The 142,610-nt window shown below is 46.6% G+C and overlaps 7 protein-coding genes, 9 non-coding genes and 2 pseudogenes across 16 annotated transcripts; all 18 read left to right on the forward strand.

Annotated features, from left to right (window-relative positions):
* Nucleotides 1-1,006: 1,006 nt before the first annotated feature.
* On the forward strand, nt 1,007-2,197 carry LOC146179971 (uncharacterized). Its single transcript, XM_084579919.1, has one exon. It carries the CDS (start codon nt 1,007-1,009, stop codon nt 2,195-2,197), a length of 1,191 nt encoding a protein of 396 aa, XP_084436045.1.
* Nucleotides 2,198-6,153: 3,956 nt separating this feature from the next.
* TRNAD-GUC (transfer RNA aspartic acid (anticodon GUC)) lies at nt 6,154-6,225 on the forward strand. The gene has a single exon. It is a non-coding gene; the product is annotated as a tRNA-Asp (tRNA).
* A 67-nt stretch (nt 6,226-6,292) lies between these two features.
* TRNAD-AUC (transfer RNA aspartic acid (anticodon AUC)) lies at nt 6,293-6,364 on the forward strand. The gene has a single exon. It is a non-coding gene; the product is annotated as a tRNA-Asp (tRNA).
* A 123-nt stretch (nt 6,365-6,487) lies between these two features.
* LOC146179974 (uncharacterized) lies at nt 6,488-7,687 on the forward strand. The gene has a single exon (XM_084579920.1). The coding sequence runs from the start codon at nt 6,488-6,490 to the stop codon at nt 7,676-7,678; it is 1,191 nt and encodes a 396-aa protein (XP_084436046.1). The 3' UTR covers nt 7,679-7,687.
* A 9,101-nt stretch (nt 7,688-16,788) lies between these two features.
* On the forward strand, nt 16,789-16,860 carry TRNAD-GUC (transfer RNA aspartic acid (anticodon GUC)). The gene has a single exon. It is a non-coding gene; the product is annotated as a tRNA-Asp (tRNA).
* A 9,961-nt stretch (nt 16,861-26,821) lies between these two features.
* Nucleotides 26,822-27,864, forward strand: LOC146179976 (uncharacterized; annotated as a pseudogene).
* A 240-nt stretch (nt 27,865-28,104) lies between these two features.
* TRNAD-GUC (transfer RNA aspartic acid (anticodon GUC)) lies at nt 28,105-28,176 on the forward strand. The gene has a single exon. It is a non-coding gene; the product is annotated as a tRNA-Asp (tRNA).
* A 258-nt stretch (nt 28,177-28,434) lies between these two features.
* LOC146179978 (uncharacterized) lies at nt 28,435-29,638 on the forward strand (annotated as a pseudogene).
* A 3,778-nt stretch (nt 29,639-33,416) lies between these two features.
* Nucleotides 33,417-33,488, forward strand: TRNAD-GUC (transfer RNA aspartic acid (anticodon GUC)). Its single transcript has one exon. It is a non-coding gene; the product is annotated as a tRNA-Asp (tRNA).
* Nucleotides 33,489-33,556: 68 nt separating this feature from the next.
* On the forward strand, nt 33,557-33,628 carry TRNAD-GUC (transfer RNA aspartic acid (anticodon GUC)). Its single transcript has one exon. It is a non-coding gene; the product is annotated as a tRNA-Asp (tRNA).
* Nucleotides 33,629-35,258: 1,630 nt separating this feature from the next.
* LOC146179981 (uncharacterized) lies at nt 35,259-40,270 on the forward strand. Its single transcript, XM_084580302.1, has 2 exons — nt 35,259-35,280; nt 39,126-40,270. The coding sequence occupies exons 1-2, from the start codon at nt 35,259-35,261 to the stop codon at nt 40,268-40,270; spliced, it is 1,167 nt and encodes a 388-aa protein (XP_084436428.1).
* Nucleotides 40,271-42,220: 1,950 nt separating this feature from the next.
* LOC146179982 (uncharacterized) lies at nt 42,221-45,542 on the forward strand. Its single transcript, XM_084580303.1, has 2 exons — nt 42,221-42,225; nt 44,342-45,542. The coding sequence occupies exons 1-2, from the start codon at nt 42,221-42,223 to the stop codon at nt 45,540-45,542; spliced, it is 1,206 nt and encodes a 401-aa protein (XP_084436429.1).
* A 219-nt stretch (nt 45,543-45,761) lies between these two features.
* LOC146179983 (uncharacterized) lies at nt 45,762-50,814 on the forward strand. The gene is made up of 2 exons (XM_084580304.1): nt 45,762-45,826; nt 49,614-50,814. Exons 1-2 carry the CDS (start codon nt 45,762-45,764, stop codon nt 50,812-50,814), a joined length of 1,266 nt encoding a protein of 421 aa, XP_084436430.1.
* A 219-nt stretch (nt 50,815-51,033) lies between these two features.
* Nucleotides 51,034-56,086, forward strand: LOC146179984 (uncharacterized). The gene is made up of 2 exons (XM_084580305.1): nt 51,034-51,098; nt 54,886-56,086. The coding sequence occupies exons 1-2, from the start codon at nt 51,034-51,036 to the stop codon at nt 56,084-56,086; spliced, it is 1,266 nt and encodes a 421-aa protein (XP_084436431.1).
* Nucleotides 56,087-67,921: 11,835 nt separating this feature from the next.
* Nucleotides 67,922-69,172, forward strand: LOC146179985 (uncharacterized). Its single transcript, XM_084580306.1, has one exon. The coding sequence runs from the start codon at nt 67,922-67,924 to the stop codon at nt 69,170-69,172; it is 1,251 nt and encodes a 416-aa protein (XP_084436432.1).
* Nucleotides 69,173-72,999: 3,827 nt separating this feature from the next.
* TRNAD-GUC (transfer RNA aspartic acid (anticodon GUC)) lies at nt 73,000-73,071 on the forward strand. Its single transcript has one exon. It is a non-coding gene; the product is annotated as a tRNA-Asp (tRNA).
* A 5,188-nt stretch (nt 73,072-78,259) lies between these two features.
* Nucleotides 78,260-78,331, forward strand: TRNAD-GUC (transfer RNA aspartic acid (anticodon GUC)). Its single transcript has one exon. It is a non-coding gene; the product is annotated as a tRNA-Asp (tRNA).
* Nucleotides 78,332-78,811: 480 nt separating this feature from the next.
* TRNAD-GUC (transfer RNA aspartic acid (anticodon GUC)) lies at nt 78,812-78,883 on the forward strand. Its single transcript has one exon. It is a non-coding gene; the product is annotated as a tRNA-Asp (tRNA).
* Nucleotides 78,884-142,610: the final 63,727 nt, after the last annotated feature.

Consider the following 142,610-nt stretch of genomic DNA (forward strand, 5'->3'; position numbering starts at 1 on the left):
CAAGGATGTTTGTGAAGTGGTGTTCCCGGTGCCCTTGTACCGAGCTTTATACTATGGAGGCACAGGAAGTAATGTATTAAAACGCGTAAAGAAAATGCAAGTTGCTACGGGAGCTAAAACTTTTTTCTTTATGCTACACACCGGTAGTTTGAGTGTAAAATCATTTATGGAGGAAAAGGGTATTTTCCTACCGTGGGGGGCCCAATGTCTCATCTGCAAACAGCCAGAGACAATAGATCACGTGTTTTTGCATTGCTGGGAGGGGGTATATTTGTGGGATGTTCTGCAAAGGACAATTAAAAAACAGTTGCCACTTGATTCCCATGGCATTAGGTATTTGCCATTGGATAACCACGATGATATGCCGTTAGACCAGGTTATGTTAATATGCCTCCACAGTATATGGCGCGCACGAATGGCTGGTTATCACTGCGATCCAGATGCACGGCCAGCCCGCATGTATTTCCGTGAAAGTGTGCAGCGATGGCTCGACGTGCTTAAATTGCAACCATGTGCTCCTGAGTGGCTGTCAAAGCTGGAACCTTTGACGGTGCTCGAGGAATTTTAAAATGACAATGCCTGCCCCTCAGTGGGGGATAGGCAACGCGAACTAGCTTTGTGTACATATATTATTCCTTTGTTCCTGTTGTTTTTGTTTTCCAGTGCGTTGTATTTGTGTCAAAGTCAGGCAATAAAGAAAAAAAAAAAAAACGCGGGAGACCGGGGTTCTATTTCTCGACGGGGAGCTTAGTTTTTGTTCTTTCTTTCATTATGCGCCATATCAGAACAGCACTTAGCCCTTCCCTTTGCCTCCTCGTTAGTATAGTGGCCAGTATCCCCGCCTGTCACGCGGGAGACCGGGGTTCTATTCCTCGACGGGGAGCTTAGTTTTTGTTTCTTTCTACCATTATGCGCCATATCAGAACAGCACTTAGCCCTTCCCTTTGCCTCCTCGTTAGTATAGTGATTCTACTTCCGGCCACCGAGCTTGACGGACGTGTTCATCATGGGCTCCCAAGGAGCGGATTCAGCGGCCCAGCTGGGCCGTGGTATCAGGAGTATGGAAAGGCTTGCCAAGGATTATGAACTGGTTCTACCGCATCTGCCTACAGGTTCGAGTGTTTTACATACTGTTTTTTTGCATGGCGACATAAAAGCCAGGCCGTACCGGGTGGAGCACTTTCGAGACTCCCTCGCTCGTCTTTCACTTTTGCCGGAAGTGGTTGCCCTCGGGGCATATCAAATGAATCACGTATGGGCGGTAACGTTTAAAGGTGAAGAGGGCAAAACGAAGATTTTGCAAACCGAAGCTTTCGAAGTGAAGGAGCACCGATGCGTGGTCATTGACCCCTGTAACCAAGGCATCAGGTTAAAACTTTTCTGGCTGCTTCACGGCGTGCACGACGATGACGTGCGAGCGGCGTTGGCGGCTTTTGGAAAAGTTACCGAAATATCAAGAGAAAAGTGGAAAGTGCAAGGATGTGTCGACAAGGCCTCAACGACTCGAACGGTCACGCTGAAGCTAAAAGTGGGCGTAACCATTGAGGACCTGCCGCATCAGCTTCGGGTCGCCGAGGACGTCGCACTCGTCCACGTCCCAGGCAGAGCCCCGCTTTTCCTCCGGTGCCGGGGGAAAGGACATATACGTCGGGATTGTCGTGTGCCGCGCTGCGGGCTGTGTCGTCGCTACGGCTACGACGAGTCGCAGTGTGTGCGCACGTATGCCAACGTTGCAGGCCCCGTGCCGAGTGAAGTGGCAGGCGAGCACTTGATGGACGCAGTGGACGCCGAGGAAGCTAGCAGTGGAACCACTGAGGATGCAGTGCAGAAAGAACAATCCTCTGAGAAGACCCCTGCCCTTAAAGAGCACTGTGAGTCAGATGTGATTGTTCCGTTGCTGAATGTTGCTGGGACCGAGACACCCACGAAAGAAGACGGCAATGCCAGTGCTGCAAGCCCAGCTTCGGCTACGCAACACAGTGAGGTACAGGGGGACACTGAAGCTGAGATGCCAGCTGCTTCTACCTTGCCTGTGAAGCGGGTGCACGAAGACAGTGTCAACGAGGAATCAACCCAAGGAGGAGCGGAAAGCGGACAGCCTCCACTGAAGGCAGCCCCGCTTCGCCGGGCGTCCTTCAAGCCAAGGCCAAACGTGCCCCCAGACCGGAGAACTGTGTCACCTGTGCCTCCGCCATAGCGGGGGTACCCTTTCCGGTCGAGACGTTACAAGCCCGGTCCATGATCGGGAGCAGCGCTTGGAACGACGGACGGACTCGCCAAAAAGGAAGAATGGTCATCCCATGCAACAGATCAACCGCAATGCTGTCTTTCTGCAAAAGCGATGTGAGTGATATATGTTTCGCGATTTATAATTTCTTGAGATGGCGACCAATTTAACCACCAGCTTGCGCGTAGCCACGCTAAATGTGAGGGGGCTGTCAACGCGTCGGAGACAACTGCAGCTGAACCGCATTCTGCTGGAAAATGAAATTGATGTGCTAGCAGTTCAAGAGAGCAAAATGGAAAGCGAACAACAAACAGAGAAAATGGCCGAAATATATCGTTCTAGATATAGTGTTTGCGTTTGTCATGCGGTTGGAAGATCGGGGGGGATGTGTCATCTTCATTCGAAATTGCATAGAGTGTGTGCAGTCTGTGTTCTCGTGTGAGAGTGGTCGGCTTTTGATATGTGATTTCAGTTTTTCTGGATTGGACTGGAGAGTGATTTGCGTTTATGCGCCGACTAGAACGTTTGAGCGGGAAGAGTGTTTTCACTATATGAAATCCTTCCTAATACATGAGAGGCGTGTTCTCCTGCTTGGAGACTTCAACTGTGTCTGTAGACCGGAAGATAGAACAACAGACCGTGTCCTTCGTGACAAGAGTGCAGAGTTACTTATTGACATTGTTATTGAGGCAGAGCTTGAAGATGCTGGCTGTATAATGACGCATGAAGGCCAAGCAAAGTTCACGCACTTTCAAGGTAGCTGTCATGCAAGGTTGGACCGAATATATGTTCCCATTGATTGTGTGCCCTTGTGCTCGGAATATCAAACACTTCCCATGAGCTTTAGTGACCACTCCCTCGTAATGATTACTCTAGGCATGAAAAGTAAGGCAACAACGTTCAATTGGGAGCTATGGAAATTTAATGAAAAACTGCTGCTGGATGAAGAGTTTACCACTAAAGTTAAAGAATATATTAAGCATATGTTACAAAATGACTCTAATTTTATACAAGCATGGGAGCAGTTTAAGTGCGAGATAAAGATAGCTGCTATTGACCGAGCATGCACTCTCCGACGTAAAGAAAGAGAACAAGAAAAAGAACTTCGTAGCACACTTGAATACATGCTTAGCATGGAGAGCGTTAAGCCTGGCTTGTTCGACCAAGATATTAAAAAGATAAAAACCAAACTTGAGGTGATGGACGAAGAGAAGTATCGCAGTGCGGTGATAAGGGCACGCAGCGAAAAATTGTGGCTCCGAGAGACGCCCACGAAAAGGGCACTTAGTGACGAAAAATGGTACGCAGTGTCAAAAGAGATAAAAGAAATCTGCTATCAGAACGTAGTCACCTCGGAAAAAAAAAAAACGATTGAAGGGGCGTTTGTAGAATTTTACAGCGAATTGTTTAGCCTGAAAACACCGGACATTGAACGCTTCAGAAAAGACTTTCTGTCGCTGATGCCAAGAGTAGAAGAAGAAGTGGCGCAGACACTTGAAGCAAGTATTACTTCTGAGGAAATTGACGCCGCTATCGGGGAATTAAATTCCAGTAAGTCACCCGGACCACATGGTCTTGGTGCTGCCATATACAAGGCCTTTCCAACTGAAATGGCTGTTTTACTGGAAAGAGTTATTAGTGAATGCTACGAAAAGAACGTACTTCCTCCGTCTTTTCGAATGTCACACATTGTATTAATCCCGAAAACAGATGACCATGTTAAGCTTCAGTCTGTAGCGTCCTACCGTCCTATAAGTCTAACGAATGTTTATAAAATTTTCATGAAAGTATTAGGGCGACGACTCCAACGTGTAATTACTTCTCTTGTAGGCCCACATCAGACATGCGGTATAAAAGGAAGGACCATTTTTACTAACATACACGCAGCAAGGAGTGTACTCGAATGTTGTGACGCGATGCATGACCACGTAGCCATGATGCAATTAGACCTCCACAAAGCATTTGATAAAGTGGTACATGAAATTTTGTTCTCTGTTTTAGAGTATGTCAATGCTGGTTCCGTGTTTACAAAGGGCGTGAAAATGGTTTACGAGTGCTGTTCAGCGAGACTGGTCGTGAATAAGCAGTTAACTGATCGTATACCTGTTCAGTCGTCAGTAAGGCAGGGCTGTCCTCTGTCCCCCCTTTTGTTTGCGCTTTATCTGGAGCCTTTCTGTCTAAGATTGCTTACAAGGCCAAACATACGCGGTTATAGATTTTTTCAAAGTGAAGTTCGGGTTTTGGCATACGCGGACGATATTGCGGTTTTTTGTACTGACCATGAGAGCGTGCAAGAAGTTGTAAAAGAAGCCACTGCTTTTTGCACTGCAAGTGGAAGTGAAATTAGTTGGGCAAAGTGTTTAGGATTTTGGCACGGAAACTGGCAATACGCGCCTGCATTATTCTCCAGTATGCAATGGACAACAACGCCAGGCAATTACCTTGGTGTGCCACTAAAGCATTACCGTGAAAGCAAGGAATGTTGGGCCGGTGAAGTTGAGCAAGTGAAAACCCAAACAAACAAATGGGGAGGACATAACTTTTCTATGTTCGCAAGAGCTACCGTTTGCAATATGTTCCTAGTTGCAAAAATTTTTTACATGCTGCAAGTGTTATCTATGTCAAGAATCTCTGTTCAAAAACTGCATAGGGTATTTGCCACGTTTGTGTGGGCTTCAACATGGGAGCGTACCAGTCGATGCAATCTTTTTCATACGGTGCATAACGGTGGACTAGGCTTGTCACATTTATACTTAAAGCAGATTGTAACAAGGTTCTTTTTTTTTGCGCGAACAAAGCGATGTTTTTCTTAGAACGGTAATCCAAGTGCGATTGCGGGATTCACTGCCGGAATATGTAGTTTCGACTATGTCTACAGGGACAATGGCTCTAAGTGCTTTTCTTCGCGAAGTTGTCGCGTCCTTCCAAATAGTGAAGGCGAGATTTTCAAATGAGTATATGTGTACTGTTACGCGAAAACGGCTGTACAAAGATTTATTGGTAACCTTTTTACCTGTGCCTCTTTATCGCGCTGTATATGCTTTGGGTCCGGAGCGGGACGTGTTGAAGAGAGTGAAAAGAATGCCCATCAGATCGTCCGCTAAATCTTTCTTTTTTCAATTGCATACCGGCACTCTTCCGGTGAAGCCATGGCTGGAAAGCAAAGGCCTTTTCGTGCCTTGGTCTGCTGACTGTTTAATTTGCAAAAAGCTGGAAACCATAGAGCATATTTTCCTTGATTGTCACGATGCGGTTTTTTTGTGGGACGTGCTACAGCGTACTATTAAAAAGGACTTACCAATAACGCCGTTTGGCATACGCTACCTTCCATGCGCCCAGCCTGGAGAAGTGCCCAGGAATTTATTAATGGTCTTGTGTATGCACAGCATATGGAGAACGCGGATGGATGTTCGCCATGAGCATGTTGTCGTACACCCAGCCCATCAATACTTTGTTGAAAGTGTAATGTACACGCGTGATGTTTTCGGAGGGCAATCTGAACCCCCAGATTGGCTGCCAGTCTTGGACAAGCCCATGTCACCTAATCCATTCTACCACAAGAAACCTGTAAGAAAGTGACTTGTGTTTTTAATTCCATGCGACTTTTCATCGTTCTTTGTAGTTGCCAAGTCGGTAATAAAAAAAAAAAATCCTCTTAGTATAGTGGCCAGTATCCCCGCCTATCACGCGGGAGACCGGGGTTCGATTCCCCGACGGGGAGCTTAGTTTTTGTTTCTTTTTTTGCATTTTGCGCCATTTCAGATCAGCGCTGCCGTTTCCGCTGCGCCTCCTCGTTAGTATAGTGGCCAGTATCCCCGCCTATCACGCGGGAGACCGGGGTTCGATTCCGCGACGGGGAGCTTAGTTTTTGTTTCTTTTTTGCATTATGCGCCATTTCAGATCAGCGCTGCCGTTTTCCCTGCGCCTCCTCGTTAGTATAGTGGCCAGTATCCCTGCCTGTCACGCGGGAGACCGGGGTTCGATTCCCCGACGGGGAGCTTAGTTTTTGTTTCTTTTTTTGCATTCTGCGCCATTTCAGATCAGCGCTGCCGTTTCCCCTGCGCCTCCTTGTTAGTATAGTGGCCAGTATCTCCGCCTATCACGCGGGAGACCGGGGTTCGATTCCCCGACGGGGAGCTTAGTTTTTGTTTCTTCTTTGCATTCTGCGCCATTTCAGATCAGCGCTGCCGTTTTCCCTGGGCCTCCTCGTTAGTATAGGGTTTCCACTTCCGGCCACCGAGCGTGACGGACGTGATTATCATGGGCTCCCAAGGAGCGGATTTAGCGGCCCAGCTTGGCCGTGGTATCAGGAGCACGGAAAGGCCTACCAAGGATTATGAACTGGTTCTACCGCATCTGCCTACAGGTTCGAGTGTTTTACATACTGTTTTTTTGCATGGCGACATAAAAGCCAGGCCGTACCGGGTGGAGCCCTTTCGAGACTCCCTCACTCGTCTTTCACTGCTGCCGGAAGTGGTTGCCCTCGGGGCATACCAAATGAATCACGTGTGGGCGGTAACGTTTAAAGGTGAAGAGGCGAAAGCGAAGATTTTGGAAGCCCAAGCTATTGAAGTGAAGGAACACCGCTGCGTAGTCATTGACCCCTGTAACCAAGGCATCAGGCTGAAGCTTTTCTGGCTGCTTCACGGCGTGCAAGACGATGATGTGCGAGCGGCGTTGGCAGCTTTTGGAAAAGCGACTGAAATTTCAAGAGACAAGTGGAAAGTACAAGGGTGTGTCGACAAGGCTTCAACGACACGAACGGTCACGCTGAAGCTAAAAGTGGGCGTTACCATTGAGGACCTGCCGCATCAGCTTCAGGTCGCCGAGGACGTCGCACTCGTCCACGTCCCAGGCAGAGCCCCGCTTTGCCTCCGGTGCCGCGGGAAAGGTCATTTACGGCGTGAGTGTCGTGTGCCGCGCTGCGGGCTGTGTCGTCGCTACGGCCATGACAAGTTCCAGTGTGTGCGCACGTATGCCAACGTTGCAGGCCCCGTGCCGAGTGAAGTGGCAGGCGAGCACTTGATGGACGCAGTGGACGCCGAGGAAGCGAGCAGTGGAATCGCTGAGGAGGCAGAACAGAACGAACAGTCCTCTGAGAAGACCCCTGCCCCTAAAGAACACTGTGAATCAGAGTTGATAGTTCCGTTTTCGAATGTCGCTGGGACCGAGACCCCCTCGAAAGAAGACGGCAAAGCCAGTGCTGCACGCCCAGCCTCGGCTACGCAACACAGTGAGGAACAGGGGGACACTGAAGCTGAGATGCCAGCTGCTTCTACCTTGCCTGTGAAGCGTGTGCACGAAGACAGTGTCAACGAGGGATCAACCCAAGGAGGAGCGGAAAACGAACAGCCTCCACTGAAGGCGGCCCCCCTTCGCCGGGCGTCCTTCAAGCCAAGGCCAAACGTGCCCCCAGACCGGAGAACTGTGTCACCTGTGCCTCCGCCATAGCGGGGGTGCCCTTTCCGGTCGAGACGTTACAAGCCCGGTCCATGATCGGGAGGAGCGCTTGGAACGACGGACGGACTCGCCAAAAAGGAAGAATGGTCATCCCATGCAACAGATCAACCGCAATGCTGTCTTTCTGCAAAAGCGATGTGAGTGATATATGTTTCGCGATTTATAATTTCTTGAGATGGCGACCAGTTTAACCACTAGCTTGCGCGTAGCCACGCTAAATGTGAGGGGGCTGTCAACGCGTCGGAGACAACTGCAGCTGAACCGCATTCTGCTGGAAAATGAAATTGATGTACTAGCAGTTCAAGAGAGCAAAATGGAAAGCGAACAACAAACAGAGAAAATGGCTGAAATATATCGTTCTAGATATAGTGTTTGCGTTTGTCATGCGGTTGGAAGATCGGGGGGATGTGTCATTTTCATTCGAAATCGCATAGAGTGTGTGCAGTCTGTGTTCTCGTGTGAGAGTGGTCGGCTTTTGATATGTGATTTCAGTTTTTCTGGATTGGACTGGAGAGTGATCTGCGTTTATGCCCCGACTAGAACATTTGAGCGCGAAGAGTTCTTTCACTATATGAAATCTTTCTTAATACATGAGAGGCGTGTTCTCCGGCTTGGAGACTTCAACTGTGTCTGTAGACCGGAAGATAGAACAACAGACCGTGTCCTTCGTGACAAGAGTGCAGAGTTACTTATTGACATTGTTATTAAGGCAGAGCTTGAAGATGCTGGCTGTATAATGACGCATGAAGGCCAAGCAAAGTTCACGCACTTTCAAGGTAGCTGTCATGCAAGGTTGGACCGAATATATGTTCCCATTGATTGTGTGCCCTAGTGCTCGGAATATGAAACACTTCCCATGAGCTTTAGTGACCACTCCGTCGTAATGATTACTCTAGGCATGAAAAGTAAGGCAACAACGTTCAATTGGGAGCTATGGAAATTTAATGAAAAACTGCTGCTGGATGAAGAGTTTACCACTAAAGTTAAAGAATATTGACGCATATAGAAGACGACGCAAAAGATGACTTCTGAGACGACAAGCGCGAGCCTGGAAGTGAAAGAAGCTTGAACGCAAGACTTGTTCTGGTCGACCATTCAAACCATCTATCGCTAGTTTCTCCTTGGTGTTCTACCGAGACGTGACACTGGTGGAGCGCGCTGGGGTATGCATAGGACTCCTTCCGGCAGTCCACAGCGGATCCCAAACGTCGACACGCCTGTCCATCGTGCTAGCCGCCGCCTTCTAGGCCTAGCGCCGGAGTACAGTCACCTACCGAACGACTCCTCAAACGCCCAAGTTCCTCAGACCTCCCAAGCCATGGCACATACCAACCCTACGCCGGTGACTCTACAGAACACCAAGGTGCCAGAGTGCTTTCGCGGGGAAGCGTTTGAAGATGTGGAGGACTGGCTCGACCAGTTTGAGCGAGTGGCCAAGAATGTTTATTTTGCCCTTCAGGATAATACTAGAACGTGGCTTGAAAACCACGAGGCCAGCTTATCCACATGGGATGACTTCCGCTGCCAGCTGGTCGACACTTTCGCGAGAATTGACCGACGGGACAATGCGCTGCGCCTGCTTGAAGTGCGCATCCAGAAGCCAAATGAGAGCGTGGCTATGTTTGCGGAAGACATGGCTCGCCTTTTTCGCCGTGCCGACCCTGATATGAGTGAGCCAAGGAAGCTACGGCATCTCATGCATGGTGTAAAAGAACAGGTGTTTGCCGGCTTGGTACGCAACCCACCTAAAACGGTGAGAGAGTTCGTTAAGGACGCTACTGCTATAGAGCGAGCCCTACAAGACCGGTGCCGCCAGTACAACCGACCCGTTAACTGTGCTTCGACGACTGCGGCGGCGCTGAATGCAACCGATAGGACCGCTCTTCGAGACCTCATTAAAGAAATTGTCCTTGAGGAGCTTCAGCGAATTACGGCTACGAAGGCTCAGTCATCACAGGCCCTTGTGGAAACCGTCAGGAATGAAATTCGGTATGCCTTATCACCGTCTGCACCATGTAACCAGTCTCACCCCGTCGACAACGCGGCAGCTATTTCGGAGCCATACCACGCTCCACAACCAGTCAGCTTCACGGCCGACGTCCCTGCACCTTACCAGGAGCAGCAACATGAGAGCTATGCCGCAGTCCTTCGTCGCCCGCCTCCAGACTACGCCCCACCGAGCTCATCGAGCCGTCAGGAGACGCGACTCTTCCATGGACCTCAGTGGGCGCCTTCCAGGCGCTTTCAACCACGCCGAACTGACAGGTGGCGCAGTTATGATAACCGGCCACTCTGTTTCTACTGCGGACAACCTGGCCACGTGTATCGGTACTGCCGCTACCGCGAAGAGGGGCAAGCCTTTCCGCCTGCTTCTTCTCGCCAACACTTCAATGCCGACACTGCCCAAATCGAGGACGATCCTCCGGTCAGCAGGGAAAACAAGTCCCGGGGCTTCCGCCGCCGCTCCTACCCATCACCACAGCGTTATCCTTCGCCAATGCGCCGTAGCATTGCTGACGTTAGCGGACAGCGGTCCCCGAGCCCTCACCGGGGAAACTAACAGCCGCAACCTCGCGAGGGGAGGTTGCAACCAGTCGAAAAATGCCAAACCCCTCACCACCGCCGCAACCGGCGACAAACTGTGCTTCTGACGCCGCTGTTAACATTAACATTGACATCGCCGCACTACCGCCGAAAATGCCGCCTACATTACCGCCGAAAATGCCGCACCAGATGAGCAGCCCTGACGACGAAGCTGACAGCGCCGACCTTGCTGCACTTCCGCCGCAGATGCCGAAAAAGACGAACAACCTGGATGAAATTGTTAGTGCTGACCTCGCCGTTTCTATTGACGGGCTGGAGGTACATGCTCTAGTGGATACCGGAGCGGATTTTTCAATTATTAGCCAGAAACTGGCTGACACGCTGCGTAAAGTAAGAACCGAATGGACTGGGCCAGTAATTAGAAGTGCTGGGGGTCAGCTACTGGCACCGACAGGGAAGTGCCCGGATAGCAATAGGAAACGCGGTGTTTGTCGGCAGTTTCGTTATTCTCCCTGACTGTTGCAAAGACCTCATCTTGGGCATGGACTTTCTGCGCCTTCATGGGGCTGTAATCAGCATTCGAGATAGCGTCGTTGCCTTCACCAAGAATCATGGAGACCTTGGTTATGCGGAAGTACCACTGATGCCCTTACGCGTCGCCAAGGAGACGGTGACATTACCTCCGCGATCATGCTCTCTTGTTCAAGTGAAGTGCGACGTGGCGCATACCGGCGATGGAATCGCCGAAAGGGCAGTCACCCTGGTACTAAGCCGAGGTGTTTCTATAGCTCGGGGGCTAGTCAACTTGACCGATGGACAGACCGAAGTGCTGCTGACAAACTTCAGCGACGAGCGTCAGCAAATTCCGAAAGGCACAACTGTGGCCTTTTTCGACAGCATCCTAAATGCGCAGCACTGCTTCTCACCGCAACAGGAAGAGCCCATGAGCAAGACGCCCGTAACCATCGTCGATGTGAGTCCAAATTTGTCTTCTTCAGAACGGGACCGCCTTTTGGATCTCATAGATCAATTTCGAGACTGCTTTGCTTCCGAATCACGGGTCGGCCAAACGCCCTTGACAAAACATCGAATCATTACGGATGACTCGATTCGCCCAATTCGACAAAATCCTTACCGTGTGGCTCCGAAAGAACGCGAAGCCATTCAGCGCCAGGTGGCCGAAATGCTTAGAGACGACGTTATCCAGCCGTCACAGAGCCCCTGGGCTTCCCCCGTGGTGCTTGTTAAAAAGAAGGACGGCAGCTTACGATTTTGCATAGACTACCGCAAGCTCAACCAAGTGACTAAAAAAGACGTGTACCCTCTTCCTCGCATCGACGATTCCCTTGATCGCCTACGAAATGCACGTTACTTCTCATCAATGGGCTTGAAAAGTGGATATTGGCAGATAGAAGTAGATGAGAGGGATCGGGAGAAGACAGCATTCGTCACTCCCGACGGATTGTATGAGTTCAAGGTGCTTCCGTTCGGTTTGTGCTCTGCACCAGCAACATTTCAGAGGCTGATGGACACTGTGCTCTCGGGACTTAAGTGGCAAACATGCCTGGTGTATCTTGACGACGTGATTGTGTTTTCGGCCACATTTGAAGAGCATCTACGCCGTTTGCTAGCTGTGTTTCAGGCCATACGATCTGCAGGCCTCACCCTAAAGCCCGAGAAGTGCCACTTCGATTACGAGGAGCTGCAGTTCTTAGGCCACGTCGTTAGCCAAGAAGGTGTGCGGCCTGATCCTGAGAAGCTACCCGCAGTCGCCAAGTTCCCAACACCTACGGACAAAAAGACATTACGGCGCTTCCTGGGTCTTTGCGCCTATTACCGTCGGTTTATTGCTGGCTTCTCACGAATTGCCTGGCCATTAACTTCGTTGACGCGTGACAACGCTGTCTTTAGCTGGGGTGAAGAACAGCAACAAGCTTTTAATGAGCTGCGGAGACGTTTACAGACACCACCTGTTCTGGCACACTTTGATGACGACGCCCCTACACTGCTTCATACGGATGCCAGCAACGAGGGCTTAGGTGCTGTGCTGGTGCAGCGCCAGGATGGTGTGGAAAAAGTAATTGCTTACGCCAGCAGGACCCTATCTAAAGCGGAAGCGAACTACTCGACAACCGAAAAAGAATGCCTTGCAGTGGTATGGGCGGTTATGAAGTCCCGCCCTTATTTGTACGCTCGCCCCTTTGAAGTCGTTAGCGACCATCACTCTCTCTGTTGGCTGACGAACCTAAAGGACCCTTCAGGGAGACTCGCGCGTTGGAGCCTTCGATTAAAAGAATTTGACATGGCCATTATTTACAAATCTGGAAGGAAGCACACGGATGCTGATTGCCTTTCCCGAGCGCCGGTCGAACCTTCCACTATGACCGATGAAGGCACTGCGTTTTTAGGTGTCATAGATGACGCAACGCTTTCCCAACAGCAGCGAGAGGACCAGCAATTGCTCTCTCTTATTGATTTCTTGGAAAAGCGAACTACGGTTGTGCCCAAGGCTTTCGCCCGAGTAATGCCTTCGTTCTTTATTCGCAACAACGTACTTTACAAGAAGAACTTCCGCCCAGGGGGAAACAGTCATTTACTCGTCGTCCCATCAGCTCTCCGCAGTGAAGTTTTGCAAGCGTGTCACGACGAGCCAACCGCCGGTCACAGGCTACACCCGCACTTTGGCTAGAGTGCAGCATGGATACTACTGGCCAAAACTGCCGGCGACAGTGAAACACTATGTACGTACGTGCATAGACTGCCAGCGCCGTAAATCACCTCCTGTAAAACCAGCTGGCCTACTCCACCCTCTTCAAGTGCCAAAGACACCTTTTAAACAAATCGGCATGGACCTCCTGGGACCATTTCCGACGTCCACAGCCGGGAATAAATGGATAATTGTCGCCACAGATTATCTAACCCGCTACGCGGAGACCAAGGCTCTGCCAAGGGGTACCGCCGCTGAAGCAGCTCGGTTCTTCATTGAGAACATTGTCCTGAGGCATGGCGCCCCGGCACTCATTATAACAGACCGAGGAACTGCATTTACGGCCGAACTTTTGGAGACCGTTCTCCGCCTCAGTGGCACCAGTCATCGTAAAACTACAGCCTATCACCCCCAAACCAATGGGTTGACCGAACGTCTCAATAAGACCATCGCAGACATGCTTTGCATGTACGTCGACGTGAACCACAAGAATTGGGACGAAATTCTTCCCTACGTCACGTTCGCCTACAATACGGCACGCCAAGACACCACTCGTATGACACCATTCAGCCTCCTTCACGGGCAACCAGTAACAACTATGCTGGATGCAATGTTGCTCCCAAATGCTGACACCGATGATCTCGATCAGGACGCCGAGGAATTCGCTCAACGTGCAGAGGAAGCTCGACAACTAGCGCGTGTGCGAATCAAAAATCAGCAAGAGCATGATGCACGACGCTACAATCAGAGACACCGACATGTCATGTACGAACCTGGCGACAAAGTGTGGCTCTGGACTCCTATTCGCCGCCGTGGACTCTCCGAAAAATTATTGCGGCGATACTTCGGGCCCTATGTTGTCCAGCGACGTTTAACCGACGTCACTTATGAGGTGGTGCCAGACAAGGTGTCGACATCAAAGCGACGCCAGCAACAAGCAGACGTCGTCCACGTTGTGCGTATGAAGCCGTAAAACTCGGACTGACCTCATCGAGACGATGCTTCCTGAGGAGGGGGGCAAATGACGCATATAGAATACGACGCAAAAGATGACATCTGAGACGACAAGCGCGAGCCTGGAAGTGAAAGAACCTTGAACGCAAGACTTGTTCTGGTCGACCATTCAAACCATCTATCGCTAGGTTCTCCTTGGTGTTCTACCGAGACGTGACAATATATTAAGCATATGTTACAAAATGACTCTAATTTTATACAAGCATGGGAGCAGTTTAAGTGCAAGATAAAGATAGCTGCTATTGACCGAGCATGCACTCTCCGACGTAAAGAAAGAGAACAAGAAAAAGAAATTCGTAGCACACTTTAATACATGCTTAGCATGGAGACCGTTAAGCCTGGCTTGTTCGCCCAAGAGTTTAAAAAGATAAAAACCAAACTTGAGGTGATGGACGAAGAGAAGTATCGCGGTGCGGTGATAAGGGCACGCAGCGAAATATATTGGCCCGGAGAGACGCCCACGAAAAGGGCACTTAGTGACGAAAAAAGGTACGCAGTGTCAAAAGAGATAAAAGAGATCTGCTATCAGAACGTAGTTACCTGGGAAAAAAAAACGATTGAACGGGCGTTTGTAGAATTTTACAGCGAATTGTTTAGCCTGAAAACACCGGACATTGAACGCTTCAGAAAAGACTGTGTCGCTGATGCCAAGAGCAGAAGACGAAGTGGCGCAGAAACTTGAAGCAAGTATTACTTGCGAGGAAATTGAGGCCGCTATCGGGGAATTAAATTCCAATAAGTCACCTGGACCAGATGGTCTTGTTGCTGCCATATACAAGGCCTTTCCAACTGAAATGGCTGTTTTACTGGAAAGAGTTATTAGTGAATGCTACGAAAAGAAGGTACCTCCTCCGTCTTTTCGAATGTGACACATTGTACTAATCCCGAAAACAGATGACCATGTTAAGCTTCAGTCTGTAGCGTCTTACCGTCCTATAAGTCTAACGAATGTTGACTATAAAATTTACATGAAAGTATTAGGGCGACGACTCCAACGTGTAATTACTTCTCTTGTAGGCCCACATCAGACATGCGGTATAAAAGGAAGGACCATTTTTACTAACATACACGCAGCAAGGAGTGTACTCGAATGTTGTGACGCGATGCATGACCACGTAGCCATGACGCAATTAGACCTCCACAAAGCATTTGATAAAGTGGTACATGAAATTTTGTTCTCTGTTTTAGAGTATGTCAATGCTGGTTCCGTGATTACAAAGGGCGTGAAAATGGTTTACGAGTGCTGTTCAGCGAGACTGGTCGTGAATAAGCAGTTAACTGATCGTATACCTGTTCAGTCGTCAGTAAGGCAGGGCTGTCCTCTGTCTCCCCTTTTGTTTGCGCTTTATCTGGAGCCTTTCTGACTAAGATTGCTTACAAGGCCAAACATACGCGGTTATAGATTTTTTCAAAGTGAAGTTCGGGTTTTGGCATACGCGGACGATATTGCGGTTTTTTGTACTGACCATGAGAGCGTGCAAGAAGTTGTAAAAGAAGCCACTGCTTTTTGCACTGCAAGTGGAATTGAAATTAGTTGGGCAAAGTGTTTAGGATTTTGGCACGGAAACTGGCAATACGCGCCTGCATTATTCTCCAGTATGCAATGGACAACAACGCCAGGCAACTACCTTGGTGTGCCACTAAAGCATTACCGTGAAAGCAAGGAATGTTGGGCCGGTGAAGTTGAGCAAGTGAAAACCCTAACAAACAAATGGGAGGACATAACTTTTCTATGTTCGCAAGAGCTACCGTTTGCAATATGTTCCTAGTTGCAAAAATTTTTTACATGCTGCAAGTGTTATCTATGTCAAGAATCTCTGTTCAAAAACTGCATAGAGCATTTGCCACGTTTGTGTGGGCTTCAACATGGGTGCGTACCAGTCGATGCAATCTTTTTCATACGGTGCATAACGGTGGACTAGGCTTGTCACATTTATACTTAAAGCAGATTGTAACAAGGTTCTTTTTTTTGCGCGAACAAAGCGATGTTTTTCTTAGAACGGTAATCCAAGTGCGATTGCGTGATTCACTGCCGGAATATGTAGTTTCGACTATGTCTACAGGGACAATGGCTCTAAGTGCTTTTCTTCGCGAAGTTGTCGCGTCCTTCCAAATAGTGAAGGCGAGATTTTCAAATGAGTATATGTGTACTGTTACGCGAAAACGGCTGTACAAAGATTTCTTGGAAACCTTTTTACCTGTGCCTCTTTATCGCGCTGTATATGCTTTGGGTCCGGAGCGGGACGTGTTGAAGAGATTGAAAAGAATGCCCATCAGATCGTCCGCTAAATCTTTCTTTTTTCAATTGCATACCGGCACCCTTCCGGTGAAGCCATGGCTGGAAAGCAAAGGCCTTTTCGTGCCTTGGTCTGCTGACTGTTTAATTTGCAAAAAGCTGGAAACCATAGAGCATATTTTCCTTGATCGTCACGATGCGGTTTTTTTGTGGGACGTGCTACAGCGTACTATTAAAAAGGACTTACCAATAACGCCGTTTGGCATACGCTACCTTCCATGCGCCCAGCCAGGAGAAGTGCCCAGGGATTTATTAATGGTCTTGTGTATGCACAGCATATGGAGAACGCGCATGGATGTTCGCCATGAGCATGTTGTCGTACACCCAGCCCATCAATACTTTGTTGAAAGTGTAATGTACACGCGTGATGTTTTCGGAGGGCAATCTGAACCCCCAGATTGGCTGCCAGTCTTGGACAAGCTCATGTCACCTAATCCATTCTACCACAAGAAACCTGTAAGAAAGTGACTTGTGTTTTTAATTCCATGCGACATTTCATCGTTCTTTGTAGTTGCCAAGTCGGTAATAAAGAAAAAAAAATCCTCGTTAGTATAGTGGCCAGTATCCCCGCCTGTCACGCGGGAGACCGGGGTTCGATTCCCCGACGGGGAGCTAAGGTTTTGTTTCTTTCTTCCATTATGCGCCATATCAGAACAGCACTTAGCCTCTTCCCTGCACCTCCTCGTTAGTATAGTGGCCAGTATCCCCGCCTGTCACGCGGGAGACCGGGGTTCGATTCCCAGACGGGGAGCTTAGTTTTTGTTTCTTTCTTCCATTATGTGCCATATCAGAACAGCACTTAGCCTCTTGCCTGCGCCTCCTCGTTAGTATAGTGGCGGAACTCAAAACAACAGGAAAAAAGGAATAATATATGTACATAAAGGTAGCTTGCGTTGCCTAACACCCACTGAGGGGCATGTATTGTCATGTTAAAATTCCTTGAGCACCGTCAAAGGTTCCAGCTTTGACAGCCACTCAGGAGCACATGGTTGCAATTTAAGCACGTCGAGCCATCGCTGCACAGTTTCACGGAAATACACGCGGGCTGGCCGTGCATCCGGATCCAGTGCGGTGTATTTGTGTCAAAGCCAGGCAATAAAGAAAAAAAAAGTATAGTGGCCAGTATCCCCGCCTGTCACGCGGGAGACCGGAGTTCGATTCCCCGACGGGGAGCTTAGATTTTGTTTCTTTTTTTCCTTCTGCGCCATTATAGAACAGCGCTTGCAGTCTTCTCTGCGCCTCCTCGTTAGTATAGTGGCGATTCTGCTTCCGGCCACGCCAGTGAACGGACGCAGGATGCAGGGCTCCTCAGGAGCGGCTTCAGCGGCCATGTCAGGCCGCGGTAACAGGACTGCGGAACAGGACAATACTTACCAGGTTGTTTTGCCTGCACTGCCAACAGGTCGGTTTGTTTTGAATACGGTTTTTTTGCACGCCGATATCAGGGCCCGCCCGTACCGGGTGGAAGGTTTCCGCGACGCTTTGGCACAGCATTCGCTGATCCCCGATGTTGTTGCGATGGGGGCGTATCGGATGAGCCACGTCTGGGCTGTCACTCTCAAGGATTCTGAAGCGGTGACCAAGCTTGTTAGTGTAGGCGAGTTGTGTGTGAAAAACGGTCGCCGCTTGGTAATTGACCCGGCGAACCAGGATGTGCGGCTGAAACTTCACTGGCTGCTACACAACGTGCCAGACGAGGATGTTCGTGCTGTCTTTGCGCCGTACGGAAAGGTATCCAAAGTTACACGGGAGCGCTGGCGAGTTAAATGTATGTTAGAAAAGGGCTCAACTACTAGACTCGTCACGCTGAAGCTGAAAGCTGGCATGAAGCTCGACGACCTGCCGCATCAGCTGAATGTTAGCGGTGAGCTGGCGATCGTTATTGTGCCAGGCAGACCCCCGCTGTGCCTACGCTGCCGGAGTACGGGTCACATACGCAAAGAGTGCCGGGTTCCTCGCTGCGGAACCTGTCGACGGTTCGGGCATGAAGACAGCCAGTGTGCTCGTACCTACGCTAGCATTGCCGGACCTGGGACCAGCGAAGACTCGTCGGAGTTGATAATGGACGAGGTGGATGCGGAGGAGGCTGCTGACATTAGAGGTCAGTCAACAAAACAGGATGCGCCTTCCATGACTGTTTTAACAAAGCATAAGGTGACGGTGCCCAGTCAAGAGAGTGAAACTCTGCAAGCCTTGCAAGATCCGTCAAAGGACCATGAAGGCGCGTCAAAGGAAGCATCAGAAGATGTAATCAATTTTTCTGACGCTGAGCAGCATCTCAGCACTGAGCCTTCCTGTACTGATGCCATGGAGGTTGGGCCGGAGACAGCAGCCTTTATTGCCGCGAAACGTCCACACGAAGAAAGCGTCGAGGGGACTCAACTGCCAGGCGGTGTTTGTGGTGAGCCGCCGCCGAAAACTTCGGGCATCCGAAGAGCAACGTTAAGACCGAAGCCGAACTTCTCGGCTGACACGCGGCAGGCGGGGAAACCGCCTCCGTAGGTTTTGTGGTGTCCTGAGCGATTTGTGGGTCGGCTCCCTACCGACCAGCGTCAGGAACATTCTGCAACCAAGCGGGGTGTGTGTGAGCAAAAATGACAGACGGTGCTTGGACTTCGTTTGTATGCAGCCCGACGTTCTGCTGGGAGGACAATACATGCACACATATGCCACTGTTCTTCAGAAGCGGAGGCCACGCAATCATGAAGGTAGGCACCATGCGGGTACGGGCGTCTCTCGCTAATACATGACTCTCAAGCTTAATTCGCCGTTACACGTAGCTACTTTGAATGTCAGAGGGCTGGGAGCGAGAAGGCGACAATGCCAGCTCAGTCGCCTCCTTTTAGATAATGATATAGATGTAGCAGCTGTGCAAGAGTCAAAGATTGAGAGCCAAGAAAGCACTGACCGTATGGTGGCTTCTTTTCAAGCAAACTTTTACGTGTGTGTATGCCATTCTGTTGGTGTATCGGGTGGATGCCTTTTATGTATACGTAACACGCTGGGAGTAAGCGTAGAGTTCGTTTTTGCCTGTCCAAGTGGTCGGCTTTTGGTTACAGATTTTACCTACTGTAATTTATGCTGGCGTGTGTTGTGTTTGTATGTTCCCAATTCAGAACGCGAACGTGAATTGTGTTTTGAGTCTATTGAATCGTGGTTGAAGGTCGACAAAATCTTGCTTGTACTTGGTGACTACAACTGTTTGTGCGCAGCTGTGGACCGAGCGGCTAAGTGTAAACCTCGAAGAGACAGAAGCTCCGAGCAGTTGAATGCACTTGTGCATGAATACGGCCTTGAGGACGTTGGTAGTGTGTTCTCCACTGGAAACCAACCAGAGTTCACGCACTTTCAGCGAGATAGCCATGCTCGATTGGACAGGGTGTATGCCTCGGTAGATCTTGTTTCCCTATGTACTGCATATGAGGTCAAACCTGTGTCTTTCAGCGATCATTGTCTCGTGAGTGCAGTGTTTGGTCGCAAAGGAAAGAAATCTCGCTTTAACTGGTACCTATGGAAACTGAATGCCAAACTTCTCGCCGATGAAGAGTTCCTTACGGAAGTTAAGACCTTGTTTGAAAATAGTCTTGCTATGCGACCAGTAAGTTTTGCAGAGGAATGGGATAGGTTCAAAGAGTGGGTCAAATTGAAATCCATAGAAAAGAGCAGTAAGGTGCGGCATAAAGAGAAAGATAAAGAACTGAATGAACAACTCCAGTTTTTTTTTGAGCATGGAAAGTTCTGTGCCAGGGCATTTCGCCAGTAAAATACGAGAGATAAAAAGTGAGTTGGAAACAATCGACAGCGAAAGATACACAGCGGCTGTCATACGTGCAAGGGCTGAAAAACTTTGGGCAGGAGAAGTGCCGACAAAACGAGCGCTAGCAGACGAGAAAAGATACGCCTGCCAGAAAGAAATAAGGAGTATTAGGTATGCCGGCCATATCACAGAAGATGCTAAACATATTCAGCGTGCGGTAGCAGAGCACTTCGAAGAACTGCTTAGCGCTAAGCCTCAGACTGTAGGCGGCTTTCAAAGAGATTTTCTAAGACGGATGCCTGCACTGGATGACGAAAGTAAAGCGCGCCTAGAAACACCGATAACGTTGCAGGAGATAGTATCTGCAATAGATGACCTGACAACTGGGAAGGCCCCTGGGCCGGATGGTCTAAGCGCTGCCTTCTTTAAAACTTTTCAGCAGTATGCGGCTCAGTTTTTGCTCTGTGTAATCACTGAAGCTTATGAACGTAATACTGTCCCATTGTCTTTCTCTACATCGCACATTGTTCTAATACCTAAGACAGATGATCCGGAGAAACGACTGTTGGTGGGGTCATATCGACCGATTAGCCTCACCAATGTCGACTACAAGGTGTACATGAAGGGTTTAGCAAAACGACTGCAAAGCGTAATAAAGAAATTGGTTGGGTCTCATCAAACGTGCGGCATCAAGGGTCGATCCATTGCCACGAATATACATGTCGCAAGAGCCGTACTAGAATGTGTTGATGCACTCGTTTTCAGATAGCCATGATGCAGTTAGTTTTGGCGAAAGCCTTTGACCGGGTTTCTCACGAAATTCTGTTTTCCGTTTTGGAGCATTCTAACCTTGGTGACGTCATAGTGGAGGGTGTTAAAATGGCGTATGCGAACTGCACGACCCGTATTATAGTGAATGGTGAACTGACTGACAGCATCGCAGTACGTTCATCGGTAAGGCAGGGCTGCCCGCTCTCACCCCTGCTGTTTGCACTGTATTTAGAGCCACTTTGCTTGGCTATCATTGATAGCGATCGCATTTTAGGGTTTAAGCTGCAATCAGCACACGTGAAAATGCTAGCATATGCTGATGACATAGCAGTGTTTTGTGCAACTAGAAAGAGCATCTGTGAAGCCACGGGTGTCGTCCAAACATTTTGTGATCAAACTGGATGTAAGATCAATTGGGAGAAAAGCTCTGGGTTTTGGCACGGTGAATGGGACGTGACACCTGATTCTTCTGTAAGCTGCGATGGTCTGCACTCCCAACACGATATCTAGGAGTGCCTTTAGAAGGTTATCAAGATCCCAACGTGCACTGGGTGGAAGAAACATCCAGAGTGAAAGAAAAAGCGGATGCGTGGCAAGGAAGGCAACTGTCAATGTTTTCGCGCGCTTCTATTTGCAATGTTTTTTTTATTTCGAGGCTGTGGTACCTCATAAATATGTTGTGTATCTCACGAAACTCAATTCAGAAAATGCACCCCGTTTTTGCTGTTTTTATTTGGGCATCCACATGAGAAAAAACCGCCCGGACGAATTTGTTTATTTCTGTTAAAAGGGGCGGGCTTGGCCTTGCACATCTGTTCTTGCGTCAGGTGGTTTCGCGATTTATATTCCTCCGTGATCAAAAAGATACCTTTCTAAGAACTGTGATGCAAGTGCGATTACAGAGGCTGCTCCCTGAATGGATTGTGTCATGTGAAAACATGCCTGGTACTGTGACTGGCTACCTGTGCGAGGTTGTTTTTTCGTGCAGGTTGCTAGAAGTGCGGTTTTCTTTTGATTACCTTTACAATGTTCCTAGAAAAAAACTGTATAAACATCTCATTGACGTGATGCTGCCGGTGCCTTTTTACCGGGCATTACACTGTGGAGGCCCAGGGCAGGACGTTTTGAAAAGAGTCAAGAAGATGCCCGTGAGGCCATCTGCTAAAACGTTCCTTTTCAAAGTTCACTCTAATACGCTCCCTGTTAAAACCTGGCTGAATGAAAAAGGTATCTTCGTCCCATGGACAACAAATTGCCTGTTGTGCAAAAAACCGGAGACAATTGAACACGTCTTCTTACAGTGTTGGGATGCTGTCTTTCTATGGGACGTCCTCCAAAGAACAATTAAAAAGGAACTTCCCCTAACTCCGTACGGTATCAGATTCCTACCAGCTCAGAACGATGATGCACCTTAGATTTAATTATGCTTCTTGGCCTCCATAGTTTGTGGAAAACACGAATGCAGGTGCGTCACGCAGATATAAATACACGATCTGCGCGTGAAAACTTCATTGAAAGTGCGGTGTATATACGCGAAACTTTCAGGATGCAGCAGGATAAAACCACAATGGCAATGTCTATTTGATGAGTTGGTGAACCTGAAAAGATTTTAGCCGCGTACGCGTTAGCTCAAGTGTAGTTGACGTGTTTTATCATGTATATTTTTGTTCTGTGTTTCATATCGCAATAAAGAAAAAAAAAATATAGTGGCCAGTATCCCCGCCTATCACGCGGGAGACCGGGGTGCGATTCCCCGACGGGGAGCTTAGTTTTTGTTTCTTTTTTGCATTCTGCGCCATTTCAGATCAGCGCTGCAGTTTTCCCTGCGCCTCCTCGTTAGTATAGTGGCCTGTATCCCCGCCTGTCACGCGGGAGACCGGATCAGCGCTGCCGTTTTCCCTGCGCCTCCTCGTTAGTATAGTGGCCAGTATCCCCGCCTGTCACGCGGGAGACTGGGGTTCGATTCCCCGACGGGGAGATTAGGTTTTGTTTCTTTTTTGCATTCTGCGCCATTTCAGATCAGCGCTGCCGTTCTCCCTGCGCCTCCTCGTTAGCATAGTGGCCTGTATCCCCGCCTGTCACGCGGGAGACCGGGGTTCGATTCCCCGACGGGGAGCTTAGTTTTTGTTTCTTTCTTTGCATTCTGCGCCATTTCAGATCAGCGCTGCCGTTTCCTCTGCGCCTCCTCGTTAATATAGTGGCCAGTATCCCCGCCTATCACGCGGGAGACCGCGGTTCGATTCCCCGACGGGGAGCTTAGTTTTTGTTTCTTTTTTGCATTCTGCGCCATTTCAGATCAGCGCTGCCGTTTTCCCTGCGCCTCCTCGTTAGTATAGTGGCCAGTATGATTCTACTGGCCACCGAGCGGGACGGTCGCAGAATCATGAGCTCCAGCGGAGGGGCGACAGCGACCCTTGCCGGCCGCGGAAACAGGAATCTTGATACGGATAAGGACTATGAGTTGATTTTGCCGACGCTGCCTACAGGACGTGTTGTTTTAAACACCGTGTTTTTGCACGGCGACGTGCGCAATAGGCCGTACAAAGTGGAAGATTTTCGCGATGCCCTCGCCAACGTTGGTGCGCTCCCCGATGTTGTGGCGTTGGGGGCGTACCAGATTAACCACGTTTGGGCTGTCGCGCTCAGCAGCGCTGAAGCAACGAAGAAGCTGGCTGCGTTGAAACAAGTAGAAGTAAAGGGACGTCGCTGCATCATCATCGACCCAGAGGACCAACAGGTGAAGCTGCGGCTGCACTGGATGTTGCACGGTGTGGCCGACGACGACATCCGGACGGCCTTTGCTGCTTTCGGTAACGTAACCGAGGTGACCCGGGAGCGGTGGCGCGTCCAAGGCGTCAAAGAGAAGGGGTCAACAACAAGAACAGTTCTCCTGAAACTGAAACCCGGTATTAAGACCGATGATCTACCTCACCAGCTGCGAGTCGCCGGTGAGTTGGCCCTCGTTGTGGTGCCTGGGCGGCCTATGCAGTGCCTGCGCTGCCGTGGTAGCGGGCACGTTAGACGTGAATGCAAGGTGCCCCGGTGTTCGAAATGCAGGCGTTACGGCCACGTAGACAGTGAGTGTGTCCGTACATATGCGGTGGCCACGGGGCTCGCATCGAGGGAGGAGATAGCTGAGCACCAGATGGACGTATCAGAGGCGGAGGAAGCGACGAAAGGAGTCGAGGAAGTAGGCAAGCCGGAAGCGGCGACTGTCTCTTCTGGGACTTCTAGCAGAAACACAAACGTGTCAAGTGAGGCAGAGAGGCAATCTGAAGAAAAAGACTCGGCAGCGGACTGGGCTGATACTGGGGAGAAGGAAGATAGCTTTTTGGCAGCTACGGAACCCGTGATGATGACCACGACGAGCAGCGAGGAGCAACAGCAACAGTGCAATGTTCGTGCGGGCAATGTCTCGGCCAAACGGCCTCACGCCCAGACTGGGGGTGGAGAGGACAAAACAACAGCGTCAAGCGTTGAGGAGCAGCCTACGAAAACGGTCCAGTCCCGGCGGTCCTGTCTCAGACCGAAGCCGAACTTTCTGGGGGACAAGCGGGCCAGCGATAAGCCACCGCCACTGCAAGACCATGCAGCCGCACCGGAGGGCTGCGGCGGAACCAAAGGAGTCTAGCCGGGTGCTAGACGCGAAAGGTGAGCGCAAATGCTCTCGGTCTCTTCACTCTATTTTAAAATGGATCCAACCCCTGCTCTGACATTCGGGTCGCTTAATGTTAGAGGGTTAGCAACGAAGAAAAAGCAGAGCCAGGTGTTGCGCCTTATAACGGACAGAGACATCGATGTGCTAGCCGTTCAAGAGACCAAAGTCGATGGAGAGGAAGAGACCGGGAGCATGGTGCAGGGCTTCACGTCGAAGTATTATGCTGTTGTGAGCCATGCAGTCGAAACTTCTGCCGGGTGCGTCCTTCTTGTAAAAAAGTTGCCTGGACTTAACGTGCAGACTTATGCTTCCGGAGAGACAGGGCGATACGTGATTTGTGATTTCGGTTTTGAGAATATAGAATGGCGGGTTATCTGTGTTTATGCACCTAATGAATTAGAGGATAGGTGTTCCTTTTTTGAGAGCCTGAAATATTACTGCACTAGTGAGAAACAGATAGTGCTCATGGGCGATTTCAATTGTGTTCTGGCGGCTCGCGATAAAAGCAGCACCCGAGCCTTCAGGGACAGAAGTACAGACTTATTGTCACGACTGATAGATGAATATGCATTAGATGATGTGGCGGAGTGTTTAGACGGTGAACGTAGTGTGCAATACACCCACTTTCAAGGTATTAGTCATGCTCGCCTCGACAGGATTTACACGTCACTGGACTTAATACCAAAGTGTCAAAAATACCGAGTTTTACCAGTGGCCTTTTCAGATCACTGTGCAGTGATATGCACTCTAGGCAAAAGGAAGCGAGCCAGTGGATTTTCATGGGAGCTGTGGAAATTAAATTGTAAACTGCTAAAAGACCAAATTTTCACTTAGTATGTGACGGAAAAAAATTACCAAAATAGTAAATGAGTGTCAAAATGAAATCGGGCTCTAGTGGGTACTAGCCAAAGAAGAATTTAAGATGAAGGCCATTGAGCGGTCTACTTTGCTAAAGCACCAGGAAAGATTACAGGAAAAACAGCTGAGAGATATACTTGAAAAATTGTTGGCGCAGGAATGTAAAACGCCCGGCATAGATAATGAAGATATTAAGAAAACAAAGCTAAAGCTTGAACTTATCGAGGAAGACCGATATCGAGGGGCAATAGTGAGGGCGAGAGCGGAAGAATTGGTTGCAGGGGAGACGCCCACTAAGCGGGCTTTAGGAATGGAAAAAGCGCACGCTCGACGCAACGAAATTCAGGAGATCGAAGGAGCGGGTGGGGTAGTGACCGATAGCGATCGCATCCATCATGCTTTCTTTGATTACTATCAGGCGTTGTTCGCACAACATGAAGTTGACGTTCACAGATTTAAAGGCGAGTTTCTCGGCGCTATGCCTAGGCTCGATGAATCCCCAAAGGAAAGCTTGGAGAGGCGAATTAGTGAAAAAGAAGTTGAACGAGCAATAGAGAACTTGAACCCGGGAAAGTCTCCTGGTCCAGATGGGTTAAGTGCAGCTTTTTACAAAGCGTTTAAAACGGAATTAACCCCACTTTTGACTTTGCTGTTTAATGATGCCTATGATCGTAAGGAGTTGCCCCCGTCTTACGGTGCGGCCCATACCGTACTCATTCCTAAAACAGATGATTCTATAAAACTCAGACAGGTTACTGCATATAGGCCGATCTCACTAACGAACGTCGATTATAAAATATTCATGAAAGTGTTGGCGGCGAGGCTTCAGAGCGTTATTAAAGAAATTGTTGGCCCTCATCAAACATGTGCATAAATAACAGGTCTATTGCTTACAATATTCATAAAGCAAGGTGTGTGCTGGAGTGTAGCGACGTCACTGGGGTACCTGTGGCAATTCTACAGCTAGATCTTGAAAAAGCGTTTGACTGTGTTGCTCATGAGATTTTGTTTTCTATCTTAGATCATATCAATGTAGGTTCTATTATTACTGAGGGTGTGGCCATGGCGTACCGACACGGCACTACAAAGTTAATTGTTAATAAATCGTTGGGGGCCCCCATTAACGTGGAACGTTCGGTGCGTCAGGGTTGCCCCCTCAGTCCGCTCTTGTTTTGTATGTATGTTGAAACTTTGTGCTTGCACATAATACAGAATAATGCTGTTCATGGTTTTCGGCTGCATGAAGCGGAAGTGAAAGTCCTAGAATATGCAGATGATGTAGCAATTTTCTGTGTCACAAAGGATAGCATTAGCAGTGCGGTAGAAGGTGTTAAAAGATTTGGTTTGGTCACGGGAAGCAAGGTGAACTGGGGAAAGGGCGTGGGGTTCTGGCACGGAGAATGGCCGGATACTCCTCACACTTTCGCTTATGTGACCTGGTGTACAACCCCTGTAACGTACCTTGGAGTCCCGTTGGAATTTTACAGAGATACTGAACAGTATTGGAACAGTATTGGAACAAGAAAAAGCAGAAAAGTGGAAAGGTACTCATTTATCCGTGTTTGCAAGAGCCACTGTGTGTAACCTGTTTTTTATTAGTAAACTGTGGTATGTGATGCAAGTGCTCCACTGCTCGCGAATTAACATACAAAAGGTACATCGAATTTTTGTGGTTTTTGTATGGGCCTCTAGCTGGGAAAGGTGCATGCGGACAAACTTGTTCAGACGGGTCAAAGACGGAGGCCTAGGGCTGGGACACTTATTTGTGAGGCAACTGGTAAACAGATTTTTGTTTTTCCGTGATGTTGAAGATCCTTTCCTGCGCACAGTGTGCCAAGTAAGGCTAGGGCGAGCCTTGCCAGAGTATGTAGTTGCAACAAAATGCATGACAGGAGGCATTTTTGGTTATATCCGAGAGATAGTAACCAGCGTCAGATTCTTAACTACTCGGTTTTCAAAGGAATATTTGAGCAGCGTAACAAGGAAAACGTTGTACAGAGATGTGTGCGATGTTATCTTTCCGGTGCCGTTGTACAGGGCCTTGTACTGTGGAGGCCCCGGCGGTAATGTGTTGTAAAGGGTTAAAAAAATGAATGTATCGCCGGAAGTCAAGAGTTTTTTATTTAAAGTGCACACTGGAACTTTACCTGTCAAATCTTTTTTGGAAGAAAAAGAGATGTTTCTACCGTGGGGACCAAACTGCTTAATCTGCAAGCAACCGGAGACCATAGACCATGTTTTTTTGCACTGTTGGGAAGGGGTTTATTTTTGGGACGTGCTACAGAGGACCATGAAGAAACAGCTCCCGTTGCATTCACACGGAATTAGGTACTTGCCAACAAAAAATGAGGGTGGGATCCCGTTCGATTTAGTCATGCTGGTGGGCCTCCACAGTATATGGCGCTCTCGTATGGCCGGGTACTGCTGTGACCCCGAAGCGCGTCCAGCGCGTATATATTTTCGAGAGAGCATCTGCAAGTTTGTAGAAATACAAAAGATACGGAATCCTGTCCCTGAGTGGCTCTCAAGGCTAGAGCCTTTGACAACACTCAGAGAATTTTAATGTGACAAAGCCTGGTCCTGTCTTGGGGATTTGGCTTCTTGTATAACTGTGTACATATTTTGTTTTTTTTTTGTCTTTGTTTTGTGAAAGCCGAGGACCGGCAATAAAGCAGAAAAAAAAGTATAGTGGCCAGTATCCCCGCCTGTCACACGGGAGACCGGGGTTCGATTCCCCGACGGGGAGCTTAGTTTTTGTTTCTTTTTTGCATTCTGCGCCATTTCAGATCTGCGCTGCCCTTTTACCTGCGCCTCCTCGTTAGTATAGTGGCCAGTATCCCCGCCTGTCACGCGGGAGACCGGGGTTCGATTCCCCGACGGGGAGTGTAGTTTTTGTTTCTTTTTTTCCTTCTGCACCATTTCAGAACAGCACTTGCCGTCTTCCCTGCGCCTCCTAGTTAGTATAGTGGCCAGCATCCCCGCCTGTCACGCGGGAGACCGGGGTTCAATTCCCCGACGGGGAGGTTGGTATTTGTTTCTTTTGCATTCTGCGCAATTTCAGATCAGCGCTGCCGTTTTCCCTGCGCCTCCTCGTTAGTATGGATTCCACTTCCGGCCACCGAGCGTGACGGACGTGATCATCATGGGCTCCCAAGGAGCGGATTCAGCGGCCCAGCTGGGCCGTGATATCAGGAGCACGGAAAGGCCTGCCAAGGAATATGAACTGGTTCTACCGCATCTGCCTACAGGTTCGAGTGTTTTGCATACTGTTTTTTTGCACGGCGATGTAAAAGCCAGGCCGTACCGGGTGGAGCACTTTCGACACTCCCTCGCTCGTCTGTCACTGCTGCCGGAAGTGGTTGCCCTCGGGGCATATCAAATGAATCACGTGTGGGCGGTAACGTTTAAAGGTGAAGAGGCAAAAGCGAAGATGTTGCAAGCTCAAGCTTTTGAAGTTAAGGAACACCGATGCGTGGTCATTGACCCCTGTAACCAAGGGATCAGGTTGAAACTTTTCTGGCTGCTTCACGGCGTGCATTACGATGATGTGCGAGCGGCGTTGGCGGCTTATGGAAAAGTTACGGAAATATCAAGAGACAAGTGGAAAGTGCAAGGGTGGCTCTACAAGGCTTCAACGACTCGAACGGTCACGCTGAAGCTTAAAGTGAGCGTTACCATCGAGGACCTCCCGCATCAGCTTCGGGTTGCCGAGGACGTCGCACTCGTCCACGTCCCAGGCAGAGCCCCGCTTTGCCTCCGGTGCCGCGGGAAAGGACATATACGTCGGGAGTGTCGTGTGCCGCGCTGCGGGCTGTGTCGTCGCTAGGGCCATGACGAGTCCCTGTGTGTGCGCACGTATCCCAACGTTGCAGGCCCCGTGCCGAGTGAAGTGGCAGGCGAGCACTTGATGGACGCAGTGGACGCCGAGGAAACTAGCAGTGGAACCACTGAGGATGCAGAGCTGAAAGAAGAATCCTCTGAGAAGACCCCTGCCCTTAAAGGACACTGTGAGTCAGATGTGATTGTTCAATTGCCGAATGTTGCTGGGACCGAGATACCCACGAAAGAAGACGGCAATGCCAGTGCTGCAAGCCCAGCTTCGGCTACGCAACACAGTAAGGAACAGGGGGACACTGAAGCTGAGATGCCAGCTGCTTCTACCTTGCCTGTGAAGCGGATGCACGAAGACAGTGTTAACGAGGAATCAACCCAAGGAGGAGCGGAAAACGGACAGCCTCCACTGAAGGCGGCCCCCCTTCGCCGGGCGTCCTTCAAGCCAAGGCCAAACGTGCCCCCAGACCGGAGAACTGTGTCACCTGTGCCTCCGCCATAGCGGGGGTACCCTTTCCGGCCGAGACGTTACAAGCCCGGTCCATGATCGGGAGCAGCGCTTGGAACGACGGACGGACTCGCCAAAAAGGAAGAATGGTCATTCCGTGCAACAGATCAACCGCAATGCTGTTTTTCTGCAAAGAGATGTGAGTGATATATGTTTCGCGATTTATAATTTCTTGAGATGGCGACCAATTTATCCACTAACTTGCGCGTAGCCACGCTAAATGTGAGAGGGCTGTCAACGCGTCGGAGGGAACTGCAGCTGAGCCGCCTTCTGCTGGAAAATGAAGTTGATGTGCTAGCAGTTCAAGAGAGCAAAATGGAAAGCGAACAACAAACAGATAAAATGGCTGAAACATATCGTTCTAGATATAGTGTTTGCGTTTGTCATGCGGTTGGAAGATCGGGGGATGTGTCATTTTCATTCGAAATTGCATAGAGTGCGTACCGTCTGTGTTCTCGTGTCAGAGTGGTCGGCTTTTGATATGTGATTTCAGTTTTTCTGGATTTGACTGGAGATTGATCTGCGTTTATGCGCCTACCAGAACGTCTGAGCGCGAAGAGTTTTTTCACTATACGAAATCCTTCCTAATACATGAGAGGCGTGTTCTCCTGCTTGGAGACTTCAACTGTGTCTGTAGACCGGAAGATAGAACAACAGACCGTGTCCTTCGTGACAAGAGTGCAGAGTTACTTATTGACATTGTTATTGAGGCAGAGCTTGAAGATGCTGGCTGTATAATGACGCATGAAGGCCAAGCAAAGTTCACGCACTTTCAAGGTAGCTGTCATGCAAGGTTGGACCGAATATATGTTCCCATTGATTGTGTGCCCTTGTGCTCGGAATATGAAACACTTCCCATGAGCTTTAGTGACCACTCCCTCGTAATGATTACTCTAGGCATGAAATGTAAGGCGACAAAGCTCAATTGGGAGCTATGGAAATTTAATGAAAAGCTGCTGCTGGATGAAGAGTTTACCACTAAAGTTAAAGAATGTATTAAGCATATGTTACAAAATGACTCTAATTTTATACAAGCATGGGAGCAGTTTAAGTGCGATATAAAGATAGCTGCTATTGACCGAGCATGCACTCTTCGACGTAAAGAAAGAGAACAAGAAAAAGAACTTCGAAGCACGCTTGAATACATGCTTAGCATGGAGAGCGTTAAGCCTGGCATGTTCGCCCAAGATATAAAAACGATAAAAACCAAACTTGAGGTGATAGACGAAGAGAAGTATCGCGGTGCCGTGATAAGGGCACGCAGCGAAAAATTGTGGCTCGGAGAGACGCCCACGAAAAGGGCACTTAGTGACGAAAAAAGGTACGCAGTGTCAAAAGAGATAAAAGAGATCTGCTATCAGAACGTAGTTACCTGGGAAAAAAAAACGATTGAACGGGCGTTTGTAGAATTTTACAGCGAATTGTTTAGCCTGAAAACACCGGACATTGAACGCTTCAGAAAAGACTCTGTCGCTGATGCCAAGAGTAGAAGACGAAGTGGCGCAGACACTTGAAGCAAGTATTACTTCCGAGGAAATTGAGGCCGCTAACCAGATGGTCTTGGTGCTGCCATATACAAGGCCTTTCCAACTGAAATGGCTGTTTTACTGGAAAGAGTTATTAGTGAATGTACGAAAAGAACGTACCTCCTCCGTCTTTTCGAATGTCACACATTGTACTAATCCCGAAAGCAAATGACCATGTTAAGCTTCAGTCTGTAGCGTCTTACCGTCCTATAAGTCTAACGAATGTTGACTATAAAATTTACATGAAAGTATTAGGGCGACGACTCCAACGTGTAATTACTTCTCTTGTAGGCCCACATCAGACATGCGGTATAAAAGGAAGGACCATTTTTACTAACATACACGCAGCAAGGAGTGTACTCGAATGTTGTGACGCGATGCATGACCACGTAGCCATGATGCAATTAGACCTCCACAAAGCATTTGTTAAAGTGGTACATGAAATTTTGTCCTCTGTTTTAGAGTATGTCAATGCTGGTTCCGTGATTACAAAGGGCGTGAAAATGGTTTACGAGTGCTGTTCAGCGAGACCGGTCGTGAATAAGCATTTAACTGATCGTATACCTGTTCAGTCGTCAGTAAGGCAGGGCTGTCCTCTGTCTCCCCTTTTGTTTGCGCTTTATCTGGAGCCTTTCTGTCTAAGATTTCTTACAAGGCCAAACATACGCGGTTATAGATTTTTTCAAAGTGAAGTTCGGGTTTTGGCATACGCGGACGATATTGCGGTTTTTTGTTCTGACCATGAGAGCGTGCAAGAAGTTGTAAAAGTAGGCACTGCTTTTTGCACTGCAAGTGGAAGTGAAATTAGTTGGGCAAAGTGTTTAGGATTTTGGCACGGAAACTGGCAATACTCGCCTGAACTGTTCTCCAGTATGCAATGGACAATAACACCAGGCAATTACCTTGGTGTGCCACTAAAGCATTACCGTGAAAGCAAGGAATGTTGGGCCGGTGAAGTTCAGCAAGTGAAAACCCAAACAAACAAATGGGGAGGACATAACTTTTCTATGTTCGCAAGAGCTACCGTTTGCAATATGTTCCTAGTTGCAAAAATTTTTTACATGCTGCAAGTGTTATCTATGTCAAGAATCTCTGTTCAAAAACTGCATAGGGTATTTGCCACGTTTGTGTGGGCTTCAACATGGGAGCGTACCAGTCGATGCAACCTGTTTCATACGGTGCATAACGGTGGACTGGGCTTGTCACATTTATACTTAAAGCAGATTGTAACCAGGTTCTTTTTTTCTTTTGCGCGAACAAAGCGATGTTTTTCTTAGAACGGTAATCCAAGTGCGATTGCGTGATTCACTGCCGGAATATGTAGTTTCGACTATGTCTACTGGGACAATGGCTCTAAGTGCTTTTCTTCGCGAAGTTGTCGCGTCCTTCCAAATAGTGAAGGCGAGATTTTCAAATGAGTATATGTGTACTGTTATGCGAAAACGGCTGTATAAAGATTTATTGGAAACCTTTTTACCTGTGCCTCTTTATCGCGCTGTATATGCTTTGGGTCCGGAGCGGGACGTGTTGAAAAGAGTGAAAAGAATGCCCATCAGATCGTCCGCTAAATCGTTCTTTTTTCAATTGCATACCGGCAATCTTCCGGTGAAGCCATGGCTGGAAAGCAAAGGCCTTTTCGTGCCTTGGTCTGCTGACTGTTTAATTTGCAAAAAGCTGGAAACCATAGAGCATATTTTCCTTGATTGTCACGATGCGGTTTTTTTGTGGGACGTGCTACAGCGCACTATTAAAAAGGACTTACCAATAACGCCGTTTGGCATACGCTACCTTCCATGCGCCCAGCCAGGAGAAGTGCCCAGTGATTTATTGATGGTCTTGTGTATGCACAGCATATGGAGAACGCGGATGGATGTTCGCCATGAGCATGTTGTCGTACACCCAGCCCATCAATACTTTGTTGAAAGTGTAATGTACACGCGTGATGTTTTCGGAGGGCAATCTGAACCCCCGGATTGGCTGCCAGTCTTGGACAAGCTCATGTCACCTAATCCATTTTATCACAAGAAACCTGTAAGAAAGTGACGTGTTCTTAAATCCATGCGACTTTTCATCGTTCTTTGTAGTTGCCGAGTCGGTAATAAAAAAAAAAAATTCATGGCAATAAAGAAAAAAAAAAAGCCAGTATCCCCGCCTGTCACGCGGGAGACCGGGGTTCGATTCCCCGACGGGGAGCTTAGTTTTTGTCTCTTTTTTGCATTCTGCGCCATTTCAGATCAGCGCTGCCGTTTTCCCTGCGCCTCCTCGTTAGTATAGTGGCCAGTATCCCCGCCTGTCACGCGGGAGACCGGGGTTCGATTCCCCGACGGGGAGCTTAGTTTTTGTTTCTTTTTTTTGCATTCTGCGCCATTTCAGATCAGCGCTGCCGTTTTCCCTGCGCCTCCTCGTTAGTATAGTGGCCAGTATCCCCGCCTGTCACGCGGGAGACCGGGGTTCGATTCCCCGACGGGGAGCTTAGTTTTTATTTCTTTTTTGCATTCTGCGCCATTTCAGATCAGCGCTGCCGTTTCCCCTGCGCCTCCTCGTTAGTATAGTGGCCAGTATCCACCGAGCGGGACGGTCGCAGAATCATGAGCTCCAGCGGAGCGGCGACAGCGGCCCTTGCCGGCCGCGGAAACAGGAATCTTGAAACGGATGATAAGGACTATGAGTTGATTTTGCCGACGCTGCCTACAGGACGTGTTGTTTTAAACACCGTGTTTTTGCACGGCGACGTGCGCAATAGGCCGTACGAAGTGGAAGATTTTCGCGATGCCCTCGCCAACGTTGGTGCGCTCCCCGATGTTGTGGCGTTGGGGGCGTACCAGATTAACCACGTTTGGGCTGTCACGCTAAGCAGCGCTGAAGCAACGAGGAAGCTGGTGGCGTTGAAACAAGTAGAAGTAAAGGGACGTCGCTGCATCATCTTCGACCCAGAGGACCAACAGGTGAAGCTGCGGCTGCACTGGATGTTGCACGGTGTGGCCGAAAACGACATCCGGACGGCCTTTGCTGCTTTCGGTAACGTAACCGAGGTGACCCGGGAGCGGTGGCGCGTCCAGGGCGTCAAAGAGAAGGGGTCAACAACGAGAACAGTTCTCCTGAAACTGAAACCCGGTATTAAGACCGATGACCTACCTCACCAGCTGCGAGTCGCCGGTGAGTTGGCCCTCGTTGTGGTGCCTGGGCGGCCTATGCAGTGCCTGCGCTGCCGTGGTAGCGGTCACGTTAGACGTGAATGCAAGGTGTCCCGGTGTTCGAAATGCAGGCGTTACGGCCACGTCGACAGTGAGTGTGTCCGTACATATGCGGTGGCCACGGGGCTCGCATCGAGGGAGGAGATAGCTGAACACCAGATGGACGTATCAGAGGCGGAGGAAGCGGCGAAAGGAGTCGAGGAAGTAGGCAAGCCGGAAGCGGCGACTGTTTCTTCTGGGACTTCTAGCAGAAACACAAACGTGTCAAGTGAGGCAGAGAGGCAACCTGAAGAAAAAGATTCGACAGCGGACTGGGCTGATACTGAGGAGAAGGAAGATAGCTTTTTGGCAGCTACGGAACCCGTGATGATGGCCACGACGAGCAGCGAGGAGCAACAGCAACAGTGCAATGTTCGTGCGGGCAATGTCTCGGCCAAACGGCCTCACGCCCAGACTAGTGATGGAGAGGACAAAACAAAAGCGTCAAGCGTTGAGGAGCTGCCTACGAAAACGGTCCAGTCCCGGCGGTCCTCTCTCAGACCGAAGCCGAACTTTCGGGGGGACAAGCGGGCCAGCGATAAGCCACCGCCGCTGCAAGACCATGCAGCCGCACCGGAGGGCTGCGGCGGAAATAAAGGAGTCTAGCCGGGTGCTAGACGCGAAAGGTGAGCGCAAATGCTCTCGGTCTCTTCACTCTGTTTTAAAATAGATCCAACCCCTGCTCTGACATTCGGGTCGCTTAATGTTAGAGGGTTAGCAACGAAGAAAAAGCAGAGCCAGGTGTTGCGCCTTATAACGGACAGAGACATCGATGTGCTAGCCGTTCAAGAGACCAAAGTCGATGGAGAGGAAGAGACCGGGAGCATGGTGCAGCGCTTCACGTCGAAGTATTATGCTGTTGTGAGCCATGCAGTCGAAACTTCTGCCGGGTGCGTCCTTCTTGTAAAAAAGTTGCCTGGACTTAACGTGCAGACTTATGCTTCCGGAGAGACAGGGCGATACGTGATTTGTGATTTCGGTTTTGAGAATATAGAATGGCGGGTTATCTGTGTTTATGCACCTAATGAATTGGAGGATAGGTGTTCCTTTTTTGAGAGCCTGAAATATTACTGCACTAGTGAGAAACAGATAGTGCTCATGGGCGATTTCAATTGTGTTCTGGCGGCTCGCGATAAAAGCAGCACCCGAGCCTTCAGGGACAGAAGTACAGACTTATTGTCACGACTGATAGATGAATATGCATTAGATGATGTGGCGGAGCGTTTAGACGGTGAACGTAGTGTGCAATACACCCACTTTCAAGGTATTAGTCATGCTCGCCTCGACAGGATTTACATGTCACTGGACTTAATACCAAAGTGTCAAAAATACCGAGTTTTACCAGTGGCCTTTTCAGATCCCTGTGCACTGATATGCACTCTAGGGAAAAGGAAGCGAGCCAGTGGATTTTCATGGGAGCTGTGGAAATTAAATTGTAAACTGCTAAAAGACCAAATTTTCACTGAGTATGTGGCGGAAAAAATTACCAAAATAGTAAATGAGTGTCGAAACGAAATCGGGCTCCAGTGGGTACTATAGCCAAAGAAGAATTTAAGATGAAGGCCATTGAGCGGTCTACTTTGCTAAAGCACCAGGAAAGATTACAGGAAAAACAGCTGAGAGATATACTTGAAAAATTGTTGGCGCAGGAATGTAAAACGCCCGGCATAGGTGAGGAAGATATTAAGAAAACAAAGCAAAAGCTTGAACTTATCGAGGAAGACCGATATCGAGGGGCGATAGTGAGGGCGAGAGCGGAAGAATTGGTTGCAGGGGAGACGCCCACTAAGCGGGCTTTAGGAATGGAAAAAGCGCACGCTCGACGCAACGAAATTCAGGAGATCGAAGGAGCGGGTGGGGTAGTGACCGATAGCGATCGCATCCATCATGCTTTCTTTGATTACTATCAGGCGTTGTTCGCAAAATATGAAGTTGACGTGCACAGATTTAAAGGCGAGTTTCTCGGCGCTATGCCTAGGCTCGATGAATCCCGAAAGGAAAGCTTGGAGAGGCGAATTAGTGAAAAAGAAGTTGAACGAGCAATAAAGAAAATGAACCCGGGAAAGTGTCCTGGCCCAGATGGGTTAAGTGCAGCTTTTTACAAAGCGTTGAAAACGGAATTAACCCCACTTTTGACTTTGCTGTTTAATGATTCCTATGATCGTAAGGAGTTGCCCCCGTCTTACGGGTCGGCCCATACCGTCCTCATCCCTAAAACAGATGATCCTATAAAACTCAGACAGGTTACTGCATATAGGCCGATCTCACTAACGAACGTCGATTATAAAATATTTATGAAAGTGTTGGCGGCGAGGCTTCAGAGCGTTATTAAAGAAATTGTTGGCCCTCATCAAACATGCGGCATAAAGAACAGGTCTATTGCTTACAATATTCATAAGGCAAGGTGTGTGCTGGAGTGTAGCGACGTCACTGGGGTACCTGTGGCAATTCTCCAGCTTGATCTTGAAAAAGCGTTTGACTGTGTTTGCTCATGTGATTTTGTTTTCTATCTTAGATCATATCAATGTAGGTTCTATTATTACTGAGGGTGTGGCCATGGCGTACCGACACGGCACTACAAAGTTAATTGTTAATAAATTGTTGGGGGCCCCCATTAACGTGGAACGTTCGGTGCGTCAGGGTTGCCCCCTCAGTCCACTCTTGTTTTGTATGTATGTTGAAACTTTGTGCTTGCACATAATACAGAATAATGCTGTTCATGGTTTTCGGCTGCATGAAGCGGAAGTGAAAGTCCTAGCATATGCAGATGATGTAGCAATTTTCTGTGTCACAAAGGATAGCATTAGCAGTGCGGTAGAAGGTGTTAAAAGATTTAGTTTGATCACGGGAAGCAAGGTGAACTGGGGAAAGTGCGTGGGGTTCTGGCACGGAGAATGGCCGGATACTCCTCACACTTTCGCTAATGTGACCTGGTGTACGACCCCTGTAAAGTACCTTGGAGTCCCGTTGGAATTTTACAGAGATACTGAACAGTATTGGAAGGGGCAGGCACAAGAGACACAAGAAAAAGCAGAAAAGTGGAAAGGTACTCATTTATCCGTGTTTGCAAGAGCCACTGTGTGTAACCTGTTTTTTATTAGAAAACTGTGGTATGTGATGCAAGTGCTCCACTGCTCGCGAATTAACATACAAAAGGTACATCGAATTTTTGTGGTTTTTGTATGGGCCTCTAGCTGGGAAAGGTGCATGCGGACAAACTTGTTCAGACGGGTCAAAGACGGAGGCCTAGGGCTGGGACACTTATTTGTGAGGCAACTGGTAAACAGATTTTTGTTTTTCCGTGATGTTGAAGATCCTTTCCTGCGCACAGTGTGCCAAGTAAGGCTAGGGCGAGCCTTGCCAGAGTATGTAGTTGCAACAAAATGCATGACAGGAGGCATTTTTGGTTATTTCCGAGAGATAGTAACCAGCGTCAGATTCTTAACTACTCGGTTTTCAAAGGAATATTTGAGCAGCGTAACAAGGAAAACGGTGTACAGAGATGTGTGCGATGTTATCTTTCCGGTGCCGTTGTACAGGGCCTTGTACTGTGGAGGCCCCGGCGGTAATGTGTTGCAAAGGGTTAAAAAAATGAATGTATCGCCGGAAGTCAAGAGTTTTTTTATTTAAAGTGCACACTGGAACTTTACCTGTCAAATCTTTTTTGGAAGAAAAAGAGATTTTTCTACCGTGGGGACCAAACTGCTTAATCTGCAAGCAACCGGAGACCATAGACCATGTTTTTTTGCACTGTTGGGAAGGGGTTTATTTTTGGGACGTGCTACAGAGGACCATGAAGAAACAGCTCCCGTTGCATTTACACGGAATTAGTACTTGCTAACAAAATATGAGGGTGGGATCCCGTTCGATTTAGTCATGCTGGTGGGCCTCCACAGTATATGGCGCTCTCGTATGGCCGGGTGACCCCGTAGCGCGTCCAGCGCGTATATATTTTCGAGAGAGCATCTGCAAGTTTGTAGAAATACAGAAGATACGGAATCCTGTCCCTGAGTGGCTCTCAAGGCTAGAGCCTTTGACAACACTCAGAGAATTTTAATGTGACAAAGCCTGGTCCTCTCTTGGGGATTTCGCTTCTTGTATAACTGTCTACATATTATTGTATTTTTGTCTTTGTTTTGTGAAAGCCGAGGACCGGCAATAAGGAAAAAAAAATAGTGGCCAGTATCCCCGCCTGTCACGCGGGAGACCGGGGTTCGATTCCTCGACGGGGAGCTTAGTTTTTGTTTCTTTCTTCCATTATGCGCCATATCAGAACAGCACTTAGCCCTTCCCTGCGCCTCCTCGTTAGTATAGTGGCCAGTATCCCCGCCTGTCACGCGGGAGACCGGGGTTCTATTCCTCAACGGGGAGCTTAGTTTTTGTTTCTTTTTTTTTGCATTCTGCGCCATTTCAGATCAGCGCTGCCGTTTTCCCTGCGCCTCCTCGTTAGTATAGTGGCCAGTATCCCCGCCTGTCACGCGGGAGACCGGGGTTCGATTCCCCAACGGGGAGCTTAGTTTTTATTTCTTTTTTGCATTCTGCGCCATTTCAGATCAGCGCTGCCGTTTCCCCTGCGCCTCCTCGTTAGTATAGTGGCCAGTATCCACCGAGCGGGACGGTCGCAGAATCATGAGCTCCAGCGGAGCGGCGACAGCGGCCCTTGCCGGCCGCGGAAACAGGAATCTTGAAACGGATGATAAGGACTATGAGTTGATTTTGCCGACGCTGCCTACAGAACGTGTTGTTTTAAACACCGTGTTTTTGCACGGCGACGTGCGCAATAGGCCGTACAAAGTGGAAGATTTTCGCGATGCCCTCGCCAACGTTGGTGCGCTCCCCGATGTTGTGGCGTTGGGGGCGTACCAGATTAACCACGTTTGGGCTGTCACGCTCAGCAGCGCTGAAGCAACGAAGAAGCTGGCGGCGTTGAAACAAGTAGAAGTAAAGGGACGTCGCTGCATCATCATCGACCCAGAGGACCAACAGGTGAAGCTGCGGCTGCACTGGATGTTGCACGGTGTGGCCGAAAACGACATCCGGACGGCCTTTGCTGCTTTCGGTAACGTAACCGAGGTGACCCGGGAGCGGTGGCGCGTCCAGGGCGTCAAAGAGAAGGGGTCAACAACGAGAACAGTTCTCCTGAAACTGAAACCCGGTATTAAGACCGATGACCTACCTCACCAGCTGCGAGTCGCCGGTGAGTTGGCCCTCGTTGTGGTGCCTGGGCGGCCTATGCAGTGCCTGCGCTGCCGTGGTAGCGGTCACGTTAGACGTGAATGCAAGGTGTCCCGGTGTTCGAAATGCAGGCGTTACGGCCACGTCGACAGTGAGTGTGTCCGTACATATGCGGTGGCCACGGGGCTCGCATCGAGGGAGGAGATAGCTGAACACCAGATGGACGTATCAGAGGCGGAGGAAGCGGCGAAAGGAGTCGAGGAAGTAGGCAAGCCGGAAGCGGCGACTGTTTCTTCTGGGACTTCTAGCAGAAACACAAACGTGTCAAGTGAGGCAGAGAGGCAACCTGAAGAAAAACATTCGACAGCGGACTGGGCTGATGCTGAGGAGAAGGAAGATAGCTTTTTGGCAGCTACGGAACCCGTGATGATGGCCACGACGAGCAGCGAGGAGCAACAGCAACAGTGCAATGTTCGTGCGGGCAATGTCTCGGCCAAACGGCCTCACGCCCAGACTAGTGATGGAGAGGACAAAACAAAAGCGTCAAGCGTTGAGGAGCCGCCTACGAAAACGGTCCAGTCCCGGCGGTCCTCTCTCAGACCGAAGCCGAACTTTCTGGGGGACAAGCGGGCCAGCGATAAGCCACCGCCGCTGCAAGACCATGCAGCCGCACCGGAGGGCTGCGGCGGAAATAAAGGAGTCTAGCCGGGTGCTAGACGCGAAAGGTGAGCGCAAATGCTCTCGGTCTCTTCACTCTATTTTAAAATAGATCCAACCCCTGCTCTGACATTCGGGTCGCTTAATGTTAGAGGGTTAGCAACGAAGAAAAAGCAGAGCCAGGTGTTGCGCCTTATAACGGACAGAGACATCGATGTGCTAGCCGTTCAAGAGACCAAAGTCGATGGAGAGGAAGAGACCGGGAGCATGGTGTAGCGCTTCACGTCGAAGTATTATGCTGTTGTGAGCCATGCAGTCGAAACTTCTGCCGGGTGCGTCCTTCTTGTAAAAAAGTTGCCTGGACTTAACGTGCAGACTTATGCTTCCGGAGAGACAGGGCGATTCGTGATTTGTGATTTCGGTTTTGAGAATATAGAATGGCGGGTTATCTGTGTTTATGCACCTAATGAATTGGAGGATAGGTGTTCCTTTTTTGAGAGCCTGAAATATTACTGCACTAGTGAGAAACAGATAGTGCTCATGGGCGATTTCAATTGTGTTCTGGCGGCTCGCGATAAAAGCAGCACCCGAGCCTTCAGGGACAGAAGTACAGACTTATTGTCACGACTGATAGATGAATATGCATTAGATGATGTGGCGGAGCGTTTAGACGGTGAACGTAGTGTGCAATACACCCACTTTCAAGGTATTAGTCATGCTCGCCTCGACAGGATTTACATGTCACTGGACTTAATACCAAAGTGTCAAAAATACCGAGTTTTACCAGTGGCCTTTTCAGATCCCTGTGCAGTGATATGCACTCTAGGGAAAAGGAAGCGAGCCAGTGAATTTTCATGGGAGCTGTGGAAATTAAATTGTAAACTGCTAAAAGACCAAATTTTCACTGAGTATGTGGCGGAAAAAATTACCAAAATAGTAAATGAGTGTCGAAACGAAATCGGGCTCCAGTGGGTACTATAGCCAAAGAAGAATTTAAGATGAAGGCCATTGAGCGGTCTACTTTGCTAAAGCACCAGGAAAGATTACAGGAAAAACAGCTGAGAGATATACTTGAAAAATTGTTGGCGCAGGAATGTAAAACGCCCGGCATAGGTGAGGAAGATATTAAGAAAACAAAGCAAAAGCTTGAACTTATCGAGGAAGACCGATATCGAGGGGCGATAGTGAGGGCGAGAGCGGAAGAATTGGTTGCAGGGGAGACGCCCACTAAGCGGGCTTTAGGAATGGAAAAAGCGCACGCTCGACGCAACGAAATTCAGGAGATCGAAGGAGCGGGTGGGGTAGTGACCGATAGCGATCGCATCCATCATGCTTTCTTTGATTACTATCAGGCGTTGTTCGCACAATATGAAGTTGACGTGCACAGATTTAAAGGCGAGTTTCTCGGCGCTATGCCTAGGCTCGATGAATCCCGAAAGGAAAGCTTGGAGAGGCGAATTAGTGAAAAAGAAGTTGAACGAGCAATAAAGAAAATGAACCCGGGAAAGTGTCCTGGCCCAGATGGGTTAAGTGCAGCTTTTTACAAAGCGTTGAAAACGGAATTAACCCCACTTTTGACTTTGCTGTTTAATGATTCCTATGATCGTAAGGAGTTGCCCCCGTCTTACGGGTCGGCCCATACCGTCCTCATCCCTAAAACAGATGATCCTATAAAACTCAGACAGGTTACTGCATATAGGCCGATCTCACTAACGAACGTCGATTATAAAATATTTATGAAAGTGTTGGCGGCGAGGCTTCAGAGCGTTATTAAAGAAATTGTTGGCCCTCATCAAACATGCGGCATAAAGAACAGGTCTATTGCTTACAATATTCATAAGGCAAGGTGTGTGCTGGAGTGTAGCGACGTCACTGGGGTACCTGTGGCAATTCTCCAGCTTGATCTTGAAAAAGCGTTTGACTGTGTTTGCTCATGTGATTTTGTTTTCTATCTTAGATCATATCAATGTAGGTTCTATTATTACTGAGGGTGTGGCCATGGCGTACCGACACGGCACTACAAAGTTAATTGTTAATAAATTGTTGGGGGCCCCCATTAACGTGGAACGTTCGGTGCGTCAGGGTTGCCCCCTCAGTCCACTCTTGTTTTGTATGTATGTTGAAACTTTGTGCTTGCACATAATACAGAATAATGCTGTTCATGGTTTTCGGCTGCATGAAGCGGAAGTGAAAGTCCTAGCATATGCAGATGATGTAGCAATTTTCTGTGTCACAAAGGATAGCATTAGCAGTGCGGTAGAAGGTGTTAAAAGATTTAGTTTGATCACGGGAAGCAAGGTGAACTGGGGAAAGTGCGTGGGGTTCTGGCACGGAGAATGGCCGGATACTCCTCACACTTTCGCTAATGTGACCTGGTGTACGACCCCTGTAAAGTACCTTGGAGTCCCGTTGGAATTTTACAGAAATACTGAACAGTATTGGAAGGGGCAGGCACAAGAGACACAAGAAAAAGCAGAAAAGTGGAAAGGTACTCATTTATCCGTGTTTGCAAGAGCCACTGTGTGTAACCTGTTTTTTATTAGAAAACTGTGGTATGTGATGCAAGTGCTCCACTGCTCGCGAATTAACATACAAAAGGTACATCGAATTTTTGTGGTTTTTGTATGGGCCTCTAGCTGGGAAAGGTGCATGCGGACAAACTTGTTCAGACGGGTCAAAGACGGAGGCCTAGGGCTGGGACACTTATTTGTGAGGCAACTGGTAAACAGATTTTTGTTTTTCCGTGATGTTGAAGATCCTTTCCTGCGCACAGTGTGCCAAGTAAGGCTAGGGCGAGCCTTGCCAGAGTATGTAGTTGCAACAAAATGCATGACAGGAGGCATTTTTGGTTATTTCCGAGAGATAGTAACCAGCGTCAGATTCTTAACTACTCGGTTTTCAAAGGAATATTTGAGCAGCGTAACAAGGAAAACGGTGTACAGAGATGTGTGCGATGTTATCTTTCCGGTGCCGTTGTACAGGGCCTTGTACTGTGGAGGCCCCGGCGGTAATGTGTTGCAAAGGGTTAAAAAAATGAATGTATCGCCGGAAGTCAAGAGTTTTTTATTTAAAGTGCACACTGGAACTTTACCTGTCAAATCTTTTTTGGAAGAAAAAGAGATGTTTCTACCGTGGGGACCAAACTGCTTAATCTGCAAGCAACCGGAGACCATAGACCATGTTTTTTTGCACTGTTGGGAAGGGGTTTATTTTTGGGACGTGCTACAGAGGACCATGAAGAAACAGCTCCCGTTGCATTTACACGGAATTAGTACTTGCTAACAAAAAATGAGGGTGGGATCCCGTTCGATTTAGTCATGCTGGTGGGCCTCCACAGTATATGGCGCTCTCGTATGGCCGGGTGACCCCGTAGCGCGTCCAGCGCGTATATATTTTCGAGAGAGCATCTGCAAGTTTGTAGAAATACAGAAGATACGGAATCCTGTCCCTGAGTGGCTCTCAAGGCTAGAGCCTTTGACAACACTCAGAGAATTTTAATGTGACAAAGCCTGGTCCTCTCTTGGGGATTTCGCTTCTTGTATAACTGTGTACATATTATTGTATTTTTGTCTTTGTTTTGTGAAAGCCGAGGACCGGCAATAAGGAAAAAAAAATAGTGGCCAGTATCCCCGCCTGTCACGCGGGAGACCGGGGTTCGATTCCTCGACGGGGAGCTTAGTTTTTGTTTCTTTCTTCCATTATGCGCCATATCAGAACAGCACTTAGCCCTTCCCTGCGCCTCCTCGTTAGTATAGTGGCCAGTATCCCCGCCTGTCACGCGGGAGGCCGGGGTTCTATTCCTCAACGGGGAGCTTAGTTTTTGTTTCTTTTTTTTGCATTCTGCGCCATTTCAGATCAGCGCTGCCGTTTTCCCTGCGCCTCCTCGTTAGTATAGTGGCCAGTATCCCCGCCTGTCACGCGGGAGACCGGGGTTCGATTCCCCAACGGGGAGCTTAGTTTTTATTTCTTTTTTGCATTCTGCGCCATTTCAGATCAGCGCTGCCGTTTCCCCTGCGCCTCCTCGTTAGTATAGTGGCCAGTATCCACCGAGCGGGACGGTCGCAGAATCATGAGCTCCAGCGGAGCGGCGACAGCGGCCCTTGCCGGCCGCGGAAACAGGAATCTTGAAACGGATGATAAGGACTATGAGTTGACTTTGCCGACGCTGCCTACAGGACGTGTTGTTTTAAACACCGTGTTTTTGCACGGCGACGTGCGCAATAGGCCGTACAAAGTGGAAGATTTTCGCGATGCCCTCGCCAACGTTGGTGCGCTCCCCGATGTTGTGGCGTTGGGGGCGTACCAGATTAACCACGTTTGGGCTGTCACGCTCAGCAGCGCTGAAGCAACGAAGAAGCTGGCGGCGTTGAAACAAGTAGAAGTAAAGGGACGTCGCTGCATCATCATCGACCCAGAGGACCAACAGGTGAAGCTGCGGCTGCACTGGATGTTGCACGGTGTGGCCGAAAACGACATCCGGACGGCCTTTGCTGCTTTCGGTAACGTAACCGAGGTGACCCGGGAGCGGTGGCGCGTCCAGGGCGTCAAAGAGAAGGGGTCAACAACGAGAACAGTTCTCCTGAAACTGAAACCCGGTATTAAGACCGATGACCTACCTCACCAGCTGCGAGTCGCCGGTGAGTTGGCCCTCGTTGTGGTGCCTGGGCGGCCTATGCAGTGCCTGCGCTGCCGTGGTAGCGGTCACGTTAGACGTGAATGCAAGGTGTCCCGGTGTTCGAAATGCAGGCGTTACGGCCACGTCGACAGTGAGTGTGTCCGTACATATGCGGTGGCCACGGGGCTCGCATCGAGGGAGGAGATAGCTGAACACCAGATGGACGTATCAGAGGCGGAGGAAGCGGCGAAAGGAGTCGAGGAAGTAGGCAAGCCGGAAGCGGCGACTGTTTCTTCTGGGACTTCTAGCAGAAACACAAACGTGTCAAGTGAGGCAGAGAGGCAACCTGAAGAAAAAGATTCGACAGCGGACTGGGCTGATACTGAGGAGAAGGAAGATAGCTTTTTGGCAGCTACGGAACCCGTGATGATGGCCACGACGAGCAGCGAGGAGCAACAGCAACAGTGCAATGTTCGTGCGGGCAATGTCTCGGCCAAACGGCCTCACGCCCAGACTAGTGATGGAGAGGACAAAACAAAAGCGTCAAGCGTTGAGGAGCCGCCTACGAAAACGGTCCAGTCCCGGCGGTCCTCTCTCAGACCGAAGCCGAACTTTCTGGGGGACAAGCGGGCCAGCGATAAGCCACCGCCGCTGCAAGACCATGCAGCCGCACCGGAGGGCTGCGGTGGAAATAAAGGAGTCTAGCCGGGTGCTAGACGCGAAAGGTGAGCGCAAATGCTCTCGGTCTCTTCACTCTATTTTAAAATAGATCCAACCCCTGCTCTGACATTCGGGTCGCTTAATGTTAGAGGGTTAGCAACGAAGAAAAAGCAGAGCCAGGTGTTGCGCCTTATAACGGACAGAGACATCGATGTGCTAGCCGTTCAAGAGACCAAAGTCGATGGAGAGGAAGAGACCGGGAGCATGGTGCAGCGCTTCACGTCGAAGTATTATGCTGTTGTGAGCCATGCAGTCGAAACTTCTGCCGGGTGCGTCCTTCTTGTAAAAAAGTTGCCTGGACTTAACGTGCAGACTTATGCTTCCGGAGAGACAGGGCGATTCGTGATTTGTGATTTCGGTTTTGAGAATATAGAATGGCGGGTTATCTGTGTTTATGCACCTAATGAATTGGAGGATAGGTGTTCCTTTTTTGAGAGCCTGAAATATTACTGCACTAGTGAGAAACAGATAGTGCTCATGGGCGATTTCAATTGTGTTCTGGCGGCTCGCGATAAAAGCAGCACCCGAGCCTTCAGGGACAGAAGTACAGACTTATTGTCACGACTGATAGATGAATATGCATTAGATGATGTGGCGGAGTGTTTAGACGGTGAACGTAGTGTGCAATACACCCACTTTCAAGGTATTAGTCATGCTCGCCTCGACAGGATTTACATGTCACTGGACTTAATACCAAAGTGTCAAAAATACCGAGTTTTACCAGTGGCCTTTTCAGATCCCTGTGCAGTGATATGCACTCTAGGGAAAAGGAAGCGAGCCAGTGGATTTTCATGGGAGCTGTGGAAATTAAATTGTAAACTGCTAAAAGACCAAATTTTCACTGAGTATGTGGCGGAAAAAATTACCAAAATAGTAAATGAGTGTCGAAACGAAATCGGGCTCCAGTGGGTACTATAGCCAAAGAAGAATTTAAGATGAAGGCCATTGAGCGGTCTACTTTGCTAAAGCACCAGGAAAGATTACAGGAAAAACAGCTGAGAGATATACTTGAAAAATTGTTGGCGCAGGAATGTAAAACGCCCGGCATAGGTGAGGAAGATATTAAGAAAACAAAGCAAAAGCTTGAACTTATCGAGGAAGACCGATATCGAGGGGCGATAGTGAGGGCGAGAGCGGAAGAATTGGTTGCAGGGGAGACGCCCACTAAGCGGGCTTTAGAAATGGAAAAAGCGCACGCTCGACGCAACGAAATTCAGGAGATCGAAGGAGCGGGTGGGGTAGTGACCGATAGCGATCGCATCCATCATGCTTTCTTTGATTACTATCAGGCGTTGTTCGCACAATATGAAGTTGACGTGCACAGATTTAAAGGCGAGTTTCTCGGCGCTATGCCTAGGCTCGATGAATCCCGAAAGGAAAGCTTGGAGAGGCGAATTAGTGAAAAAGAAGTTGAACGAGCAATAAAGAAAATGAACCCGGGAAAGTGTCCTGGCCCAGATGGGTTAAGTGCAGCTTTTTACAAAGCGTTGAAAACGGAATTAACCCCACTTTTGACTTTGCTGTTTAATGATTCCTATGATCGTAAGGAGTTGCCCCCGTCTTACGGGTCGGCCCATACCGTCCTCATCCCTAAAACAGATGATCCTATAAAACTCAGACAGGTTACTGCATATAGGCCGATCTCACTAACGAACGTCGATTATAAAATATTTATGAAAGTGTTGGCGGCGAGGCTTCAGAGCGTTATTAAAGAAATTGTTGGCCCTCATCAAACATGCGGCATAAAGAACAGGTCTATTGCTTACAATATTCATAAGGCAAGGTGTGTGCTGGAGTGTAGCGACGTCACTGGGGTACCTGTGGCAATTCTCCAGCTTGATCTTGAAAAAGCGTTTGACTGTGTTTGCTCATGTGATTTTGTTTTCTATCTTAGATCATATCAATGTAGGTTCTATTATTACTGAGGGTGTGGCCATGGCGTACCGACACGGCACTACAAAGTTAATTGTTAATAAATTGTTGGGGGCCCCCATTAACGTGGAACGTTCGGTGCGTCAGGGTTGCCCCCTCAGTCCACTCTTGTTTTGTATGTATGTTGAAACTTTGTGCTTGCACATAATACAGAATAATGCTGTTCATGGTTTTCGGCTGCATGAAGCGGAAGTGAAAGTCCTAGCATATGCAGATGATGTAGCAATTTTCTGTGTCACAAAGGATAGCATTAGCAGTGCGGTAGAAGGTGTTAAAAGATTTAGTTTGATCACGGGAAGCAAGGTGAACTGGGGAAAGTGCGTGGGGTTCTGGCACGGAGAATGGCCGGATACTCCTCACACTTTCGCTAATGTGACCTGGTGTACGACCCCTGTAAAGTACCTTGGAGTCCCGTTGGAATTTTACAGAGATACTGAACAGTATTGGAAGGGGCAGGCACAAGAGACACAAGAAAAAGCAGAAAAGTGGAAAGGTACTCATTTATCCGTGTTTGCAAGAGCCACTGTGTGTAACCTGTTTTTTATTAGAAAACTGTGGTATGTGATGCAAGTGCTCCACTGCTCGCGAATTAACATACAAAAGGTACATCGAATTTTTGCGGTTTTTGTATGGGCCTCTATTTGGGAAAGGTGCATGCGGACAAACTTGTTCAGACGGGTCAAAGACGGAGGCCTAGGGCTGGGACACTTATTTGTGAGGCAACTGGTAAACAGATTTTTGTTTTTCCGTGATGTTGAAGATCCTTTCCTGCGCACAGTGTGCCAAGTAAGGCTAGGGCGAGCCTTGCCAGAGTATGTAGTTGCAACAAAATGCATGACAGGAGGCATTTTTGGTTATTTCCGAGAGATAGTAACCAGCGTCAGATTCTTAACTACTCGGTTTTCAAAGGACTATTTGAGCAGCGTAACAAGGAAAACGGTGTACAGAGATGTGTGCGATGTTATCTTTCCGGTGCCGTTGTACAGGGCCTTGTACTGTGGAGGCCCCGGCGGTAATGTGTTGCAAAGGGTTAAAAAAATGAATGTATCGCCGGAAGTCAAGAGTTTTTTATTTAAAGTGCACACTGGAACTTTACCTGTCAAATCTTTTTTGGAAGAAAAAGAGATGTTTCTACCGTGGGGACCAAACTGCTTAATCTGCAAGCAACCGGAGACCATAGACCATGTTTTTTTGCACTGTTGGGAAGGGGTTTATTTTTGGGACGTGCTACAGAGGACCATGAAGAAACAGCTCCCGTTGCATTTACACGGAATTAGTACTTGCTAACAAAAAATGAGGGTGGGATCCCGTTCGATTTAGTCATGCTGGTGGGCCTCCACAGTATATGGCGCTCTCGTATGGCCGGGTGACCCCGTAGCGCGTCCAGCGCGTATATATTTTCGAGAGAGCATCTGCAAGTTTGTAGAAATACAGAAGATACGGAATCCTGTCCCTGAGTGGCTCTCAAGGCTAGAGCCTTTGACAACACTCAGAGAATTTTAATGTGACAAAGCCTGGTCCTCTCTTGGGGATTTCGCTTCTTGTATAACTGTGTACATATTATTGTATTTTTGTCTTTGTTTTGTGAAAGCCGAGGACCGGCAAGAAGGAAAAAAAAATAGTGGCCAGTATCCCCGCCTGTCACGCGGGAGACCGGGGTTCGATTCCTCGACGGGGAGCTTAGTTTTTGTTTCTTTCTTCCATTATGCGCCATATCAGAACAGCACTTAGCCCTTCCCTGCGCCTCCTCGTTAGTATAGTGGCCAGTATCCCCGCCTGTCACGCGGGAGGCCGGGGTTCTATTCCTCAACGGGGAGCTTAGTTTTTGTTTCTTTTTTTTGCATTCTGCGCCATTTCAGATCAGCGCTGCCGTTTTCCCTGCGCCTCCTCGTTAGTATAGTGGCCAGTATCCCCGCCTGTCACGCGGGAGACCGGGGTTCGATTCCCCAACGGGGAGCTTAGTTTTTATTTCTTTTTTGCATTCTGCGCCATTTCAGATCAGCGCTGCCGTTTCCCCTGCGCCTCCTCGTTAGTATAGTGGCCAGTATCCACCGAGCGGGACGGTCGCAGAATCATGAGCTCCAGCGGAGCGGCGACAGCGGCCCTTGCCGGCCGCGGAAACAGGAATCTTGAAACGGATGATAAGGACTATGAGTTGACTTTGCCGACGCTGCCTACAGGACGTGTTGTTTTAAACACCGTGTTTTTGCACGGCGACGTGCGCAATAGGCCGTACAAAGTGGAAGATTTTCGCGATGCCCTCGCCAACGTTGGTGCGCTCCCCGATGTTGTGGCGTTGGGGGCGTACCAGATTAACCACGTTTGGGCTGTCACGCTCAGCAGCGCTGAAGCAACGAAGAAGCTGGCGGCGTTGAAACAAGTAGAAGTAAAGGGACGTCGCTGCATCATCATCGACCCAGAGGACCAACAGGTGAAGCTGCGGCTGCACTGGATGTTGCACGGTGTGGCCGAAAACGACATCCGGACGGCCTTTGCTGCTTTCGGTAACGTAACCGAGGTGACCCGGGAGCGGTGGCGCGTCCAGGGCGTCAAAGAGAAGGGGTCAACAACGAGAACAGTTCTCCTGAAACTGAAACCCGGTATTAAGACCGATGACCTACCTCACCAGCTGCGAGTCGCCGGTGAGTTGGCCCTCGTTGTGGTGCCTGGGCGGCCTATGCAGTGCCTGCGCTGCCGTGGTAGCGGTCACGTTAGACGTGAATGCAAGGTGTCCCGGTGTTCGAAATGCAGGCGTTACGGCCACGTCGACAGTGAGTGTGTCCGTACATATGCGGTGGCCACGGGGCTCGCATCGAGGGAGGAGATAGCTGAACACCAGATGGACGTATCAGAGGCGGAGGAAGCGGCGAAAGGAGTCGAGGAAGTAGGCAAGCCGGAAGCGGCGACTGTTTCTTCTGGGACTTCTAGCAGAAACACAAACGTGTCAAGTGAGGCAGAGAGGCAACCTGAAGAAAAAGATTCGACAGCGGACTGGGCTGATACTGAGGAGAAGGAAGATAGCTTTTTGGCAGCTACGGAACCCGTGATGATGGCCACGACGAGCAGCGAGGAGCAACAGCAACAGTGCAATGTTCGTGCGGGCAATGTCTCGGCCAAACGGCCTCACGCCCAGACTAGTGATGGAGAGGACAAAACAAAAGCGTCAAGCGTTGAGGAGCCGCCTACGAAAACGGTCCAGTCCCGGCGGTCCTCTCTCAGACCGAAGCCGAACTTTCTGGGGGACAAGCGGGCCAGCGATAAGCCACCGCCGCTGCAAGACCATGCAGCCGCACCGGAGGGCTGCGGCGGAAATAAAGGAGTCTAGCCGGGTGCTAGACGCGAAAGGTGAGCGCAAATGCTCTCGGTCTCTTCACTCTATTTTAAAATAGATCCAACCCCTGCTCTGACATTCGGGTCGCTTAATGTTAGAGGGTTAGCAACGAAGAAAAAGCAGAGCCAGGTGTTGCGCCTTATAACGGACAGAGACATCGATGTGCTAGCCGTTCAAGAGACCAAAGTCGATGGAGAGGAAGAGACCGGGAGCATGGTGCAGCGCTTCACGTCGAAGTATTATGCTGTTGTGAGCCATGCAGTCGAAACTTCTGCCGGGTGCGTCCTTCTTGTAAAAAAGTTGCCTGGACTTAACGTGCAGACTTATGCTTCCGGAGAGACAGGGCGATTCGTGATTTGTGATTTCGGTTTTGAGAATATAGAATGGCGGGTTATCTGTGTTTATGCACCTAATGAATTGGAGGATAGGTGTTCCTTTTTTGAGAGCCTGAAATATTACTGCACTAGTGAGAAACAGATAGTGCTCATGGGCGATTTCAATTGTGTTCTGGCGGCTCGCGATAAAAGCAGCACCCGAGCCTTCAGGGACAGAAGTACAGACTTATTGTCACGACTGATAGATGAATATGCATTAGATGATGTGGCGGAGCGTTTAGACGGTGAACGTAGTGTGCAATACACCCACTTTCAAGGTATTAGTCATGCTCGCCTCGACAGGATTTACATGTCACTGGACTTAATACCAAAGTGTCAAAAATACCGAGTTTTACCAGTGGCCTTTTCAGATCCCTGTGCAGTGATATGCACTCTAGGGAAAAGGAAGCGAGCCAGTGGATTTTCATGGGAGCTGTGGAAATTAAATTGTAAACTGCTAAAAGACCAAATTTTCACTGAGTATGTGGCGGAAAAAATTACCAAAATAGTAAATGAGTGTCGAAACGAAATCGGGCTCCAGTGGGTACTATAGCCAAAGAAGAATTTAAGATGAAGGCCATTGAGCGGTCTACTTTGCTAAAGCACCAGGAAAGATTACAGGAAAAACAGCTGAGAGATATACTTGAAAAATTGTTGGCGCAGGAATGTAAAACGCCCGGCATAGGTGAGGAAGATATTAAGAAAACAAAGCAAAAGCTTGAACTTATCGAGGAAGACCGATATCGAGGGGCGATAGTGAGGGCGAGAGCGGAAGAATTGGTTGCAGGGGAGACGCCCACTAAGCGGGCTTTAGAAATGGAAAAAGCGCACGCTCGACGCAACGAAATTCAGGAGATCGAAGGAGCGGGTGGGGTAGTGACCGATAGCGATCGCATCCATCATGCTTTCTTTGATTACTATCAGGCGTTGTTCGCACAATATGAAGTTGACGTGCACAGATTTAAAGGCGAGTTTCTCGGCGCTATGCCTAGGCTCGATGAATCCCGAAAGGAAAGCTTGGAGAGGCGAATTAGTGAAAAAGAAGTTGAACGAGCAATAAAGAAAATGAACCCGGGAAAGTGTCCTGGCCCAGATGGGTTAAGTGCAGCTTTTTACAAAGCGTTGAAAACGGAATTAACCCCACTTTTGACTTTGCTGTTTAATGATTCCTATGATCGTAAGGAGTTGCCCCCGTCTTACGGGTCGGCCCATACCGTCCTCATCCCTAAAACAGATGATCCTATAAAACTCAGACAGGTTACTGCATATAGGCCGATCTCACTAACGAACGTCGATTATAAAATATTTATGAAAGTGTTGGCGGCGAGGCTTCAGAGCGTTATTAAAGAAATTGTTGGCCCTCATCAAACATGCGGCATAAAGAACAGGTCTATTGCTTACAATATTCATAAGGCAAGGTGTGTGCTGGAGTGTAGCGACGTCACTGGGGTACCTGTGGCAATTCTCCAGCTTGATCTTGAAAAAGCGTTTGACTGTGTTTGCTCATGTGATTTTGTTTTCTATCTTAGATCATATCAATGTAGGTTCTATTATTACTGAGGGTGTGGCCATGGCGTACCGACACGGCACTACAAAGTTAATTGTTAATAAATTGTTGGGGGCCCCCATTAACGTGGAACGTTCGGTGCGTCAGGGTTGCCCCCTCAGTCCACTCTTGTTTTGTATGTATGTTGAAACTTTGTGCTTGCACATAATACAGAATAATGCTGTTCATGGTTTTCGGCTGCATGAAGCGGAAATGAAAGTCCTAGCATATGCAGATGATGTAGCAATTTTCTGTGTCACAAAGGATAGCATTAGCAGTGCGGTAGAAGGTGTTAAAAGATTTAGTTTGATCACGGGAAGCAAGGTGAACTGGGGAAAGTGCGTGGGGTTCTGGCACAGAGAATGGCCGGATACTCCTCACACTTTCGCTAATGTGACCTGGTGTACGACCCCTGTAAAGTACCTTGGAGTCCCGTTGGAATTTTACAGAGATACTGAACAGTATTGGAAGGGGCAGGCACAAGAGACACAAGAAAAAGCAGAAAAGTGGAAAGGTACTCATTTATCCGTGTTTGCAAGAGCCACTGTGTGTAACCTGTTTTTTATTAGAAAACTGTGGTATGTGATGCAAGTGCTCCACTGCTCGCGAATTAACATACAAAAGGTACATCGAATATTTGTGGTTTTTGTATGGGCCTCTAGCTGGGAAAGGTGCATGCGGACAAACTTGTTCAGACGGGTCAAAGACGGAGGCCTAGGGCTGGGACACTTATTTGTGAGGCAACTGGTAAACACATGTTTGTTTTTCCGTGATGTTGAAGATCCTTTCCTGCGCACAGTGTGCCAAGTAAGGCTAGGGCGAGCCTTGCCAGAGTATGTAGTTGCAACAAAATGCATGACAGGAGGCATTTTTGGTTATTTCCGAGAGATAGTAACCAGCGTCAGATTCTTAACTACTCGGTTTTCAAAGGAATATTTGAGCAGCGTAACAAGGAAAACGGTGTACAGAGATGTGTGCGATGTTATCTTTCCGGTGCCGTTGTACAGGGCCTTGTACTGTGGAGGCCCCGGCGGTAATGTGTTGCAAAGGGTTAAAAAATGAATGTATCGCCGGAAGTCAAGAGTTTTTTATTTAAAGTGCACACTGGAACTTTACCTGTCAAATCTTTTTTGGAAGAAAAAGAGATGTTTCTACCGTGGGGACCAAACTGCTTAATCTGCAAGCAACCGGAGACCATAGACCATGTTTTTTTGCACTGTTGGGAAGGGGTTTATTTTTGGGACGTGCTACAGAGGACCATGAAGAAACAGCTCCCGTTGCATTTACACGGAATTAGTACTTGCTAACAAAAAATGAGGGTGGGATCCCGTTCGATTTAGTCATGCTGGTGGGCCTCCACAGTATATGGCGCTCTCGTATGGCCGGGTGACCCCGTAGCGCGTCCAGCGCGTATATATTTTCGAGAGAGCATCTGCAAGTTTGTAGAAATACAGAAGATACGGAATCCTGTCCCTGAGTGGCTCTCAAGGCTAGAGCCTTTGACAACACTCAGAGAATTTTAATGTGACAAAGCCTGGTCCTCTCTTGGGGATTTCGCTTCTTGTATAACTGTGTACATATTATTGTATTTTTGTCTTTGTTTTGTGAAAGCCGAGGACCGGCAATAAGGAAAAAAAAAATAGTGGCCAGTATCCCCGCCTGTCACGCGGGAGACCGGGGTTCGATTCCTCGACGGGGAGCTTAGTTTTTGTTTCTTTCTTCCATTATGCGCCATATCAGAACAGCACTTAGCCCTTCCCTGCGCCTCCTCGTTAGTATAGTGGCCAGTATCCCCGCCTGTCACGCGGGAGGCCGGGGTTCTATTCCTCAACGGGGAGCTTAGTTTTTGTTTCTTTTTTTTGCATTCTGCGCCATTTCAGATCAGCGCTGCCGTTTTCCCTGCGCCTCCTCGTTAGTATAGTGGCCAGTATCCCCGCCTGTCACGCGGGAGACCGGGGTTCGATTCCCCAACGGGGAGCTTAGTTTTTATTTCTTTTTTGCATTCTGCGCCATTTCAGATCAGCGCTGCCGTTTCCCCTGCGCCTCCTCGTTAGTATAGTGGCCAGTATCCACCGAGCGGGACGGTCGCAGAATCATGAGCTCCAGCGGAGCGGCGACAGCGGCCCTTGCCGGCCGCGGAAACAGGAATCTTGAAACGGATGATAAGGACTATGAGTTGACTTTGCCGACGCTGCCTACAGGACGTGTTGTTTTAAACACCGTGTTTTTGCACGGCGACGTGCGCAATAGGCCGTACAAAGTGGAAGATTTTCGCGATGCCCTCGCCAACGTTGGTGCGCTCCCCGATGTTGTGGCGTTGGGGGCGTACCAGATTAACCACGTTTGGGCTGTCACGCTCAGCAGCGCTGAAGCAACGAAGAAGCTGGCGGCGTTGAAACAAGTAGAAGTAAAGGGACGTCGCTGCATCATCATCGACCCAGAGGACCAACAGGTGAAGCTGCGGCTGCACTGGATGTTGCACGGTGTGGCCGAAAACGACATCCGGACGGCCTTTGCTGCTTTCGGTAACGTAACCGAGGTGACCCGGGAGCGGTGGCGCGTCCAGGGCGTCAAAGAGAAGGGGTCAACAACGAGAACAGTTCTCCTGAAACTGAAACCCGGTATTAAGACCGATGACCTACCTCACCAGCTGCGAGTCGCCGGTGAGTTGGCCCTCGTTGTGGTGCCTGGGCGGCCTATGCAGTGCCTGCGCTGCCGTGGTAGCGGTCACGTTAGACGTGAATGCAAGGTGTCCCGGTGTTCGAAATGCAGGCGTTACGGCCACGTCGACAGTGAGTGTGTCCGTACATATGCGGTGGCCACGGGGCTCGCATCGAGGGAGGAGATAGCTGAACACCAGATGGACGTATCAGAGGCGGAGGAAGCGGCGAAAGGAGTCGAGGAAGTAGGCAAGCCGGAAGCGGCGACTGTTTCTTCTGGGACTTCTAGCAGAAACACAAACGTGTCAAGTGAGGCAGAGAGGCAACCTGAAGAAAAAGATTCGACAGCGGACTGGGCTGATACTGAGGAGAAGGAAGATAGCTTTTTGGCAGCTACGGAACCCGTGATGATGGCCACGACGAGCAGCGAGGAGCAACAGCAACAGTGCAATGTTCGTGCGGGCAATGTCTCGGCCAAACGGCCTCACGCCCAGACTAGTGATGGAGAGGACAAAACAAAAGCGTCAAGCGTTGAGGAGCCGCCTACGAAAACGGTCCAGTCCCGGCGGTCCTCTCTCAGACCGAAGCCGAACTTTCTGGGGGACAAGCGGGCCAGCGATAAGCCACCGCCGCTGCAAGACCATGCAGCCGCACCGGAGGGCTGCGGCGGAAATAAAGGAGTCTAGCCGGGTGCTAGACGCGAAAGGTGAGCGCAAATGCTCTCGGTCTCTTCACTCTATTTTAAAATAGATCCAACCCCTGCTCTGACATTCGGGTCGCTTAATGTTAGAGGGTTAGCAACGAAGAAAAAGCAGAGCCAGGTGTTGCGCCTTATAACGGACAGAGACATCGATGTGCTAGCCGTTCAAGAGACCAAAGTCGATGGAGAGGAAGAGACCGGGAGCATGGTGCAGCGCTTCACGTCGAAGTATTATGCTGTTGTGAGCCATGCAGTCGAAACTTCTGCCGGGTGCGTCCTTCTTGTAAAAAAGTTGCCTGGACTTAACGTGCAGACTTATGCTTCCGGAGAGACAGGGCGATTCGTGATTTGTGATTTCGGTTTTGAGAATATAGAATGGCGGGTTATCTGTGTTTATGCACCTAATGAATTGGAGGATAGGTGTTCCTTTTTTGAGAGCCTGAAATATTACTGCACTAGTGAGAAACAGATAGTGCTCATGGGCGATTTCAATTGTGTTCTGGCGGCTCGCGATAAAAGCAGCACCCGAGCCTTCAGGGACAGAAGTACAGACTTATTGTCACGACTGATAGATGAATATGCATTAGATGATGTGGCGGAGCGTTTAGACGGTGAACGTAGTGTGCAATACACCCACTTTCAAGGTATTAGTCATGCTCGCCTCGACAGGATTTACATGTCACTGGACTTAATACCAAAGTGTCAAAAATACCGAGTTTTACCAGTGGCCTTTTCAGATCCCTGTGCAGTGATATGCACTCTAGGGAAAAGGAAGCGAGCCAGTGGATTTTCATGGGAGCTGTGGAAATTAAATTGTAAACTGCTAAAAGACCAAATTTTCACTGAGTATGTGGCGGAAAAAATTACCAAAATAGTAAATGAGTGTCGAAACGAAATCGGGCTCCAGTGGGTACTATAGCCAAAGAAGAATTTAAGATGAAGGCCATTGAGCGGTCTACTTTGCTAAAGCACCAGGAAAGATTACAGGAAAAACAGCTGAGAGATATACTTGAAAAATTGTTGGCGCAGGAATGTAAAACGCCCGGCATAGGTGAGGAAGATATTAAGAAAACAAAGCAAAAGCTTGAACTTATCGAGGAAGACCGATATCGAGGGGCGATAGTGAGGGCGAGAGCGGAAGAATTGGTTGCAGGGGAGACGCCCACTAAGCGGGCTTTAGAAATGGAAAAAGCGCACGCTCGACGCAACGAAATTCAGGAGATCGAAGGAGCGGGTGGGGTAGTGACCGATAGCGATCGCATCCATCATGCTTTCTTTGATTACTATCAGGCGTTGTTCGCACAATATGAAGTTGACGTGCACAGATTTAAAGGCGAGTTTCTCGGCGCTATGCCTAGGCTCGATGAATCCCGAAAGGAAAGCTTGGAGAGGCGAATTAGTGAAAAAGAAGTTGAACGAGCAATAAAGAAAATGAACCCGGGAAAGTGTCCTGGCCCAGATGGGTTAAGTGCAGCTTTTTACAAAGCGTTGAAAACGGAATTAACCCCACTTTTGACTTTGCTGTTTAATGATTCCTATGATCGTGAGGAGTTGCCCCCGTCTTACGGGTCGGCCCATACCGTCCTCATCCCTAAAACAGATGATCCTATAAAACTCAGACAGGTTACTGCATATAGGCCGATCTCACTAACGAACGTCGATTATAAAATATTTATGAAAGTGTTGGCGGCGAGGCTTCAGAGCGTTATTAAAGAAATTGTTGGCCCTCATCAAACATGCGGCATAAAGAACAGGTCTATTGCTTACAATATTCATAAGGCAAGGTGTGTGCTGGAGTGTAGCGACGTCACTGGGGTACCTGTGGCAATTCTCCAGCTTGATCTTGAAAAAGCGTTTGACTGTGTTTGCTCATGTGATTTTGTTTTCTATCTTAGATCATATCAATGTAGGTTCTATTATTACTGAGGGTGTGGCCATGGCGTACCGACACGGCACTACAAAGTTAATTGTTAATAAATTGTTGGGGGCCCCCATTAACGTGGAACGTTCGGTGCGTCAGGGTTGCCCCCTCAGTCCACTCTTGTTTTGTATGTATGTTGAAACTTTGTGCTTGCACATAATACAGAATAATGCTGTTCATGGTTTTCGGCTGCATGAAGCGGAAATGAAAGTCCTAGCATATGCAGATGATGTAGCAATTTTCTGTGTCACAAAGGATAGCATTAGCAGTGCGGTAGAAGGTGTTAAAAGATTTAGTTTGATCACGGGAAGCAAGGTGAACTGGGGAAAGTGCGTGGGGTTCTGGCACAGAGAATGGCCGGATACTCCTCACTTTTTCGCTAATGTGACCTGGTGTACGACCTCTGTAAAGTACCTTGGAGTCCCGTTGGAATTTTACAGAGATACTGAACAGTATTGGAAGGGGCAGGCACAAGAGACACAAGAAAAAGCAGAAAAGTGGAAAGGTACTCATTTATCCGTGTTTGCAAGAGCCACTGTGTGTAACCTGTTTTTTATTAGAAAACTGTGGTATGTGATGCAAGTGCTCCACTGCTCGCGAATTAACATACAAAAGGTACATCGAATATTTGTGGTTTTTGCATGGGCCTCTAGCTGGGAAAGGTGCATGCGGACAAACTTGTTCAGACGGGTCAAAGACGGAGGCCTAGGGCTGGGACACTTATTTGTGAGGCAACTGGTAAACACATGTTTGTTTTTCCGTGATGTTGAAGATCCTTTCCTGCGCACAGTGTGCCAAGTAAGGCTAGGGCGAGCCTTGCCAGAGTATGTAGTTGCAACAAAATGCATGACAGGAGGCATTTTTGGTTATTTCCGAGAGATAGTAACCAGCGTCAGATTCTTAACTACTCGGTTTTCAAAGGAATATTTGAGCAGCGTAACAAGGAAAACGGTGTACAGAGATGTGTGCGATGTTATCTTTCCGGTGCCGTTGTACAGGGCCTTGTACTGTGGAGGCCCCGGCGGTAATGTGTTGCAAAGGGTTAAAAAATGAATGTATCGCCGGAAGTCAAGAGTTTTTTATTTAAAGTGCACACTGGAACTTTACCTGTCAAATCTTTTTTGGAAGAAAAAGAGATGTTTCTACCGTGGGGACCAAACTGCTTAATCTGCAAGCAACCGGAGACCATAGACCATGTTTTTTTGCACTGTTGGGAAGGGGTTTATTTTTGGGACGTGCTACACAGGACCATGAAGAAACAGCTCCCGTTGCATTTACACGGAATTAGTACTTGCTAACAAAAAATGAGGGTGGGATCCCGTTCGATTTAGTCATGCTGGTGGGCCTCCACAGTATATGGCGCTCTCGTATGGCCGGGTGACCCCGTAGCGCGTCCAGCGCGTATATATTTTCGAGAGAGCATCTGCAAGTTTGTAGAAATACAGAAGATACGGAATCCTGTCCCTGAGTGGCTCTCAAGGCTAGAGCCTTTGACAACACTCAGAGAATTTTAATGTGACAAAGCCTGGTCCTCTCTTGGGGATTTCGCTTCTTGTATAACTGTGTACATATTATTGTATTTTTGTCTTTGTTTTGTGAAAGCCGAGGACCGGCAATAAGGAAAAAAAAATAGTGGCCAGTATCCCCGCCTGTCACGCGGGAGACCGGGGTTCGATTCCTCGACGGGGAGCTTAGTTTTTGTTTCTTTCTTCCATTATGCGCCATATCAGAACAGCACTTAGCCGTTCCCTGCGCCTCCTCGTTAGTATAGTGGCCAGTATCCCCGCCTGTCACGCGGGAGACCGGGGTTCTATTCCTCAACGGGGAGCTTAGTTTTTGTTTCTTTTTTTTGCATTCTGCGCCATTTCAGATCAGCGCTGCCGTTTTCCCTGCGCCTCCTCGTTAGTATAGTGGCCAGTATCCCCGCCTGTCACGCGGGAGACCGGGGTTCGATTCCCCAACGGGGAGCTTAGTTTTTATTTCTTTTTTGCATTCTGCGCCATTTCAGATCAGCGCTGCCGTTTCCCCTGCGCCTCCTCGTTAGTATAGTGGCCAGTATCCACCGAGCGGGACGGTCGCAGAATCATGAGCTCCAGCGGAGCGGCGACAGCGGCCCTTGCCGGCCGCGGAAACAGGAATCTTGAAACGGATGATAAGGACTATGAGTTGATTTTGCCGACGCTGCCTACAGGACGTGTTGTTTTAAACACCGTGTTTTTGCACGCCGACGCATAGAGAAAGAGATTGGTAAAGAGCGGACACTCCCATAGGGCCCAGCGGCCCATTTGACTGTAGTGCACCAAGCGGCCGGCGGCAACTACATCCGGTCTTGCTGAAGGGCGCGCGATTTGAATGCTAGCCATGCGCTGCGCCCTTCCCTGCCCTTTTGGCACATTATTTTGGTTTTAAATGGTCTGCTAGTGTTTCTATTTATTTTCAGCATGCATAACAACAGGAAAAATAGATTCCCAGTTCTCTAAACTACCCATCAACGCAGCTGCGCCACAGCCTTTGCAAAACAGTAGTGCAGAAACGACGCCAAGTGCTTCGCGAAATGAATTTATTTTGCCGCATATAAAACACGAGATGCAACAGATGCAGACGGATGCATTGACAATACTTGACACACACTAAGCGATGTGCACAATACAGAAAAATAAAAATACACAAGGTGAGAAACAGTACTTAGGTAGAGACAAAAAATAGCATAACTGATTTCCGAATTATTGCAAATGATATGTAACAAAACAGGCATTATACATAAACTACACATTCCTAGTCGCGGCTACCTTAGCAAGGGTAACTTAATACATTTTAGGCGAGTTAGTTACATACATTCATTATTACAGCGCAAAGACGGCACAGAACAAGAGGGCACAACAGCGCTGTTTTATCCTCAATCAATGTAAACCTATGTATAGGCAATGCAGTGTCATAGGGAAACACCGAGACACATTAACAAGAGAGATTATAGAAGCTTGTATGATAAAATTGCAGGACGATTGCATAAGCGCACCATCAGTGGCATTGTCCCAGAAAGAGGTCAAATATCTAGAATGTGAAATCTGATACGTGTCGGCGAACCTCCGTTATTGTACCCTTGCACATTCCTGTTGCTATTCTTGCATGTTTTCCTGTTATTTTTTCTTTTCTTGTTTTTTTTTTTCGTTTCTTATCGCCAGGCGGTATAATAACCCTACTGGTCTCGAATAAAATTTAGTTGACAGCAGCGCTGTTGTGTCCTCCTCTTGTTCTGTGCAGTCTTTGCGCTGTAATAATGAAGGGTAACTTTTATTGTCCAGGGAAGAGAGGAGTACAGACGCTTGGGGGAAGGCTACACCGTTCACTCGTCGCATCTGCCGTGCTTCGGCTGCAGTCCGTGGGTCCATGCGGTGCTGTTGGAAAAGGAATGAATATGATGCAGAAGGTTGCAATGAAATGTAAGGCCACTGCACCGCGCACACATCTGTGCATGTGGGTGGGTACTGAAAACTTGGTGAGCAGAGTTATGGTCCAGAACAGAAAAGCTGTCATTAGTAAAATTGATACAAAAGCTACTCTTGCAACGTAGAGGTCAGGAAATGCAGGCTAACCGAACCTAGCTGAAAATACATTTCTACAGAGCGTGAAATAACAGCCACTAAACTAACAATATTATTCAAAAGCACTGAACAGCTGAAGCAATGAAGCTTGCCGCATAATAAAACATTTTTCACTTTAACGTTGTCCTGTTAAATGTAACGCGACACCACGCAAAACTAGCCGTTCGCAAAACCGCGGCCGGCGAGCACGCCATGTTGGCTTGCCTTTCATACGCGACTTTGTGAAGCGCAGACCACCGCGCTGAGCTAAACTGCCCGAAATGCCTCGCAGTTTTACAAGAATGCAACATTTCTCACCTTGCGGTTGCCCTGTTAAACGTGACACCACGCAAAACTAGCCGTTCGCAAATCCTCGCGCCATGTCACATGTCATCGCGGCCGGCGAGCCATATTGGCGAGCGCCTTGTCATGCCTGTTGGCTGCCCTTCACGTGCGACTTTGTGAAGCGCAGACCGCCGTACTGAGCTAAACTGCCTGAAATACTGCGTAGTTTGACAAGAAAGTCAAGAATGAAACGTTTCTTACTTTACCGTTGCTCTGCTAAACGCGACACTTAGCAAAACTAGCCGTTCGGCAAACTGCGTCACCATGGCCGCACCGGCCGGCGAGCGCGCCATTTTGGCGCAACGGCGTGCCTTGATGCCTTCACATGCCACTTTGTCAAGCGTTACGAGCTAAACTGTTCGAAATGAAGCTGTTTCCCGAGAACACAACATATTACACCTCGCCGTGGTTGGGAACCGCCAGAGTTACGGCGTAACGAACTGCGCCTGAACAGCTGGCGCGCCTGTTCACGAGCTGCGAAACTTATTGGCACCGGCCGGCATGGTCAGCGTAAACTGCTTGAAATGCAGCGTAGTTAAGCAAAAAACGTTGCTCACCTCACCGTCGTTTCAAACCGCTGTCGTTCTGCGCAGCAGCCCACGAGAGGTCTGTGCCGCACAAGCGCGGCGAGGCACGAGCACACAGCTTCCTTCGACAACTTCTTGTCGTCTGCTAGTGCACCGGCGGGCTACCGCTGCAGCGAGTGCCGTCGCGCGCGCGTCCGCGCATGCGCACGTTGGTGCCGCCATCCATCAATCGGCGGCAGCGCAAACAGTCGCACGTCACTTCCTGGGGCCAGTTTTCGCCGAGTGACCGCTCTTTACCAATCTCTTTCTCTATGGCCGACGTGCGCAATAGGCCGTACAAAGTGGAAGATTTTCGCGATGCCCTCGCCAACGTTGGTGCGCTCCCCGATGTTGTGGCGTTGGGGGCGTACCAGATTAACCACGTTTGGGCTGTCACGCTCAGCAGCGCTGAAGCAACGAAGAAGCTGGCGGCGTTGAAACAAGTAGAAGTAAAGGGACGTCGCTGCATCATCATCGACCCAGAGGACCAACAGGTGAAGCTGCGGCTGCACTGGATGTTGCACGGTGTGGCCGAAAACGACATCCGGACGGCCTTTGCTGCTTTCGGTAACGTAACCGAGGTGACCCGGGAGCGGTGGCGCGTCCAGGGCGTCAAAGAGAAGGGGTCAACAACGAGAACAGTTCTCCTGAAACTGAAACCCGGTATTAAGACCGATGACCTACCTCACCAGCTGCGAGTCACCGGTGAGTTGGCCCTCGTTGTGGTGCCTGGGCGGCCTATGCAGTGCCTGCGCTGCCGTGGTAGCGGTCACGTTAGACGTGAATGCAAGGTGTCCCGGTGTTCGAAATGCAGGCGTTACGGCCACGTCGACAGTGAGTGTGTCCGTACATATGCGGTGGCCACGGGGCTCGCATCGAGGGAGGAGATAGCTGAACACCAGATGGACGTATCAGAGGCGGAGGAAGCGGCGAAAGGAGTCGAGGAAGTAGGCAAGCCGGAAGCGGCGACTGTTTCTTCTGGGACTTCTAGCAGAAACACAAACGTGTCAAGTGAGGCAGAGAGGCAACCTGAAGAAAAAGATTCGACAGCGGACTGGGCTGATACTGAGGAGAAGGAAGATAGCTTTTTGGCAGCTACGGAACCCGTGATGATGGCCACGACGAGCAGCGAGGAGCAACAGCAACAGTGCAATGTTCGTGCGGGCAATGTCTCGGCCAAACGGCCTCACGCCCAGACTAGTGATGGAGAGGACAAAACAAAAGCGTCAAGCGTTGAGGAGCCGCCTACGAAAACGGTCCAGTCCCGGCGGTCCTCTCTCAGACCGAAGCCGAACTTTCTGGGGGACAAGCGGGCCAGCGATAAGCCACCGCCGCTGCAAGAACATGCAGCCGCACCGGAGGGCTGCGGCAGAAATAAAGGAGTCTAGCCGGGTGCTAGACGCGAAAGGTGAGCGCAAATGCTCTCGGTCTCTTCACTCTATTTTAAAATAGATCCAACCCCTGCTCTGACATTCGGGTCGCTTAATGTTAGAGGGTTAGCAACGAAGAAAAAGCAGAGCCAGGTGTTGCGCCTTATAACGGACAGAGACATCGATGTGCTAGCCGTTCAAGAGACCAAAGTCGATGGAGAGGAAGAGACCGGGAGCATGGTGCAGCGCTTCACGTCGAAGTATTATGCTGTTGTGAGCCATGCAGTCGAAACTTCTGCCGGGTGCGTCCTTCTTGTAAAAAAGTTGCCTGGACTTAACGTGCAGACTTATGCTTCCGGAGAGACAGGGCGATTCGTGATTTGTGATTTCGGTTTTGAGAATATAGAATGGCGGGTTATCTGTGTTTATGCACCTAATGAATTGGAGGATAGGTGTTCCTTTTTTGAGAGCCTGAAATATTACTGCACTAGTGAGAAACAGATAGTGCTCATGGGCGATTTCAATTGTGTTCTGGCGGCTCGCGATAAAAGCAGCACCCGAGCCTTCAGGGACAGAAGTACAGACTTATTGTCACGACTGATAGATGAATATGCATTAGATGATGTGGCGGAGCGTTTAGACGGTGAACGTAGTGTGCAATACACCCACTTTCAAGGTATTAGTCATGCTCGCCTCGACAGGATTTACATGTCACTGGACTTAATACCAAAGTGTCAAAAATACCGAGTTTTACCAGTGGCCTTTTCAGATCCCTGTGCAGTGATATGCACTCTAGGGAAAAGGAAGCGAGCCAGTGGATTTTCATGGGAGCTGTGGAAATTAAATTGTAAACTGCTAAAAGACCAAATTTTCACTGAGTATGTGGCGGAAAAAATTACCAAAATAGTAAATGAGTGTCGAAACGAAATCGGGCTCCAGTGGGTACTATAGCCAAAGAAGAATTTAAGATGAAGGCCATTGAGCGGTCTACTTTGCTAAAGCACCAGGAAAGATTACAGGAAAAACAGCTGAGAGATATACTTGAAAAATTGTTGGCGCAGGAATGTAAAACGCCCGGCATAGGTGAGGAAGATATTAAGAAAACAAAGCAAAAGCTTGAACTTATCGAGGAAGACCGATATCGAGGGGCGATAGTGAGGGCGAGAGCGGAAGAATTGGTTGCAGGGGAGACGCCCACTAAGCGGGCTTTAGAAATGGAAAAAGCGCACGCTCGACGCAACGAAATTCAGGAGATCGAAGGAGCGGGTGGGGTAGTGACCGATAGCGATCGCATCCATCATGCTTTCTTTGATTACTATCAGGCGTTGTTCGCACAATATGAAGTTGACGTGCACAGATTTAAAGGCGAGTTTCTCGGCGCTATGCCTAGGCTCGATGAATCCCGAAAGGAAAGCTTGGAGAGGCGAATTAGTGAAAAAGAAGTTGAACGAGCAATAAAGAAAATGAACCCGGGAAAGTGTCCTGGCCCAGATGGGTTAAGTGCAGCTTTTTACAAAGCGTTGAAAACGGAATTAACCCCACTTTTGACTTTGCTGTTTAATGATTCCTATGATCGTAAGGAGTTGCCCCCGTCTTACGGGTCGGCCCATACCGTCCTCATCCCTAAAACAGATGATCCTATAAAACTCAGACAGGTTACTGCATATAGGCCGATCTCACTAACGAACGTCGATTATAAAATATTTATGAAAGTGTTGGCGGCGAGGCTTCAGAGCGTTATTAAAGAAATTGTTGGCCCTCATCAAACATGCGGCATAAAGAACAGGTCTATTGCTTACAATATTCATAAGGCAAGGTGTGTGCTGGAGTGTAGCGACGTCACTGGGGTACCTGTGGCAATTCTCCAGCTTGATCTTGAAAAAGCGTTTGACTGTGTTTGCTCATGTGATTTTGTTTTCTATCTTAGATCATATCAATGTAGGTTCTATTATTACTGAGGGTGTGGCCATGGCGTACCGACACGGCACTACAAAGTTAATTGTTAATAAATTGTTGGGGGCCCCCATTAACGTGGAACGTTCGGTGCGTCAGGGTTGCCCCCTCAGTCCACTCTTGTTTTGTATGTATGTTGAAACTTTGTGCTTGCACATAATACAGAATAATGCTGTTCATGGTTTTCGGCTGCATGAAGCGGAAATGAAAGTCCTAGCATATGCAGATGATGTAGCAATTTTCTGTGTCACAAAGGATAGCATTAGCAGTGCGGTAGAAGGTGTTAAAAGATTTAGTTTGATCACGGGAAGCAAGGTGAACTGGGGAAAGTGCGTGGGGTTCTGGCACAGAGAATGGCCGGATACTCCTCACACTTTCGCTAATGTGACCTGGTGTACGACCTCTGTAAAGTACCTTGGAGTCCCGTTGGAATTTTACAGAGATACTGAACAGTATTGGAAGGGGCAGGCACAAGAGACACAAGAAAAAGCAGAAAAGTGGAAAGGTACTCATTTATCCGTGTTTGCAAGAGCCACTGTGTGTAACCTGTTTTTTATTAGAAAACTGTGGTATGTGATGCAAGTGCTCCACTGCTCGCGAATTAACATACAAAAGGTACATCGAATATTTGTGGTTTTTGCATGGACCTCTAGCTGGGAAAGGTGCATGCGGACAAACTTGTTCAGACGGGTCAAAGACGGAGGCCTAGGGCTGGGACACTTATTTGTGAGGCAACTGGTAAACACATGTTTGTTTTTCCGTGATGTTGAAGATCCTTTCCTGCGCACAGTGTGCCAAGTAAGGCTAGGGCGAGCCTTGCCAGAGTATGTAGTTGCAACAAAATGCATGACAGGAGGCATTTTTGGTTATTTCCGAGAGATAGTAACCAGCGTCAGATTCTTAACTACTCGGTTTTCAAAGGAATATTTGAGCAGCGTAACAAGGAAAACGGTGTACAGAGATGTGTGCGATGTTATCTTTCCGGTGCCGTTGTACAGGGCCTTGTACTGTGGAGGCCCCGGCGGTAATGTGTTGCAAAGGGTTAAAAAATGAATGTATCGCCGGAAGTCAAGAGTTTTTTATTTAAAGTGCACACTGGAACTTTACCTGTCAAATCTTTTTTGGAAGAAAAAGAGATGTTTCTACCGTGGGGACCAAACTGCTTAATCTGCAAGCAACCGGAGACCATAGACCATGTTTTTTTGCACTGTTGGGAAGGGGTTTATTTTTGGGACGTGCTACACAGGACCATGAAGAAACAGCTCCCGTTGCATTTACACGGAATTAGTACTTGCTAACAAAAAATGAGGGTGGGATCCCGTTCGATTTAGTCATGCTGGTGGGCCTCCACAGTATATGGCGCTCTCGTATGGCCGGGTGACCCCGTAGCGCGTCCAGCGCGTATATATTTTCGAGAGAGCATCTGCAAGTTTGTAGAAATACAGAAGATACGGAATCCTGTCCCTGAGTGGCTCTCAAGGCTAGAGCCTTTGACAACACTCAGAGAATTTTAATGTGACAAAGCCTGGTCCTCTCTTGGGGATTTCGCTTCTTGTATAACTGTGTACATATTATTGTATTTTTGTCTTTGTTTTGTGAAAGCCGAGGACCGGCAATAAGGAAAAAAAAATAGTGGCCAGTATCCCCGCCTGTCACGCGGGAGACCGGGGTTCGATTCCTCGACGGGGAGCTTAGTTTTTGTTTCTTTCTTCCATTATGCGCCATATCAGAACAGCACTTAGCCGTTCCCTGCGCCTCCTCGTTAGTATAGTGGCCAGTATCCCCGCCTGTCACGCGGGAGACCGGGGTTCTATTCCTCAACGGGGAGCTTAGTTTTTGTTTCTTTTTTTTGCATTCTGCGCCATTTCAGATCAGCGCTGCCGTTTTCCCTGCGCCTCCTCGTTAGTATAGTGGCCAGTATCCCCGCCTGTCACGCGGGAGACCGGGGTTCGATTCCCCAACGGGGAGCTTAGTTTTTATTTCTTTTTTGCATTCTGCGCCATTTCAGATCAGCGCTGCCGTTTCCCCTGCGCCTCCTCGTTAGTATAGTGGCCAGTATCCACCGAGCGGGACGGTCGCAGAATCATGAGCTCCAGCGGAGCGGCGACAGCGGCCCTTGCCGGCCGCGGAAACAGGAATCTTGAAACGGATGATAAGGACTATGAGTTGATTTTGCCGACGCTGCCTACAGGACGTGTTGTTTTAAACACCGTGTTTTTGCACGGCGACGTGCGCAATAGGCCGTACAAAGTGGAAGATTTTCGCGATGCCCTCGCCAACGTTGGTGCGCTCCCCGATGTTGTGGCGTTGGGGGCGTACCAGATTAACCACGTTTGGGCTGTCACGCTCAGCAGCGCTGAAGCAACGAAGAAGCTGGCGGCGTTGAAACAAGTAGAAGTAAAGGGACGTCGCTGCATCATCATCGACCCAGAGGACCAACAGGTGAAGCTGCGGCTGCACTGGATGTTGCACGGTGTGGCCGAAAACGACATCCGGACGGCCTTTGCTGCTTTCGGTAACGTAACCGAGGTGACCCGGGAGCGGTGGCGCGTCCAGGGCGTCAAAGAGAAGGGGTCAACAACGAGAACAGTTCTCCTGAAACTGAAACCCGGTATTAAGACCGATGACCTACCTCACCAGCTGCGAGTCGCCGGTGAGTTGGCCCTCGTTGTGGTGCCTGGGCGGCCTATGCAGTGCCTGCGCTGCCGTGGTAGCGGTCACGTTAGACGTGAATGCAAGGTGTCCCGGTGTTCGAAATGCAGGCGTTACGGCCACGTCGACAGTGAGTGTGTCCGTACATATGCGGTGGCCACGGGGCTCGCATCGAGGGAGGAGATAGCTGAACACCAGATGGACGTATCAGAGGCGGAGGAAGCGGCGAAAGGAGTCGAGGAAGTAGGCAAGCCGGAAGCGGCGACTGTTTCTTCTGGGACTTCTAGCAGAAACACAAACGTGTCAAGTGAGGCAGAGAGGCAACCTGAAGAAAAAGATTCGACAGCGGACTGGGCTGATACTGAGGAGAAGGAAGATAGCTTTTTGGCAGCTACGGAACCCGTGATGATGGCCACGACGAGCAGCGAGGAGCAACAGCAACAGTGCAATGTTCGTGCGGGCAATGTCTCGGCCAAACGGCCTCACGCCCAGACTAGTGATGGAGAGGACAAAACAAAAGCGTCAAGCGTTGAGGAGCCGCCTACGAAAACGGTCCAGTCCCGGCGGTCCTCTCTCAGACCGAAGCCGAACTTTCTGGGGGACAAGCGGGCCAGCGATAAGCCACCGCCGCTGCAAGAACATGCAGCCGCACCGGAGGGCTGCGGCAGAAATAAAGGAGTCTAGCCGGGTGCTAGACGCGAAAGGTGAGCGCAAATGCTCTCGGTCTCTTCACTCTATTTTAAAATAGATCCAACCCCTGCTCTGACATTCGGGTCGCTTAATGTTAGAGGGTTAGCAACGAAGAAAAAGCAGAGCCAGGTGTTGCGCCTTATAACGGACAGAGACATCGATGTGCTAGCCGTTCAAGAGACCAAAGTCGATGGAGAGGAAGAGACCGGGAGCATGGTGCAGCGCTTCACGTCGAAGTATTATGCTGTTGTGAGCCATGCAGTCGAAACTTCTGCCGGGTGCGTCCTTCTTGTAAAAAAGTTGCCTGGACTTAACGTGCAGACTTATGCTTCCGGAGAGACAGGGCGATTCGTGATTTGTGATTTCGGTTTTGAGAATATAGAATGGCGGGTTATCTGTGTTTATGCACCTAATGAATTGGAGGATAGGTGTTCCTTTTTTGAGAGCCTGAAATATTACTGCACTAGTGAGAAACAGATAGTGCTCATGGGCGATTTCAATTGTGTTCTGGCGGCTCGCGATAAAAGCAGCACCCGAGCCTTCAGGGACAGAAGTACAGACTTATTGTCACGACTGATAGATGAATATGCATTAGATGATGTGGCGGAGCGTTTAGACGGTGAACGTAGTGTGCAATACACCCACTTTCAAGGTATTAGTCATGCTCGCCTCGACAGGATTTACATGTCACTGGACTTAATACCAAAGTGTCAAAAATACCGAGTTTTACCAGTGGCCTTTTCAGATCCCTGTGCAGTGATATGCACTCTAGGGAAAAGGAAGCGAGCCAGTGGATTTTCATGGGAGCTGTGGAAATTAAATTGTAAACTGCTAAAAGACCAAATTTTCACTGAGTATGTGGCGGAAAAAATTACCAAAATAGTAAATGAGTGTCGAAACGAAATCGGGCTCCAGTGGGTACTATAGCCAAAGAAGAATTTAAGATGAAGGCCATTGAGCGGTCTACTTTGCTAAAGCACCAGGAAAGATTACAGGAAAAACAGCTGAGAGATATACTTGAAAAATTGTTGGCGCAGGAATGTAAAACGCCCGGCATAGGTGAGGAAGATATTAAGAAAACAAAGCAAAAGCTTGAACTTATCGAGGAAGACCGATATCGAGGGGCGATAGTGAGGGCGAGAGCGGAAGAATTGGTTGCAGGGGAGACGCCCACTAAGCGGGCTTTAGAAATGGAAAAAGCGCACGCTCGACGCAACGAAATTCAGGAGATCGAAGGAGCGGGTGGGGTAGGGATCGATAGCGATCGCATCCATCATGCTTTCTTTGATTACTATCAGGCGTTGTTCGCACAACATGAAGTTGACGTTCACAGATTTAAAGGCGAGTTTCTCGGCGCTATGCCTAGGCTCGATGAATCCCGAAAGGAAAGCTTGGAGAGGCGAATTAGTGAAAAAGAAGTTGAACGAGCAATAAAGAACTTGAACCGGGAAAGTGTCCTGGCCCAGATGGGTTAAGTGCAGCTTTTTACAAAGCGTTTAAAACGGAATTAACCCCACTTTTGACTTTGCTGTTTAATGATTCCTATGATCGTAAGGAGTTGCCCCCGTCTTACGGGTCGGCCCATACCGTCCTCATCCCTAAAACAGATGATCCTATAAAACTCAGACAGGTTACTGCATATAGGCCGATCTCACTAACGAACGTCGATTATAAAATATTTATGAAAGTGTTGGCGGCGAGGCTTCAGAGCGTTATTAAAGAAATTGTTGGCCCTCATCAAACATGCGGCATAAAGAACAGGTCTATTGCTTACAATATTCATAAGGCAAGGTGTGTGCTGGAGTGTAGCGACGTCACTGGGGTACCTGTGGCAATTCTCCAGCTAGATCTTGAAAAAGCGTTTGACTGTGTTGCTCATGAGATTTTGTTTTCTATCTTAGATCATATCAATGTAGGTTCTATTATTACTGAGGGTGTGGCCATGGCGTACCGACACGGCACTACAAAGTTAATTGTTAATAAATTGTTGGGGGCCCCCATTAACGTGGAACGTTCGGTGCGTCAGGGTTGCCCCCTCAGTCCGCTCTTGTTTTGTATGTATGTTGAAACTTTGTGCTTGCACATAATACAGAATAATGCTGTTCATGGTTTTCGGCTGCATGAAGCGGAAGTGAAAGTCCTAGCATATGCAGATGATGTAGCAATTTTCTGTGTCACAAAGGATAGCATTAGCAGTGCGGTAGAAAGTGTTAAAAGATTTAGTTTGATCACGGGAAGCAAGGTGAACTGGGGAAAGTGCGTGGGGTTCTGGCACGGAGAATGGCCGGATACTCCTCACACTTTCGCTAATGTGACCTGGTGTACGACCCCTGTAAAGTACCTTGGAGTCCCGTTGGAATTTTACAGAGATACTGAACAGTATTGGAAGGGGCAGGCACAAGAGACACAAGAAAAAGCAGAAAAGTGGAAAGGTACTCATTTATCCGTGTTTGCAACAGCCACTGTGTGTAACCTGTTTTTTATTAGAAAACTGTGGTATGTGATGCAAGTGCTCCACTGCTCGCGAATTAACATACAAAAGGTACATCGAATTTTTGTGGTTTTTGTATGGGCCTCTAGCTGGGAAAGGTGCATGCGGACAAACTTGTTCAGACGGGTCAAAGACGAAGGCCTAGGGCTGGGACACTTATTTGTGAGGCAACTGGTAAACAGATTTTTGTTTTTCCGTGATGTTGAAGATCCTTTCCTGCGCACAGTGTGCCAAGTAAGGCTAGGGCGAGCCTTGCCAGAGTATGTAGTTGCAACAAAATGCATGACAGGAGGCATTTTTGGTTATTTCCGAGAGATAGTAACCAGCGTCAGATTCTTAACTACTCGGTTTTCAAAGGAATATTTGAGCAGCGTAACAAGGAAAACGGTGTACAGAGATGTGTGCGATGTTATCTTTCCGGTGCCGTTGTACAGGGCCTTGTACTGTGGAGGCCCCGGCGGTAATGTGTTGCAAAGGGTTAAAAAAATGAATGTATCGCCGGAAGTCAAGAGTTTTTTATTTAAAGTGCACACTGGAACTTTACCTGTCAAATCTTTTTTGGAAGAAAAAGAGATGTTTCTACCGTGGGGACCAAACTGCTTAATCTGCAAGCAACCGGAGACCATAGACCATGTTTTTTTGCACTGTTGGGAAGGGGTTTATTTTTGGGACGTGCTACAGAGGACCATGAAGAAACAGCTCCCGTTGCATTTACACGGAATTAGTACTTGCTAACAAAAAATGAGGGTGGGATCCCGTTCGATTTAGTTATGCTGGTGGGCCTCCACAGTATATGGCGCTCTCGTATGGCCGGGTGACCCCGTAGCGCGTCCAGCGCGTATATATTTTCGAGAGAGCATCTGCAAGTTTGTAGAAATACAGAAGATACGGAATCCTGTCCCTGAGTGGCTCTCAAGGCTAGAGCCTTTGACAACACTCAGAGAATTGTAATGTGACAAAGCCTGGTCCTCTCTTGGGGATTTCGCTTCTTGTATAACTGTGTACATATTATTGTATTTTTGTCTTTGTTTTGTGAAAGCCGAGGACCGGCAATAAGGAAAAAAAATAGTGGCCAGTATCCCCGCCTGTCACGCGGGAGACCGGGGTTCGATTCCTCGACGGGGAGCTTAGTTTTTGTTTCTTTCTTCCATTATGCGCCATATCAGAACAGCACTTAGCCCTTCCCTGCGCCTCCTCGTTAGTATAGTGGCCAGTATCCCCGCCTGTCACGCGGGAGACCGGGGTTCTATTCCTCAACGGGGAGCTTAGTTTTTGTTTCTTTCTTCCATTATGCGCCATATCAGAACAGCACTTAGCCCTTCCCTGCGCCTCCTCGTTAGTATAGTGGCCAGTATCCCCGCCTGTCACGCGGGAGACCGGGGTTCGATTCCTCGACGGGGAGCTCAGTTTTTGTTTCTTTCTTCCATTATGCGCCATATCAGAACAGCACTTAGCCCTTCCCTGCGCCTCCTCGTTAGTATAGTGGCCAGTGGATTCTGCTTCCGGCCACGCCAGTGAACGGACGCCGGATGCAGGGCTCCTCAGGAGCGGCTTCAGCGGCCATGTCAGGCCGCGGTAACAGGACTGCTGAAATAGACAACACTTACCAGGTCGTTTTGCCTGCACTTCCAACAGGTCGGTTTGTTTTGAATACCGTTTTTTTGCACGCCGATATCAGGGCCCGCCCGTACCGGGTGGAAGATTTCCGGGACTCTTTAGCACAACACTCGCTAATCCCCGATGTTATCGCTATGGGGGCGTATCGGATGAGCCACGTCTGGGCCGTTACTCTCAAGGATACTGAAGCCGTCAACAAGATTGTCAGTGTAGGTGAGCTGTCTGTGAAAAACGGTCGCAGCTTGGTGATTGACCCGGCGAACCAGGACGTGCGACTCAAACTTCACTGGCTACTTCACAACGTGCAGATGAAGATGTTCGTGCTGCATTTGCGCCGTACGGAAAGGTGTCAGACGTTTCCCGGGAGCGCTGGCGTGTTAAAGGTATGCTGGAAAAGGGCTCTACAACTAGACTCGTCACGCTGAAGCTGAAAGCTGGCATGAAGCTCGACGACCTGCCGCATCAGCTGAATGTTAGCGGTGAGCTCGCGCTCGTCATTGTGCCAGGCAGACCCCCGTTGCGCCTACGCTGCCGGAGTACGGGTCACATCCGCAAAGAGTGCCGGGTTCCTCGCTGCGGAACCTGCCGACGGTTCGGGCATGAAGACAACCAGTGTGCACGAACCTACGCTACCATTGCCGGACCTGGGACCAGCGAAGACTCGTCCGAGTTAATTATGGACGAGGCGGATGCGGAGGAGGCTGCTGACATCAGAGGTCAGTCAACGAAACAGGACGCGCCTTCCATGACGGTTTTAACAAACGATAAGGTGACGGTCTCAAATGAAAAGAATGAACCTCGGCATGTCTTGAACGCTCCATCCCAGGACCATGAAACCGAGTCAAAGGAAGGGTCAGAAGACTTAACCAAATTTTCTGACGCTGAGGATCATCTCAGTACTGAGCCTTCCTGTACTGATGCCATGGAGGTTGGGCCGGAGACAGCAGCCTTAATTGCCGCGAAACGTCCGCATGAGGAAAGCGTCGAGGAGACTCAGCTGCCAGGCGGTGTTTGTGGTGAGCCGCCGCCGAAAACTTCTGGCATCCGAAGAGCCACGTTAAGACCGAAGCCGAACTTCTCGGCCGACACGCGGCAGGCGGGGAAACCGCCTCCGTAGTTTTTGTGGTGACCTGAACGATTTGTGGGTCGGCTGCCTACCGACCAGCGTCACGAACCTTCTACAACCAAGTGGTGCGTGTGTTAGCAAAAATGAAACAATGGGCTTGGACTTCGTTCGAAAGCATCCCGACATTCTGCTGGCAGGACATTACATGCATGCATACGCCGCTCTTTGTCAGAACCGGAGGCCACGCAACCATGAAGGTAGGCACCATGCCGGTACTGGCCTCTCTCTAGTACATGACTCTCAAGCTTAATTCGCCGTTACACGTAGCTACTTTGAATGTTAGAGGACTGGGAGCGAGAAGGCGACAATGCCAGCTCAGTCGCCTCCTTGTGGATAATGATATAGATATAGCAGCTGTGCAAGAGTCAAAGATTGAGAGCCAAGAAAGCACTGACCGTATGGTGGCTTCTTTTCAAACAAACTTTTATGTGTGTGTATGCCATTCTGTTGGTGTATCGGGTGGATGTCTTTTATTTATACGTAACACGCTGGGAGTAAGCGTAGAGTCCGTTTTTGCCTGTCCAAGTGGTCGGCTTTTGGTTACCGATTTTACCTACTCTAATTTATGCTGGCGTGTTGTGTGTGTGTATGCTCCCAATTCAGGGCGGGAGCGTGAATTGTTTTTTCAGTCTATTGAGTTGTGGTTGAAGGTCGACAAAATCTTGCTTGTACTTGGTGACTACAACTGTGTGTGCGCTGCTGTGGACCGAGCGGCCAAGTGTAAACCTCGAAGAGACAGAAGCTCCGTGCTGTTGAATGCACTTGTGCATGAGTATAGCCTTGAGGATGTTGGTAGTGTGTTCTCCACTGGAAACCAGCCAGAGTTCACGCACTTTCAGCGAGATAGCCATGCCAGATTGGACAGGGTGTATGCCTCGGTAGATCTTGTTTCCCTATGTACTGCATATGAGGTGAAACCTGTGTCTTTCAGCGATCATTGTCTCGTGAGTGCAGTGTTTGGTCGCAAAGGAAAGAAATCGCGCTTTAATTGGTACCTATGGAAACTGAATGCCGAACTTCTTGCCGATGAAGAGTTCCTTACTGAAGTTAAGACAGAGTTTGAAATCGTCTTGCTATGCGACCAGTAAGTTTTGCAGCGGAATGGGACAGCTTCAAAGAGTGGGTCAAATTTAAAGCAATAGAAAAGAGTAGTAAGCTGCGGTACAAAGAGAAAGAAAAAGAAAAAGAACTGAATGAACAACTTGCTCTTTTTTTGAGCATGGAAAGTACTGTGCCAGGGCATTTCGCCAGTAAAATACGAGAGCTTAAGAGTGAGCTGGAAACAATCGACAGCGAAAGATACACAGCGGCTGTCATACGTGCAAGGGCTGAAAAACTTTGGGCTGGAGAAGTGCCGACAAAACGAGCCCTAGCAGACGAGAAAAGATACGCCTGCCAGAAAGAAATAAGGAGTATAAGGTATGCCGGCTATATCACTGAAGATGCTAAAGATATTCAGCGTGCCGTAGCAGAGCACTTCGAAGAACTGCTTAGCGCTAAGCTTGAGACTGTAGGCGGCTTTCAAAAAGATTTTCTGAGACTGATGCCTGCACTGCATGACGAAAGTAAAGCGCGCCTAGAAACACCGATAACGTTGCAGGAGATAGAATCTGCAATAGATGACCTGACACCTGGGAAGGCCCCTGGGCCGGATGGTCTAAGCGCTGCCTTCTTTAAAACTTTTCAGCAGTATGCGGCTCAGTTTATGCTCGATGTAATCACTGAGGCTTATGAACGTAATACTGTTCCATTGTCTTACGCTACATCGCACATTGTGCTAATACCCAAGACAGATGATCCGGAAAAACGACTGTTGGTGGGGTCATATCGACCGATTAGCCTCACCAATGTTGACTACAAGGTGTATATGAAGGTTTTAGCAAAAAGACTGCAAAGCGCAATAAAAAAACTGGTTGGGTCTCATCAAACGTGCGGCATCAAGGGTCGATCCATTGCCACGAATATACATGTCGCAAGAACCGTACTAGAATGTGTTGATGCACTCGGTGGTCAGATAGCCATGATGCAGTTAGATTTGGCGAAAGCCTTTGACCGTGTTTCTCACGAAATTCTTTTTTTCCATTTTGGAGCATACTAACCTTGGAAAAGTCATAGTGGAGGGTGTTAAAATGGCTTACGCGAACTGCACGACCCGTATTATAGTAAATGGTGAACTGACTGACAGCATCGCAGTACGTTCATCGGTAAGGCAGGGCTGCCCACTCTCACCCCTGCTTTTTGCACTGTATTTAGAGCCACTTTACTTGGCTATCATTGATAGCGATCGCATTTTAGGGTTCAAGCTGCAATCAGCACACGTGAAAATGCTGGCATATGCTGATGACATAGCAGTGTTTTGTGCAACTAGAAAGAGCATCTGTGAAGTTACGGGTGTCGTCCAAACATTTTGTGATCAAACCGGATGTAAGATCAATTGGGAGAAAAGGTCTGGGTTTTGGCACGGTGATTGGGACGTGACACCTGATTTCTTCTGTAAGCTGCGATGGTCTGCTCTCCCAACGCGATATCTAGGCGTGCCTTTAGATTGTTATCGAGATGCCAACATGCACTGGATGGAGGAAACATCCAGAGCGAAAGAAAAAGCGGATGCGGGGCAAGGAAGGCAACTCTCAATGTTTTCGCGCGCTTCCATTTGCAATGTTTTTCTTATTTCAAGGCTGTGGTACCTCATGAATGTGTTGTGTGTCTCACGAACCTCAATTCAGAAAATGCACCGCGTTTTTGCTGTTTTTATTTGGGCATCCACATGGGAAAAAACCGCCCGGACGAACTTGTTTATTTCTGTTAAAAGGGGCGGGCTTGGCCTTGCCCATTTGTTCTTGCGACAAGTGGTTTCGCGATTTATATTCCTGCGTGATCAAAAAGATACCTTTCTAAGAACTGTGATGCAAGTGCGATTGCAGAGGCTGCTCCCTGAATGGATTGTGTCATGTGAAAGCATGCCTGGTACTGTGACTGGCTACCTGCGCGAGGTTGTTCGTGCAAGTTGCTGGAAGTGCGGTTTTCTTTTGATTACCTTTTCAATGTTCCCAGAAAAAAACTGTATAAAGATCTCATTGACGTGATGCTGCCGGTGCCTTTTTACAGGGAATTACACTGTGGAGGCCCAGGGCAGGATGTTTTGAAAAGAGTAAAGAAGATGCCCGTGAGGCCATCTGCTAAAACGTTCCTTTTCAAACTTCACTCTAATACGCTCCCTGTTAAAACCTGGCTGAATGAAAAAGGTATCTTCGTCCCATGGACAACAAATTGCCTGTTGTGCAAAAAACCGGAGACAATTGAACACGTCTTCTTACAGTGTTGGGATGCTGTTTTTCTGTGGGACGTCCTCCAAAGGACAATTAAAAAGGAACTTCCCCTAACTCCGTACGGAATCAGATTCCTACCAGTGCAGAACGATGATGCACCTTATGATTTAATTATGCTTCTTGGTCTCCATAGTTTGTGGAAAACACGAATGCAGGTGCGTCACGCAGATATAAATACACGATCTGCGCGTGAAAACTTCATTGAAAGTGCGGTGTATATACGCGAAACTTTCAGGATGCAGCAGGATCCACCACATTGGCAATGTCTATTTGATGAGTTGGTGAACCTGAAAAGATTTTAGACGCGTACGCGTTAGCTCAAGTGTAGTTGACGTGTTTTATCATGTGTATTTTTGTTTTCTGTTTCACGACAATAAAGAAAAAAAAAAGTATAGTGGCCAGTATCCCCGCCTGTCGCGCGGGAGACCGGGGTTCTATTCCTCGACGGGGAGCTTAGTTTTTGTTTCTTTCTTCCATTATGCGCCATATCAGAACAGCACTTAGCCCTTCCCTGCGCCTCCCCGTTAGTATAGTGGCCAGTATCCCCGCCTGTCACGCGGGAGACCGGGGTTCGATTCCTCGACGGGGAGCTTAGTTTTTGTTTCTTTCTTCCATTATGCGCCATATCAGAACAGCACTTAGCCCTTCCCTGCGCCTCCTCGTTAGTATAGTGGCCAGTATCCCCGCCTGTCACGCGGGAGACCGGGGTTCTATTCCTCGACGGGCAGCTTAGTTTTTGTTTCGTTCTTCCATTATGCGCCATATCAGAACAGCACTTAGCCCTTCCCTGCGCCTCCTCGTTAGTATAGTGGCCAGTATCCCCGCCTGTCACGCGGGAGACCGGCGTTCGATTCCTCGACGGGGAGCTTAGTTTTTGTTTCGTTCTTCTATTATGCGCCATATCAGAACAGCACTTAGCCCTTCCCTGCGCCTCCTCGTTAGTATAGTGGCCAGTATCCCCGCTTGTCACGCGGGAGACCGGTGTTCGATTCCTCGACGGGGAACTTAGCTTTTGTTTCTTTCTTCCATTATGCGCCATATCAGAACAGCACTTAGCCCTTCCCTTCGCCTCCTCGTTAGTATAGTGGCCAGTATCCCCGCCTGTCACGCGGGAGACCGGGGTTCGATTCCTCGACGGGGAGCTTAGTTTTTGTTTCTTTCTTCCATTATGCGCCATATCAGAACAGCACTTAGCCCTTCCCTGCGCCTCCGCGTTAGTATAGTGGCCAGTATCCCCGCTTGTCACGCGGGAGACCGGGGTTCGATTCCTCGACGGGGAGCTTAGCTTTTGTTTCTTTCTTCCATTATGCGCCATATCAGAACAGCACTTAGCCCTTCCCTTTGCCTCCTCGTTAGTATAGTGGCCAGTATCCCCGCCTGTCACGCGGGAGACCGGGGTTCTATTCCTCGACGGGGAGCTTAGTTTTTGTTTCTTTCTTCCATTATGCGCCATATCAGAACAGCACTTAGCACTTCCCTTTGCCTCCTCGTTAGTATAGTGGCCAGTATCCCCGCCTGTCACGCGGGAGACCGGGGTTGGATTCCTCGACGGGGAGCTTAGTTTTTGTTTCTTTCTTCCATTATGCGCCATATCAGAACAGCACTTAGCCCTTCCCTGCGCCTCCTCGTTAGTATAGTGGCCAGTATCCCCGCCTGTCACGCGGGAGACCGGGGTTCTATTCCTCGACGGGGAGCTTAGTTTTTGTTTCGTTCTTCCATTATGCGCCATATCAGAACAGCACTTAGCCCTTCCCTGCGCCTCCTCGTTAGTATAGTGGCCAGTATCCCGGCCGCGGTAACAGGCTTAACGCAATCGATGATAAGGAATATCAGCTCATTTTGCCGCATCTGCCCACCGGACGTGTTGTTTTCAACACAGTTTTTTTGCACGGAGACGTACGAGTGCGACCCTTCAGGGTTGAAGATTTCCGGGACGCCCTGGCCATGACTGGTACGCTCCCAGACGTGGTGGCCTTGGGGGCTTACCAAATAAACCATGTCTGGGTGGTGACTTTGAGCAGCACTGAAGCAACCAAGCGGCTGGCAGCCTTCAAGGAGCTCCAAGTGAAAGGTCGACGGTGCATCGTCATTGACCCGGAGGACCAACAGGTGAAGCTACGGCTCCACTGGATGTTGCATGGCGTGGCGGATGAGGACATCCGAACTGCTTTTGCGGCTTTCGGTGAGGTGACCGAAGTGACCCGTGAGCGGTGGCGAGTCCAGGGCGTGCACGAAAAGGGCTCCACAACGAGAGCCGTACTCCTGAAGTTGAAGCCCGGGATGAGGATAGAAGACCTGCCTCACCAGATAAGAGTAGCAGGGGAGTTGGCCCTTGTTGTTGTGCCTGGGCGGCCAATGCAGTGCCTGCGCTGCCGCGGGACCGGTCATGTGCGCCGGGAATGTAAAATTCCGCAGTGTTCGACATGGAAGCGTTTTGGCCACTCCGAGGAAGATTGCGTACGAACGTATGCAGTGGCCACTGCACCGACAGCGAGGGCGGACATGACGGAGCACCAAATGGATGTCGCAGAGACAGAAGAGGCCGCAAAGGGGGTCGGAGAAGCTGAAAAGCTAACAGCAACGACAGGCATGTTAGTGCCCCCGGGGGGCGGTGACGAGATACTCAGTAGGCCAGACAAAGAAGTCACGCTACCGAACAACGGACCGTCAGAGGAAGAAAGTGTGAGCGATGCCGAGAGCTCAAAAACTGAACTTCCGGAGTCTGCGGGCCGACAGGAAACCCTTGAAAAGAGCAGCGGCCGAGCGACCAACGTCCAAGGCCCTGCGAAGCGTGCCCACGACGAGAGCACAAGTGAGACAAGCCAGGCAGAGGCAGCTAGCAGCGACGAGCCACCGATAAAAACGCCAATAGGTAGGAGGGCGACCTTCAAACCAAGACCGAATGTCTCGGCGGACAGGAGAGCTGCCGAAAAGCCGCCCCTGTCACAAGGTCTGCCAGTCCAACCTCATGGCTCTGGCGCCAACGAAAGCGTCTAGCGCCATGCTAGACGTGTGAGGTAAGCACCATGCTCTTGGCCTCTTTTCACTCTAAGAAAATGGCTTATGAACTGTCACTAAAGATTGCAACCCTTAACGTGAGAGGTCTAGCAGCGAAAAGGAAGCAGAGCCAAGTCCTGCGCCTTTTAAATGAAAATGACATCGATATACTTGGAGTTCAAGAGACAAAAGTCGAGGGTGAACAAGAGACCGAGAGCATGGTGCAACGTTTCACGTCGCGGTTTTACGCAGTTGTCAGCCATGCAGTCGGTACTTCTGCTGGATGCGTCCTGTTTGTGAAGAAGTTGCCGGGTCTTGTAGTGCAGTCGCATGCTTCTTTTCCGTCGGGTCGGGGCGTGGTCCTTGATTTTAGTTTTTGCTCGGCTGAGTGGCGGGCTGTTTGTATATATGCACCTACGATAGTTGATGAGAGGGCTGCTTTGTTTGATTTTGTTGAAGAGTATTTAAACACGGATAAGCAACTTGTCTTACTGGGAGATTTCAATTGTCTACTGAGGTCCGGTGACAAAACTAGCCTTCGTACATTTAGGGATCGTAGCACAGAGGTACTTTCGCACTTGATTGACGAGTTTGCACTGGAAGACGTTGCAGAGTGTCTCACGAGCGAGCGACGGGTTCAGTATACGCATTTTCAGGGTGCTAGCCACGCCCGCCTTGACAGAATTTATGTGGCCGCAGAACTGGCTCCAAAATGCCAGGATTATCATGTTTTGGCGGTAACGTACTCAGATCACTGCATGGTTCAGTGTACAATTGGACCAAGAAAGGGAAGTAGCGGTTTTAAATGGGAATTGTGGAAGTTAAATAATAAACTGCTGAATGACGAGCAGTTCACCAGACTAGTAGAAGAAGAAATTGGTAATATTTGTCGGGAGGACACCCACGAACTGGGTCAAGAATGGGAACTGTGTAAGCAACAAATTAAAATCAAAGCTATAGAAAAGGCCAGCTGCATACGGTTTCAAGAAAAACAAAATGAAATGCATTTAAGATCTTTGCTAGATAAATTGTTAGCCCTGGAGTGTAACACGCCAGGGTTATACATGGACGACGTTAGAAAAATAAAACAAAGACTTCAACTGAATGACGAAGACCGTTATCGCGGAGCACTGGTACGTGCGAGAGCGGAAAAATTGGCCATGGATGAGACGCCGAAAAAAAGATCGTTGGGAATAGAAAAAGCAAATGCAAGGCGAAATCACGTGGCAGAGGTAGATTGGGCAGGACGCACAGAAACCGATAACGAAGGAATCGCGAAGGCTTTCCGGGAGTATTATGAAGAGCTATTTTCGTCCCGAGAGGTTAATTTGGACCGTTTTAAAGAATCCTTTCTTGACGCGATGCCAAAAATTGATGACGAACAAAAAGAAAGACTGGAGCGGCCAATAAGCGAAAAAGAAGTGCAGCAGGCAATAAAAAATTTAACCCCTGGGAAATCACCCGGGCCTGATGGCCTGAGTGCGGCTTTTTATAAAGCGTTCAAGCAACAGCTATCTCCTTTGTTGTGTGCCTTATTTAATGAAGCGTATGAGCTGAAGGCACTGCCTGCGTCTTTCTGATCGTCACACACAGTACTTATTCCGAAAACTGACCAACCAGATAAGCTTAGGCAGTTGTCGTCTTACAGGCCCATTGCTCTGACAAACATTGATTACAAGACTTATATGAAGGTGCTTGCTGGCAGACTACAAACGGTTATATGCGAACTAGTGGGCCCTCACCAAACGTGCGGTATCAAAGGGCGATCCATCTTTCAGAACATTCACAAAGCGAGAAGTGCGCTCGAATGCTGCGATGCAACTCATGCGTGTGTTGCTTTACTGCAGTTGGACTTGGAGAAAGCTTTTGATTGTGTGGCGCATACTATTCTGTTCAGTATATTAGACCATGTTAATGTCGGCTCTGTTATTCGAGAGGGAGTGGCCTTGGCGTACCGTAACTGCACTACGAGATTAATTGTCAATAAGTCACTGGGGGCCCCCATCAACGTACGACGTTCGGTGCGCCAAGGTTGCCCCCTCAGCCCTATTTTGTTCGGCATTTATATTGAAACATTGTGTTTAAGCATCCTACAAAACAATGACATTGATGGTTTTCGACTGCAGGAGTCAGAAGTCAAATTGCTGGCTTACGCAGACGACGTTGCGGTTTTTTGTGTGAATAAGGAGAGTATAAAGAGGACAGTGGATGTGGTAATTAATAGAAATTAATGCAGTCGCTGCAAGGTGTAATTCCGTGATTAGTCTTAGAGAACGCATGATCCAAAAGCCACATATTTATGGTAACAAATTCCCGCACTGGTGAACACAATGACGACGTCTAAATGAAGCTTTATTGGCCCTTAATTGTATTCTCAAGCAAGTTTTGAATATTGTAGGACACCGCTATGAAGGCATTGAAGGAAATAGTGCAATATTCGGACGTGCAGAAATTTTTATTATTCTTTGTATAAATTGCATAGCTAAGGCTGTAATAATATCTGTAAATGTTGATTTGCAACAGTAGCGGGAAAGTAACAGGAAAAGCAGCTGGTCCCGATAGGGAAGGATTACAGACGAGGATTCCTCCGCAACCTCAGTACAGGGCGCCTGGAAATCTGTGGTTCTACTCATCAACATGGGAGGCTTCAATACATAAATAAAATCAATTTTTATAGCATCATTAAAGGAACTTTTCGTGCATTTCCTATTCCAGATAAATTCCTCACTGCCACGCACCAGTGCATTCTTGGACGCATAAACCTAAACTGACTCCTTCCTCCTGCGTGATCTCTTCTCTACCATATAAGGTGCTCGCTCCCCTGTATGTCCAAACTGCACTCAACCTTAGGATAACATAGAACACTGTATTTTCTCCCACCCGGTTGAAAACCCCTCAATTTTCGTGCTCTTCTCCCTTAACGCGGCGGGCTTGGCTGGCCTCGGATCAGTTTACGACAAGTTTGCTTTATTGACAATCATTTAGGACATTTTCCACACTTGTTGCTGTTGTTCTCCTCTAATGTGATGGCACATACCCACACAGGGGGATTGGCCAAGAATTGGGGTGCAGAGATACTAGATTTTGAGATGTATAACTACATCGGAAAAATAAAAAAAATCAATGCTAGGGAATAGAAAAGGAAATGTAAATATGATAAACCAAAATATATAAGAGTAAATACTAACGCACGCAGTAGGAGAATAGTAAGATTTATATGTACAGATTAAAACTTCAAAGCATATTAGCCAGGTAGACGTTTTGTTTCTTCATCCTCATCCTCTTCTATTCTTCGCACTAGAGACCCTCAGGTTTTAGTGTTAGCATCCCCACTATCGCTGCAACCCTTCATAATTAGATTTCAATTGAAAATGTATTAAGTTTTGTAGTTGAACTTCACAATTAGAGAAAATGTCTTTTGCTAACTAGCCTGTTGAAATATTTTCTTGTTCTGAATTTTTTGACGTACAGGTCATGAGTCCATGCAACATTGTTGCTAAGAAGTGAGCCTCCCAAGTAATGAAAGCATTCGCTACAAAATGAGGTACAACAGAATTGAACCGGTAACCTCTCGATTAAGAACCTGGCGCTATACCTCACAAAAGGGAGATGAGCATTTGTGCGATAGCCTCATACGTAGAGTACAAAGCAAATACACTTTACCTTACAGCCGCACTAAGAAAAAACTCGGATCCCTTATTGCCGCTACTAACTTTCACTGCAGCTTTGCTTTACTAGTTAGCGAGTATTTTCTGCCCTGTTCTAATGCAAAAGCGTAAAGCGTCCTATTTAGTCCAGAGCCCCCGTCGCAGTTGGCCTAATGTCAAGGAACTCTGGACTGGCTGCGAGCGTCATGACGTCACACGTGACGTAGCGGAAGGAGAAATTAAGGAAACCTTATACTGAGATGTAAGATGGCAAAATAATTTAGCGAACTGAACAAATAGTGATTATATAAGAACTCTATTTTGAAGCGGTATTCAGAGAACTGGGAACGCTGCATGAACCCATTATTGCTATCCCATCATATGCCCTAAAGCAGAATTAACGTTTTGCGACTAATATTTCCTGCTTGGGTAAAAGGTCACAGTAGTTCCTAATTGAAGGAGCAGTTTTCAGAGAAAAGTTACGGGGTATTATGTATAAATGAGTTCTTCCAAGCACTAGGGCTCCATATTAGAGAAATAGATTTTTTTTTATTGCTAATATTACTAATCTCAGAAGTTCAATGAACTTCATAGCGGTAGATAAAGACTGTTTACTTTTTGGTTGTGCTGATGCAAACGCACTATATAATGTTTCAGCACGTTGAAACTCGTGTCACATTTCCGATGTCCATTCAATTGGTCTGCTTTGCATCTAGCTGCGGCCAATGTAACATGGTTGTCCCCAATTCCTAATGCTAGCTAAGCAAACTGTTTTAAACTTTCATGACTATTCACTGGTAGCATAAACGATGGGTGTAAATCAATGTATAAGAATATAAACTAATGATTATTTCGCAACAGATAAGTAACGCTTCACTTTTCCATTCTGTTCTTCTTGAGGACGTCCCACTTGCTTCCGTACCAGAAAACTAACACAACGGAGTGCTTATAACCTTTAGACTAACATAAAAAATCTCACCTGAATATCAATTTTAATGGTAATTTTGCGCTACAAACTTGCGGCACAATTTAGTCACCATAAGTTCATTGTCTTTAGATTCTACTTTCATATAACCTGCTCGCACTCAAATTGTACAGAGAATCCTTAATGAATCCATGACAATCATACATTTATACACTATACGTTATTCGAAAGTACTGAAAGCCATATTAACTCAATACATCGAGTATGTTCTTTTTCTACCCTTCAATGAAAAGAAACCTACCTCGTTATTTCTTATTGTGAAAATTTGTTACATTTATTGGCTGATACATTCTGTAACTTTTCCAGCACTCGCTATTTGAATGCTGATTATTCTCACAATATTCAATCTGCAGGTTGGCAAGTCAACGTCTAGTGATGTGTTCTTCTCATACGTACATGCAATATATTGCAATCATGCACATTGCAAAAGCAATTGGTTGCTTCAGAAATAGTTATAGTCTCAGATATGAGCAAAAGTAGCCTGCTATTCTGTTCTCAGTAGCGCCAAGCGTTTCATTCCAAATTGGATAAACAAGATAGGACCATACAAACCGCTCGAACAATCACTCTTGGTGTCCAGTTGTCATAAGTAGCAGTTTTTTATGGGAAGGTTATGGGTAGTGTTTGAACCCTGTGACAGGCTTCATATATTTTCTATAGCATCGCACCTCATTCTCAAGTTCTGCCGAGTCCGCTTTTCTGATTGTTCTCCTTAATTATTTTCTTTCAACCACTATCCTTTGTAAAGCCGCCCTTGCTGAATTTACTAGAATCGGGAAATATAACTACTTTGCTTCCTTAATTTGAGCTGCTCTTTTTTGATAAAAATTGGAAACCTCAATCTATTTGCAAGACAAGTCACAGCTCCGATACTGCTGTTAATTAAAAGATGACAGTGGGAAAGGTATATTAACTGTAGCTCTCGACGGACTCTATACTCCGTAAAGGAAGAAACAAAAGGAGGCAGAGTTTGGGAGGCAACAACGTACATCTCATACCAGTGACAACTTTATCTCAGCACGGATGCCAACGACATCTAAGACTAACGCGAAATTTAACCTTGCCTTATCCCTTGCACAAGGCGCCACTTTCTGTGCAGTGTTAAAAATTATGAGATCCTCTTATTTAAAAACAAATCATTAATACCGAGCACTAAAACATCTGTTTGAACTATCTACAAGCAAAGCATGAGAACAAGAATGGTTTCATTTCATGGACGCTTGAATTAGATTGAGGTTTATTCGGCCTGAAATCCGGAATTTAAAAAGCAAAAGCAAAGCGCGAAACGGGATGCATATATATCCCACTCCAAACATATAGGTTGAAGCTCGATACCAGCGTTTTATCAGGAAACTTTATCAGTACAATGTTTACGTGCGTCTTAGCATTACCCCAAAACCAACACAATATCCGCACATCCTCCCAATGAAAGCTGGCAGTTTTTTGTTACTCATTGTCAAAACGCACCGTTTGGCTTTCTTTGACAGGCTTAGCCTGCTCTGTGGAAAGTCCGGATAAGCTATATTAGAGCAAGATTTTCTGCGAATTCAATGGTTTGGCAATTCTCAGTAATATAATCTTTGCAGTATAACATTATATTCTAGGGCTAATTAACAACTGAAAACCCAAGGAATCTTAACACAACATGGTCAAGATGCACTGTCTCAAACCTGAGAAGAAAGGGGTAAACACAATCGTAGTAATTACGGAATCACTTTCGCATCCCTAAAGAATAATAAGGGCTGCAATATGTGTATCATGCTTGCATCGGCGGGGGTGAGTTGGTTGGTATGCGCTCGCACGTAGTTCCAAATGGATTTTCAGATAGGTATTTTATGTTGTTTTTACCTCGCAGTACGATTGCCTTCAGAATACGTGCTATGTGCGATCGCACTGTTGTGAGCAAGATGTTTACTTGTACTTCACTCTTTATGCCTGTGTCATCGAATCGAGTCTTGCCATGAGAGAGCAACTCATATTTGGGAAAAGCTGCCTTTGAAAATGAAAATTCAACCAAACTGGCTCAGGCGAAAAAAAAAAAAAAATAGGACTAATGGTTTGCGTTCTTGAGAATGCAGTTACACGTGTAAAACTCGGTTAACAAAGGCTGTGAAAAAGGGTTATCTAACGTATCGAATCAACAAAATGAAGGACTACAAAGCGTTTAGGTGCCACACTGCGATAAAGACAATAAACACGGCAGGCTGTACGATCTAATGAATCAAATATATTTCCTTCCTGTCGCGAATGCACAGGTAACCAGGTAAAGGTCACCAACCTAACGTCATCTGCGTTATGCTACCAGGTGAAGTAATTACAACCAGAGGACAACCGCGATGCCGCTTGTTCACGGCAGATAGGTCATCCTTGCAGTTAACAAGAGCAGGCGACTTTAACGGTTCCGATTTGGCTGTCAGCATATACGTTATGCGGATTCGAAAACCTCGTTACGTTTGTGCAAAAATAGTTCCCCTCAGGCAGAAGAGTTGTGGTTTACTTTTTGATGACAGCAGTGTGGCACTTCAAGAGATACAAATGCAAGATAATTGCTTAATATTGTAATAAATGTGGGCACTTTCCAGATACTCGCCCGTAACTACGTTTCGACCGTTTTTTTTTGACTGAATATTGTAACATACATGGCCTGCATCGCTGGACGTTGAAAGAGATATAAACGGCGGAACATACATACATACATACATACATACATACATACATACATACATACATACATACATACATACATACATACATACATACATACATACATACATACATACATACATACATACATACATACATACATACATACATACATACATACATACATACATACATACATACATACATGCATACATGCATACATGCATACATGCATACATGCATACATGCATACATGCATACATACATACATACATACATACATACATGCACACACACACACACACACACATACACCTTTGACGTCACCATAATTGACTGATTTAAATAACTATGGTAGTATATTTGATACAATCAAATGTGGCTGCAAGCCATTCACTAATAACACCATTTTCGCCTTTATTTTTTATTTTTTGCCTTTAATTATTTCCCTAGTTAACATATTGGCCTAATTAGATTTTCGCACACATTACATAACCCTTTAGCAATTGACACCACTCATTAACCTCTACGACTTATCAATTACTCACTGCTGCTGCGGACACGATTTTGTAAATTGTGCGCTAATCCCTTCCTATGCCCTTTTCCGGCTCTACTTCCGATTGTGTGACGTCACATCATCTATATCACATTAACTCACTTCTTGTTTATTCATTTAGTCTGGTAATTTCAAATTGCGCGCCGATCCCTTCATAGGCCCGTTTTGGCTCTACTTTCGGTTGCGTGACGTCACATCCTTGACGTCACCTTAATTTTCTGATTTCATTAACCATTTTAATATTTAATACATTCAAATGTGGCACCAAGCCATTGGCTAATAAGACCATTTTCGCCTTTCCTTTTTCATTTTTTTGCCTCTAAAAATGACCTAATTAACTTATTGGCTTAGTTATTTTTCGCACACATTACGTCACCCTCTATCGATCGATACCACTCAATAATATCGACGACTTTTTAATTACAACTGCTGCGGACACGCTTTTGTGTATTTTGCCACTAAATAATAATCTAATTAGTGTATTGACATAATTATTATTTCGGACACAACATTTCGTCATCCTCTATCGATTGACACAACTCATTAACCTCTACCACTTCAAAATTACCCCCAACTGCTGTGGACAACGTTTACAGTTTCTGCCTGTAATTAATTACCAAATTACCTTAATTTCCTAATTATCCTTTCTGGAGAAACATGCGTCAGCGCCTATCGATTGACAACATTCATTGACCTCTACCACTTCTCAATTACTTGCAACTGCTGCGGACACGATTTTGAGGAGACGGCTAGCGGACAAGGTTTGCGGACAGAAATATGTGAACATAGCGAAGTAACGCTTTCGTGTTAATTACTACCTCTTCTCTCCACGAAGCGGTGCTTCCGAGTGCACGTATAACAGATGAGGTTGTGTTGCAGCTTTCAAGGAATATCGTCATGCGAACTGCAAAGTCGATTGTAGACCATTCTTGGTATCAATCTTGCAGAATCATTTGCCGACGTCTCTCGCAAAACCGTATTGACCAATAGGCTGTCCATTAACCCCGACTGCAAAAGTCCGAACTACATAAGGCCGCACGACACAACCGCTGAAATCAATATAGGTGACTCCTCCCCTTCGCTCCACCCTTTTGTGGTGTGTGGCAAAGGGTCTCAAGGACTGGTCCCATCGCCGCTCCTTTCCAATCTCCCTGCTTCCAGTTCCGGCTCTCGATCGTGACACACATCGCTAACGCGTCAATATTTTGCCGGCGCCTTTACACAGTGACTGCCGACTGGTAGAGGTGTCCAAGTAATGGACGCGCTTCACACTACAGTGAATGTCCGTTAAACCTACGTCACTGGTGTTAGGCTAGCATGGTCTACTCGGAATTTCGAACCACTTGTCATCGCAGGCTACCCCGCTAAATGTTTATTTATTCGATAGATGAACTACGGAGGCCCGCATGATTCTGGGTCTCGGTATGCCCATAAAAAGTAACACTAGAACGGAGACCAAGAAGCAGTTAAACGAAAGAAAGTAGGACTAGCAGCATCACCAGTGCGAGAGCATTTGCATGATCGAAGAGAAGTTACCAGCAGCGTCCTCGTCTGCTTGACTGTTCTGCTTAAATAAGATACTACCGATGCGAGAAAACGAGCAGTGCACTTTTGTCACATCAGAAGAACATGGAGCAGAAGATGTTCCACTATCAAATGTTTTCTATGCATGCGCAGTCCCGTCCGTTTCGTAGCTTGGTGGTTTATAGGACCCTGTCAACCGTCGATGGTCCTGCCATGCTTCTCAAATTTTTGAGGGTCATACGTCCCAGAAATATTTATTGGAACTTAGATGTCATTTGTAAGAGCAGAAAGCATACCGTAAACGCTATATTCCATAGTGTTTGTGGGGTTGACTGTTGTGATAAAAATGATTTCGCGTCATTTTCTCAAAGCACAAAGCTTTAGGAAGTGCAAATATCGCATTTTAGCAATAGCACCTGGGCTGCTGGTTGCAGAAAGATGACGCGAGTGGGTCATTTCTGGGAGCAATCGGATCGTAATAGAGAAAGAAAGCTTTCTGAAACGCCCTGTTCATGGAATTCCAACAAACAGACTACTACTATCTAGTTATTCATTTTCAATTAAACTTTTATTGCCACCAATGCTCGACTGGCAGATTCTTTTCACTCACATAGTTTTTTGCACACGGAGACTAAGGGGCTTGCAATAAAATTCACAACTGTTTTCAGCTTTGTCAATGGTTGCACTGTTCAAAATACTGTGTTATTTTAGTGCACTTCCCTTAAAGTGCTTCCGAACGGCATCAAAAATATATATTTAAAATGAAAATAGAATTAGAGACAGCAAATGTTTGAATACTTTCCAGTGTCTTCTGCTAATAGCGGTTTCTCACAGTTTACAAAATTCCTGATAAAATGAAGGCAAGCATTCTGCCTCAGGGCACGTTATTGCCGTTCTGTTCTGGTTATGTCCACAGATCAAAAGCACCTGCAATGCAAAGAAAATATATTGAAAAGAAATTCCACCGAAAATATAAGCATGACGTTAGTAATGAATTCTTAGCGGGAAATCAGAAAAATGAGTGTGATGTTCGTTTTCATTCCGATATTGAATAAATTGCAGCTCTTTTGTCCGCCCGAGGCACCGGAGGTGGCTCAGCTACAAAGCCAGTAGCAGGCCGTGCATTTTTTTTTTCATTCTTCCTTCAGTCGCAACAACAATAATGTACCTTATGGTAGAGAGAGAGAGGGAAACAACTTTTATTGCCAAAAAAATGTGATCATTAAGGCACGTCTGCCTGGCTTGTAATGCGAAGAAAATATACTTTAAAAATTCAAACGTCAGCTTAAGCACGTAGTAATGAATGGACACAAGACATCAGAAAAATGACAGTGTCATGTCCGTTTTCATTTCGATCATGAGTAAATTGCAGCACTTTACAAAACCTACTTCTTCAGTTTATGTGTATACCTACATACCGATGCCTGCTTTACAATTTATTTTAGTTCGTGAATTTCCACGCCGTATGCCAGGAATGACCACAGGACTCATCATTTTCACACTCTAAAATAGGACAAAGGCAACGTGACATTCAAAGACGTCGTTAATGACTTAAATTACTCAGAAAACGCACACAGGCTGACTAACACCTATGCCACTGCTCAGTATGAGCTAAAAAACGGGAGCAGCAGCATCTTTTAAAGCTGTAATGAATAGCAACTATTTTCTCACTAAGTAGAGCATTTTAAAAACAGATCCCTCCCAAATACGGTGTCGCCTTTGATGGGGAAAGTCGTATTCAGAAAGATGCAAATAATGTTGGCAAGAATTCTAAAATTCCGTAAAGGCTGAGTTGCACTAACTTTCTATGGCTATGCGCCTGGAGTGTAACAGTTTCAGCTGCAGATTTCGCTTCATTAGTGAGCTGCCATGTCAAATGGCGTAGGTGGAACCCTTCCTACACTTGTTTATAACCTGCGGAATCGCCTTCCATGGTCGCTGGGAGCTCGACACACTCGGCTACTGAACCCGAGTGTCCGATTTCGAAATTGAACAGTTTTAATCCACTGTGATAAATTTTAGTACGAATATACTCTAACGAGTCAGCCGTAGACTCCGCCGCACACTTCCTTTCAGTCTTTTGGCTGGCGAATGTAAAAGGCCCGTCGCGGAGACTGGCGCTTTGGAGCCTCTGTACCGGACTTGATTATTGAATTACCCATGCAAGGCCACGGGGTTATCAACTCATGAAACAGCTTAACGAATATGAAAGAGAGCACTAGCGTTGAAGGGGGGGGGGGGATTTTGCTAGGCTCTAACTGGCTGGATTAGTGCATTCGCACAAAAAGAACTTCTATGAAATTAAATCTCACGCTCTGATTCGGCATATAGATGCAATATAGACCACGAAAGGGTGCAGAACACGCGGTCTCAGAAAATAAATTGTCATAGGTCTGCCTCGTGATCTACTAGCACTTTATCAGTCGCCTTTCTAGAGTGGCATATTTACGCGGCGGAATTACATAACTTAGCTAGTATAGTTTATATACATAATTCCTTTTTCCCCACGCTCGCGTCTCGCAAACATTCGCAGCTAATAGAACACTAGATTCACATTCCTAAATGTTAACGCTTCAGTTTAAAGTAAGCTTGTAGAAAACGTAAACGTAATTTAGTTTTGGCCGGGAAAGCATGGTCCAACCACGAAACGTCTTGAAACGGTAATAGCGAGAAAAATCCATTTCTGGTCACTAATTATTCGAAGTAACAAATAATAAAATGAAACATGCCATTCATGCCCGTTGTTCAACAGGTTGTAACGAGATATTTACTTAATTATGTGGAAATGTTTAAATTAGAGCAACTTTGCTCCTTTCTGCTCTTGTAATTTGAACAGTAATTTTGATGCAAAAGTCAATCATTTCGCCATTTCTTCCTGATCAGTCTATGTTTGGATCTCACTGTTAAGGGTCGCCACCTCAACACAAGGAAAAGACAGGAGACTCCAAAGTCGTGGTGCACTGAAAAGAGAAGTCATGGAGGTTTGGTCGTCCGCGACGGCATCAACAGAAGGAATAGAAACCAGTAGCGTCACAAGAGAACACTTCCACAGTTGAGCTACAAGTGTTTACTACTATCTGAATCTCTCTATTGCTTCACATTGTACATGTCGAAGAACTGGTAACAAGTTTTTACTGGTGTCTAAAAACCGTGGGTAATAGTTTTGAGCTAAAACGCGGATATGTATGTTCAATACCGATTTAAAAGCAAACTGAGAAATAGGCAAACATGACACTGTCAAATGATACTTGTGTTCAGCGACTGGCTCCCAGACGAGTGACTTGATCTGCAGTAACGGCAGCATCTCCGTTCATTAAAAACGACGCATTTAAAAGATGAAAAGCTTACGATTAGTTACCCACCAATATTTCGAATGTCAAATTCTTCAACCTAAAGCTGTGCGGGAATACATGGAGTACAGATGTAGGGCTGAGCCGCTGGATGGAACGTGGAGTCAGTATTTTAGCGAATACTTTTCAGGTTTTAGCAATGCTCTCATGCACTAGTACTCGCCCAGACAGCGGCTGTTCAGAAAGTAGGGAACGGCAGCATATCACTCCAGAACAAGGCGCAAGTTTTGACAATTTCCAAGCTCATTTATTTTGAAAATAAAAATGTGAAGAATTTTTTTTACCTTTTAGCGGTGCACTTCTTCATGTCAGTTGGAGTTGGGAATAATCGAGAGAAACTGGTTTGCGTAACACAACAAATTCTCTGTATTTTATTATGCAGATGCTTGAATGCGTAGGCAGCAACATACATAAATTGTGTTTGGAAGTTTCTTAGAAACGTAACAGGCTGAAGTTCATTAATGATGATTCTTTAGAATTCTACTGTCAGTTATAGTGAAAATGTTTCAATTCAGTGACGAAAGCCATATGATTCTGTGATTTGCCTGGAAAACCCACATTGCTCGTTTAGGATTTGGATTACAGAACGTTGTTAAAATAAGTCGCGCAGCATTCTCTGCATATTTGTCACATAACAGTCGTGCGAGGGCAATAAGCCTATGCAATGTAGTACGTACAGCCTTCCGCATTTTTAGTCATAAAATTGCGTCAGCTTTAACTGCCTTGCGCTGTTTCGTGCGACATAGGGAAGGAGAAAGAAATTCGAAATGACGGCATGCCCTAATTCCTATCGCTGGACTGAGCACCATCTATTATTTATTGAATAATAAAATCTAATTCCTGCTCAAATCTGCTGCATAAATTAAAGCACTACGAAGCTGCGGGTAATTATTTTTATCTGTCGCACAGAGGGCAGGTGATACCGAAAGAGAACATATATAGAATATATAGGCATTCAGGCGTTAATTTCAAAAATTAAAAGCAGAGGACTTTTGCAGTTGGTTTACTGTTGTGTTCTAATGAATTGATTAGATATTCGCGCCAGTCGAATCGCAGCCGTAAAGCTACACGTAGAAACCAAACGTTTTTCAGCGAAAGTTCTCGGATGAAGAAACACTTGCTCTGTTGTGTAGTCAGAAATCAAACTCGCCACCATGGCTATACCCGGTGCAGGTGCTCTATTCAATAAGCCAGAGAGGAATACTTGAATGGAAGGGCGAGTAACGATTTACACATAAAATGACAGTTCATCCAATATTTAGGGAAATACACCAAGGTGGATGAAATTTCGAATAAGGTAGTAACTGCTTAACAGTAATCAAACAAACGCCCTTAAAATACTAACCACATTCACGAAGTGGGGCCTATTGTAGGCTGGGTAGATTACGCGTTTGGAAACACAGGAACGGCAAACATAGAGGAGATAGAGTAGATAGAGCATGAAAAATCCTCTCTGCCAGCCCTTGCATAAAACGTGGATCACGGGGATTAGTTTGGACGAAGGAGAAAAGCCAGGCAGAAAGTGCTGCTACAGTGGCATGATTAGTGCGTATGTTTATTACCTTAGATTTTCGCTCTGGTTTGCATGGACGCCACGTCACACGTCACACGGCACTAGACACCACTTGATGCTATGGAAATTTCTGAAGGAAGTACAAGATATAGACTATGCTTTCTCTGTAAGCAGCGGCGGTCTTTGCTCTATAGTGAGATGCGCACCCCGATCGTAGTAGAGATGTCATTTTGAGCGCTTTTTTTAAGAGCCCTTTCCGTTCCTCTTTTATTTATTGTTCTTTGTCTGACCGAGGCCTTCAGTAAGTAACTATTCGAGAATTAGCTAGGAAATTACACCTCAGGTCCTTTTTCTCCCGTTCTTTCTACCAGTGCTTCTATGGACGAACTCTACATGTAGTAAGTAATTGCTAGGACATAAAAACATTACCTTTCGCATTAGATTTCAATAGGGGTGAATGTTTGTGGCAACCCAGCGGGTTTTAAAAGAGCTAACCTCTCGCCTTCTGCCATCAAAAATCTTACTTTTCGCATTAGATTTCAGTAGAGGTGAATGTTTGTGGCAACCCAGCGGGTTTTAAAAGAGCTAACCTCTCGCATTCTGCCAGTCCATCATTGTCTGTATAGAGAAAAAGTAGAGGAACTTACCCCTAAAGTCAAAGTAAAATGGATAGAAAAATAGCAGGGTGTGAGGTAGCAAACCCGACTATGGCGTGCGAAATCTTTTCTGCGTCGATCAGTCTCTATCGAGGCGGTGATATGGAATGTAAAGCGTGAGAGGGTGTTCCATATTTAAAAAGCGAGATGACGGCCTTTGTCGATATAGCCAAGAGGCTATAGCATACACGCATTCCGTGAAAAATTTCAGGTTTTGAATCCGCTTCTCAACAGCCGGTATTTTCTACATGAGCTCGGCTTAGGCTTCACGCAAGGTTCGTATTTGGGTTTTAGTGTCAAGTAGTACTTCGTCACGTAAATTATATGACTTGTCACAGAAGTGAAACGTTAATAAAATTGTTTGGAAATCAAAATGTACACATATGAATACAAAAATAAGCTTTATACTGTCACGTAGGGGGGACGAGGTCGACGACACAAATGAAGGGTCAATGATTGTACTAAAGAAACTGTTTATTTGGGCTGACTTGCACCCGCAAAAGAACTAAGCAACTCGGCGGCGGCGATAGAAACAAACGTGCTCGTCGATCGTCGAACAAAGAATGCCCGTCACACTCGGCGACGCTCAATTTAAATGCTGCACAGAACAATCTAGATAACGTCGCAAACAGCTACCAGCACGGGCTGGAACATTGTGGAAAGACACCCAAGTGGCCGGAACTTTCGAGACAGATCTCGGTGCATCTTGCGCTACAACAAAACTGATAAAGGTGTGACTCGCGACATCGAGCATTAACAAACAAAGATTACGGAACTGATACGCGGTCCAGAATCAGAGTGATAAGCCTGTATGCCAGCGGCTGTTAAAAAAACAACAAATACTGTTTTGAAGGTTTCGCGGCATTACTCCCCCCTTAAAAAAACATCGCCTCGATGTTCCAAAACAAAGAAACTTAAACATAAACACTTCAAAGTTTAAACACCACAGATGCTTTAACGCACGTAATATGGCTTCAGTCGTACAACGTACAATTTCTGGGCGTGCGCGTCACCGTTGTGATGCTGGCGTTCCGTCGGGAATGACTTCATAGTCCAGTGGTCCGACGCGGCGAAGGATTTTGTATGGCCCAAAGTATCGACGCAACAACTTTTCACTTAATCCACGACGGCGAATTGGTGTCCAAACCCACACTTGGTCTCCTGGATTGTACTCTGCGTGGCGTCGTCGTAAATTGTATCGTCGGCTGTCGGTGCGCTGTTGGTCTTTAATATGCAGCCGTGCGAGTCGTCGAGCTTCCTCTGCACGCTGCAGGTAGGCGGCGACGTCAAGGTTGTCCTCGTTGGATACGTGCGGCAGCATTGCGTCGAGCGTCGTCGTGGGCTCCCTGCCGTACACAAGCTTAAACGGGGTCGCTCTAGTCGTCTCCTGGACTGCCGTGTTATACGCGAAGATCACGTACGGCAAGATGGTGTCCTAGGTCTTGTGTTCAGCGTCGACGTACATAGCGATCATGTCCGCGATCGTTTTGTTCAGGCGCTCCGTAAGGCCATTGGTCTGGGGATGGTACGCAGTTGTTCGTCGATGGCTTGTGTGACTGTATTCCAGGATGGCTTGCGTCAACTCTGCCGTAAACGCCGTTCCCCTGTACGTGATGAGCACTTCTGGGGCGCCATGTCGCAAGAGAATTTGTTCGACAAAAAATTTGGCGACTTCTGCCGCGGTACCATTTGGTAGTGCTCTTGCTTCGGCGTAACGGGTAAGGTAGTCAGTGGCCACGATGATCCACTTGTTACCCATAGACGAAGATGGAAAGGGGCCGAGGAGATCCATCCCAATTTGTTGAAAGGGCAGGATTGGGGGCGGAATCGGGTTTAGTAGCCCTGCTGGTCTGATCGGCGGTGTCTTGCGTCGTTGGCACTCACGACACGTCTTCACGTAGTGGGAAACTTCGGCAGGCAGTCGCGGCCAGTAATACTTCTCCTGGATTCGACGCAACGTGCGCGCAAATCCGAGGTGGCCTGCTGTGGGCTCGTCGTGCAACGCCTGCAGAATTTCTTGCCGAAGGGTTTTAGGCACTACGAGAAGCTGCGCGGTCTTGTTGGGTGCAAAGTTCTTCTTCACGAGGAGGCAATTGCTTAACGTGAAGGATGATAAATGTCGCCTGAACACACCAGGAGGGGAAGCGGTCTTTCCTTCCAAGTAATTGGCTGGCGCTTTCAGCTCAGGGTCTGATCGCTGTTGTTCTGCGAAACTGCTGGCGCTTACCGGTCCCAAAAAGGCGTCATCGTCATCGTCCTTCGGGGGAGACTCGACGGGAGCGCAGGATAAGCAGTCTGCGTCGGAATGCTTCCTGCCCGACTTATAGACTACAGTCATGTCAAATTCTTGAAGTCGTAGGCTCCATCTGGCAAGGCGGCCGGAAGGATCTTTCAAATTAGCCAGCCAGCAGAGCGCGTGATGGTCGCTAAACACCTTGAATGGTCGGCCGTATAGGTATTGGCGAAACTTAGAAGTAGCCCAGATGATCGCAAGGCACTCCTTCTCGGTCGTCGAGTAATTGACTTCGGCTTTTGTGAGAGACCTGCTAGCGTAGGCGATTACTTTTTCCTGTCTGGCAGTCTTCTGGACGAGAATGGCTCCTAGGCCTACACTGCTCGCGTCGGTGTGAATTCCGGTCTCGGCGTTTTCATCAAAGTGGCCAAGTACACGAGAGCATTGCAGGTGGCGCTTAAGTTCGTCGAAGGCTTCTCCTTGCGGCGCTTCCCATTTAAAAGGTACGTCAGCCTTTGTAAGCTGCGTCAACGGTTCGGCGATCCGCGAAAAGTTTCTGACAAATCGTCGATAATAAGCGCACAGCCCAAGGAATCGGCGCACAGCTTTCTTGTCGGCAGGCGGTGGGAATTGTGCGATTGCAGCTGTTTTCTCCGGGTCTGGGCGAATACCGTCCTTGCTAACGATGTGACCTAGGAATCGGAGTTCTTCGTAGGCGAAGTGACACTTCTCTGCTTTTAGCGTTAGCCCCGATGACTTGATGGCTTCCAGCACTGTCTGTAGTCGTTTTAGGTGGTCTTCAAAGTTTGACGAGAAGACAACAACGTCCTCCAAATATACCAAACAAATTTGCCACTTCAAGCCTGCCAGGACTGTGTCCATTACTTGTTGAAACGTGGCTGGTGCGGAGCAGAGGCCAAATGGCATCACCTTAAAATCATAAAGGCCGTCCGGTGTGATGAATGCGGTCTTCTCGCGATCTTCTTCGTCGACCTCAATTTGCCAATATCCGCTCTTCAGGTCCATCGATGAGAAGTACCTTGCATTGCAGAGCCGGTCGAGAGTGTCGTCGATGCGGGAAGCGGGTAGACATCCTTCTTCGTTATGCTATTCAAGCGGCGGTAATCAACGCAGAAGCGAAGTGTGCTGTCTTTCTTCTTGACCAAAACGACTGGTGCCGCCCAGGGGCTGTTCGATGGCTGGATTACGTCATCACGCAGCATTTCCTCAACTTGATCGCGAATGGCCTGGCGTTCTCGCGGCGATACACGATAAGGGCTTTGTCGCAGAGGTCGGGCGTGTTCGTCCGTTATTATGCGATGCTTGGCCAGTGGTGTTTGTCGTACCTTCGATGACGATGAGAAGCACTCCCCGTAGCTTCGAAGCAGACTGAGAATCTGGTCTTTCCTGTTGTGGGTCAATGCCGGGTTGATGTCAAATGTGGGCTGACGGAATAGGTCCGGTGCGTCTTCCAGGGTTTGGTCGTGGAGGGAGAATACATCTTTGAGGTCCGCTAATTCGTCGAGAAAGGCGATCGTCGTGCCCTTGTTGAGATGCCGGTATTCTTCGGTGAAGTTTGTTACCAGAACCTGAGCTTGACCTCTCCGGAATTTCGTGATGCCTCTTGCGATGCCGACACCTCGTTCTAAGAGCAATTGGATATTTCCTTCGACGATGCCTTCAGCGGTTTCGATGTCGGCGCTACCTACGCAGACTGCGATACTTGATCGGGGCGGGACGTTCAATTCTTCGTCGAGGACGTTTAGAGGGATGTGTTGCATCGACGTCGTCGTAGCAGAAATGGCTTTGTCTGCAGAGAGCTTGATGAGCTTGGATCGCAGGTCGATGATAGCCCTATGTTCATTTAGGAAGTCCATGCCTAAAATCACGTCGCGGGAGCACTGCTGCAAGACCACAAAGCTGGTGGGGTAAGTACGCCCATTTACGGTTATTCTTGCAGTGCATCGTCCCGATGGAGTAATCAGGTTGCCACCTGCTGTGCGAATCAGCGGGCCATCCCAAGCGGTGGTAACTTTTCTTAGCTGAAAGGCTAACGGTCCACTAATGACTGAATAGTCAGCTCCGGTGTCTACTAGGGCAGTGACTCTGCGACCGTCGACATCAACTTCGAGGTCATTTGTTCGCGTCCTCGCATTGCACGTGGGCCTTAGTGTCCGATCTCGGCTCCGTCGTTTCTTCAGGTCGTGGCCGGGGCATACCGTTGTTACTTCGCTGGGCGGCGGTGTCTGCTTGCACACTGGTCGTGTTGTCGTCGATGTCGTCGTGTGGAGCGGCGATGAAATGGTTGCGTCGTCGTTAGTGGTCGCCGGCGGCGGAGGATCTTCGTCTTTTCGCCGTTGAGCAACCTCACCTCCAAAGGTTGCTGCCTTTAGATTCCCCTACGGGGGCTTCGGGACCTTCCGCGCACACTACCATCATAGTTACGTCCTGGCGACGCAAAGCGGGCCCTGTACGGCGATGGAGACCTGAATCGACGGCTTGGTGGCGCAATCGCACTGCTACGCAGATAGTTGTCGATTTCTTGCGGTCGTTCACCTGGGCGTGGTCGTGGAGCGTCGACTGCAAATCCGCGGAGACCGATTCGTCGGTACGGGCAGTGCCGCAGAATGTGGCCGGCCTCACCGCAGTGGAAGCCTAATGGCCGGTTGTTCGCTGTCCTCCATGCGTCGCACTTCCTGGGGCTTGTTGGTCGTTGGTAGGCTTGGCGGGCGGGAGCCAAGGGGCGGTTTTCAGGAACAGGCCGGTAGCGGCGAGGGCTCGGAAAGTCATCACGTCGGGGCGGAGGGCGACGTAATGCACCAGCGTAGTTCATCGCTGTTGCCTCTTGCGCTGGAAAAGTCGCAGCCGTCGCTTCAGGAACGCCCAGCGCCTGCTGGACTTCTTCACGGACGACGTCCGCGAGCGTCGCCACCTGGGGTTGTTGCGATGATGGCTGCATTCGGCGGAGCTCCTCTCGCACGATCTCCCGGATGAGGTCACGAAGGTTCTCTCCACTTGTAGATGTGCTGGGGTAGTGGCTTGAGTAGTCTGGCTGAAGTGGCGTATCCGGGTGTACAACGTCTTCTCGATGGCAGACGCTTCCGTTTCAAATTCCGACACTGTTTTTAGCGGATTTCGGACAAGATTTCCAAAAAGCGATTCTTTGACGCCTCGCATTAAAAGTTTGACTCTCTCACTTTCAGTCATGTTAGGGTCGGCGCGGCGAAAGAGGCGCTTCATCTCCTCAACGTACGCCAGGGCAGACTCTTTAGGAAGTTGCAGTCTTGACTGAAGGAAGGCCTGGGCTCTTTCCTTTTGGACGATGCTTGAAAAGGCAGTCAGAAAAGCTTCCTTGAAAGTCTCCCAATCCTTCATAGTTGCCTCATGATTTTCGAACCAAACTCGGGCATGTCCTTGAAGAACAAAGTAGACTTGCCTAAGTTTCGCGGCGTCATTCCAGCCGTTGAAATCTGCCACACGGTCGAAAAGGTCCATCCAATCTCCTGCATCTTCATCCGGTAGTCCATGGAAGCAGGGGGGCACCCGGGGTTGGACGAAAATAACCGGTGCTGTAGGCTGGGCCATTGTCAGCGTCGATGCCTTCCGAGATCGACTGGGGTCAAGCAGCAGACCGTTTTCGGGTTGTAGGCCTTGAAGTCGGCGGCTGGCTCGGTGACCTGTAGGCCGGTCTTCCAGGGCTACAGGAACACGGCTTGGGTCTTCGCTTGAAGGATCAAAGGCAGCACCTCCACCAGATGTCACGTAGTGGCGACGAGGTCGACGACACAATTGAAGGGTCGATGATTGCACTAAAGAAACTGTTTATTTGGGCTGACTTGCACCCGCAAAAGAACTAAGCAACTCGGCGGCGTCGATAGAAACAAACGTGCTCGTCGATCGTCGAACAAAGAATGCCCGTCACACTCGGCAACGCTCAATTTAAGGGCTGCACAGAACAATCTAGATAACGTCGCAAACAGCTACCAGCACGGGCTGGAACATTGTGGAAAGACACCCAAGTGGCCGGAACCTTCGAGACAGATCTCGGTGCATCTTGCGCTACAACAAAACTAATAAAGGTGTGACTCGCGACATCGAGCATTAACAAACAAAGATTACGGAACTGATACGCGGTTCAGAATCAGAGTGATAAGCCTGTATGCCGGCGGCTGTTAGAAAAACAACAAATACTGTTTTGAAGGTTTCGCGCCAATACTTAGGTACAAAATATTTACAGTATTTTAGCCACGGATAAGTGCTAACTAGCAGTGATCTTGCTATAATGCATATAAAAAAAACATGTATATAACACATAGGCAGGTATGCTTAACTCCAACGGCCGCTGCATCGTCGATGCAACCCAGCTTAGGGGCCTCGCGGTGCTAGGAATGTGGCAGTATTTCCCCCGCGAACTGTAAGCATTCATTACCTCGGCTAGAATCATATGTGCAAAAGAAAAAGGCAGAACAATAATTACGCAAACACTGCACAGAGAATCATTACACGGTCTAGGCTAGATGGCAAACAAAAATATGAAGCAAACACAGCTTCGGCGAGGCTGTCACGCGAAAATTAAGGCTTCAGCCTCATTACGTGCACGACTTCGGGCCGCTCACGCCGATGACCCACGGTCACAGTTCCGTCAGGAACAACGTCGTAGTTTACACATCCAAAGTGGCGGAATACTTTCTACAACCCAAAATACCAATGCAGGTGCTTTTCACACAGGCCCTTGCTTCGCACAGGTGTACATTCCGACAACTGGTCACCCGGCTCAAAGATTACAGCCCTGTGGCGAAGGTTGTATATTGGGCCTCGGCAGCTTGTCGATCCTTGACGTGCAAGCGGGCTAGCTGACATGCTCGATCCATATGCTACTCAAACTGGCCAGTGTCGGAAGTGATCACATCGTCACAGCATGGTAGCATGGTGTTTAAAACCATGGGAACCTCCCTACTATCTCGGGGATAAATCGGGTTGTTTCCTGCTTCGCGGTATTGGAAGCGAAGGTGATGTTAGGCAGGATTTCGTCCCACGTCTTGTGTTCAACGTCTCCAAACATTCAGATCATGTCCGCCAAGGTTTTGTTTGGCCGATTTCGCAGGCCATTTGTTTGTGGGTAGTATGCTGTGATTCTTTGATGTGCAGTATGGCTCAGTGTCAGAATATCCCGCTGTAGTTTAGCGGTGAATACCTTTCTCTGGTTAATGATGATCGCCGACGGGGCACCATGTCGAAGAATGACGTCGTGAGTAAGGAACTGAGCCACTTCGGCGGCAGTACCTTGCGCAAGGGCCTTCTCGTTGACTCGGGTCAAGAAGTCCGTGGCAACTGATCCACTTGTGATCGGTCGACGACACAGAAAAGGATCTAAAGGAGGTCATGACCACTTTGTCGAATGGTATTTGTGGGAGCTCGTCGACTGAAGCATGCCGGGAGGTTGAAGCGCAGTTTTCTTGCGCCGCTGGCTTTACCGGCAAGTTTGTGCGTAATGCTTAACGTTGATTACTTTCGTCTAGCACCTTGTTTCTGTTTTCGCCATTGGAAGGACTGCCTTTGTATTCTCTGTGTTACTCTTGCCAATGAGTGCTGGGCCTCTCATTAATCTCCATTTTCCTTTCTGCTTCATTCAACTAACAATCCACCCAAAACAATTTTATCAAAACTGTGCCTTTGTTTTACAAGCAAAGCTTTTTGCCTTCCTCTTTGTAGGCAGCCTGTGATCTTCAGTTGAAGCCGCAATTTTTGCACTGGCAAATACCAGAAAATTTAGCTAAGCTGGCCAGACGTGGAGAATGGAGCTAGAACGTTGCACCTCGTTCCGTTTTCGGTTCTGGGTTATAGCTTCAAGGAGTGATTTCAGCTGAGCGCAGCTATAGAAGACCTAATGATAGCGTAACATAAAATTTCAGGTCTACATATCCATCTGACAGCAATGCGATAACATTGTGTTTTGATTCACTACGCACGAATAGATAGTGATGAACTCATGCACTCAAGCGAGAGCAGCAGTTAAACACGTGGGGTCAACTGATGCAGCGATGTTCTGTTGTCCAGTGGCCTGCGAAGCGCAGCTAGTTTCGCCAATTTGTTATAGGAGCCCAGTCTAGGCACCATTGCGGCAGTAATTTTATATTTTTAGAGCGCCGCTCTTTGCCGTCCTTTGAGCGGTTGAACCGCGTCGCAGTTTTTTACGTTACCGGTGTAGCCGAGAGTACGTTGGAGCCAATGAGGATTTCTCAGAAGAAGATCCACGAGCTCTACGCCGAGAGCTCGGTCCGCTTCGTCCTCTTGTGAGAAATTCTCTTTGACTCGTGATAAAACTAAGTAGTGCCTGTAGCAGCACGTACACATAAACTAGCATCTCATATGTTTTGTCTGGGTGTATCTCAAGAATACCAAAATAGCTTTGGCTGAATTTTGCATCAGCGAGTACCGTACACGACCCTAGATGTCTTTATCAAGGTCAGAGCTCTTTTCATCCGCGCCGGCTGCTCTCCACTCTAAGAGCGGCCCAGTGCGTGGTTATCAAACTCATACACAGCCAGCGTTTAGAATGCCGTTGCGTGAAACAGCATTCTAAATGATGAAAGGAGTACTCTGGTGCTTGTCTAGGAGCTCCCGACTACCCCAGTTTGGTGGCGCAAGTCGCCTGACGTTTCATTAGAGCTGTAGCTTGAAAACATGCTTCCTCTTTATACTAAAGATACCGAATGTATCGCGTAACACATCCACACTCGAAGCAATCAAAGGATCTCTTCATAAGACAGCAAGAATGATCAGGCCTATCGCTAATCGAAAGAGAGAAATGAGAGGGCATGGTATGTTCCAAATAATAGATGCGTTTGTACCAAGCAGAATGACGAACGTACTGCGCTATTTCATCTTTCTTAAGCCCTAAGTCAAGATGGTTGATTCTATGATCAGGCCAGCTTACATGGCAGCTCCACGCCTACCTCACTCACAGCCAGCGATAATCTCTTGCGCTCGGAGTGCGCAACACGTTTGAAGAAATGAAAGGAGTCCAACGGACAATGCGGACTCACAGGCATAGAAACTATACCCATAGAAAGAACTATCCTGCTTAGTTTGGGCATCGAAAACAAACCAATAATTGTACTCCCCAATCAAACGTACGAAAACGGGTTTTGGTCAAGCCACCACCGAAAGACATGAATCCACACACACAAGGGCGGAGGGAAGCAAGAGCCAAGAGCTTGGATAGAAGTATGGAAATCTCTAAGGCGTTTCATGTGTAGACTCTGCCAGTAATCAAGATGCCCAGCATCCGTGCAATATTTGCAGGTTCGCACAGCCCAAAACAGGAAGACCTGCAAGACTGTGTCGGAAACTCTCAAAACTTGCTACTGCCTTGAGACGGAAGAAGCTGCCATCACAGAGCCTGTAGTTACTCTTCAGCCGCCGTCCTTTCCAGCGATTGTAAGCACGTAGTATGCAACTATGTCAAAGAAAGGATCTGTAGCGTCGCTCGGAACACACTTTTCAACCTTGAGTCCACTGAACAACTAAGAGAAATCAGTACCAGTACATACGGGGGAACCAATAAAATGTGGCAGCCTATCCATACGCTCGAGTAAACCTCGGCTGAGGTAAACACGTTGCATTGCGCCTGGAGCATTTCAGATAGCGCCTCACCTCATACTACGAATTGACCACTCACTACATACTGAGGAGAAGAAAAAATGCACCATTCCACAGCTCACAACCTAAAGAGCAACCGATGGTGTGGCGAAAACCTCAAACCAATCTCTTAACTCACATATTGTTTAAAATTCTTTCATTCAGAACTTCGTCCGAGCTTCCGCTTCTGCGGAAAATTATCACGATAAACAATTTAACTTTGGGATGTTAGGATACTTGATCCCTCTTTTGAAATGTGTAATGAACTAAAAGCCATCGACGACTCAGACATCCAATACCCGTGCCATATTGTACGGGCTTCTGTGACCCATAATCTTCATGGTCTCGGGGGAATTTGTTGGCCACCTTCGCTACCCTCACCTCTCAGTTCCAAAATTAAGTTGCACTTCGCTTCCATTGGCTAGGCTGTCCTCTACGGCTATAAAATCAAGACGGAAAACTGCAGTTCACGTTAGAATTTGCAAAACCTTGGTCTCATAATTATTCTTCCCTGTATCGAAGTAGGTCCCGGCAACTCCTAGACGCTTTCTTAAAATACTGTGCCTCGGTCTTGAAGTATTTGACCTACTTTTCGGTTCAAGAAACGAAGAAGACTTGATCTCCTATTCTCACTCTCATTGCCTTGTTTAAAATGTCCCTGCGAGGAACGTTGGAGTCGCAATAAACGTGACCTACTTAGACTTACCCGGATCTAGTTAACGCTCCGGAACGATGGTAATTAAGGCAGTGGCCTAAATGCGTCCATTATTGTTGGTCGGGGCTTCTTCTTTTAGTGGAGTGAAGCCGTTCTTCCTGTGTTCTGTTGGGATTGGTACTGGTTGTATATTTTACTGAGAATGTTTATAAATTCATGTTTGGTAGGATTAGAGTTCCATATTTCTATTTTGAAGAAATGTCTCTGTGCGCTTAATATAATTAAGGCTTTCTTGCAATCTCAGAGGACGCTATGGCTGCCGCTACGACTTCACAGTTTCTGTTCGCCTTCGTGATGAGGAAGAACAAAAGAAAAAGTTTGTGACCATGCACAGATGGGCGACGCCTACTTTCGCTTACCTGCACACAATAGTCTCGGGAACACAAAACTTTGTAATCTTTCCTAAGTTTTATTCGATAGCATTCTTAGGCTTACGTAAAATAACGTTTTGGACATACTGAAGCTCACCAGGAGAACGTCTGTATGTAATGTGAAATCTAGCAACATTAGCTTTAATTTAGTCATGTAGTCGCTGCATACGAAACAAGTGCCGGGTGCATTATTTGTGAAGAAAATCGCGGGCTCAGCACTTCCATGCAGCGGCCTCCTGTTTGTACACAAATATCACTATGAAAGACATATCCAAAACAGAAATCATAAATAGGGACATAAACATGGATTTGGGTCAGGTTATCAGACCAGTTTTTTCTGTGTCGTTGTGAGATGCTACGTGCTTTGCATGAATGGAGGTGTTTTAATGACAAGCTCTACGAGCAGTGGTACAAGGACAAAAGTTGACTTTCAAACTATATCAATATTCTTCGTAGGGCAAGCAAGTACGCAATGCACTTAAAAATACCTCCGAATAACCGACAATAAATGTGTTGGTAAGAATTATATTAGGCGATGAAAAATAAGAAGCGGGGGATTCATGTCTCAGCAAATCGTCATTATATTTATTGGTGAGAAAGCTGCCACACCTTAGCTTAAGCCCCCAAACTAGAACCTGGTCTGTAAAGAGGATTTTTTTTTTGTTCGTATTTATCACTGTACAGATTTTCTTAGTGTCTATCACTTGACCGCTGGTATTTATTGTGTACAGCAATAAAAAGTAATCAATAAACTGTTTACGTACTTACGTGTGCTTTAATATATTTTCTTCCTTACATTTAGTTTGCTGTCGTTTTTGCCTAATATGAAACCACATTGGGGCGGAGAAATTTTAATACGCGTAGGCAGCCCTTGTACATCTGCGTAGAACTTATCGCTGATGCACGTTATTCGATGCCGCGTACATAACGCTTGAGGTTTACCTACAATAAAGCGAAGCATTATAAAAATATGGGACATTTGTGAACCCTTGTTATAGCCTGGGAAAAGATTCAGCGTATTTAAAGGGCGATCGATGAATCCCTTTATGAGCTCCAAACTTTTTGGTTTCTTCGATGAAGTGTACTTTTTACTTATCTAAGAAATGTAATTTTTCTTATTAGCAGCTCTGTGAAGTTCAAAAGCTCAAACTTCACTCCATTTACATAAAAAATAATTTACGTCTACGTTCTAAACGCTTTATAGAAAGATTGAACGGAAGACTTAAGCGCCATCCTTAGATTATGAAGCAATAGATTAATGGTACCTGCCCGCAGTTCCGAGAATGAAACTGCGTTCACATACTGGCACTTTCAACTCAATTCACCACTAATTCCTTAAGTGGCGCAACTGTTCACAAGCATATAATCTCAGCGTACAAATTTGTTTGGTTTCATTTATATGGCTTAACGTCCCAAACGAACTCGTGCAGTGAGGGGCAAAGTGTGGAGAGTTCCTGACTTCCTGACCGCCTTAAGTTTTTTTAACGGCCACTGACATCACACTACTAGGGGAACCTTGCCTTTCCCTCACCATCGTGAAGCACCCTATGCGGAAGATTTCGAGCCCGGCAGCTTGGGCTCAATACTCGAGCGCCTGATCAGACAGCTACTGGGACTGGCCCACTTGATGTAAAAGACCATCTGACACATAGATAAGCCACGCTTAGTCAAGCTGTACGAGTGGAAGCGGGTCCTAGTCGGGATACATGGTTCCAGGAGGGTTCAATTACCGTCATCTTCTCATGTGAAAGGAGCTGCTCGAATTAGCATTTCTGCCAACGCGACGGTGTTATTCTATTCTGGCAACTTCACACAACGCAATGACCAATCATTGCTATTTCCTGTCCGCTAGCTGTCACTCACTGTCTGCCAGAAGCAAGTCAATGCTTTTTCGCTCACCATACTGATGCCTATTTCCTCGAAAGCGATGCATTGTCCTTTATCGCGTTTATATTGTATTCGCTTCTGAATTCTCGAGCTTCAAATTATTTGTGTCCCTTTACTCATCTTATGTGTATAAGCAACACTTATGCCATTTGGTAAAACGCAATGCAGTTTCCCCCTACTGAAAAACGAAAAGTCCTACGGGACAATACCCTCACACAATCTCATCTAATCACATAGACTCTCATACGGTGCACGTCATTATCATAAAATATCTTCCATGATTTCTGTTAATGTACAAGAAACTATACTATACTTGTACTATGAAACTTGTATGTGATTTCTTACGTGAATTGAGTGAGACTGTGTGAGAAAATGGGAGGTTATTGCCTCATACAACTTTTTCATGTAAATGGAGTCCCTGTATAATATCCGTCATTTTTTAAAACATTACTGTGATGAAAATCCCCAGTGAAGTTAGAATGAAATTATTTCAATTGCCCCTCATATTAGACTTTCAATAGCAAGAATTATGTATAAATACAGGCTCGAATTCTCGGCATAACAAACGTTTTGTAAATTTGGAATATTGCCCTAAATGCTTTGCTCATATATTCCATTGTCACCTTTTTAATGACGTACTACACAATGTAAAGACCCAATAAACAATTACACATTTCTTATAAACATGAAGCACGCGTTTAAAAAAAATGTTAAATAGACCTTTGTTTTATGAACTAGTGAAATAAAACAGAAAAAGCCTGCTCCTAGTGAAAAACTTTCTACTGCGAGACAGAAGAGCAAACTTCATGTTAACACTTATGATACGCTTTAAAAACAAAAATGAATTAAGTTCATCTTTATCGAGCTGAAACATGGCACAATAATTGAAAAAAAAAAAGGTTTAAAGGGAAAGTTTTTGGTTAAATCTGAAGGAACGATGCCGAAGCTCTAACTTCAAGAATCGTTGAAGATTGTGGAGCAGAATCATCCTACTGTGACACCGTCTGCCGCTGTAGGCTTACCCGTTGTTTCCATCTTCGTACTCCTCAATACTCTTCGTCAAATACACCGACTGCCTCATGCTGTAGCGAAGAGTATAGCCGCGGCAGAATATGCTCAGCTAAACCGCGCTGCCAATGCGAAGCAAGTTAGATTCCGTTCTGCTTCCGGCGTGGAATCTGCGGTGGAGCAGCCTGTGAGTTCGCCTGTGGGGCCAGGGCTCTGATTGTTTCACGTCGCCTGTGACGTCAGGTTCACTCGCACCTCCGATTGGCTTCACTGTGCCGTAGCTCTTCAATTACCCTTCCTCTCTGTGTTTGCGCTCGAACAGGTCACAGGCTAAATTCACTTCATTCATCGCATTTTGCGAGAAGAAAATGTACTGAAAACATGCTTCCTTGCGATACAGAAGAAAACTGCGCTTACATTGTATTTAATAGCTTTGCAGCACGAACGTACAATGTTTCATTAGAATCGTAACCATACCTACTTTTAAACAAACCCCGCCGGGGTGGCGCAGTGGTTACGGCGCTCGACTACTGTTCCCAAGGATGCGGGATCGAATCCCGGCCTGGGCGGCCGCTTTTCGATGGCGGCGAAAAGCAAGGCACCCGTGTGCTGTGCGATGTCAGCGCACGTTAAACAACCCCAGGTGGTCGAAATTACCGGAGTCCTCCACTACGGCGTCTCTCATAGTCTGAGTCGCTTTGGGACGTTAAACCTCACAAACCAACCAACCAACTTTTAAACAAGTTGATAAATTCATCTGGCTTTTCCATAATTTCACTTTTGTTTTCTAACTTCAGCGGAGTGAAATGCTATCGACGCTTGTATCAGAAGCCACACATCACATACATTTGGAGGAGGGAGTGGGTTTTTATCCGTTATTCTGAAGCGTTCTGCATGGATCACACTCGTGTCAATTATCGGAGCACAGACGTCATCTCTTTTCAGATTATTTTGTCTCGTTCTTTGCAACCGGATGCACCAATCCTAATCTGATCTTTCCCACTCCTAGCCGAACCGAGAGCGTCTGTGTGCGACCTCTTATTCATGCGCAGCCCCACGCAGCTGTTAAGGGCTAAAATGCAGCCCCATAGAACTGATTGGAGCTCTGCGACAGCAGTTCAGTCGGCTTCGCTGGCAAGTAAATAAAATCCGTAATGGTTCAGAGGGCATGATGTTTACCTCTGACGGCAGTAGTCCGAGGGATTGCAATGTTTACATAAATTTAAATTATGAGGTTTTAGCATATCCGAGGCGTAACGATAATACACAATATAGCAAATAAATGAATTAGGCCTTAATATAAAGATTAGCAGGTGTGATTCGGAGCCTCCGATACATGGATCGGTAGTTATAGACATGGTATACAAAGGCTACTAAAGTGAGTTCATTCGACACTGGATAAAGGAACACATTGTGATGGAGTGGGCGATATCACGTTGTTTGTGCATCGTAACGATTGAATTACAATAGTTAATTATAAAATCTGCCAATTAGCACAACGGGCAAGATGTTTCGAAAAGGACCAACACGTGTCAGTGAAGTGGCGACCGGGAGAATTTAACGCAATCGTGTTATACTCTTGTGCTTAACTTGTGTCGCCGAAGTGTTTTTTCTTCTTCATAAGTTTCAGGAAGGGGGTAGAAATACGCATATGGAGCTCTCTCTCTCCCTCTTCCTCTCTAAAAACACAGAAAGACAAATACGTTTGCTGCGAGCGGCAGAGTTGCGATGCTACTGTGCTGGAAGGCGACGCACAGAAAGGCGGCTGGGAACAGGATGCATTGTTGAACTTCTTAGCGGGCGCTTTCGATACCCTGATATTAACGTTCACTATATCATATATGTACGAGCGTACCCTGCTCCTACGGAGGTGTAACAAGAGGGACTATAATTATTTCTTAACATCTTGCCACTGCCAGTGAAGCGAGAAGCATCCTTGATGTGATGGCGCAAAAGTCGCCAGCGCTTTCTTTGGAAATGCAGCTAAGCATTGTTATAATGTTTTTAAAAGTTGGCTGATTTTCCAGACTTGATAAAACGTTTTTTGTTGCCTCATGCAAATTTTTGGCACTATACGTAACCATTAGGCATGTATTGGCGTTTAGCAGAGGGTATATAGAGATTGCCTATTATTAAAAAAATGGTGTTGAAGCAGAAACATTGATATCTATCTTGTTCCATAGTTTACATGGTTATCTTTGAGGTGTATAACAAAGTGGAGCCTGATGGAGAATAACTGCGATTTAAAATATTTGTTTGAAAGCGCCGTAGATGTCAGAAAGAAGAAAAACTAGAAAAACAAAGCGCGTCATCAACTTGGCAACTCTTTATGCGGCCACTGTGTTTTGCGTGGCGACAACAAATGCTTTTGGGTATAGGAAGTCCTTAATGAAGGTTTTTAGTTTTTCTGGGTGCCAATGGGGCTACTTTCTTCCACGAGCCACCTTGAGAAGCTTTACAGCTTACGGTGGCAACTTGACTACCACCGCTAACAGCTTAACAAAAGTAAGAGTTGCTTCCGGCGTTCCTATTAACGATGTGTTGGCGAAAATGAAGGCGACTTTGAATTTCTGGTCTACTTGCCGAAAACGCCAAAAATCTCCACCGTTGAAGCAAGTGGTGCAGTAGCTCTAGGGATTGCGTATTTTCACCTAACCTTTTCTGCTTGTGAATTTTACGCTGCACTTTGTAAAGCAGTTGAACCGACCCTAGAGGCTGCGTGTGTACCGACAAAGTCTCCGAGAGCTAAGTGCTCCAGGGGAGAACGTGACATGTTAAGACCAACGCTCTCATCGTTGCAAGCTTGGTGAACCGGATGTTTGTTTACCTTAGCGGCTCTCAACTGAATAATCCAGTTACCAACGGCTGCTTTAGCGGAAGTGAATTTTACCGCTGCCAGTGTTTGTTTCTTCAACGAACCACTGGTCCGTGGCGTCCAAGGCTTGTTTTCACGCCTGCGCCTCAGATCGAATGCAGGCTTAGTAATCATGTTTCAGCAGCACGCCCTTTTAAAAGCTTTCCATCCCTCTCTGTTCATTCCTCGCGAGTGGCTTTCGGCGAAACAAAAATATGCAGCTTGGCGCTGATCCAATTTCAAGGTTGTAGAATCACTGCGAAATGCACAAAGATTTAATTTACTCGATGGACACATGGAGGCGCCTGTAGCCACGGCGATATTGCCTTTCAATACTTTCGATATCTGAAGCCCTATGCTACGAAAATGTGGGCCCCGTTTGTGTCACGAAAATCTACTATTGGTTTGGAAGTTCGTGGCGTCGCACAACCAATATTGTGAAATGGCCCCGAAGAAACGAATCTAAAAATAAATCTCCTCGAGTGGGAGTTCCAAATGCTGCCACTTGACCCATGAGCAGGAAGCAAAACCTCTCAACAACTTTCGTTACGTATGATTATTCAGGGGCTGCATTTGACCAGCTCGTACAGCCGAATAACATTACCGCCCATTACATTGTAGCAACACATAGTTGAAAGTGAAGCCAATGTATGTAGAATCTGATGTGCACTACTAAGTAGACCTCATACGTATTCCTCCTATTAATTCTGTTATTTAGGGTTACTAAATAGAAACACTGCATAGTGCTACTTTTGTCACTTTGTTACAAGTATTTAGCAGCAATGCGTAATATGTATCCAGAAATGGTGTGGAATCAGTCCTTACAAGAAATTAAGCGCCCTTACGTTTTTCAGCGTTCTGTACGTCTGCTTCCCGATGCCGCCAGCATCCCTCTGTGATTCGTCGGGCATGTAAAGAGTCCTTACTTCTAGTACATATCGTGCTAACTTAATTACTTGATCTGCAAAGGCAGTAGTTGCCATTTAGTGAGTTTTTCTTTTATTATGCAGATAATGTACAATATATACTCAAAAGCTGTTTGGACCCGTATGCAGAGGGCAAGTGCTTTATTGATACTGAATAGAACAGAGTTTTAGCCGTGCTCGAGCACGGCCATTTTTGTGCCAACTGGCGCGCCACCTCGCGGGCGTTTCCTTGGAGACGGCGTTGATGGGAATCTCTGCGGCCGGGCCTGCACGGTAGGTACGATTAGCTCGCCTTCGGGCGCTAGAAAATATCGGCAGTTATATTTTAATCGCCCGGTTATGCAGGAAGAGCCTGATTGCATTGTCGTAGAGTTGAAATCGACGCGTTCTTTATGGGATTTTGTTTTACGTTCACGCTTATTTTTCTGGGCACTCAGTACGCAACCACGCTAAAATGCTTCTGTTTCGGTGCCCTACAGCCGAAAAAAAAAAACACATTTTTAAACAACTGCAAGCATTACTGGTATGTGCACGACCATATATAATGCTGGCCAGTTCAAACATACAATAAAACATACAATGACAAAATTTGCGCGGAGCCAATAGGTAACCAAAACCCGCTATTATTTGGCGTTGCTCGTCTGATGAGTCTTCAGGAAACGTAAGCTAGTTGTCATGTTGTTCTGCTTCTATTGTTGGTCCTCTCTTTGTGCGCCTTTTCCAATGCCGTTGAACTAACATTCTCTTTGTTCTAGAAAAACATGCTACCGTTTGTACAACCCCTACTCGGTATTCGCGGTATAAGATAGCGAACAGCTTGTAATTATTGTAGAAGAGCCTTCAATATTTTAGTAGTTCATAAGATTTGCCGCTATGCATCGCGTGAGTCTCGTACACTTCCAGAGGCAAGCTCTACGGGTTGTAAGGTCGCCATTATAATAACTGAGCGGTGATGGCATTGTGCTCCAAGTATTCGTAGTCATTCCTTTCATTACGGTCAACATTTTATGATATGTTTCATTGTATTGTAGACACGGAAACGGCACGCCATTTTTTAGTCGTTCGAATACATCCCGGAATAGGTTTTGAAAATTAAATTGAAACTCTATCAAGAAACAACCTCAAAGAGCCATCATCTCGATAAATGGTTTTGGTCAGTTTTCATGTTTCTCTTGTACGAGCCTCTTCAGCGACGCTGCTCTTATGAAACTGTATTGCAAATGAAATGCTGCCCACAGCGCCATGTCAGGAGCAAATATTTGACCGTTACAGCGTTTACCAGAGTCCGTTATAAAACAGGCCATGTGCTGCGTCACACGTTTCCTGTACGAACTGCGCCCAATACAGGGTCTAATGCCTGGTAGAATAAGGTCCACAAAGCAATGATACAAAAATAGATGGAAACGTTCAGCTCTTGATTTAATAAACACAGCTGGCCTAGCATTTCATTGGTTTTTCACAACACAATTTCCATGTGGACGTGCAATATTCAAGAGTATTTGGAGTCTCTACCGCGTATACGATCTGGCTTTAGCTGGCTTGAGATTGTGGATGAAGGAAGGTATGTCACAGTTGAAAAGCATGGAAATTGAGGAAGCGGAAAAGAATTGTTTTGACGAAGAAGAAAAAAGAGCAGAGTAATATGCCCGCACTGAAAACAAGGACACAAAATATGTGTATATGAGGATGCGCAAGGTGTCTATTTCATTTACTATATGATCGCTAAATCGGCTGGGAAGTAACGGGTGCTCGGCTCTGCGCAGACAAACGTGCTAACTGTCGTAAACAAACACAGCTGTAGGTTTTATATAAAGAAGCTGCGCACATAGGCAAAAACACAGCTGTAGGTTTTATATAAAGAAGCTGCGCACATTTGCCTATGCGGCATCGTCTTTAGGCACTATTTTTAAGGCTCACAGTACTCCGCGGTTGGTAAGATAAACCCTTCGACGGGCCAATCCTTTCAATGTATTAGCACGTATCATTTGCCTTAACAAGTACATCTCTTTTTCTGTCAATCCATGTACTCTTGCTGGGTCTGCTAGTTTAGATACAGGCCTCCACTCGAAAAACGCCTGCAATCATTTGCGATCAATCAAATTTTTCATTCTTTCACTTATTGTCCAATCGTGACTTAGGACTAAACGAACTGGGGATATTTTTTTCTTGCAATTTTTATGCCTTACATAGGACGCATCTTACTAGGTGAACTGCATTTTCGGAATGCATTACTGTGAAACAACTCATAAAATCGACGTGTATAATCTGTTTGTTACTTAATTTATATATGGGCTGCACAGAATTGCGATATTCGGTCGTAAAAAGCAAGAGACAATTTGCAACCTTACCAGCCCCTTTTAGATTATTGTGAAACTAGAAATGATATGAATAGTAAAGTAATAGGCAAATGCATATTCACAGAATGCTGCACTGAAAGCGCAACGAAGAGGCTTCCGTTGGTTAACGTCCTCGTATCCCCTCCAACCCTATTCTACATATGACAATTGTTTTAAGGTGAGCACGTTAGTACCCCTAATCAGAAAAAACATGTCTAGCCACATCAACTTTGGCGTCGTCACTGTCGAGCATTGCATCCTTGGCATCTTCGAAAACTCCAGGACATCCACCCTGCAGGATATTAGCGCGAGATAATTAGTATCCCATATCTACAGCGCGATAAAAGTCAGAATAGAGAAAACTTGTAACCACAAACAAAGTGCTGCCTAACAACTCATTGTCACCGACTAGCCAAACAATCGACCTTGTCGAATAAGTATCCAATGTCGGAAGCCAGCAGGTAGTTGGGGGGAGTGAAACATCACAGTATTGGACCCCCCCCCCCCCCCCCCGCCGCGCATTTAAATTCGAAACCTCAAAATATCACGAATACGTCTCACACAGGTGGTTGGAGTAGCAGGTGCCAAATGCCACCACACTTGCGCCCTCGCTTGACACTCGGAGGCTGGACAAACTAAGAACATGCTATCAAGGCAAGCATGGCTTTAGCACCTTCAAGGCTTTCAAAATTAATCAGCATGCCTTAAAGCATTACTCGCCTTCTAGAGGAGATTCGCTCGCTTCTACATAACATATATTTACACGAAATGGTCTGTATAAGAAATATTAGATTGTGAAAAAGGAAGTATGTCCTGTTCATTCATTTTATATATGATGGTCTCATAGAAGTGCACAAAATATATTGCACACGAAATGTTCCTATTACAGCCCTTTTAGGACGCATAAAGAGTTTTGAAAGATGTTCTTTGAGACAGCGGTTTGATGTTTTTCCAGAAGATATGTCGAAAGCTGACAGCCCGGGTTTTGCACCTAGGGAGATTCGAGAAAGCTAGGGATAAGCGTTTGCCTCTTTATGTCCTAATTGGCGGTATGGAAGCCATTTAACATCATTCAGCGCGTTTCAGTCTTTATAATTCTGCTCGTACGTCTAGTTTGTGGCTACTGCCGTCACAACTAGGACTTCTTGCCCGCCACGCCTGCCTTAGGCATGGAAGAGAACGCCCATTTTCGATAGAAATAAAAATTGTGCAACCGACCAAATCCAAATCTAAACTTTCAAAGAAGACTATCCCGTTTCTGCCTTTTTCACAAAACTGATTTCCTATCGCCTTAATAAAACGTGAGAATCTTCTTGAACCTACTTACTTGTAAGCACGCGTCCATTAAAACACAAAACGTTCATGCCTCAACTCTCATCAAATGTGTTTTTTTATTCGTTCCTGCCAAGAACTGCAAGATAATGGAATCGTTTGTCATCTTCCATATCCCGCATCGCATTGAGAGATTCGATAAAACGTTTTCCTCTGTTTTTCCCGGCCACCTTTTCTTGATGTATTTTCGTGTCATTATTTGAACGATGTAAATTTTTGTTCTTCACGCAAGTGCTGTTTGTTTCTATTGGAATCTTGATATTTTATTTATCCCATGCAACCACCGCTCTGCGTGCTAATAGGATTTTAAGGTAAAAAGAAAATAATGAAAAAGTGTCCTGCTCTTCCAGAGCGGTCCGAAACAATCACTGCGGTATTTTTAAAGTGAAAACTTCAAAATAATTTTAACTGCGATGTCGCAAGTTTACTGTTATCCCTGTATAGACCAGGGTATGAAGAGAGTGCAGTCGTCCATGTAGAATGAATGATTGCATAACGTTTGTAATATTTTGCCCATAGAGTTCATTTTTTCTGTAAAGAACATAATACTTGAAATTCAAGTCAAAGGTGCACAATATTCTCTGGCGTAAACTTCCTCCAATGGCGGGCATAGAGCGGTGCTTGATATGAGCGATTCGACAGAGAGTCGCAAAAGTATTTCAGCACTTGGGAAAAATGCACCATGTCTATTGTTGCTCAAGTCGAATATACCCTTGTGCTATCTTCTCCAGATGTAAGCTTTCCTTCTGATCAAAATCCGAGGTGGTCTGCGCATGTAAAATGGTTTTTGTTGTTTGATCTTTTTTTTTGTAATCAATTTTATAGTATCGAAAATGTTCACGGTAAACGAGAGCACACAATAAGATAATAATGTCACATAGTTTGGAGGAATGAAGCGAAGCAAGTCGCCGTAGCTAAAGATGTATAAGGGCTGACTGACGGTCGCGGCTTCTCAAGTTTCAGGGATGAATACACACAGATTTCTATTTGAGCCTTCGGTGCTTCCTCTATACCCGTTGTGTTTGTTGGAGTAAAAAAAAAAAAAAAACAACCTTCACAGCTGTGTTCAGATAGGGGGGCAAATATTAACATATTTCATCGAAGCTAGTTCATATCGCTTCTCTAGCGAGCATTGCGGGAATAATTTTTGTATTGTTTGTTATTTGTTATTTGGTTTCGCTGTTGCTGACACTGCTTGGTAAAATTTGTTCTATTAGCTAAGTTATATTATCAAAACCATTGTCAATATCTAGGAGCTTCAAAGTGGACAAGTCTTTATCTCTAATATATAGCATCCCAGCCGGTTTTGGTATAGGCTGCTTGTTTACACACAATAAAAGTTGCTTTAAGGAAACCTAAGAATAAAGAGTGTCCACAAAGGTTAGTTCCAAACTGCTACCGCATTTCCTGCGTGCCTCAGCTGTTTATAAACGGCACGCAGGTTTGCCGAGAGACTTTTTGGGCATTCTATGTGTATAACGGGCATAAGCGGCGCTTTTCCTAAATGTGCTGGGTTCTCATCAGCTGTATAACTCGGAAACGAACCCCGCTCCTTCGATATTTCGGTTTCGGCTTCATGCGTTCTTGTTCTTTAACTGAGTATTATAGCTCTTTGTTCCCCTTTTAGAGGCAGATGTAGAACAATTTTCACATCTGGCGCTATGGATGGCTGGAGCTGGCGAACATTCTTAAGGGCACTGCTTACACGCACAATTGTACCATAGAAAGTAGAAAAATGAACTCCGGATCCCGTGGCTCAGTGGATAGAGTACCAAACGAAAATGGCTAATGTCATGGCTTTGGACTTCAGCATGTGGTGTTTTTAATTATACTTACTAATCAATTACATCTTTATCTACGACGTCATACTAGGACGCGGTCACTATAGGGTAACAGTTTCGATTCCCAGGGAATGAAAGCTAGCAGGGGCCAGCATAAAATTACATGGGTAAATGAGGTTAAAAATTGGCTGATCTGAAGTGCATGCAGCTAGAACAGGTCTAGGTTTTTGGAGAAGTCTTCACTCTCCAGTTGGTATAATCCGGATGATGATGATGTGTAGCAGATAGATGTAAACTGGAAGAAAAATGGTATACCACCATCGTGACCGCTGCACAAGAAATGGTTGAATCTTAATTCTGATCTGAAATCCCTCGCATTCTTTTTCCAATACGTATTTCTCAGTTATGAGTTAGGGCGGCAGCAACGTCAAAGGCGACATGCTCTCATCCTTACCAGCTATATGCGCTTCGCTAAATTTGATATTAAGTTTCCCTCGCCCGCGGGTTCAGACACGCCGTGCGCTCTACACATCGGAGTTTTTTAAATAAAATATGATTAGAGATGTTATGGCAAATTTAGTTCGATAGCTATTAGCATTTTGCAGAAACTTGTCTGTCGAGGTTGAAACTTTGTTCGTACCATCCTTTTTTGCTTTTGTGCATTGAACTCCTCATTTATTATAAATTGCGGAATTATTTGCTGAAATCACTGGCGTTTAAGCACTACCTTCAAATCAGGCCTACTGTTACTGCTCACGTGGTGGCATTGTGATGAGTACATTGTGCTTTACGGCCTATTGATGTTCTCTGATCACGCTGTGTCCTGTAGTCACTATTTTTACTTTGTCTGGGGAGAAAAAATAGCAATATTTTGTGGTTTTGTGCGCTTCAAAGTAAAAAAAGTTAGTTTACAGCAATTTATTTTTTTCGTTGTAATAACGACAACGTCAATACCACGCCATACAACATATAATGATAGAATTTACGTGGAGCCAATAGCTTGCATTGTATTTATTTTGCAGGTAACCAAAACCCGCTGTCATTTGGCGTTGCTCGTTTAGTGAGTTTTCAGGAGAAGTAAGCTAGTTATCATATGGTTCTGATTCTATTGTTGGTCTTCTCTTTGAGCGCCTTTTCCAATGGCGTTGAACAAACATTCTCTTTGTTCTGGAAAAGCGTGGTATCGTTGCACAACCTCTACTCGGTATTTGCTGTATAAGATAGCGAACGGCTTGTAATCATGGTAGAAGAGCCCTCAATATTTTAGTAGTTATAAAGCTTCGCTGCTGTCTATCGTAAGAGTCTCGTGCACTTCTAGAGGCAAGCTCTTCGGGCTGCAAGGTAGGCGTTATCACTGAGTGGTGACCTTATTGTGTTGCAAGTATTTGTAGTCATTCCTTTCATTACGGTCAACGTTTTATGATATGTTCTATTGTATTGTAGACACGGAAACGGTACGCCATTTTTTAGTCGTTCGAATACATCCCAGAATAGGTTTTGAAAACTAAATTGAAACTCTATAAATTGTGCTGATCATCGTTTCCATGTTTCTCTTGTACGAGCCTCTTCAGCGACGCTGCTCTTACGAAATTGTATTGCAGATGAAATTCTGCGCACAGAGCCACGTGAGGAGCAAACATTTGACCGTTACAGTATTTATCAGAGTCCGTTATAAAACATTCCATGTGCTGCGTCACATGTTTCCTGTACAAACTGCGCCCAGTAGAGCGTCCAATGCCAGGAAGAATAAAGTCCACAAAGCAATGAATCAATAAAAAATGGAAACTTTCAGCTCTTGTTTTAATAAACATAGCTGGCCTAGCATTTCAACAATTTTTTACAACACAATTTCCATGTGGACGTGCAATATCCAAACATATTTGGAGTCTCTAACACGTATACGATCTGGCTTTAGCTGATTTGAGATTGTGGATGGAGGTAGGTATGTCACAGTTTCAAAACATAAAAAATGAGGAAGCGGAAAAGAATTGTTTTGAAGAATTAGAAAAAAGAGCAGAGTAATACGCACGCACTCAACATAAGGACACAAAATATGTGTATGTGAGCACGCGCAACGTGTCTATTTCACTTACTATACCCTAGTGAAAAGTGACTGGCCATAGGACGAGTCTTCAGCTGGAGTGAAGATTGCTGGAAAACGTATCAACAACCTTAGATATGCGGATGATACCACTTTAATGGCAGAAAGTGAAGTGGAACTCAAGAGACTTCTGATGCGCGTACAAGAAGAGAGTGAGAAGTTTGGGCTTAAACTGAACAATAAAAAGACAAAAATCATGGCGTCTTGCCCTATCAAATCCTGGAGCATCAATGGACAAGAAGTGGAAGCTGTGACAGATTATCTCTTAGATTATCTCCAAGATTACCTCGGAAGGATACTGCAGCCATGAAATTAGGAGACGCCTGCTTCTGGGAAAGAGAGCAATGGTTAGCCTTGACCTCCTAGTAAAGAGCAGAGACATCGGTCTGCCAACCAAGATCCGTATAACTCGTGCTATTGTCTTTCCAGTTGTGATGTATGGATGCGAGAGTTGGACTGTGAAAAAGGCTGACCGCCGAAGAATTGACGCGTTTGAATTGTGGTGCTGGCGAAGACTCTTGAGAGTTCCTTGGACTACCAGAAGATCAAATCAGTCGATATTGTCGACCATAAACCCTGACTGCTCATTGGAGGGTCAATTGCTAAAGTTAAAGCTCAGCTACTTTGGCCATCTGATGAGAAGAGAGGAGTCGCTGGAGAAATATTTGATGTTGGGAAAGGTTGAGGGTCGCCGGAGAAGGGATAGGCAGCGAACGCGATGATTAGATGGCATCTTCGAGGCACTGCAGATGAAGTTATGTGATGTTTGAAGATAGTGAGAGACCAGAAACCGTGGCGTGACATGGTCCATAGGGTAATGAAGAGTCGGACACGACTGAACGACTGAACTGAGTGAAAAGTACCTACGAGTCACAATAACCTCAACAAATTCTCATACTAGACTTATAGTAATTTCATACAAATCTCATATAATCTTATACTAAACTCATTCATCATATGAGAAATATATGAAAAATGAGATTTTTATGAGCTTAGTATGAGAAACTTGTATGAGGTTATTGTGACTCATACGGCTTTATCATTAGGATATGATCGCTAAACGTGCCTAACGGTCGTAACAAATACAGCTGTAGCTTTTTATAATGAAGCTGCACCCATTTACCTATGCGGTACCTTCTTTAGGCGCTATTTGTAAGGCTTACAGTACTCCGCGGTTGGTATTATAAACCCTTCGACCGGGCAATCCTTTCAATGTGTTAGCGCGTATCATCTGCCTTAACACCTACATCCCTTTTTCTGTCAAGACGTGCACTCTTGCTGGGTCTCCTAGCTTGTTTTGTGAGATCCCGATGATCCCGATCAGGTCGCTATTTCTGTATCTCAATATTGTCGATGCGGACACCAAGTAATAACATTCCACGACTGCGAACAGGTGCGTTGGCAGGAAAATATAGCTGTTAGGTGAACAACGGCCATGCATTATAAACGGTGAGCAGGACAAGAATTAACAACTGAATCTGGATTTGAATGTAAATTTGGGCCGGATTTGTTTCTGAGGTATGTGCAAGAAATAAGGTAAAGAAAAGCAATCATATGAGTTTAGGCCAGAAAGTAGTGATACTGGAAATGATGAAAGGGTTTGTAAAAGTAATTGTTCCATTTTATTAGTAAACGTTTGAGGGTATGAAATTGAAAATTATATATTTCCATAGCGCATTCACCTCTCACAAAGCTTTGTGAAAAGTTACTGACAAATGAAACATTAAAAATATTACCATATGAAAAGAGTATTTGCAGGTACATTTATAATGCGAATAGGCTAATGTGCAGAGCCGTCTTTAATTACATAACGAGGTTATGATCCCGATAAGAGACCACGATGAAAATATTATAATTATAATATTTATTCAAATGGTGGCTTTCACTGGTAATGCTTGTGTCACCTTTTTGCCTTCTACTGTGGCAAGAAGTGGCCTTGTCCGCCGTTACTTCTTATATCGTGGTGGAATCTACCCGTTCCAGAGCCCTCTTTTTTCTCCTACTGCCATGAGAATTACAAATTGAAATGCCAGAAGCCTGTTTTTTTCATGCGTTCTAGTATATTAGTAATGAAAGTGTTGGGGTAAAATTGTTTATCACGAAGCCTAGCGCTAGCACTTTGTTTATATTAGTAATGTCTGTACATAGAGCCATAGTATAACAGTTTGTTTTATTTTATTTATTTATAGATACTGCGATCTGGTACAGATCATAGCAGGGTGGGAAAACCAAAAAGAAATACAAGCATATAAACGCACTCAAATTCATAAAATTTGCAGGCACTTTTCAAACATTAGTAAAGAACTCTGTGTTACAGTCTCGCTATTAATTTTATTCCATTCCGTAATTGTCCTCGGAAAGAAAGAATATTTAAAACAGCTATTTCGAGCGTTCACAGGGGTTATTGTTAGTGCATGCCTTTGTCTCGTATTATAAACTGAAGAGTAAGTAATATAATTGGAAGTGTTAATATTATAATGACCTTTTGCGAGGTGGAAAAGAAACTTTAATCGGCAGATACGATTGCGCTCAGTCACAGAAGGTAATCCACTACGCTTCACAAGCTCGCTGACAGACGCACGGCCATATGAATTAAATACAAACCTAACGACCTTATGCTGTATGCGCTCAAGTTTATGAATGTTAGTTAAGGTGAAAGGGTCCCATATAATTACGGCATATTCTAACAGTGGACGGATGAGGGAGTTGTAAGCTAATAGTGGACACTGGGCGGAGATGCCTTCAGTGAGCGCCTCAAGAAAAAAAGTATGCGCAGTGAATTAGCTACAGCCGTATCTACGTGTTTTATCCATGAAATGTTGTTAGTAATCCATAAGCCCAAATATTTATATTCTGTTACCTCCAATAATGATGTGTTGTTAGTACCGTATACAAAATGAAGAGGACTTTTCTTGTGTGTAATTCTCATGAAAACGGTTTTCTCACAATTAATACACATCTGCCAATCGTTGCACCACGCAATCACCTTTTCTAGATCATTATTCAAACACACATTGTCATCAACTGAAGAAACATCTTTGTACAATATACAATCATCTGCGTAAAGCTTCACGCGGACTGAAAGGCCAGACACAATATCATTAATAAATAACAAAAATAAAGATGATCCCAAAACGGATCCCTGGGGAACGCCGGACACAACCTGGGCACTGTTGGAAGAAGTATGGTTTAGGGTGACAAATTGACATCTGTTTGAAAGGTAGGCTGTGATCCATGTAAGTATCTGGTCGTTTTTTTATATAATAGCTTAGTTTATGAATTAGTTTGTTATGCGACAACTTGTGAAATGCTTTGCGAAAATCCATGAATATGGCATCGGTTTGTTTTCCCTGATTAATCGATTGAGCGAACTCGTGTACTGTCTCAACTAATCGTGTAATTGTAGAAAACCCACGCCTGAAACCATGTTGAACATTTGTAAGTACTTTGTGATCTTCTAGGAAACCTGATATATGTTTATGAATTATGTGTTCTCAAAATTTTACATGATGTGGACGTCAGGGATATAGGCCGATAATTCTCAATGTGGGCATTTTTGCCGGTTTTGTGAAGGTTTAATCTCGGCTGTCCTCTAGTCATCCGGTAAAGAACCATCACGTAAAGATCTAATGTATACAATGGACAAATATTTCGCGCACCACTCTGAATAGCATTTCAAAAATGCGTTTGGTATCTTATCGGGGCCTGAAGAGTTTTTCACGTCAAAATTGAAGAGCCAATTAAAAACACCGGTTTCTGAAATGACAACATCAGTTATGGCAGGGAGCAATACCGAAAAGTTGGGGACACAACCATTGTCTTGTGTGAATACCGATTGGAAGAATTTGTTTAACGCAGAACAAATCACCACCTCATCACGTACACATTTGCCGTCTACAATGAATTCATTCGTGGAGGGAGACTTTGGCGTGAATTGGCGCCAGAACTTCTCATGAGACGTTCTAATGAACGAAGGCAGGAACGTTCCGTAATATTTTTCTTTGTTGCAAATTATTTTTTGCTTAAGTTTCTTCCATGACTGGTTTTAAAGATAAATTTCAATTTGATTTCTTTCGTAACCTTTTAGGTCTTCGCTGTAAGCGTAACTTCTCCCGAGAGATCCATGGGTTACGGTAAACCGATTTTTTTGCAATTTTGGAAACAAAACGGTCAATACAGTCGGAGACAATATTTTTAAACGACAGCCATAGGTTATTCACGCTAGCAGTGCTGTTTCTAAAACTATCAAAAGTTAAATCAAACACATCCAGAATAGACTCATCATCAGCACGCAAAAAATTGGGAAAGAAATGCACATTAGTCTGGCGACCTGGGTACACATTTGACAAGCTCAGAAGTATTGTGATCAGATATCCCATTTGTGGCATCACAGGTTATGAGATTGCGGATAGCACCACTTACAAAAAATACATCAAGAGTGGATTCTATGGCTCCTTGCACCCTCGTAAAATTATTTACTACTTGCAGCAAGTCAAATGTGAACACAATGTGGAGCATGGTAGAATCAGCATTATGGGCAAAGCTTGATGAAAAATATTGCCAATCAATATTAGGTAAGTTAAAGTCTCCAGCCAGTATTAGTCTATCGTCTGTTTTGACATGATATTGTAAATATGCTCTTAAGTTTTCCAAGACCGTAACAGAAGAAATGGGAGGCATATAGAAAACACTAAGAACAAAGCGGACCTTGTTGATGTATGTTTTGCAAAATACGGCTTCAATGCCTGGAGCATCAGGCATTCTAAAAGGTTGCAGTGATGATTTAAATAAAATTGCCACTCCAGCGACTCTTCTGTCACGGTCACCACGAAAAAACTTATAGTTCTTAGGTACAAATTCACTGTCAAATACTTCACTGCTCAACCATACCTCCGTAAGCATGGCAACGTCCGCATCATGCGAGAACAGTAAACCTTAGAGTTCTGCAACTTTATTGACGATGCTGCGACAATTTACGTTAAGAATTTTGAAATCCGGGTTGTTCCCTTTCTAGTGGCATTTTTTATTCCTCGGGATTTTATACCGAGCGTTTCTTACATTATCCCATCCGAACATGTCTCCATCGATGCCTAACTTGTCAAAAACCAGCTTAACTTTTGCACCGTTGCTCTTTTCCTGAATGCGCTTTTCCATAACTTTTTTCTGACCTCACGGATCTGTTTTGAAAAGTTTTCACTAACTGAAAAATCTGTGCCTTTCAACTTCGGGCATGCCTTCATTATTGAACCCTTCTCTCGGTAGTTGCTCAGTTTAATGATGACAGGTTGGTTCTTTTTTGATTTCATACGTATTCGGTGGCACCTTTCAATGCTACTTATTGCAAGTCCCAACTTCTCGTCAAACATTTCTTCTGTTATTCTGCCTGTAAGCTCCGCTTCTGTTTCTTCATTTTCGTCTTTTAATCCGTAAATGAACAGGTTGTTCCTACGGCTCCTGTTTTCCAAGTCGTCAGTTTGGTTAACAGGTATGAAACGGTGGCTTCTAGTTTATTTACAGTTGACTTCAGGTCCCCTACTTCCGTTTTTAAAGTATTGATAGTTGCTACCTCATTTTCAAGACTTTTAATTTGATCTGTATTCTTTGAAAGAACCCTGTTTTGGCCAAAATGTCATTGATAGACGACGTCAGGGTGTTTTGGCCCAAGAGTAGCTGCTGAAGCATTTCCTTTTCTGTCATATCTGGGCCTGGATTTGATTCTATTTGACCACATTTTACTAGATCCTCTTGGAAAGAATAAACGAACGATAAAGCATTCCTTATACACAGTGGGAAGAGCAGCAGCAACAGAAAGCGGTTGTCGCTACGATAACAACAGGCAGATAAGGAGTTACCAACCTGCGCAATGAAGCAAAACGGATTATTGAGCATTGTGCTCGATGTGCTGCTGCCGAGCCCACTGGGTGCAGGCGGCGATGAACTTCTTCTTATATAGGCGTCGACGTCCCCGTGATGTGACGTCCCCTGTGATGGCGCAGTCGCAGAAACGGCGATGATAGGCACGTTGGGGTCCTTAATCAAGTAAACATCGGCACGTGCTGTGGTCTCAAGGCAAACGTCACTCGCTTGGTGTAAAAGTAATCGATAGGAACCTTGGCCAAGGCAGGATGGTCGTGTGGCCAGCAATACTGTTAGCACCTGCGCAATAAAGCAAAACGGATGATTGAGCATTGTGTTCGATATGCTGCTGCCGAGCCCACTGGGTGCAGGCGGCGATGAGAGTCTTCTTGGCGTCGACGTCCCCGTGATGTGACGTCCCTTGGGATGGCGCAGTCGCAGAAACGGCGATGATAGGCACGTTGGGGTACTTAATCAAGCAAACATCGGCACGTGCTGTGGTCTCAAAGAAAACGTCACTCGCTTGATGTAAAAGCAATCGGGAGGAACCTTGACCAAGGCAGGATGGTCTGTGGCCAGCAATACGGTTAGCACCTGCACAATGAAGCAAAACGGATTCTTGAGCATTGTGCTCGATGTGCTGCTGCTAAGCCCACCTGTTGATTGTTTGTTTTGTAGGGTATTTACGTCACAACGCGATTCAGGCTATAAGAGACAGCATAGTTGAGGTGTCCGGATATTTAGACCACCTGGGGTTCTTTAACGTGCACTGACATCCCACAGCACACGGGCGCCTTACTTTCCGCCGGCTGGGAAAAGCTGCCGCCGAGGCTAGGATTCGATTCCGCATCCTTGGGCAGAGTAGTCGAAAGTGATGATTATATATTTCGCATATCATAGAGTTTGAGATAACTCCTCACAGTGAAATGAGGTAGGCCTGACACCGTAGTTTAAATCTCTGTGTACGTTCTTGCGCACTAAGCTTCTAAAGGCTGAGTAGCATTGCAGAGCACATTACACACTTTATTTGTATTGTTACTTTTATTTTTGTTTTCACTCTTGTTTTTTATTATTTCCGTTTATCGTTTGTTTATCTATTTATATATATTTATTATTTATTAGATTGTCTTTAGTAGGTTTTTATTTATTTTTTGAGAGTGCAGAGGCGCTTGAGAGAAAGCAAATTGAACTCCGTATCCCATGGCTTAGTGGACAGAGTACTAAACGAGAATGGCTAATGTCGTGGGTTCGGACTAGAGCATGTGGTTGTTTTTAATAATACTTGCTTTTTATCTACATTTTTATCTACGATGTCATACTAGGACACGGTCACTATAGGGCAACAGTTTGGATTCCGAGGGAATGAAAGCTAGCATGGGGCATAATATATATACAAGGGAGAATGAGGTTAAAAACTGGCTGATGTGAAGTGCGTGCAGCTAGAAAAGGTCTAGGTTTTCGAAGAGTTCTTCACCCTGCAAGTGGTATATACCGGATGATCATGATGTTTAGCAGATGGATGCTAAACGGGAAGAAAAATGGTATGACAACATCCTGAAATCTGCACAGCAAATGGTTGAATCTCAGTTATGGTCTTAAATCCCGCACTTTCTTTTTCCAATACGTACTTCTCAACTACGGATTAGGGCGGCTGCAACGTCAAAGGCGACATCCTCTCGACCTTACCAGCTACATGCGCTTAGCTAAATTTGATATTACGTTTCCCTCGCCCGTGGGTTCAGACACGCAATGTGCACTACAAACCGGAGTATGTTAAATAAAATATGATTACAGATTTTATGGCAAATTTAGTTTGATAGCTATCAGCGTTTTGCAGAAAATGGTGTCTGTCGAGGTTGTGACTTTGTTCATACCAGTCTTATTTGCTTTTGTGTATTGTTCTCCCTATTTATTGTAAATTGCGGAATTATTCCGGAAATCACTGGTATTTAACCACAACCTTCAAAACAGGTCTACTGCTACTGCTCACGTGGTGGCACTGTGAGGGGTGCATTGTGCTTCTCTGCCGACTTATGTTCTCTGTTCACGCAGTGTCCTGCAGCCACTATTTGTACTTTATCTGGAAGCCAATCGCAGTACTCTGCGGTTTTGTGCACTTCAATGTAAAAACGTGGGGTACAGTAATTTATTTTATTCGTTAAAATAGCGACAACGTCAATGGCACGCCATAAGTCGTACAATGACAGAATTTGAGCGGAGCCAATAGGTAACCAAAACCCGCTGCCATTTGGCGTTGCTCATCTATTGAGTATTCAGGAAAAGTAAGCTAGTTAACATGTTGTTCTGCTTCTATTGATGGTCCTGTTTAGTGCGCCTTTTCCAATGGCTTTCAACAAACATTCCCTTTGTTCTGGTATAGCGTGATATCATTTGTGCAACCTCTACTCGGTATATGCGGTATAAGATAGCGAACGGCTTGTAATCACAGCTCGAACCTTCAATATTTTAGTAGTTATAAAGCTTCACCGGTATGCATCGTGAGAGTCTCGTGCACTTCCAGAGGCAAGCTCTTCGGGCTGCAAGGTAGCCGTTATAAAAACTCAGTGGTGACCTCAATGTGTTGCGAGTATTCGTAGTCATTCCTTTGATTACGGTCAACATTTTGTGCTATGTTTCATTGTATTGTAGACACGGAAGCGGGACGCCATTTTTTAGTCGTTCGAATACATCCCGGAATAGGTTTTGAAAATTAAATTCAAACGCTATGAAGAAAAGAACTCAAAGAGTCATCATCTCGATGAATGGTGTTGGTCACAGTTTTCAGGTTTTTCTTGTACGAGCCTCTTCAGCGACGCTGCTCTTATGAAATTGTATTGAAAATGAAATGCTGTCCACAGCGCCAGGTGAGGAGCAAATATTTGACCGTTACAGCGGTTATCAGAGTCCGTTATAAAACAGGCCTTGTGCTGCGTCACATGTTTCCTGTACGAACTGCGCCCAATACAGGGTCAAATGCCTGGTAGAATAAGGTCCACAAAGCAATGATACAAAAAAAGATGGAAGCGGTCAGCTCTTGATTTAATAAACACAGCTGGCCTTGCATTTCATTGGTTTGTCACAACACAATTTCCATGTGGACGTGCTGTATCCAAGCGTATTTGGAGTCTCTACCGCGTATACGATCTGGCTTTAGCTGGCTTGAGATTGTGGATGAAGGAAGGTATGTCACAGTTGAAAAGCATGGAAAGTGAGGAATCGGAAAAGGATTGTTTTGAAGAAGAAAAAAAGAGCAGAGTAATATGCCCTTACTCAACACACGGACTCAAAATATGTGTATGCGAGCATGCTCAATATGGGTCCATTTTATTTTCTATATGAGCGCTAAATCAGCTGGGAAGTAACGGGTGCTCGGCTCTGCGCAGGAAAACATGCCTAACTGTCGTAAATATAATACAGCTGTCGGTTTTATAAAGAAGCTGCACACATTTACTTATGCGGTACCTTCTTTAGGCGCTATTTTCAAGGCTTACAGTACTCCGCGGTTAGTAGCATGAACCCTTTGACCGGGCAATCCTTTCAATGTATTAGCACGTATCATGTGCCTTAACACCTGCATCCCTTTTTCTGTCAAGACGAGTACTGTCGCTGGGTCTGCTAGCTTGTTTTGTGAGTGGAGGTAAAAACAGGCATGCAGCAAAAGCCTTACGACGATCCCGATCATGCTGCTATTTCTGTACCTCAATTATTGTCTGCGTGGACACGAAGTAATTCCATTCCACGACTGCGAGCAGATGCGTTGGCAGGAAAATATTGCTTGTGAGGGAGCAACGGCCATGCATTATAAACGGTGAGCAGGGCAAGAATTGACAATTGAATTTGGTTTTGAATGTAAATTTTGACCTGATTTGTTTCTGAGGCATGTGGAAGAAATAAGGTACAGAAAAATAATCGTATGAGTTTAGGCCAGAAAGTAGGGATACTGGAAATGATGAAAGGGTTTGTAAAAGTAACTGTTCCATTTTATTAGTAAACGTTTGAGTGTATGAATTTGAAAAAATATATATTTCTATAGTGCATTCACCTCTCACTAAGATTTGTGAAAGGTTGCTGAGAAATGAAACACTAAAAATAGTACCATATGAAAAGAGTATTTGCATTTACTTTTATAATACGAACAGTCTAATGTGCAGAGCCGTCTTTAATACATAACGAGGTTATGATCATGATGAGAAAAAAACGACGAAAATATTATAGTGATAATAATATTTATTTCAATGATGGCTTTCACTGGTAATGCTTGTGTCATCTTTTGCCTTCTACTGTGGCATGCAGTGGCCTTGTCCGCCGTTACTTCTTATATCGTGCTGGCATTTATCCGTTCCAGAGCCCTCTTTTTCTCCTTCTGTCATTCGAATTACAAACTGAAATACCAGAAGCCTGCTTTTGTCATGTGTTCTAGTATATTTGTAGTGAAAGTGTAGCTGTAAAATTGTTTATCATGAAGCCAGGCGCAAACACTTTGTTTATATTAGTAATGTATCTACATTCAGCCATTGTATAGCAGTTGATTGTTTGTTTTGTAGGGTTTTACGTCACAAAGCGATTCAGGCTATGAGTGACGCCGTAGCGGAGGAGTCCGGATATTTAGACCACCTGGGTTCATTAACGTACAATGACATCCCACAGCACACGGGCGGCTTTCTTTTCGCCTCCTGCTAAAAGTTTCCGCCGAGGCCAGGATTCGATTCCGCATCCTTGGACAGAGTAGTCGAAAGTGATGTTTATATGTTTCGCATATCATAGAGTGTGAGATAACTCCCCACAGTGAAACTAGGTAGGCCTGGCGCCGTAGTTGAAATCTCTGGATACATCCTTGCGCACTCAGCTTCTAAAGGCTGAGTAGCATTGCAGAGCACATTACACATTTTATTTGTATTGTTACTTTTATTTTTGTTTTCACTCTTCGTTTTCTTTATTATTTCCTTGTATCGTTTATCTATTTATTATATATTTATTATTTATTAGATTGCCTCTAATCGGTTTTTACTTTTTTTTTGACTGCGCGGAGATGCTTGAGACAAAGCAAGGGTGGGCACAATATATACCATAAATTACAGACACCTACATACAGAACCTGCCAGGGAAAGTGTAGGCCAGTTGGATAGACATAAAGAAAATAATACCGCAGCAGGCACAGGAAATAGGGTAGAGATAACGCAGGGCGGTACTGGCAACTGAAAAGTTTATTGATAAAACAAGGGCTTTTATAGACAGATGGCACATGTGATCTTACAATCAGGTAAAATGGGATAAAACTTGAAAACCAAACAAGACCTTCGGCAAAACTTTAAAGACAACAATCAGCACATTGCCTCGATGGGACCCTCGATGGGTATTCGAGGGAAGGTCAGATAGAAATTTGGGCTTCATGCAGATTATTTCTGGGTTGCCCAAAATGGGGCTGCCCACCAAAAGCCTAGATAATTTCCTCATGGCCTGTAGCGGGGCAGGAAATAGGGCTGCTTCCCGCTTCTGCCCGCATCGGTCCCTTGCGGGGCACTTTAGTAGAGATCCGATGCAAATGTGAGCATAAAGAGAATAGAAGACGGGCTAGCCCGAATGGGGAGGCCCACTAAAAAGCCGAATAGGTCCCGCATGGTTTGCGGCCGAGTTGAAAAGTGGGAATGTCCCCACACTGCCTATACGTGTATTTCTTGGGGTACTTGCGGGCAAAAGCAACATATGTTCGTATTTCATGGAGTAAAAATAAGATCAGCCCAATTGGGGCTGCCGATTAAAGGCCGCAGTGGGCCTCAATTTGGCCGTAGGCGGGCTCACCGCTGAAACGCCTTCATCGTATATTTAAGTCACGATTTTATATACGTAATCCATGTTATACCGGACGCTAATTGCCTCTTCTGGAGGTTTCACATAACTGTTCTGAGCATATCCATGCCATGAATAAAGACTATTTTTACTCTAAACACTACGGTAATTATGCAGTATTGGCAGAAAATATGCAGCAGTAACTGTTCCGCTTTACGAGTATGTACTAAACTACCTCCAAATTTTTCATCCTCCATTATTATTCTACATACACTACCGAAATAAATATTCAGACCAACATTTCGGGGGTGATGTGGGCCAGCCCACATTATTGTAGGGTTGAGAATAAATTTCTCATGTTACTGAGTGTCGATTACAAAGGTAAAGAAATTGTGCTCAATGTTTCACATTTGATGATCAATAAACTTAGGCAGCCCCGAAAATGCCTGATTCAACCCATGAGGGCAGCACGTGGGCCAGCGTGAAGCGGACTGTCCTCCGCAAAGCGCACGAAGGTATACAATTCAGGTATTTGGAGGGATTAATCGACTTAAGAATAAAATCTTGATCATTAGGGCGGTACTCAGTGCACAAACCTAGGATCCAGTACTCATTGTTGTATGCTGCCCACATTCGGCTATCTGGACTGAAAGCGGGCAGCCCTAATTTGGGCTGCCCACACGGATACAGATTGGGACCGATCGCGGCAAAATTGGGCAGCCCCCGCGGAACCCCTCTGGGTACGTGTTGAAAATCTCGCATGGGGCCCGTATGGGCTGCCCCCACGAGACCAACGCGCCCCCCCCCCCCCCCCGTCATAGCCCACTTAGTGCTACTTGAGATTGTCAAACGATCGTGAAATAATCGGCGAACCCAGGATCTTGCTGGCCCGAAGCTGTCTCCACTATTTGAAGGACCCGAAGAAGCCAGGTCATTTATTGCTTCCGCAGTCCCAAGAATCGACGTCGGCACCTTGTGTTCACTGCTCAGTAATGCTCAAGCCACGGTGGCTCACGCCATGAACCCTTCCGCCTATCTCCGTAAACCCCAATCCCCCCTCGTCCCGGTGACGAGTGTAACCAGGCTGCACTATGCCCCTAGCCGACGCAACAAGGAGAGCCACTGCGTCGCGCTTCCAACTAGTTTTCAGCCAGTCTTCTTGCACAATCTCTCCTTTCGGCATTCTCTTGACGTCTTGTATCCTGCTGCTTGGAGAATGGTTGCCATGGGATAGCCGCACTAAGTGACCCTGCTACACACGAGGTCTCAGACTCACTGTTTTGATCAATTCTGTCGCCTTTTGCTGATCCGTTACGCTGGATTCGGCTTGCCGCACGTCGTTCCTGCTTTCGCGGCATGTTTTGTTGTGTATTGAAGGAGTAGTGGCGCTCTTTAGTAAACGCAATGTCGAAAGGAATTACTTTTGCTGCGAAATTACTACCAAAATAATTCATTACATTACTAAATTACTTACCCGAAAAAGCAATTCATTACGTTACAAATTACCGGAAATATATAAATAAATTACAGTAATTTCATTACTGTAATTCAATTACTGCCATGTCTGGCTGGAAAATATACCTCATGCATGAATCCCCATAAACAAGAACGCCCAGCGAAGCGAGAGGGCTCAATCAATGTAGGTACAAGAGGGGTACCTATTGTACGTATATTATAGTGCGTATAAATCGCTGACGTGTATTGTAATTTGGACACATTTTACAATAATAAAACATGAAATATACACAAGAAAAATTAAGAATATGCGGAATGAAATGAGTTAAAAGAAGCTATCGCGACTGCTCTAAGGCGAAGTTCAACCGGCCTTTTCGTTTAGTTTATAATCCGTCGCTTTCGCTTGCAATGTGAAAAAAAAAGTAGAACCACGTAGTATTTAACGTATAATAAACAATTAATTCAAAGTTTTATAAAGGGGCTCTAAAACTTTGCCGATGCCCTTGAGGTCTGCAGCTAATACCTAATACGGTGTTCATTAACGCAATTAACCAGTTCTTACAATAAGTAAAATAAAATAGATCCTGAGCAACAATCAGCTAATGCAGGTATGACATAGGTCTCCATACGTGTCCGAGGTGCATTTTATTTAACAAATAACTGAAATTACGTAGGGCGATCGTTAAGCATGTTATCATACAACCCTGAGAGAGCGCTCTGGAAGAAAGAAGTGTATATATATTTGATGGCCTCTTCTGAACCTGCTTAAAATTCCATATTGAACACTTCCGAAAAGGCTGCTTACAAATATTCTTGTAAAACATATCAGTAGTGAAACACGACAACAGTGGCGAAGACGAAATTGAGCCGGTCCCGTACTTTTTAAAGACTCAACAAAGCGCTGTGAGGCAGCCGCGCATTAGGGCTTCACTTGCGAGTACCTAACAAATTTAGGTTCATTTATTTCCAGCATGTAAAAGCGATTCCGTTCGCTTTAGGACCATTGAGAAGTTTGTATGCTGGAGAAGAACATATTAAGTGGTGAAATATTTCTCTGTCGCCATTCAGTATGAGCGGATTTCTGGTAAACAACTTCTGAGCCGACTATCGGAAGTATTTGCGAACAGCTTTCAATATATACACAGAAAAGTTTTCTTTTGTTTTTCTGATCACACAAAGGGAGCAAGGAACATCACTGACGCCGCTTATAACTGGGTATTCTGCATAAACCTGATGGTTGAGGGCGCAATTAGATTTTATCTATCGGCGTGGCTGATAGTAATTGGATTCCCGTATTGTGCGATGGTTTGGCAAACACGGACCAAGCCAAAGCAGTCTGCACGTCATAAACCTGAACCTATACGTGACATCTGCATTCGCAGCAAACGAAAATCTAGCAGAGACGTCTTTTTATATGCGTGCGGTCACAAACTCGGATGGGCAAGAAGACAACCATCTAGTCGCATAAGCAAGATCTCCTACGTCTGTTGGGACGGGTAAATCAATTAATGGATTCTCACATGCTTGCACAGACGCCGACAATTAGGTACGTCTAGTTAGTATTATAGGCTCAAGAGTTATTTTTAGTCTTTGCCCCGCCGGGGTGGTGCAGTGGTAAGACGCCCGACTACTGTGCCGGAGTACCCGGGTTCGATCCCGACCTTGGCGGCTGCGTTTCGATGGAGGCGAAACGAAGAGGCGTCCGTGTGCTGTGCGATGTCAGCGCACGTTAAAGATCCCCAGGTTATCGAAATTACTCCGTAGCCCTCCACTACGGCTACTCTTTCTCTCTCTCTCTCCACTTTCTCTCCCACCTTTCTCCCTTCCCTTACGGCGCGGTTCAGGTGTCCACAGCTACAAGTGTGACAGATACTGCGCCTTTCCCTTCCTGTGAACCAATCAACAACAACAACAATGTGGAGAGCATGCTGCTGTGGTCCCGCATTTTGGCTCCACGGCCACAAAATGTGTGAGAACATTTATTTTCCCTGCTTCTGCCTTGTTTTGCGTGGCGCTGAACGTCAATAAATATCTTGATTAATTTCAAGTATCCGCGTGCAACCGTTGAAGTTAATGCTCCCACCGGCCAAACCTGGCATCGGAGTTCGCATTGCGGGCGTCGGTGTTGGCAACAACAAATCACGAGCATGCATGCCTGGAACTGAGTGATTGGTCATCTGTTATTGTGACGTCATGAGACACGTGACATGAGAGTGGTGTTACGAGCTGGCGCTTCCGGTAGCTCATTTGAGGTGAGAAACGATGTAACTAAGACCCTTGGAGCGGAAGTAAGCCACAGTATATGTAGCCCAGAGAGAGGAACGTTGGTACGGTTTGCTGTAAGCTGGGATTTAAATCTCATTTGGGTTGTTCGTGCGGTTTGTGGACATTTCAGACTGTATCCGAACGATAATGCGGGAAATAACGGAGGAATCAATTCATGATTTCTTTACTTGGTAGGAGATTGCATGTCTGCGATCGAGGCTCTCTTCGCTTCGCCACACATGGGAATCATTAAAACTATCGCGTCCTACCGGTATGGATGGATGGATAGAATATAGGAGCGTCCCCTTTGAAACGGTGTGGTAGCCGTAGCTATCATGCTAATTTTTCTCCCTATATCTAAATTATTGTTTTAGATTGGTTAACTATACCATCATTCTATTTATTAAATTTTTGTTTCTACATTACTAACATAAACTCCTTCTTCCCCCGAGCAGCATTAGATTGGAACGGCCTTTCCCACAGCATCGCCGCTATCACCTGCCCATCCAACTTTTCCAAAGCACTAACAGATCATATTGTATGTTGAACCCACATGGCAACCATTGTACTTATTTTTTTTTTGTATAATCCACCCCTTATGTAATACCCCCACGGGGGTCCTTAAGGTAATAAACTGAACTGAATAAAGTCACTTTTCTGCTTTCAAGCCACCAATCTTCCAGTCGTTTCTTGCTAACTTCCACCGCCGGTTTATTCACCCGGCCACTGGTATCTCTAAACCCCAGAGCTCCAGGAAGAGTGACTGCGCCTACATTGACTTCCGGATGAATACCATTACATTCGAGTATAATATGGTCAATTCTTTCACTGGAGTTACCACATACAGCACATGCGTCATCTTCATTGTTAAATTTATTTTTGAAGCTGTGTGTTCTAAGACACCCTGACCTAGTTTCAAAAAGTAGGGCGCTGCCTCTTGAGTTCCCAAAGAAAGCGTCTTTCCTTATCTGCCTTTTCCACTTTCGGTATAATTCCACACTCTGTTCTTTTTTTCCATCGAATTTATCCAATTTTTACCTTCTGTATTTTTCACCTGTTGCTTAACGCTCCTTATTTCTTCGTCCTTGTGACCAGCATACTTACTGGTTAGTTTCCTAGTTCTTTTCCTCCATTGTGAGTCAACGCGTTTTAGGTATAAGTATTTAAATACTTTAGCTGCCCATCTGTCACTGTCCGATTTTCTCAGGCGTTCCTCATATAATATTTTACTCTGAGCTTTCCGTACTTCGAAAGATACCCAACCCATATCTCCCTGTACCACCTGATTTGTGGTTTTGCCGTGGGCCCCCAGTGCTAATGGTCCGACGGCTTTCTGATTGATTTCTAATGTCGACTGTACCTCTGATTTTAGGCACAAAACAGCATTTCCAAAAGTAAGCCCAGGCACCATAATTCCTTTCCAAATACCTCTCAAAACCTCATACCTATTGTATCCCCAGAATTCCCTATGCTTCATTATCCCGGCATTCCTTCGCCCTTTGGCCTTAAATGATTGCTCATTCATTCCAATGCGTGCCAATCCTTCGTTTACCCATACCCCGAGATATTTATTTTCTGCTACTCTGGGTATTTCATGGCCTTGTATTTTAATACCCTGATCAGTTGAGCCATTGAAAATCATCAGACCCGACCTAACTGCGCTAACACTGAAGCCTAGAGCGTCACCTTCGTCTCCACAATACTTAACTAGAGTTTGCAATCCTTCCAGACTTGCAATTCTTCCAGGTAGAAGTGGAGCTTAAGCGCTGCCCGGAAGCTTTGATATGCATTAATATTTTTCAGCGGCTATCGTAAGTACCAATGTAAAAACATAGTGCCATTTTACAAATACGATAATACAGCTCGTAGTAAAATAGTCAACCACTGTCGTCATTCATGCACTGTATGTCCCAGCTCACCATAGTTGTGTTTCGTGTCTAACAGAGAGCGCATTCCAAAAGATGACTACCATCTGGCATGCTGCCGAAGAAAACGCGGCTGTGAAATAATGCCGCACCTTGTTATTAATTCAACGCGGTGAGAAAGAAGCCGGCCCAACGTCTCTAGGGCGTTCGAGAACCTTAGAGAAACGTCTCATTTTCTGTGCGATGAGAGCTCGTAGACTTGCGCGGGGTAGCAACCGGATCCCTCAGAAGATTCGGCGGAAGCTGACCAGTGACGGTGTGCAAACTGGGCTGGAAGAGAAGAGTCACTTAAAGAGCCAAAAATTGCTTGTATGTGCGCGCCGGCTTTGGCGCGTTGTAAAAGACACGCGGCGCGCTCTATTTATCGAGGTCGCATCGATTCACCCAGAAGTCAGTGCTAAAGAGAGCGTCGCAGTGTCAAGTGCTACTGCTCGGCTCCCGTAGTCAACCCTCTGTTCGGCAAGCCCAATAATCTTCGAAGGCGTGGCTCTCGTCTACAGGAAAACCACATCATGACTCTCCAGACGTTGATCCAGACAGTGCCTGGTGAACGATCTGGCGTTTACAGCCTCTGTGTTGCGAAGCCTGTCTAGTCGCGTGCTTTGGATTGCTTTCTGTGAAACTCGTATCTGGGCAATCTAATGTTAGTGTGCACTCCTCTGCATCGTCTCTCTTTGTACATAAAGCCTGTCTTGTTTCTTTATTCTGACTTCGATCCTTTCTCTGGCATGGCGCGGCGAAAGCTGTGAACCAAACGGCTACCCCTTTCTCTCGCTTCTGGTAGCTGAATTCCGGCTGTGCTTACCAGGCAAGCAGAGATCATCTCCTTTGAAGCCGGAGCAGCTACCGTCACTCACTTTAGGGGTGTCTGGGAGTGCGCGCACGAATAGTGGCGCATGGTTATTAAAATCCAATTATTACGAGTGACAGCGGCTCTAGCTGAGGATGTGCATGAAGTCCACGCTTGCGCTAGAGTGCGGCTGTTGTCGCCGCAAGTCCTGATTTTAGAACAGTTGAATTAATGGCCAGATGTCTTGGCCAGAGGCCTATCGACTGACAAGAAGGGATAATACCTCCAGCGAAAAAAAAAAAAACACGGGTTAAGAATCTAATTGTGAGCCTTAGGGGAACCCTGTGGCGTCGGCGTGTGTTGCGAGCTTTCTATTGTGCTACTTTTTAATTTTCGAGTCTGCGCTCTAGCTTCACTGCCGGTCCCGTCGTTGGATATAAACAGATGATAGCCTGGGGGCGACTCCACACCTGTACATATCCAAATCCAGTTCTTGTAAACACAATGCTCTCAGTAACAAGATCGTATCAATGTTATTACTGCGGCGTGAACGGTTCGCTCGACAACATTATCTGAGAATGCTCTTTTTCTCCGATAAAGACACTGCACCTGGATAGCAAACAAGCCTGAAGAGCCCTGATTCGGAGCTCGGACCTCGAGTCTCAGCAGAAACTCGGCTCACTGAGCGGGGAGGCCGCCAAGGAACAAAACATCCCGGCCCACATATTAGGTGGAGCTTGCCCCTGGCATCGTCGACCCGTGGTCCAGAAGTTTGTGGCGCGGAACTTTTTTTGTTGCACAATAAAAGTTTGTTTTTCTCTCTTTCTCTCTCGGCCTGCATTTCTTTCTTCTTTGTAGAAACCCCTACATAATCTTAACTGCATGCGCTTTACAAGCCGTCTATTTCATTTCTGCCATTTTCCGTAGCCTATTTTTGAGATGGCTATTCTGAAGCTGTAATGATTATTACGTTGTACACCAGCTTAGGTAGGTGAAATCGATCTTATTCGATCTTACATCTACTAATGGGCTTATTATCAGTTAAGCTAGACAGGTATCTTTATTTCCTCACCTGCTGCTTGTAACACCACCCCCTGGCTCCGCCTAAGATCACCTTAGAAATCAGGCAGTCAGCCTGTCATCAGAGAAGAGGAGAATTGAATAAAACAGTAACTTCGTACTTTCCCTAAAATAGTAAGACTATCGAAAAGAACAAAAAGCGAGAAAAAGATACGCACGTTTCTGTAAGCTTTTCCCCCTAATTCATCCTCACTAAATCTTCTCTTTGTGGCTGTCATAACGTGTATGGATCACTTTTAGAAAACGAAATTTCGTTTCCACAGCCTAAAGCGCTTTCATTGCGCATGGTAAAGGCTAGAGAAAACCACTAGTTACAAGCTTGTCTTTTTTTTTTTAGTAAATACTCGAAAAGAGATATTCAGTAGAAGTTGTTCACTGAATACGAGCCGTCCTATTACCAGTCTTCTATATAGTTTTGTAATTGGTACTGATAATTTTGTTAGTGTTTAAATTTACTTTGCATAATTTCCTAAATGCAAAATAAAGCAATGTTTTTTTCCTATATTCATTGCATTTTTTATATGATAATATCTTTTCGTCTTAATTATTTTGTTTTTTATTGTTTTTTTAGTCTTGGATTTTAATTGGTACACTCTCATTCACTGGTGGGCGCCCCACGCTTCTAACCTTGGGACCTCCTTCTGTAGAGTTCCTTTCATATGAACCACATCAAGACGAATATCAACTCGCACAAAACAAATTACAGGTAAACTCTCATGTGGTCAGATTGCATTGTATCGTACTTGAAAGTGCTACCCTGACATCAGGGAGATGAACGTTTGTCAGATACACTTGGCTTCACGGGGAGCCTGATTTTGTAGTTACACAGGTCAGATTATTTAGTTCGCATGCAAGGATGTGCTGCAGCGACTGAAGAACAATAGCGTTGTAATGGTAAGCCAACAATTAGTGCGTACATTGTCGAAGGTAGGTATTACTCAAAAGAGTCAAAGTTGAAGCAGTTGGCCCAGAAACACCAAAAACAACCGAGCAGGCCTACACATCAAGAAAGAGAATGGTAGGCAAACGAACAGTCAGTGTACAACTTATCCGCCAGATGCGTTTCAATCTGCGAAATTCACTATGTCAAAAACTTAAAGTTTGATTCAGACATGACAATTTTCGTTCTCACTACATCTTTACTTATAACTGGCATTGACTCTCTCAGAGAAAAAAAGTTACGTCCACATAAGTTTATGGCAATACTTCAGATTCTACTTGCAAAGGCTGCCGTCCATACAATTCAGGTTCGATTATGTATCCAAGCTGAATACAAATTTCGTATGCGACTTGGCCGATCTGAATATCTCAGCGGAAACACAATAACATAGAACCGCAATAGGCCTAATTCGCAAGTGCTGCTCCAGGAAGCTTCTGAAATGGGCACGCGCGAAACGAATGCAATGCGAGCCGTCCAGTACCTGCTCAGGAATGCTCAAATATAAAGGCTTGGGATGCTCCTAATGGAGAAGCCATGTTTCTCGTGCAAGCCGTCGTCGAAGTAGGCGATGCATCTTATAGACCACTTTGGCGGCAAGCCAGGTGGTGGGTAACGGAGCCCACACACACCGCGTCATTGATTTTCCGATTTTGCATTTCATCTTTGTTGGGTGGTCTTGAGGATTTCTTCATGGTTCCTAGCGCAGGATAGCAGGTGCTCGCATAGGTTGCTCATTTTGTGGCATTTATAGGTGATGTACTTTGTATTATTAGACGGCTGCGCGTCTATCGTTACTGAAGCCATAATCGGTTTAGTTGTGCCTGATTGTAAATGCTTTCCCATTTCTTAGAGCGTTTTCATACACCCGATATTATCTTGATTGCCTTCAATATAATTACACTCATTCGTATTAGTGACAATAATTTCACTGCATGATGTATCAGTGACTGCATTTTCTTCAACTTCGAAGCAATGGTGTTCTGGTCACAGCAGCGACATCTCCAAGCATGAAATGAATTTACCCTCTGGTACTCTCACAAGCCGCAACTAACTAGAGGAACTACTACCGCCAAGTTTGCTTGAAGGAGTCTGTGACGTGCAGACATACTTCGCGTCAAGTGCGCTACAACAATCTAATGAATAGCGTTTGCAGACCACAGACGTTAATAAATCCAGAGTTGAGTATTATTCAGAGTGAAATTTTTTCAGTTTCTGAGGAAAAAATATTGCCAATGCTTTTTTTTTTCAGTTACGTTAAATTTTGTCTTCCCAGCAAACGCGACAAGTTATTTAAGTTGTCCTGAGATTGCACACCATACGCATGCCTCGAGCTTTGCTTCCTTCTAAAAGTGGCTGCACGTTAAAGAACCCCAGGTGGTCGAAATTTCTGGAGTCCTCCACTACGGCGTCTCTCATAGCCTGAGTTGCTTTGGAACGGTAAACCCACAAACCAACGAACCAAAAGTGGCTGCTGCAGCTTAGTTCCAACCGAAGGAATTATGGAAGCCTACAGAGGAGCGCTGAGGAGTACCAGGTGTAGGCACTCGGTGCTGCCATGTCGCCTAAGCTTGATGTCGAGGTTGCAGCGTCCCTGTACCGGTGACGAGGTTTCGGAGGTAGCAAGCACCGCTGGCTGAGTCGGCGTTGTTCCGGAGGCGTTGACACAGGGCCTGCTTTCCGGAAGAGGCGGCATCAGCGCCGTGATCCATGAGATC

The sequence above is a fragment of the Amblyomma maculatum genome, chromosome 9 (genome assembly GCF_055883805.1).
Source record: "Amblyomma maculatum isolate TAMU_Amacu chromosome 9, ASM5588380v1, whole genome shotgun sequence".
NCBI lineage: Eukaryota > Metazoa > Arthropoda > Arachnida > Ixodida > Ixodidae > Amblyomma > Amblyomma maculatum.

Excerpts from the sequence above, each read along its gene's own strand:
- LOC146179971 (XM_084579919.1), top strand. The coding sequence starts at position 1,007 with ATGGGCTCCCAAGGAGCGGATTCAGCGGCCCAGCTGGGCCGTGGTATC.
- LOC146179974 (XM_084579920.1), top strand. The coding sequence starts at position 6,488 with ATGGGCTCCCAAGGAGCGGATTTAGCGGCCCAGCTTGGCCGTGGTATC.
- LOC146179981 (XM_084580302.1), top strand. The coding sequence starts at position 35,259 with ATGCAGTCGAAACTTCTGCCGG. Across the intron at positions 35,281-39,125 it reads GCAGTCGAAACTTCTGCCGG|AACGTGTTGTTTTAAACACC; the intron begins GTGCGTCCTTCT and ends CGCTGCCTACAG.
- LOC146179983 (XM_084580304.1), top strand. The coding sequence starts at position 45,762 with ATGGTGCAGCGCTTCACGTCGAAGTATTATGCTGTTGTGAGCCATGCA. Across the intron at positions 45,827-49,613 it reads GCAGTCGAAACTTCTGCCGG|GAATCTTGAAACGGATGATA; the intron begins GTGCGTCCTTCT and ends CCGCGGAAACAG.
- LOC146179984 (XM_084580305.1), top strand. The coding sequence starts at position 51,034 with ATGGTGCAGCGCTTCACGTCGAAGTATTATGCTGTTGTGAGCCATGCA. Across the intron at positions 51,099-54,885 it reads GCAGTCGAAACTTCTGCCGG|GAATCTTGAAACGGATGATA; the intron begins GTGCGTCCTTCT and ends CCGCGGAAACAG.
- LOC146179985 (XM_084580306.1), top strand. The coding sequence starts at position 67,922 with ATGAGCTCCAGCGGAGCGGCGACAGCGGCCCTTGCCGGCCGCGGAAAC.